The following is a 122,939-nucleotide window of genomic DNA, read 5'->3' as shown; positions in this document are numbered from 1 at the left end:
AGTCAAATCAGACATCCAGAGAGAGCACTACAAACTCGTAGTAGAGGTGAGAGTAAAGGAACTTATATTAGATTACAGTTTTAAGAGAATATTCACATTCATACACATTCCACAATGCAAAAAAAAAGAAAAGAAGGTTAAAGGTAAAAGGAATTCAGTAAATCTCAATAAAGACTTTTATTTATGTTTTTTTGTACCAAAATAGGCAGTTAGAGCAGGGATAAATATTATATGTTAGATATAGTTCCATCTCTGTAATAGATTCTTTGCATCGGTGCTTTACTCTAACATACAGTGGCATGGTGCCCTGGCTAAAAACACACAGCCAGAGTCATACAGACAGCCCAGTTCTGTCAACACACAAACACAGTACTGATCGACCTGAATCAGTGAGGATTACAGATTTGGCCTATCTGAACATTCTGTGGAGAAACATTTAAAGCCTTTTAAAACACATGCGGTCAAAAACTGGTTGTTATTTGAAATAAAAAGCTACTCTGTTGACAGAACAGTCTTTCTATACGTCTCCAGTCTCCAGTCAGCTTGGAGAAGTCGCCTCGGGGTTGGAGGATGGAGATGGGGAGCGGGTGGCTGACAAGGTCCATACAGGTGGGGGCTGCGTCGCCAAAAGCATCTTGGGATCTCGAATGTTACGTTTGGAAAACAAGAGATTATGTTACATCGTGTTTCCGGTGAGTGTCGTTCATGACCTCAGCACTCGCGATGTTGCTCCCTGGAGAAACTGGAAATATTACACCAACGCCAATTACGTAGCAAAGGGCTCTCAAGAATGTACGCTCTAATCCGAATAACAAAATATCTATGAGGCGGATAGAGTGTAAATAATTTTTTGCAGTCATGCGACAAACTTTACAGGTGCAACCTGGATTGCAAGAAAGTGAAAATAATATTGCTCCACAGCACCTTTCAGGCCACTGAGTAGAATGCATTAAATGGCCCTTGCGATAAAGCAGATGCAATGCTAAAAAACAGATATACTCAACAACACTGCTATGATTTTTTTTGTTGTTGTTTTCGTTTTAGTTTTCAGTACAAGTAGAGTTTAGTCACGTGTTGTTAAGCTGAGCCTTGGCGACAAGCAGCAAAGCCTCTGAAAAGACTACTACAGGTAACAGATGCACTAAGCAAGCTTCACATGACCAACAGAGTCGCCATTGTTAGGTTACATGTGCTGTTAACGTGGTCACAGACTCCACTGAGTAGCTTTAACCCCATAACGCCAACTGTATCATATTTAACACATGAGTTGTGAGTTTTTTTAAACTTCTTTAAATATCATCAACCTAAAAAATGTCAGATAAAGCAAAAATTATACAGATTGAAACTCGTGTATTGATAATTCATTTCTTTTTTTTTTTCTTTTTTCATTTGTCAGAAGGAAAGGAATGGCTCAGGCTTAACAGGGTTAGGTTTGCTTCTCGTGCTGTGTAGCCTCCTAAATGAATGAAAAGCCAAACATTTCATCCTTCAATGCATAAAGTAGACATTTGTGAAATAATGAAAACAGGCTCCAAGATATAACCCTTGGATAATTATGGATGGAGTGCGGAGGTCACACATAAAGGCTTAAACTTAAAAGGGGGGTCAATGCTTAAACTTATAAATCCAGCGGGGGAAAAAGTGGATTACAGTTAAATGGTTAATCCAAACAGCAAGTTTCTCCAGAAGAGTACACTCGATACCCCTAAAATACTCATCAACGACAGTATGACGTGTTTTTTAACCTTTACCAAAAAAACCGCGTCGACCAGCTTCGTCTCAAAGCAGCTCAATCATCGCTGAGGGAAAAGCGAGTGTGTCGTGCATCACGTGCGCAGACCGGAAACACTGGGAGGGTAAAGATGCTTTTAAGAAACCAGCCCTCATTAGTGCAACTACGGTAAGAAGGAAAGCCGTAACAATGATGATTACGATCGTGATGATAGTGATGATGAAGCAGAAGATACACTGTTTAATGCTGGCGTGCGTAACTAACGTCACACTGCGCAGAGGAGGAGACACGAAGGCATGAGACAGAGAGAAGGAAGCGGAGGTGGAAGGAAAAGGCAGAGAAGCCTCTTTGAGATGAAAGCTTCTACGAAACAGACTCGATCTCGAATCTGGGCCACTGTTTGTCGAGCTGTCGAGTACAATTTTAGAACTTAAGTAATAAGAAAAATGTCTAAATTCAGTTTTATTTTATTTCTCCTAACAAACTGGAGCAGTTTATGGTTTTATTCTGACTTAAATGTTGTTGTTTTGGAGTGTTTACACAAACTACAGCTTGTACAATAATCTGTTATTTGTATCTGATTTTAACATTTTAAAGATTTTCACCATTTTCCCTTCATCTGTACTTTGTATTCCAGACAAAGTATTTATGTATCTTGTAAATTAGACGATACATTTCTACTGAAGATAAGAATTTGTGAAAAGTAACGAGCAACAGTGCAGATGACTTGACTCTGATTGGTGATTGGTTGTTCGATGGCCTTATGAGCTGCTCTATCGTGTTTACTCTTTGGCTGTAAATTGCAGTGAGCTGCCTGATAAATATGACCTTGTCTCTACTCACCATGGAGAACTGTGAGTTATATTAAAAATATTTCTCAGAAATGTGATAAATGCAGGCCCAGAGCTCCAAACGTACTCCATCATCAATATGAGGCAGTTTGTTTTTGACCTTTTAATAGCAAACTACTGATAGAGGGCTTTGCACTTTATTTATTTGAATTTAATCTTCGTTTGTTATCGGATCGAGAACTGCTGCTTCTTAATATAATTATTATTATGTCACACATTGCTTACAGATTAAATGATTAATATATTCTTGCTACATCTCTAAACAGTATTTGTTTTGATGCCAAAATTCTGCGGCGTATTGAAAATTTTATAATGATTTTCACCTCATATCTAAAGTCTGTGGATAGTCAAAGGAAGAAAGGGAATGAAAGGATTGAGGATTGAGAAAAAACATGAATAAGAAACTGTAAACAAGAGTGATGCTATGAGGAGAGACAGACAGAGAGGGAAGGAGATCAAGATTTTGTCCCAAAAACATGCTCTTAAAGCTACAGCGTGCAAAAATCTGCCTCTTGGTGACAATATAATCATTACAAACCCATACATGAATGCATTACCCTTCGTTAATATGAAAACAACAACGACAACAACAATAAGAAGAACAATAATGAAATCAAATCAGATAATGGTACATGTCGCCTTGATTTAAACCACCTCCTTAAACATTAAGGAACTGAGCCGTAGGAAGATCCACCAATAGGCTGCTGGACAGACATGAGCTCCTCCCACTTCAGGAAGCAGCAGTCCCAGATAGTCCCAGCCTCGTCCCACTGAATGTGCTTATGTAAATGTGTCAATGCATGTAGTGATGTGCGTGCATAAGAAAAAGAGAGCAAGGAAGCAGGCTGATAATAGAAAATTAGACAAGAAGGAAGTGTGCAGAGAGGCTGATGTTTGTGTGTGTGTGTGTGTGTGTGTGTGTGTGTGTGTGTGTGTGTGTGTGTGTGTGTGTGTGTGTGTGAGTGAGTATGTTGTATATGGGTATTTATTCAGAGTCGCTCCTTGGTGGGAACCCAGATGTAAGGACCAGACTGCTCCTCGATGATTTGCTTCACCTGCGAATACACTTCCTCTAGAGTTGAGCCCTGGACGATTGCTGCAAGAGAGAGAGAGAAAAATATTAAAGATTAAAAGATGTGTTTAAATCAAATAATGTGACACACAGGAAGAAAATAGTTACTGTAGATGGATGGATGGCCAAATATTCTCTTCAGGTGTTGGTAAAGATCAAAACCTGAGCTAAATGAGATTTTATGGACCAAAAACACAATCCCACATGTATAATAGCTTAGCTTTAAAACTACTCGACGTGTGTAAATATGTGAATAAATCACAGCTTGCCAACAACTTTATCAGCATTAAAGGTGACAATATGCCAGTGTGGTTCACAGCTTGCCCCTGCTGCATGTTTAACAGTTTCTCCAAGCTGCCTCCTCCACAGATTCTCCTCAAACACAAAAATAAACTTGATCACATTTTCACTTACACCTCAAAGCATACTAATCTTTGATCAAAAAAAGTTGAGCAGATATGGAAAATGTTAGTTTTACCCTACTTTCCAAAGTTATACAGCTCATGTGTACAGTTTTCTTTTCAAAGTGTATAACCGCCACAGGTGAGACTTTACTGTACAGTATTTATCATACACTCACAATATCCTGATATTATTAGGGCAAAATATTTCTGCAGTGATTTAGTAGTAGCAGTGACTCTGGAGGCAGTCCAGATGTGCACATGGAGACAACCTTGAGGGGGGAGATTTAAAGGTATGTGTTTTGTTTAGGTGACTCACCAGTGAAGTACTCTGTGAACTCCTGCTCCAGTTTCACAGCTCTGTCGTAGGCCTTCCTTGCCTGCTCCTCACTGAGACGCTTATTCATCTCTCTGCAGAAAGAGACTACAGTTATTTTTCTGTAAAAAAAAAAACCCCATTAGACCCTATGCAAAAATAGCCCTACTGATATTTTCGTAAAGTTCAGCAGTGTTAAGATGACTCAGTGACTTTTAGAAAACGGAAAGTGATGAGTGAACAAAAGTAAAGGAACATATAAGCAAAAAAGAAGCTGGGCTTCACATTTATTTAAATGAGTGAAGTTTAGCCCTCATTTAAAATAATATAGGCAACATTCTCACTGTAGAGGCGTTTGACTTATTGCATATTGTATAAAAATACTGTCAACCGGCAGCAGTACCCATCAGCCGTCCAGTAAACTCACTACGGCTCAGGGGTAAAAATGAAGTTCACTGAGTTTTTTCCCTAATAAATGCAGCTACACATTTTTTAATGGAAAATGAGAAAAAAGTACCTTCATGAGAGGTATTTCATCAGTATGACATAAAAGCAGAACTTTTGAGAATTAATATTTGTCATGTCAACCTTGAACCGTCTCTTAGAACATTTTTGTGGCACTTATTTAGAGAAGTTATACAATGTTACTGGCTTTGTTTATGTTGCTGATAGTTTTTACTTATAAGATGCTTATAGGATGCTATACTTATCATATTTTTAACCTTTCCATTTGATTACTTGAGCTTTGAAAGAACAGATGATAAAACAGTGCAAGACAGATGCTCAGATTGTCTTTGAACAGTTATGTTGTGTCACTTACAAAATGTTGTCGACACTGAGTGGTCTAATGAGGATAGCGATGGGATGGAGGCCTGCCATCTGGAGACGCTTTATCGCGTTCCCTGATACATCCAGTATGCAGTGCTTGCCCTGTGGGAGAGACACGGAGTCAGACATTCTTTCTTCTCATACCCTCGCTCTCTTTTTCCCATTGATCGTGTCTCTGTCTCACCTTGTCAGCGACCTCTTTGACAGACTGTATGCTGGTTCCATACAGATGGTTGTTATACTGTCCAGCCTCGATGAACTTGTGCTCCTGAATCTCTCGCTCCATGAGCTCTCTGGAGGACATGAAGTGGTAATCTCTGCCATCCACCTCGTAGTCTCTCCGTGGCCGTGTTGTGTCTAAAGATCAGAATTTACACAGACTCAGGCAAAGAAATAAAATATCTTAGTGTGCAGTATCCTGCTCATGAGCACCTTAGTGCACATATTAGCCTAAAACATTAAGATTAAAAAGCAAAAACACAACATTATGTCGCATTAGGGACTCATCTGTCTTCAGGGTAGGACATCCATTTTTTGGGGGTTTGGGAGTCTCATAAAAATGTTTGTCAGTTTTTTTCTAATCTAAAAAACTGAATGAGGCAAACGTGACCCTTCACTGAGCTCATAAAAAATGTATTAAAATTAGGCATGACTTTGCGATTTTGATTTATTGCCTCAAGGTCATAAGGTTTGCAAAGCTCCAGTAACTGTTGCAGGTTTCTACTGGGATTTATAATGAACTAAAGGCACTCACGTGGGACGCAGGAGCCAAACTTGTCAGGGAACTCGGAGATGAGGTCATCGTTAACCCGATCTTTCATTGGTCCAAGCACGATGACTGGCCGTGTGTAATTAACTGAGAATTGACAAAAAAAATTTAAAAAAACAGGTTCCGTCAACGTGTAAAATCCACTCCTCTGGAGTGTCTTTGAAGGATTCACAGTTTTAAAAATCTTATACCAGCCCTTTAACGCTGCCTGTCTGAAATCAGTCATTTTTACCTTAAGTCACCTCACTCAAAAGAAAACAAAAAACTGGAAAGCGTGCATCAAGAGGACCCTAAAATCTATAAAAATTTTAATGCAGCTTGCTCCAGATGATTTATTTAATACAGCTAGGAAGTTTGTAATGACTGACCCACCGCTGCTTCAGTGGGATTTAAGCAAGCTACAGAAAGGTTTTCCAACTACCGGTCGACTGTTTTTTTTCTAAAATAATGAATTCTTACAAACTCAATTAATTACTTCCCCCAGGCATGTTTAAAGATGTTACAAAGTACTCTGCTTTAGTAATACATTGTCTAAGATGTGTTGATTCTTAAAGCTACATCAACTGATTTAAATGGTTTGAAGTTTTAGATTTTTTTGCAACGGCCTCGGATTCGCTTCAAAAATGCTGTTTGCAGGTAAACACTAAACAAACACAGCGAGCACTTTCAACACAATTTCCCTGTCAAAATGACAAATTCTTTCCAATGAGAAATGATAAAGATTGAAACACAGTTTTGAGTAGAGAAGCACTTTAATTTACCTACATAAGCTAAGCTAACACACATGAAAAACAACAACAAACCGAGGAGGAAAGGGAAGCCACTGACCTTCATGCTGCATGACAGGCTGGTAGGTGAGAAGGATCTCCTCCTGACCGGCTGTTTAAACAAACACAAATGAAGGACACATTAAAAGGACCAACACTTGACAACATATCACGCCCTGATTTCTACTTTTGGAAAAAGAGTTCTTCAACAGCTCTGGAAAAGCAGGCTGCAGAAGCAGAGAAATGTAAACTGTACACACAAAGACATGCACGTAAAACTAAAGTAAACCATAGCACACAATTACGCGTGACACACCCACAAGCACACACAGAGGAAAACCTACAGCCCAGCAGCTACATCAAGCAGGTGATGAACTGAGAGGCAAAGTTTAAAAGATCAAGAACAGAGTGAAGAAGAAAAGTACATTTAGGAGAGAGAGAGAGAGAGAGAGAGAGAGGGGGGACAGAGGAGGGGCTAGACTTACAGGAACTACTCTCATTATCACTGGTGCCAGAGTATACCAGCTCTGGAAGGACAAGACAGGTCAGAGTCAACACACACACACACACACATATATATATGAACACACATACAACACACACACACATATGTAAACACATGTACAAACTTGCATTCACTGTCGTGGTTTCACTTTTCAAAACAGAATTCCATCCATCCAGTTTCTATATGTGTGTTTCACTGTAATATCTCAATTATAACATCTACTGCTTAATACACAAGGAAAAGTACAACAATGCTCAGAGAACTCAGTCAAACTGTACACCAGTTGCATTTTTTCTGATATAATAAAGGGCAATTTCTAAGGTTTACTCCAAAACTGTTTTTCCAATGTCTCAGATTAAATGGGGCTATTGTAAGGGCACCTTTGAGCAGGATCTATATCTACGTATAAATTGACTTCTTTCCTTACATCTGCAAATTAAACACAGACTAGTACACACATGGTGTTATATATATTTGTGTAAATTAGTGATTTTTTAATATTTTGCTTTTTTGATTTGATTTTGCAATTTGTGTTTTAAGTAACAAAAGAAAAAAAAGGGTTTTTTTCTAGCATTACTGAAACAAAGACATTTTGTAATGTAATAAGTAAAACACAAATAATATCTCAATTATGTTTGTACATTTTCGTTTTTTAGCATAAAAAAATAATGAAAACCATGACCGAATTAGAACGCTGATTATTTTATCTTACTAATTCAGTGTGTACAGCACCAATTCACAACAACAGTCACTTCAAATAGCTTCATACTATAAGATAAAGAGCGTAAAATATTAAAAAAGCAGTCCCAACAATCTTACAAATATCTGTCATGATAAGAGAGCTATTTAAAAAAATATTTCCCTATAAACTATAAGGAGGCATAACAGACTCCAATGAGCCCGTTTAGTTCGCTCTGCTCGTTTGAGGGTTAGAAAATGATGTGCAATAGTTTCACAGCTAACTCATGACGAAGCTAGAAAAGTTTAGAGATTGAGCAATTTAATGGGCAATTAAATTGAATAAAAAATTCAGGAGATTACCATGCATATTTTAAGTTGTCTTGCACTTTTTCTGAGGGAGCCTGTCTGTGCTTGTTTATAGACTCTAACTAAATTATCAATGTTGTAGCTTTTGGAAATTAACACAAACCTTTATTATCAAGAACCATCAAATATGGGCAAGTTCCACATTTCAGATGCCAGTATTAATTTTCTAATAGCTTTTACTTGCTGTAAATATTCATACTGGACATTTAAATGCGCCTTCTTGATGCATAAAAGTAAAACAATCCAGACCTCTTCTGTGCAAATGCACATTTGGACATTTAGCTGAACATAACTTATTCCAAAGTTGACACTTTTTTTTAACTTTGTAAAGTAAATTTTAAGGACGACTTACTTTAAGGTAGACTTGTACTGAACAACTGGTTTTTGGAGTACTGCTCCAGACTTTGTATGTTAGGTGTGTAATGAACTCTATATTTAATTGCACCCTATTACTTCTCCTCCAACTGGAAACTTAACAGAGTTTAGGTCTGGTCAGGTTTGAGAAGAGGTGGAATTATATGTGCTGACCAGCAGGTGTCGCTGAGAGAGAGAATACCTACCTTTATCATCCTGATCCTACAAAGACAAAGAGAGACGGAGAGAGACAGAGAGAGGGGGGTGGGGGTGGGAGGGGGTGGTGGTAAAGACACAATTAATTATCATATTGAAAATTATTCCAGGAGTATCTTGACTATTATCAACAGAAGCCTATTTGAAAGCTTTGAGCTCTCTACTGCGAACGCATATACCCAAAGTTTTAGAGAGCAAGAATAATTACAGTGTTAGTGCAGCAGGGTGTGTGTGTGTGTGTGTGTGTGTGTGTGTGTGTGTGTGTGTGTGTGTGTGTGTGTGTGTGTGTGTGTGTGTGTGTGTGTGCATGCTTCGCAATTTTTAATTATCATCTCTTCACCACACGGAGCTGCTGATTGCAGCGTTGCTGATTCAAACAGTGTGAAGAAAACAGAAGAAGGGTGAGAGTGTGCGCTGACAACACGGTGATATCAATAGCATGTGTTAAACCTGTGCTCAGCATCACACTGTGTAAAGTGTGAATAAAGTCACATTGTTGCCTCACCTATGAACTCAGACTGAAACTTTTCTATGTCACAAATATCTAATTAAAAAATGGAGAGAAAGCTGCCACTCTCTCTGTAGTTTGACTTTGAATTAAGGTTTCCCCCTGCAATTCTTTATCTACTAACAGGTGGTGTGGCTGTCACTAACAGGGGCAATGCAGCCAACCCAGTCACTGACTGAACTACAAATCAAATGCGATTTAAAGGCTCCATAAAGAATAGATTTTTTAATTCTAGTGCCAATTAAGAACTTAAACTTTATTAAAGTAATGCCAGATGCCAGAAAAATTGTTCATTGTTCATAAACAGACAACCTATCAAATAACACAAGGTTAAACTAAATCGATATCAGCAACAGTAGCACTCATGATTGCCTGTAGCTCTCTCTGAAAAGCGACCTTTATTGTCTCTGTCATTTACTAATCAATCCAGCAATCAGTTTCAGCTGTTGTTGCACTTCCCCTTATTATCTGTTATAGCTACGATAGGTGTGTACTGTTGGAAATTTTAGATGTTTGCATTAATCATGACCAAAGGTTTAAATAGTGAAACAGCTGACCTCAGCCTGAAGCAGCTTTAGTTACAGCCTTTTTTTTTTGCTTTGCATTCTGAAAATTTCCTTTAAGTCCTGGAATAAAATGAATCAGCTGGAAATGAGCAATAACAGTCCTTATTGAGTTTTGGTAAAGTTCAGGAATAGCAATCCCTCATGTAGTTTTGCGATAAAGTCATGGTTTTAGGTAAAAATGCCAAGTTTAACATTGCTGTGGTTTGAAGAAACCATAGATTGTTGTTCGAACACAGCAGGCAATCAGATGACTTTAATTTTGTTGTTTTAACACCCAGCCTCCTTTCTTTGTGGATTTTATCACATCAAAATAGCATCACGCTGCTTCTATCAACACTACCAACAGAAAATCATTGTGATTGTTATATCCACTAGATATAGGTGTTGTCTCGTGAGAGTAAAAGCAAATGTTTGATGCGACTGGAGGAAATAACAAGCTGTTGTGCCTCTCGATTGAGCCTGCCTGTAGTGGAGCACAAAATAGCTTTTAGATGTTTACTGACACTCTACACATCTGTACTATTTTAAGCTCACACATGTGACCTTATAACAGCATGATAAAGTTGCTCTTTGTGCTTCAAATGTTGCTGAAGCCTTTAGAGAGAAAACCATTCTCTGTCATATGGAGACTATCTCTCCACTCCGTTACATAAGTTCGGGGTATGACCCCCCACATATGGAATATGTGGAGAGAGTCTCTCACTCAGAGAACCAAGGTTACAGCGTAACCGTACTTTCTCTGCAATTACCCTGCGCACAAAATATTTAACACAAGTACAGCCTGACGTTGTGCCTTCTCTGTAATCAGATTCAATTAGTCATTTAAAAAACAAACAACAAAAAAACCCCATCATATTTTGGTGGTGTCTACCTTCAGCTGTCAATCTACCAACTGTCAGAAAACAACCAACCAACTGCTTTGTTTCATCTGACCTACAGTTCTTAAACCAACACAATATCCACCTTACTGCTCAAAGTAAGAAAAAAATTAAAATAAGACATTTAATGTCATGTTTTTTCAAAACAGTAAAGAGCTCAAGCTTTGCTTTTTACTTCTTTTGACATTTTACTGTTATGTTCAACACCTTGAATTAAAGTATACTGGTTTGAGAACTGGTTTGAGTTTTAAGATTTATGACAAACATTCATACTCACTGATCTGTCCTGAGACCTGCTCACTCTGACTGTCTTTAACCTCGACCTCTCCTTCTTTTCTGCCCTGTGAATAAAGCAAAAGACAGGTGCAAACGTTAGGAGGCATGCAGAGAGAGGATGAAAAAAATATGAACAGCGAATCAGCTCAATTAACACCCTGAAACTGTAAAACTAATTTAACGTCACAACGAGTGTCTCAGGTTGTTATGGATCTGAAAGAATGATTCGAACAAAGCCACAAAATATTGTTTCATCTGAAAAGTAATTTTGCAGCTTACTTTATTGGAATGTTGAAACTGTATATCTTTAAGCATCAGTATGAGATTACGGGGGTTTAAAATAGCACTGAGAGGAAGCAGAGGGAATTTTGTGCACTTATCCAGATGTTATGTAAGTTGACAGCGAAGAGCTGATTGCATGGTCGTGTCCATTAATCTAAATGGGCTGTGATCACCTTAAAACAGGTGCAAAGGAATAAAAGACCGAGACGGCATCGAAACACCCCAGCATACTCGGGTGTAGAAGGCATTTCCTCCCTGTGAAGGTTTCACTTGCTCCTGCTGTGGGGACATTTTTGTCTCCTGTGTTTAAATTTAGCTTTGTCACTTCCTGTGCAGGACCATTTCCTGCTGGCGATCACATCCAACTCTAGAATTTCAAATAAGCTGAATCTCTGGGACCTGTTTCTCTGCTGCTTAGCTTTCTTTTTTAATTTAAAAAAGCCAGATGTGTCTTTGTAAAAAGTCTTATGTAATACAGCTTTTAGCCCCCTGATGTCTGTAAACAGCTCGACAACTGTCATTGACAAACCAGCAATAACGTAGTGAATAAAAAAGAACATCGCAATGATAACTAAAGATATATTCTGGGTTATCCTGTTCTTTGAATGCTGACATCTTTATAAGAGCATGCTTACAATTAACTTTATCTCTAAAAAATGTCCTCGGAAAAAGGCATGAGGAAAAAAACAGAGCAGGTGAGCAGAAAGAGGAGAAGAAGCAAGATTAAAAAAAGAAGAAAAGCAGCAGACGAGAGGAAAAGGAGTCGAAGTTAAAGAGGAGTAGAATAAAGAGACCTCCATGGAAAAGAAGAGAGGAGAGCAGCAGGAGGGATGATTGAATACAGTTATATCAGAGGCTGAACACAGCTTACATTAAAAGACTGACTGAACTTTAATAATTACCTTTCATCATAACACTAATGCTAATAGCGCATAATCCAGCTTATCATTTTTAATATCCTGCAGACAGATAAATTGTAAAATCTAAATCTCTGGCAGACATATTCTAACATCTTTAACAATTTTCAAACTACAGCCTGTAATATATGAATTTCTATTACTTCTGTTTCTAGGCTGTTTTTTTAAACTATAACACAGTTATCTACGTAGCCCTAATGCTCAAGCCTCTGCTTTAACACCTCAGTCTATTAATACCTCTCTGTCAAACCCATATGTGACAATCTGCTCATTTCACTCACTCCTACTCTTCCTTGCCACCTTGAATCCCTTCTTTCCTCTCTAACACTCCTTCACTTTCCTTCCTTACACCCCATCACTTTCCACATCCCTCTGCCCCTGGTCATCGCCTCCCTCTGTGTCACGGATGGTAAAACGACTCGTCTTAAATTGTCTTCTCCTTGCACCTCAGAAATCTAACATCTGTCTGTCACCTCGTCCAGGGCGAAACAAGTGGAGAAGGTAGAAGGAAGGAAAGTTGGCATATATTTCCACCACAGGATTACATTCAGCAGATTCTTCGTAATGATGATGCTCGCAGTGATATGAGTCAACACAAAAACGACACTCTGGTGTAAAGACTGAAGCTAATTTGAAAATGAATCTCCGACCACGGATGCTGTCCCCAGGAAACAGCTGCCAAGCTGTCTGTATTTTAAACAGCACGGAGCTGAAATCCAGCGTCAAATTAAGTCAGAATGGGATGACACATTGAAACTAAGTAGATTTTTTTCTCTGTCTTTTTTATTTTGAGCCACAACAAACAAATAAAAGAAAAACCCATTTAGTAAATCATGAAAAGAAGATACACAGTCTTCCACCTTGATATTCCTCATGGAAAGGTGCCAATGTGAACAAACACTGTGGACGAACACATTTGTTTGTTTTCTTATTAGTCTTCTTAGTTTTCTAATTTAATTTTGTGAAGGTTTATGGTTGACTCCAGGGTCTGCTGTATAGTGGCCTATCACAATAAGCCTGGACAGACTTGTATTATAATAATCCTCATCCTAATGAAATGACTGAAGACCACACTGACGCTCATTCTGGTCTGGACTGTTTTCATTTGATTTAATCTGTATGTGTGAAAAACTTAATAATACTTCATTTTAAAGCCTTCTGAAAAGAGTCAGATTCAGATTTCTAACAGATGAACAGAAAGAAAATATAAGTGTAAAAGTTATCATTCAATATTTGTATTGAACAAAGATTCAAATGTGAACATTTTTAGGTGATAGCAACAACTCAAAACTAGATTTGAGGGAATGGGCGGACTTGACTTTAACGCTTCTACTTTAGTTAATAAAACAAAAATCAATAAAACCATCCACCCACTCCCATCTGAAACCCTTTGAACTCTGACCTCCGGCGGCTGGGGATGACCCCGACTTCCGGGCAGTTTGGGGGCGGGGGGCTGAGGTGACGGGCGGGCCACCACTCCTCTTCGCTGGCGCTGCTCACGTGGAGGATATCCCCAAAATGAAAGGGCAGGGCCTGATTGGGCGCGCTCAGATCCGAAGCACTTCCATCATAGTCAAACAAGGCCCTGCAGGGGGACAGAAAACAAATGACGCATGCAGTTACACGCTCAGCTTCAGCGCGACAAGCCATTCTGCTGGAGGACAGGTTAGTTGATGACATATACATTTCATTTTGAAGTTTGAAACTAGATTTCTTTTCTCTAAACAGATAGAAAGACGTGCTGGAATAAATACAAGATGAAAAACAGCTGAGAACTGTTTTTCTACACAACAAATTATTTTTTTAATTACTAATTTATGACCTTGTCTTGGAGCACATGGCACCGCGTATGTGTCTGAAGTTGTGCACATCTGTCTGTGTGAGTGTCACTGTGTATGTGTGTGCAGTAGTCCGTCTCTGTGACCACAGAGATGCAAACCCATCCAGAGGGAAAAGACCTGGGAAAGTAGGCCAGCGTGTGTGTGTGTGTGTGTGTGTGTGTGTGTGTGTGTGTGCAAAGGAAGTAGAGCTGAAATAACCAACATCCCCTAAAGTCCCTACTGCCTTCATCAATAAAACAGAACAGAGACAGAGAAGGAGAAACAGAAGAAAATTAGACAGAGAGGTAGACACAGACAGGCCAACAGAGAGCCTGACATTTGTACAAAAACACAGCACTTCGTGCTTTTTTAACGATACATCAAGATGATAAAAGAAAAGACTTGAGTGCTTTGAATGTGTGCGTGAATGGGTGGATGACTGGATATGTAAAGCGCTTTGGGGTCCTTAGGGACTAGAAAAGCGCTATATAAATACAGGCCATTTACCATTTACCATTTTGCTTTAATTTTAGGTGGAGGCTAAAAACTGACAGCCTGCATTAGTATTACTGTAATATAAGTTAACAGGCGCTGTCTACCAGGACTGCGAGCAGGGCAGAAGGATTGCAGGTGAATTCACTAAAGTGTTCAGGGTGACGCTGATTAGCTGCAACAGCACAAAAGCTTTAGTTAAGCTGCTCTGTTGGTGACAGCGATAATTAGATTAGATTAAACCTGAAGCCGGTTTAAACTGTGTACAGTAATCATCAAACACAATATGTTGCCTGTGACAATGATGGTAGCACGATGCTGTGATACTTGATATTTACTGCAAGACAACCACTTATTATAGACGTATAATTATATAAACCTCTGTATAAACATTTTTACAGGCAGTCATATTTTTTAATGCTAAGCTGTGGTCATGATAGGTTATGGAAGTATAGAAACTGACCACTCACTATTATATTTATGATAAGCATGAACTCATTTTGATCTTTGTAGGAAAAATCAGAAGAAACTCTACAAAAGTGTTTAAAAAATGATTTTAGTAGACCACATGCAGCCTATAGATCTGTTGTAATGGGAGCTACTGTACAGTGAGATATTTAGATATGTTCCCATAAAGTCAAAGGAAAGTCAGGTATTCTAAATGGCATGACAAGGTAGATGAACATCACAAGCTGTAAACATAAAGTACTTTTTTAAATTAGTGGATATTTGCTGCAACAAGAAGCAGAAAATATAACATACAATAAAAAACACATCCCGCCTAATTTTGCAGCCACCAAGTTACAATGATGGATGGTGTGCAGAGTTATTAAAGTCGCAGCTATGTAAATATAATTCTGTTAAATCAGTTACAGGTTATCAATTACACTCAGTTTATTTGTACATGAGAACCTTTGAAATCTAATTACTCGAGGGAAGGGACACACATTTAATTACTGCAGCGTGTAGCCACCTAACAGACTGCAATTATAGCACAGTGTGTGTGTTAACCTGTGGACATTTTCAACATTACATAACATGTAAATGCTATTTTTGTACAGCAATCCGATTATTGCCTAAATTGTGTGCCCGTGTGCCTAAAATCAATGACCTGTTCTCAGTATTACATTCATTTGAATTCCTCTGAGGAATTTGTCCAGTGGGGAAGCACACATGAATTACTGTAACCAGTCTGTAAAAGAAACGCACACCCATTGTGTTAGAGATTTTGCATAGCCAGCAGCCTTTTGTCCAAAGAGCACTGCAGTTTAACTTTCCAATGAATACTCATATAGAATTACTGCACATGTGCATATTATTTCCAGAGGTGAAAACGGCTGTGTGACACTGCTGTCATAGGCGAAACAGCCAAATTAAAGTAAACCCCCATTCACATGTAGATTAGCGGTACACAACATCACACAACATTAACTGCACGCTTGTGATAACAGACATTAACATTCTGCAGCACAAAGCTAAGAGAGAACAGCTTACCATCTAACTGACATTACAGCAGCACATGTAACAGCCTCAGTCATGTTCCCTAACAGGCATGCACTGTATGTTGATGCTGAGGAAGTAGAATGAGAGCACATTGTTGTTTGTTTTTTTAAATAATCCCCTTTTTTCAGAGTTTATCTGTTTATTTCTTCATTTCTATTTGTTTCATTTCAAGTTTTACATTATTTGTGGAATATAGTATGACAATGTCTAAGGCAGGAGAGTCAGGGGAGAAAAAAAAGGGGTGGGGGCGGGTGTGTAGTGGAAGGCGTAATACAAATAGAAATGCATAATGCATCGGCAACTGCCGCATCTGTAAGAAAAACAAACATACAACACCTGCAGCACAAACATTCGAAAATGCACAGGTACATAAATCAACAATCTTCTTGTGGGGTGTGTGTGTGTGTTTGTGTGTGTGTGTGTGTGTGTGTGTGTGTGTGTGTGTGTACGAGTGTGAGAGAGAAAGCGAGAGTGTTGATTGTGAGTGTGAGTGTGTCTTTGTCATGAAATGCACTTGAAAATGAGGGTGGAAAGCTGCAGCAACTCCCCCCAGGAGCCGGAGGCACACAGAGATGGATCTGGGAGAACAGAATCTTCCGCAGTCCCCCAAGACTACGGAAGACCTAAGGCCACAGATCTCAGTGATATCTGCGGGAGTCCCAGAAGCCCAGAGGCGATGGGCAGCTGACCCTGCCAGAGGCCAAACACCCCAGTACGAACTGAGATCAGGGCCCCAGGGCTCCAGGCGCCCAATACCCGTCTGGTACCCAGCAGAGCTCCCCACAGCTCCAAGCCGCCCCAGACCACCAAGGGAGTGGGTCAAAAAGAGTATATTTCTAACATATTAGATTCTCTTCATTGGTTCCCAGTTAAATCCTGAATCAAATCCTCCTCACATACAGGTCTTGAATAATCAGGCCCCATCTTAACTTAAAGACCTCTTAGTGCCATATCACTACAATAAAACACTTTTCTGTCAGGGTGCTGGCTTATTTGTAGTTCCTAAGATATTTTAAAGTCGACTAGGGGGCAGAGCCTTCAGCTTTCAGGCCCCTCTTCTTTAAAACATCAAAAGAAAAGGTACGTCATCTCTACTTTTAAGATTAGACTTTACTTTCTGATAAAGCATATAGGGCTAGATCAGGTGAGCCTGAACCCTCCCTGAGTGTTTCTTCTTCACTCACCTGTTTTCATTGTGCATGTGTTTATTCTCCGCATTTAATCACAAGTTATTATTAACCTCTGGTTCTCTTCCACAGTGTATTTGTCTTCCTCCCCTCTCCCCCAACGGCTCGTGGCAAACACCCGTCCCTCTCTGAGCCTGCTTATGATGGAGGTTTCCTCTGTTAAAAGGGAGTTTTACCTTCCCACTGTGGCCAAGTGTTTGCTCATAGATGATCCTCTGATTGTTCCTGTTTTTCTCTCATATTATTGTCTCCGCGTTACAATACAGAGCTCCTTGAGGCAACTCTCACTGTGATCTGGAGCTATATAAATAAAACTGAATTGAATATTTAAATGTTACTCACAGATCTCTCAGATTATCAGAAATACTTTTGACTTTCTCCATTTTGACACAAAAAATCAGATCTTATGTTGAGATTCACTTTAAAATATATGAACGTCTGGTCACCGGAGTTACTGGGGTGGTAGTAAAAAACTATTTGCATAACTGGTCCTGAGCGTACATTATTCCAACGTTTGTACAGCCTAAAACACAAAATTTGCCTTAGGGCTTTGTAACATATACAACCATACAACTCCCCTTCCCACAGCCTTCAGCAGAAAATGAATTCTAACATTAAATGTCACTATATTAGGTTGAAAAAAGCCATAAAATAAACTAAACTTTGAAACTATAACACTCGGTTTCAGGACTTGCTGCAGCATTTTAAAATGCTTGCAGCAGGACTCAGTTCAGCAGACACAGCTCTGATTTTTCAGTGCACACATTCAGACCAAAGCAAGAATAAAATGATCTTTATATAGTATATGGACACCGACAGGTGACAGCTGACTGAGAATCTTTCTAATATACAAAAATAAAACAATAAAAAAGCCAACGAAGGATTCAGACATTTAAAATAAACTCTATACCTTCAATGAAGACAGGACATCATCTTTTTACTGCAGCAACCCCTGAGCCTTTCCGCAGTGAGATATACAATTACAATGCTACTGAACCATAGGCTGTGTTTAAAATAGACCATAATGGTGTGAATGTAAAATGAGGCAGGAAAGAAGAAGAATGGAGGAGAGGACACATGCTCACCTTTTATGCAAGGCCCAGCTGCACATACAGTATGTCACTTTGTTTCAGTGACATTTCCTCTGACGAAAGGTTAGCCTGTCTTTTACACACAACATTTATGCACACACAGATCCTGTATACACACACAAGTACACACGGCAGCAGCCCACACGCACACACAAAGCCATCTGTCATGCACCGACATCCTCAGCTCGACCAATCAGCTGCCAGTCTCACAGTGCAATTTGATTGGTCACTTCTGGGCAGTGTCCAGATATAGGAAGTTCTTGCACGACATTGATTTATGCTTTACGTGGGCTGTTGGAGGGGTTATTACATTACTGTCTGCAACCGTGAAAGATCCTGATTTTGAAAAGAGTTGGGGGAAGATTGCCGTTAACACTGACGAGGTGGTGGCTTAAAATATGTATTATGATAATTCTTATGGAAACATGCATATAACGTCTGTAACTTTGGGGTTTTGTACAGTGAAAGTGTGATTTGTGTCATTCACATGTCACGGTGAACTGTGATGTCATTTCTTACGACACTATTATCAGGTTAAAACTAAACTCTTACAGACTCGTGATTAATGACATCAGCCTTATCTGTACTTTGGGTTCAAGGATAATTAGGAAATGTTAAGAAGCACTGCTTGGCCGATGCCTCGTTAAAGCAGCAACATGCAGCAGACTCTCAGTTTCATTCGTGTTAACTTTGTTGAGAAAGAGCCCCCTAAATGGATGGTGGCCAGTCCCCTCAGACATAGTTAAAAGTTTTTCTCCACAGCAGAATTTAATTTAGGTGCACTCTGGTAGAAGACATTCTAATGCAGGCTTCTAATCATTTAATCAAGTGAGCAGTGGACATTTCTCCTCACTTTTAGCCTGAGCCAAATGAAAACAGTGGATGGGGGCACGCTTAATTTATGCTAATGATAATCATGCCTGCGGCTAACTACTTAAAAATTTAACAAACATGATGTCAAACAGCTGCAATGCCATGTTTCCTGATAATGAGCCACTGGATATATAGTTCAGTATGAGGATTTGTTTTAATGAGGGGGGATTTGAGGCAGAAGCATCAAGAGTCCTCTAGCATCTTGCTGTAAGGAATCAATTTTTTATGAAATAAAAACCGAGAAAAGTAAACTTAAAGGGTTTTATAATTAAATAGAAAGGGGATCAATCAGCCTGTTTCTCAGTCAGATGAAGCAGACGATCAGTCAGTGGGATAAATCTTTTTGATTTATTGGTCTACAGCTCCCCGATAGCTGACTGCGACCTTTGGCCTGTAGCTCCAAGTTTAGACTCTGACGCAACGCTCTTTCTCTCCGTCTGATCAGAATGTGCGTGTTCGGCGGAGAGAGAGTGCGTTATTGAAGGTGACATTCATCCCAGCTGCACCCACTCTTTCCTTTCAGGTCACTTGCACACAGCTCAAGTCAGATATTCCTTTCGTCTAGAATGCACTCAATTTTGCGTTTCTTTTTTTTTTTCAACTGAGCTAAAAATTACATGAAAAATACAGAGGTGCAGGATATTTTACTGTTTGTATCAAAACAAAATTGTAAAACTTGACAGACATGAGTTAGTAGATTAAGAAAGACATGGAAAAACATTTATAAACATGAAAACCATCCAACCTTTTTAACAGTTCTGCTTTTTTGTGCCAGTTAAAAGGTTCTTCTTCCTGATCCTGAGATCAAACTCTTTAATATTGAAAGCTTGAATTGTTCTAAGTGACAAATATGATATGACATGATAAATATACAGGAGAGAGCAACATTCAATGACATTTCAGCTGGAAGATGTTCATTATAATGTTACGCTTGGTCTTTAATCAGCCAGTGGCACAGCCTACTGAAATGCACAAAGATTGATTGTGCCTTCTCTTTCTTTGACATCTCTTGCCATGATTAGAGAAAGCATCGCTTTTTTAATCCAAAAGTCAAATAGATACCCACAGATTTGTTCTTTGACCACCTTCTCTGGTGCTTTTTCTGCTTAACTGAAGTAACCTAAAAGAAAATGCTTGTCTTCCTAAAGCCTCATTTAGTGTTGCCATTAGAGCTGCTTTTCCTGTCTTTGCTTTCCATGTGATTGATCTTCCAAGAGCTCCAATGTGACTTATGTGGACCCAGCGACCCAGCGTTTTAATCAATATTTCAAAGACTGTGATTCTTGTGAAGAAAGGACATCAAAAAGTGGAGCTGGTTTCCGGCTGAAACCGCTTCTGGGCTCTAAAGACGGAACCCAGGAATCGGGCGGGCAAGGACAAGAATGACACGAGGACAGAAGGACGCTCACAGAGGTGGCAGGCTGGTGGATGTGTGAGTGTGACCCTGTGCCACACACACGTCTAATTGTGATTTCAGATGTGATAACCTCACACAGTAGACAGCTGAGATAAGGTCCTCGAATGATTGTGCCACATTGATGAACACTGGATAATCAGTCACCTCTGTCTGCCCTGTGTGTGTGTGCGCGCGTGTGTTGTGTTGTACCTGACGTAAAGTGTGCGCTTCTGTGTGGAGCGGAGAGACGTGGAGCTGGAGCTGACACTGCTGGTCATCATCTGTTCCCTCAGGTCATGGATCTTTGCCTCGAAACGACTGTACTCTACACACAAAGAGACACACAGTAACGTTGTTAGACCTATTGGGCTTGAGATAACAAACCTTACCTTTTTATTTAAACAAAATATGGTTTATGTTTTTCATCAAAGAAAAGAACAGAGCGAGAACAAACTGGAAAAACACATTTTTACAAATGGCGGCAGCAAGTAGTTGAGTTGTGACGACAACTACAGAAAGTAGGGTTTGTTTTTTTTCCCCTGCATTCAAGATCAGAAAGGATTCCCTCTGTGCTGAGTTACTCCACTCAGCTGCAAACACACTGCTCTCCCAGACAAGCACACGCACAGTCTGAGTTATCAACAGATTCTCTACAGCCATAATCTAACAGTCTGTTTGATGTGAATGTTAACTCCTGTTACATCAGACCCGATCCATGTTAATATCGTCATCAACACATACATTTACAGTCGTGCGTGCACAGTGTGCTTTAAACTCCACGTAGATGCAAAATGACTCAGACCTAAATAGATAAACGTGCCATACAGTGCAACTGAAAACAACTGAATCCTTTTAAAGGGCCACATATACAAAGAAATAAGTGCACTTGCAAACTTACAGTTGGATTCATGACACATGCGCAATACTGTTCTTACCACTTAGTGGATGTTAAGGAAGCAAAATAATTGAAATCAAATCGTGGAAAATGCATTTTTCACGCTTCTTTTTTAATCCAGACAACGCCACAGCCCCTGATTTTTCCACGTAAGGAAATATGCTTGCCTAGAGATGTTTTACAAGAGAGACTGAAGAAAGCGAAGCAACAGCATCTGAGGTGGAAGCCAGACCTTTCTGAAAAGATGCTGGGATGAAAAACTAAGATGCATGTTATATTCCATAAGAGAGACAGAGACTGAACTGGTAAAAAAGACTTCTAATAAACTTAATGTTAAAGAAGAAAGAAAGAAAAGAGTCTCTTGTCCAGGTAAAGGACAAAGACCACCGGATCTGTCAGGCCAAGATTAATAACTTGCCACGATTATATTCAGAATTGAGATAGGATGCTGCTATCTGAGTGTGAAAGTGATGACATACATCACTATCACACATTACACATACATAGCAGCGAGCGATCGAACGACCATCCGACTATTAGATCACCTGCTCTACCGCCTAAGCTTAGAGTACCAACGGAAACATTAAAAGAGAGAGAGATACGGCTCTCAATTTGGAGCAAAGTCAGCAAACTTTTTATGCAGTTTTTATCATTTTGTGACAGGCAAGCTCATGTGCCCCCAGTGACCACTGAAATTAAAGATAACACTCTGAAATAACTGTTAAAAGATGTGTCGGGAGAACTTCAGATGGCTGGCAAGTGGCGAGACATTGTTTTTAATTTGCCATATCATACTCAGCCTTTCCAAATGTTTCTAGGTAGCAGACTAACTAAATTGAAATTCTCAATCTTAATAATGCACACTAAACCCAGACTGGTTAATTGTTTCTCAAACTGGGAAAATAGCCCTAGGCCCGCATGAACCACTCTGGGATGTGGGCAGCACTTCACACTCATTCTGTCCTTTTTTTTCCTCGCATAAAAAGATCTAAACACATTCTTCAGCTTATCATTCATGTAAAGTTTGACCACAAAAAATGTTTAAAGTGAGTTTCTTTGGGAGATGAACTGGAATGATACCATAAGCTCATGTGACTCAGACCAGTGCTGACACAGAGAGCAGTGGGACATATTAGGGCTAGACGTAGGTGGAAAATGGGTGAGTCTGCACTGAGGAGCTCCATTATACATGCACAACGATTTCACATAGTGACGTTCCGGCCGCTCAGCAGTGGTGTGACACAGCATCACTGGTGCAGCGTTTTCATGGAGTTATGAACTTTTTATTTACTCCTTGGCTGAAATGTTACAGATCTGCAAGAGGCACACAATACTGGAGCCCAAAGTAAAATGACATTGACGTATTGGATGGGAAAACGGCTGAGTTGTTTGCACTCACATCCTCGCCATTCAGCACCACAGTTGCAAATGCAATTACACAGCATGCAGTTTTTCTTAGTAAACCTGTGCGGACCCGTAAATACATTGCTGAATTTCCAAACAGCATTTTTAGTTTAATTGCTGGGAACAATTGTATACTCATCTCCCTTGAATGGCATGAAGTAAATTGCGCGAGGCCGACCGATCGGCCAATCAATGCAAAGTGCACTGATTTGCTCAAACACTCAGCACAGCTGCCTCGTGCTTTAGTGTCCTTCTGCTAGATGCAGCAAAAACACTTTACCGTCTCACCCGATATTTCAGTGGCCATTAAAATGTCATTCAGCCTCTTTATTTATAAGCTAAAGTATTTTGCGGTATACACAAAGTGGAAACACAAGTATTTCAGCTGATGTGCAATGATGGCTTCGACAATATCTGGACACACTTCCTCTAGCAATAAAGTACATAGTTTTAACCTTTAGCAAGCTGCCGCAAACGGCAGTATTTTGATCCGGAGTGGCTGAACAAGCAGCAGAAATGTGTAATAAATCCTTCCTGACTGTCTTCTACTCTGCTTAGCACCACACAGCTTCCCAGAAAATATCTCAACTAATACACGGATGACAACGCCGCAGGCAATAAGCCTGAAAAAGCCCCTCTGAAGGATGTCCCTGTGAGTGAGTGTGCGTATGTGTGTATCTGAACCATTGCTGTGGACTACAGAATCTAATTAACCCTGAGTAATTCAATCATTCTCTAGGTACACACGGTCATGAACACACACACACACACACACACACACACACACACACACACACACACACACACACACACACACACACACACACACACACACACACACACACACACGCTGATCCGAAACCTGCAGTGTCTCCTGCTTCTTCTTTCCCAGATATGAGCTGATATCCCCACAAAGCTCTCATTAGACTGACACACTGACACGAACAACTAAACAGCGCTGAAAGAGCTGGAAGCCACGTGAAACGAGCAACATGATCTGCAATTAGCTTTTGATTTTTCCACAGATAAAAAAGCAAGAAAAAAGAAAATAGAGCCGTAATATATTGTTTCTGATTAGGATATTTCCCTCCGAGGATGACTGAATTGCAGCATTTGATGTCTCCATTAAATGACAGGTTTGAATAATCTAAAAAAGAAAATAGCAATCTGCCTCCATCTTTCCATAAAAAGATGAAACTCAAGAGCCTTTTGCTGAAATACATGTGTTAATTTATTCCTTTAATCTTACATATTTTTCATTGGCAACCCCAGTCTGGCTTTTTCAGATTTAGACCGAAATCAGCAGTAATCCCTCACGAATTGGTGGATTAACATATGTATTTTTCTCAGTTTCAGCTTGACGGACCAGACGAAAAACTTTCACATCCTCGGCAACTGACTGTAAACACAAAGTGAATCTATACAACACAGGATCAAGAGCAAGAGAGAGAGAAAAGTCAGGGAAGGAGGCAGGAAAAGAAGAACAGAAAGGAGAGAAAAGGCAAAGGGGGAGAAGAAGCAGAAAAGATGTAATGCAGCAGAATAAAAATCTGTTCGTAAAACAAAGAATGAAAGCAGTTTATGAATCAATATAAACAAAGACAGAGCTACTGTAAAGCTACAGAGATACGCTTTTCCTCTTCTTTCTGATCTATGCAACAAAGACTGTGCTGCAGCTAAGATATCGGTTCTATTAACTCCTGATCTTGAATGCAAAGACAAAGCCTGTGCTGCCAAGGATGCAGCTCTGATCTTCTTTTGTTTTCAGACCCAAGCTAATGCTGATGCAGTTAAAGTGGGAGCTGAAATCCTGATCATTCTTTAAAGTCCAGTTTAGTGAAAGAGCAAAAGCAGCACAGCACAGAAAAAAACAGAAGTGCTGAAAGTGGGAGAAGTTATCGGCATCAAAACTTGCTAGCCATCTACACAGAAGCTAACATGTCACTGCTGTATCAGTGGCCACAAGATGGATAACACAGTGTTAGAGTCTCAGACATTTATCCATTAACGCCTCCCAACAATGTTACCCAGAAACAGCTGTTAGGTTGTTACCAGAGGCGAGATGTAAAGAAGTAAATCGCTTCTCCCACTCTTGCTGTACTCACAGGCTGCTGGCAGACACCGTCCGCGATGTGATACCGTCACAGGGGCTCTCAGATCAGTGTCTAAGCCAGGGAGAGCGAGGTTTGAAGCTTAGAGTCCTGAGACGTGAATGAGAGGAAAAGGATAGAGAGAAAGAGAGGGAGCCCGTTCCACGTTGGATGCAGCACAGGAGAGAGCAGGAGAGGAAAGATGCGAATGTGTGTCTACGTAGGTATGTAGCAACGTGTGGTGGAGTGGGGAAAAATATGTGTGCGTAAAATCGGTCCAGTGCGGCTCAGCTGCCAGAGAAACAACAGATGCTAACTCTTTCTCTCTCTCTCTGTCTCTACTACACTCCACTCTTGCTCCATCTCCCGTTCGCTGGTGCGTTCATTTTGCTCCTCCCCCTCTTTGACAGCAGCTAGCACACCCACCCACACACACACACACTGTTTCCTCAGGTCACTCATGCAGAAAGCTGAGTCAATGCCAGGCTCTCCTGCCCTACTTTGGCCCAGGGAATCAGTCTACAAGCCACACACACACACATGGTAAAGCTTGACCAAGCATTCTGAATATTGATTTTTGGGAAGCTTAACTAAGAGGTCAATTCATAGCTCTTAAATGGATTTTCTTTTCATTTTGTATAGCAGTCACATAAAAAATGAGACACTAGCATTTGTCTTAATAAGTATACGCAATTAAACTCTTTCTGCGCTGCATGATTTGTCTGCGCCTCCATCTGTCTCACTTTCCCCACTTCCACAGTTGGGACGGTTCTTTCTTGCATGTGTTTGGCTTCTAAGAAATCTTAAAGATTATAACAATATTCCCATGTAAAAGTGAACAGGTTGTGCTACAATTTTCTGTAGACAAACAGAAATCATGTGGGTTTCATATCATCGGCATTTAACTGCCAACACAGATCACCGCAGTGTAGCATTAACAGATTAAGAACAAGACAGACACAGGTATATAATATACAGGGATAATGTGGAGCTGGATAAAAGGTAAGTAGAAGGTGAGGAAACTAGGAGGCAGAGGCAGTGGGGGGAAAGATGATGATGGCAGAGACTAATGGCTTGTGTTCCCTCCTCTCCTCTCCTCTCCTCTCCTCTGCTCTCTCTAGAGGAGCATTGTTACTCCATTGAGCAGCTGGCAGAGGCCTTTCCCTGCATTGTGCAGCTTCAGTGCTATCCAACACAAAACCGCTAGAGATAGGCATTTCACATCATTAGGATTGTGTGCATTGCACCAATACATTCTCCTTTCAGATCACCCTTTCCTTTAACAGAGGAAAGAGACCGCCCTAATTGTGAATAACTGCCACGAGTGAACCCCTAAGAAAAAGGACAATATCTCTCAAAGGGTTGATCCTCATTCATTAAATGAATATACATACTTTTCCCTTCAGTTTTTATGTCCCACGGGAAGAAGCATGGATCATATATGCAGTTTTTTTCCACTGTTTATGTCATCATTGCTGTAGCGTTTGGATTTTTCTTGTACATTTAAATGTTTCCCGAGGGTTTCTTGTTTCCACTTGCAGCACTATGGAGAAATAATTTAATCAGCAGACCATTGCATACTTGCATCATGCAGACAATACACCTCCTTGTTGCCAGTTCAGCACTGCTCCACATACTGAAAGAAGAGAAGCTTATAGTAACAAAAACAATGAAGAGGACTGCTAGCTCGCAAACATTTATTTAAATAATGTACCATTAAATTATGCCCCCAAAAAAGAAGGAAACACATACTAAACACATAACGAGAAAACTGCACTGAACTGCTTCAATTTGACTCTTTTTCACTCATTTTTAAAATTCTTCAGAAACTGAATTTGTCCAAGGACGTAAATAATTTGCAGGTTCTTGCTGTGCTTGCATGGGTTTCTTCGGGTGCCCACAGTAACTTGGTGAGTCTAAATTGGCTGTGGGTTTGGATGTGAACGTTAGTAGTTGTCTGCCTCTCTTCGTTACCCTGTTATGCACCAACAACCTGCCCAGGATCTACTCCTCCGATAACCCCAGTGTCAGCTGGGAAAGGCTGCAACCTCCCACAACTCAAGTAGTGGACACAGACCTCTTCTTGGTTCATTAGCTGAATTTAAAAAAAAAAACCCACACACATACAAAATAAAACCCCAATCCAAATTCTTCACGTTATAAGCCTGCTTTATACGTCTACAATAAGCCCTGGCTCCAAAAATAGCAGTGCTGCAAGAGGCTCATCTATAATTAAAACAATAGCTCAGCAATCTACATTGGTATTGATTAAGTGATCAGATTGCAGGAGAGGCATAGAAGAATAACGTAACTAAAGCAATTTAAGACAAAAATGTCTTGATGTACTGATTTAAGTTTAAATGTCAAAAGCTGGAAGTGAAAAAATGTGTCTCAAAGTGACGAAGAGACACACTCCAAATCCTAAATCAGTCGCCTTCCTGTTACAAGTGACACCTCAAATCCCCCAAATCACACATCGTGGGTTGAGAGTCAGACCATTACCACAGACTTCAGTAACACTGGGGAAGACAGGAGGAGGTGACAGGTGGAGAGGAAGGAAAGCGAAAAAAGGAAGAGGAAAGAAAGGAAGCAAAAGAGGAAAGAGGGGGCTAATATACAGAGTTAGAAAAAAAAAGTAACGTCCTTTACTTTGGGTGTTCAGCAGAAGAAAATCCAGCAGCACTGTATTTGAAAGCCCCCGTGATGGAGCTACTGTTAATCTTCTATGTAACAAGTTGTGCACAACACACACAAACGCACGCAAAGTGCAATAAGCACACTAACAGAAGTGAGGATAATCCTCTGTACATCACCTCAGTATTACTGCTGACAGACACTAGCTGTGTGGGTCACGTGTGAGTGTTTATGTGTGTGACTGTGTGTCTCTGACAGTCGTGTGTAATCCCAGTGACTAACACTGCTGTCAACCTGCAGGCATTTGTATTCCCACATCAGGAAACTTAATGGCACAGAGAAGATCGAGCTTGAAGGTCAGCACAGCGACTCAACATTGTTTTAACCAAACATCGTGTTTTTTTCCAATCAACAGTTGTACTGGATACTTAAAAACAGAAATGAAGCCGTGAAACTTCAGCTCAAATTCCCAGTTTATTGTTTCGCTATGTATTAAAGCTTTGTTGTTTTGAGCATGAGCCAATGGTCTTTTCAGCTTATTACATATTACTGTTCGCTAATAACAGCCAACTTTGGAAAAGAAATGGTATGTAACTGAAAATTCATTGTGAAACCTTTGCACATTTTAATGCCTCGGTAATGGTTAATGATCAGTTGTTTCCAAGTGATTACACCTCATCTTTTCACATTTGGCGACTGATTGCAACTAGTTGTTGCTCAGAAGTTGAATGTGCCACAAGTTTGGATCTCAAAGTGGCTGCACAAGGTGCTTGGTGACAGGCAATCTGACTCCAAACAATCATGGTTCGAATCTTTTAGCACTAAGCAACTGACTCAAAAATGTTGTTGAGTTTAAAGATTACATTCAAGGAGTCACAGTGGAATTAGGTCTTGAAAATACAAAGGAAAATGTCTAACAGTGGTTACACTGTGTTTTCTATACACCGAGAGCTGAATATAGGTAACAGAAAGCCTTTTGTGGCTGGAGAGGAACATGAAAAAACAATACTGAACTTCAGGACAACTACAAATGACCATTATGTGAATGCAGTCCCGATCAAAAGTTTAAGACCACTTGAAAATGGCAAAAAGTTATATTTTGCACGGTTGGATCTTAATAAGGTTCCATGTCAAGCTTCAACATGCAGCAAGAAGAAACGGGAGTGAGAAAAAAACCTTATTTTGAGCATGCAATTTATTGAAAACAACGCTTGAACTGAAATAGGCTCTTTTACAGCTGATCGAAAGTTTAAGACCACACCTCCAAAAAAACAGTTAACCCCTAAAAAACGGAAATCAAAGTTCCAAACAGGAACTCAGTAATGATTAGCTCCACCGTTACTGTTCATCACTTCAAAAACTCGTTGCAGCATGCTTGATGCAAGTGTTTCCATGAGGTGAGTGGGAACATCTCTCTAAAAGCTTAAGACGGCCACATGAAGGACATCTACTGCCTGGAACTGTTGTCCATTTTTGTAAACTTCTCTTGCCATCCATTCGCAAAGGTTCTCAGTTGGATTTAGATCAGGGGAACACGCACAATGGTCCAAAAGAGTGATGTTATTTTCCTGGAAGAAGTCCCCTGTCCTGCAGGCATTGCATACATTAGCATTGTCCTGTTGAAAAACCCAGCTGTTACCACACAGACCAGGGCCCTCAGTCATGAGGGATGCTCTCTGCAACATCTGGACATAGCCAGCAGCCATTTGATGCCCCTGCACCTCCTGAAGCTCCATTGTTCCACTGAAGGAAAAAGTACCCCTGACCATTATGGCGCACCCTCCACTGTGGCATGTAGAAAACATCTCCAGCGGGATCTTCTTGTCATGCCAGTAAACATCAGGACCATCAAGGCTACATTTTCTCTCATCAGAGAATAAAACTTTCTTCCACCATTTAATGCCCCATGTTTGGTGCTCTCTTGCAAAGTCCAAACGGTCGGTTCTGTGGTGTTCAAGTAGACGAGGCCTTTGAAGACATTTTTGGTTTTTGAAGCCCTTCAGTCTCAGATGCCGTCTGATGGTTATGGGGCTGCAGTCAGGACCAGTAACGCCTTAATTTGGGTCGAGGATCGTCCAGTGTCTTAACAGACACCCAATTGGATCCTCTGGCTCAGTGTTGGTGAAGTTTTTTGTCTCTTACACTTGACGTTTTTCTTCCATAACCCTCAGGATCACTTAAGAAATTCCAAATGACTGTCTTACTGCGTCCCACCTCAGCAGCGATGGCGAGAACATCATAACAGTGTGACTACCTGACAGAAAATGACAATGAATCTACATTTTTGCACACATTTGGCCTTTTAAAGGCACGTGGTCTTAAATTCCGATCAGCTGTAAAACAGCCTGTTTCAGTTTAAGTATTGTTTTAAATAAATTACATGCTCAAAAAATGTTTTGTCCTACTCCCATTTATTCTTGTTGCATGTTGAAGCTCTACTTGGAACCTTGTTAAGATCCAATCATTCAAAATACGATTTTTTGCCATTTTTGATTGGGACTGTCCTACAAATGTCATGGTCCCGGGCCAGTTTTTGTATGTTTTGTATTTCATCCCCTAGTCATGCCTTGGTTCCTAGGTTCTTCTGTTAAGATGTTCCTTATTTGGTTACCTCCTGTGTGCCCCTGTGTAACTGTGAGCCCTCGTGTTTTATTCCATGTCTTCCTCAGCCCGTTATGTCTGTGTTTTCCCCGTGCTCTCTCTCCTCCTGTTTGAACCTCTGTACTTCCTGTTTGACTCTGCCTGTCTCCCGTCAGTGTTATGTTCACCCCGCCCTGTCTCGTTATGGTTATCTGTGTCAGCTGTGTTCCCCGTGTGTTCCCACTTTCCTCGTTAACCCTCTGTGTATTTCTGTCTGCGTCTCCCTCTGTTCGGCGTCGCGTTCTCCCTCATGCTGTGTGTGATTCCCCCTGTGTTTCCTGGTGAACTTTATGTTAGTTTTTCCCAGTTTAGTTTTCCTATTATCTTTTGTCAGCAATAAAGCTGCATTTTGAGTTTATCCCTTGAGTCTGTGAGTTTTTGCGATTGGGTCCTCATCCTGCCTGCCACACAGCGATCCATGACAACAAATGCAAAATTGTAAAGGAAATAATAGATTTATACATAGTTGTTAAACATTGTTGTTAAACTTTGTTGTAAAACATTGTTAAGTTTGATGAAATTTCTATATTCAAAAATATAAAACAAATGTAAAAATGTTTACAACTGATAAATTATAGGCTTTGTGTACTCATCGACAGGAACATTGGATACAAAGTCATTAGGATGACTTCACTTTAGTAAAGGGGTGATAAATGGTTGCATGGAGATTGCAGAAGTGAAAATAATTCCTCTGTAGCCTGATAGCTGCTACTTATATCACCTGTCCACAGTCAAGTTGCCATATGGGTAATGTAGGCTTTCAGATCATTACAAAGTGATCTTATATATAAATTAAAAATAATAGGAACAAACAATCTCATAGATAGGAGAGTGTACAATTCATCCCACTGTGTAACTGTGAGTACGCAGTGAGTGTGTGCAACATAATCTTGTTTCTCTTTTTCTCAAAAGATGATAGAAGATTTTTACAATGACTTACAACATTTTGAGAACAGAATCAATTTTCTCCACTCATACCTTGTTACCGGTGCCATTAATTACAAACACTGAGTGCATAATAACACACACAACTGTAAATCTTATGCTCCTATTATCTCCTGCAAATGCCACACAAAGCACGTCAAGTTTACTCTGAAATGAGATCTTACAAAATCATTATTGCAGTCATCATCGTTATGAAGTTACTGCAGACATCGGCTGGTTCTACAGTCTCACCTGGCAGTGAGTGTACATATGAAATGACTTCAAACACCCTAAAACAACATGACAGATGCCAACAATATTAATGCAGCAGGAAGACTTCAGACAAACACGCTCCATCTGCTGTACTTCAAATAAACACAGATCCATATCTGGTGCATCAGCTTGAACCAAATCTCTCTCTCTCTCTCTCTCTCTCACACACACACACACACACACACACACACACACACACACACACACACACACACACACACACACACACACAGAGAGAACAGTTCAGTTTGGGGTATCGCTGTGCTGCGTTTGGCTACAGTGCCCAACATATTTAATATAAATAACAGAAGGAGACCTGCGCACAGACACTCTCTTCCTCTCCTGGTGGAGGTCATTATGAGTTCTTCTCCCATTGGCAGGAAGAGTGTTTGTGAAACAGACGAAGCACTGCTGGCCATCGCCACAGGAATGGGACTAACACGGACCTCAGATGGACACACACACACACTGCTGACCAAAGCCCAGCATGGACAGAAGGTTTGATATAAAATTTCAGTCGAGAGTCACTAATGAGGTGTATAGGAGAGTCACGACACAGAGACACAATGGTGTTCTTCTACTGATTGTTTTAGATTAAGATACAGAGCAGCATGTAAGCCTGGTTAACTGATGATAATGTTATCTAATGAGAGACCAAATGCCAAGGCAGAGCTGGTCGAATATAAGCCAACATACTTTTGAACCATACTGATCACTGGTTAGTTGTGTATCAGCAGGGTATTAGCAAACATGTCAAAGATGACTGGAAATTAGCCTGATCGGTTTATAGTTACAGTTGCTCCAGTTTTCTCACCATTATTTTAGCCTCTTCCTCTCTTAGATTTAGATCCCTCAGTACCTTCAGTACCTTCAGTACCTTCGTGTTCTGGCTACCTCCTTTTTATGGATCTTAGTTACTCTTTTAATCACAATTTACAGTTAGTTAAAGTAAAATGAAATGTCCTTCTAGGAAATCAAAGAAAGACTCACTGCAATGTTTGTAGATTTTTAAACCACAAAACCAAATGTTGAATGTTTGAAAGCTAACACTTGGGTAAAGTTAGTTGTTGTAGAAGTAGTGGGAACACACTAATCATATACTACAGATCAATAGGAGGTAAATGGAAGCAGGCAGACTACTCCTTTAAAACCTTATGAGTTCTTTGGGCACTATCCATGGTGCTGATCCCACTTAATACCCCATACAAGACGTGAACAACCAAGAGGATATGCTCCGATGTTCCCACTAGTTAGTTCCAGTGAGAAATAAATGAAGTGTCAGAAACAAACACAGCATTATCAGCACCACTACACATTCACTTTCACTAGTATATTAATGCCAGAGCATTGAAAACATACTACCTTTGAGTTTATTTTTAGATATCTTCAAAAAATACTATGTGATATCCACATAATAACTTCACAGACTGACTGCTTGCTAGAAGTTGTGTTAATAAAGTGGTTAAACTTCAAACCAGAACTAAAGTTTGTAGGACCTGATTTGGATTTTACAACAGCTGGCCATCTTCCCAGTCATCAGTGGCAAACGGCATGGTTATCTGATCAGATTATGTGATTTATATGAGTTACTGCAAAGAGCTTATATTGAAAATCTAAGAGGCATTTTGATTTGACAGGAAAATCTGTCACTGACTAATAAGACTACCTCCAAGAACAGGTTGTACATATTTGCTTGTTAAGGAATCAACAAAGCAATCTTCTTCTTTTTTGCCCGCCATGCCACAGCTTTAACTAATCTACAGTGTGTGAGCTATGAGACGGATCTGCATTTTTCAACTTTGGTTACAAACAAGCTTGTGCCGTCTGAGCCTTTCTTTGTCCGGTAACAAGTCTGTGCACCTTAAACGAAACTTCATTTAGAACCTTCAATTAACCTCTTGAAATTAGAATTCATAATCCATTTATCATGCTTGTACGACCTTTGAGAATTCATAATCCATACATCACAGTTTTCAGAATGATGTATGGATTATATCCTTGCACGGCCTTCATAAGCTTCCAAGATATTTGCATACTGCAGCTGCTGCAGAACTTCATTACCTTCCGACAGTGCCTTCCCAGTCTTAATGTGTGGTTGCCCTGTTAGACTATGTTTAGACTAATATCAGCTTGGCCAGCAAACTGTTTGATGGAATATCTGGGCTATAAAGTCATTTAAATCCTAATTACTATGCAACATTTCAAGGTGATATTCTGGCTCTAACTCATATTTTCAAATTTTGCCCAAATCTCTATTGTGCTTGCTGACATTTGTCTGTTGTCTTGTTAATGGATTCAGTCCCTTTTCATATCACATAAAAAAAAGACATACACTGTACTCCCAACAGTTTATATGTTGAATAATGACTACATTTGCCCACTCAGAAGTGTGACCTCCCTCTCATGTGCTCCCTGAACTCTAGCACAATGCCTGGTACTGACCTGATGATATCAAATCTTAATACTACTGAATCAACTTATATATTTTGCAATCACTTTTTCCTTTGCAGGCTTCTATAGAGTTGTTGCATATACAGTGTTGTGAATAGATATTTGCCCTCTTCCCTATTTTTTAGTTTTTTGCAAATTTGTCACACTTACATGTTTTAGATCATCAAACATAATGCTAACTTAATACTATACAAAGATAACCAACGTAATTAAAAAAAAAAATTTTATTAAGGGGGAAAATGCTATCAAAACCTGCCTGCTCCTCTGAGAAAAAGTAATTGGCCCTTCTTGTTAAATCATGAATTAATTGTGATTAACCACTTTTTTTTGGAAAGCTGAAAAACATGTTGATGATTTTCTTCTGTTCTCAAACCGCTCTTCTCTTAGAAGCTCTGGGTGGAGTCTGGGTGGAGTCCCCCCCCCATTGTTTTTCTTACCATGCTACCTCTTCTAACCTGTCTTCCCAATGTGATGTTTGTGCAATGTATGTATGGTTGGAAGGGGGCCAATTTCACTGCAGGTAACATGTACGTGTATCATTGCAGCGACATATAAAGGCTTAATCATCATCAAAAAAAGTCTGGACTAAAACCAGATTGAGATGCTTTAGTATGACCTTAAACATGCTTGAAAAAACCCTCCAATGTCACTGAGTTAAAACAAATCTGCAATGAGTGTGAGGCAAAATTCCTCACAAGTGCACATTGATACGAAAGACTCGCTGCCAGTGATCACAAATGCTTGATTGCAGTACTTTCTACCAAGGGTGGCACAAACACAGGTTTAGGGGAGAATTATCTTTTCACACAGGGCCAGGTAGGAAGGATTTCTGTTTGACTCTATCAAATATATTAAATCATTTATCAATAGGCTACAACTTGTTCATGTGGAAAACATACATACTCACAGCAGACTCTGTAAAGGTCTTCTAATCCGGTGTGTAATACACTGCTCATGCCCTTAATAACACATTTATGAACAAGCTCTCTGACTGATGCCAAAATCAAACGCGCACACCCTCCCCAGCAGACAGATTACTGATTCTCCTGATATTGTTTCGGCTCTGTGAAATAGTGTCTGCTATCCTCAGGTCTCCCGGTACGGCAGCATCCCATTAGCCTATCAGCATTTATAACCTGGTTTCCAAGGTTACGGCCCTCTAAGTCACTTCCAGTAAAAAAAATATTCAGGATGATGCTTTTTTGGAAAACTCAGCCAGAGTCTGTATTAATTGTAACTTTATGAGGACAAATGTGTGTTAGACACAGGCATAATGGATATTCTGAGTGCTTCTCCCTTTAGGATGAACCATCAAAACTGTCGTAAGCGTTCAGATTTGAATAAGAAGTAAGGTTAGATTTAAATGTAGGATTTGTTTAGAGTAAAGGGCAGGGCTGGGCATCTTATTATATGTTTTAGTGTTATAATATATATCCACCAATTATTTTTCTTCAGATTGCAGATACTTGGTGAGGGTGTCACAATGTAGTGTCCTGAGCAAAGCATTATAAAATATAAAGAATGGCTGTAGACTTCGAAGGTAAAAAATAATTTCATAGAAGTCTATGGGAAAATGATTCTCGGCACCTCTGCTCTGTGACTTTCCTGATGAGTGTACGGGCTCAGTTCCTAATTTCAAAATTGTGGTCATTATTACTGACTTATGTGAAATGCCCAATATCTCAAACTAATATAAAGAGGAGAAATCATTTTGATGCCTAACCAGAACCGACTCTATGAGAACACACAGCACAGCTACTTACACAGACATTAAATGATACATGTGCTATTAGGATTAAAGGATAAAGAAGGGAATATATCAGCGAGGGCCTTCACAAGTGTAGATGCTCCACAGTTAGTGAATTTCCAGTACAGTCTTTTGAATATTTGCATAATATGGAAATCGCTTATTGATATTATGCAAATATTCAAAAGACTGTACTACTTTTTTTATTGTTTATTAGGAAGAATACAAAGCACGCTGTTACATGCTGAGAAGACGTCACTTTCCATCTACAAAGGCAGTGAAGGTTGGTTTCTCTGTCTTCTTTATACATTCTGCCCACACATACTGAATTCAGATTTTTGGGTTTTCCCACAGAGTGGTAGAATTGTAGCTATAGAGGGCAGCAACATGCTGATTCTGTGATCACCGCAAACATTCAGCCTTTACCAAAACCAAGATGAAGAACTACCTCGTCTCACACAATCAAGATTGGAAAAAATGACGTACCACCTTCTGCTTCAAGCCAGAACATTTGTATTTTTCAAATATTTTATCTCCAGCACTCACCGTCTGGTCTGAACTGGGCTACTATGGTGACGGTCTGTCCTGCATTTTTCAGAGCTGCGGCTGCCTGCTCGTGTGTTGCACTGGACAGGTCCACTCCATTCACCTACGAATACAGACACACACAATTAGCAGCTAAATTTGCACTGACACGAGCAAATTGGAAACACTCACAAGTGCAGGTTTTGTTTTGATAGAACTCGCATACGATAATTCAAAATCACAGTAATTCTACAGGGACTGTCAGTGTCCCGACAGTCTGAGGATTAAATCTAGCGTGAATGTTGTGTGAAGAAAATTAAACCTATATTTCATTTTAACGGGACACACACCACATCGCGAGAATGCACTCAGTCATCGGAGGGCGCCGGTTGACTGGTAATGCACGAAAAACAAAGAAAAGTTATGTGAAGCTTAACTCCATCTTCAGATTAACAAATCACTGCAAATAAGCATCTGGAACTGATTCCAATGGCTCTACGTTTTAAGGTACAACATCCTTACAAAGCAAATCTGTTGTGAAACATTAATATAAACAGAATTAGGAGTTATTCACCAACGCTGTGTCGTACTTCTCAGGGATCTGTATGTGTGGTGTCTTAGTTCATACCGACAGGATGCGGTCTCCCTTTCGAAGTTCCCCACAGAGATCAGCTGGACCTCCAGCAAGAATGAAGGAAATGAAGATCCCTTCTCCATCTTCCCCTCCAACAATGTTAAATCCGAGACCTGTAGATCCCCTCTGCAGCACCACCCGTCTGGGTTCCCTGACAGAAACACAAATCGAACAAAGACATCACATCACGGCAACTTATATTGGTATTCTCCTTGTTTAGGACACCAGTTCATCAGTTTTGTAATGTATGAATACATTTGATGAGTCGGTGACTACACACATTTTGAAATAATGTTGTACTTCATTATATGATGTTCTCTGAATGTGGAAAAATTTGTGGTGATAAATGCTTAGTCTCTGCAGGAGGAAACAGTGCTTAACCCGAAGATTACTTTCTGTTTTCACCAGCAGATGTCAGCATCGCACTTTGTGGCACAGCGTGAACAATGAGAGCCGGTCTAGCCTCTACGTCTCGTAAAAAGGACGAAAGAAAAGAATCCAAGTCAACACAAGCGAGTGATGAAGCAGCTGGATGAATGGATGAAAAGCAAATAAAGTCGACCACTGGTAAAAGTTTTTACGCACACCGTCAGCATGTGTAAAAACAAGATAACAAGAGCGCTTCAGCTTGGTTCATGCCTCTTCTAAAAACAGAACAGTTCTTTTGTGTGTATTCGGAATCAGACACATTCACAAATGTGGGCTGTTGACTAATTTTGTATTGCAACAGCAAATCCTGGCCTCCTTTCAGATACAACATTTGGAAAAAAAGTCAGCACGGGCAGATACTCCGAGCATGTATGAAAATTACTGCTGAGATAGAAATGAACCAGCGTGTCCCTCCATCTGATCCTTAACCTGAATTCATCTGTTGTGCAGAAGTTTTGCTCACTCAGTGGACATTTTTTTAAAACCCATGATCTGCTATTTGTGTGACTAATCAGAGAGCGAGAGAGGAAAAATAGCTGGAGAAAAGAGAAGGACACACGTCAAAATGACCATTCTGCAGTCTGTCTGAGGCTTATCAGATTTATTATAATCAAAGCGCACTGATTGGCCCAAAAGGTCTATGACGAAATAGGTCATATTCTGGTAACCACGGTGATGCCAGTCGAGTGACGAGGGTTGTGATAAGCAGTAATCCCTCCATTAAAATGGATTAAGACAGTAGAGCAGCACTCAGGGTGTATCTGTGTGTGTGGTGTGTCTGTACGCGTATGTAACCGGAGTTTACTTGACAGACAAAATTTGCAGGGCCATCTGCCTTTCACTGCCACACACACACACACACACACACACACACACACACACACACACACACACACACACACACACACACACACACAGAGCAAACACGGATGCAGAGGCAGAGCAGGGAAGAACTGAGGTCATCCTTCGCTGCTCTCACTAAAGATCTCAGAGCACAAAGGAAAGAAGCTTGAAAATACAAGATTTTGATTGTGGATTTTGTCATTTTATAAAATGCAAAACTAAACCATTAACAAACTATTTCTTCAAATTTTGTCAAATTATTTTCGTTTTTTTTTTCTTGGTTGACATCTGTGAATAAATGTGACTCTGACAAAGACTGTTTATAACCATCATATGATGTTAATATGCAAATGTTGGAAAGTTGTTTAATCTAACATAACTTCAAGTAAACCAACATGTACAGCAGAAATCGACAGCCAAATATTGCCATGCTTAACAGTACTGATAATCTACTGTTGATTAATTTGTGATTAACTTCTGAACAGCTTTTTTCAGACAGCGCATGAACTGAGCTAACCAAAGTTTATTTTCAACTTTCAATCATCCAAAGCTGCTTCAGTGGAGCTCCAAATTATCACAACAGGTCTGTTTTAATAGGCAGTTAAAACTTTAGAAACTTTATCTTGAATTATTATCTCATTTGACAGAAATTTCATTTCTTTCTGTGCGCTACAAAGATAAACTGAGATCTCACCGGGTGATATCATCGTCTCCTGCAATGGACCTGGGCAGCGGTGAGTATCTGGGGGTGGTCAGTGGGGCAGGGCTTACAGATTGGCTGCCACTCATGTAGGGGCTGATGTGGTTATCCTGGTGTGGGGAATATGCTGTGGGAACAAATACAGACATTTCTTTGTCTTATTTTAGTGTTACACATAAGACATGAATTCAAATGTGATTTCAGTAAGCTGCATTTAAGTAATCGAACAACCAACATAGATAGATAGATAGATAGATAGATAGATAGATAGATAGATAGATAGATAGATAGATAGATAGATAGATAGATAGATAGATAGATAGATAGATAGATAGATAGATAGATAGATAGATAGATAGATAGATAACAAGAACAGTATATACAGGTCACTTAGAAATGTACTTTTAAAAACATTTTTTCTATGTACACAGTTTTTAAATGATGTACTTTGAAAAAAGTACTGCAGAGCCAAGAAACGTCCTGAGAAATGACAGACAGCGTGATATATAGAATCTGTTAATATGGTAGATTCACAGCAGTGATAAATGACATGCTCTCTGTTAATATGCTCTGTTGGAGAAATGACAAGTGGCAGGAATCCAGAGAACCAAATTTACCCAGTCTGTTAATCGGACTGTTGTATAACAAAAAACACTGTCTGGGAGATGTGATCATTATAGAATATATTCTTAACGTTACCACATAGATGTGAAAGATCATTAAAACTGCTTTCATAAGAAACTGCTTTTATAAAACTAGTAAATCAAACTAGGTAATGTGCATTTCCAATCCAGTTAATCTATCATCCCAAACTGACTAAAGTGACGTCACATATTTAACAGAAAACTTCATGGATGTCAAATAATCGCTATCCTGAAACAGCTTTCTATAGTAGTCTTAATATTTACTTATTACTTATTATTATTTAATAAATAACTTACATATAAAAATATATGCAACTGTGATCTCACACTTCTGGCTTGCTTTTTTTAAATGCACCGTTTCTTTAACATACAGATAGCTCTTATAACTAGGTACCGAGCTTGCATCAGCTTGACAGCTGATTTTCATTTAATATTAATATTCAACATATGATATAAAAGTTGCAAGCTAATCCTCATAACTTTGTTCTCATTGTTTCCCGTATGACCAGTTGACATGTATAAAGCTCTGTGCTGATCTAAGTCGAGTGATAACGATTGCTCCATTCTCCCCTCGGAGAGCTTTATTAGCTGATGTAATTTACTTTTTAAAGAGTCTACGTCTGTATCGTGTTGTTTTTCACCTGCTGATTGCGTTTTCTGAATATTTCTTGTTCTCAGGTGTCTTATAAAATATGATATGAACCTCAATGGGACTGCGTGATTAAAGAAAGACTATATCTGATTATATCTTAGCTGAGTATATCTGATGGCATGTAAAGGGAGGACATGCAGATGTTAATAATGGTTTTTGTAGGTACCTTTTTATTTTACGCGAAAGCTAATTTAACTCCATGTACCCGTTTACAGTTTACTTCACCTTTGCTTGACTTTTCTTTGTTTCCTTGATTGGTTGCTGGTCGAGTTTCATGATTCATGACAAGCTCTGAGTAAGAGTCACTGTTCAGGGCTTCAGTAAAAAGCAGCTCTCTATGTGTGGGAAGCAAACAAATTTCAGCTTTGTTCCTTGCTGTTTTCTTTCTTTTTCTTTTCTTTTCTTTTTTTTTGTTCAGCACCATCTGGCTCTAAAACGCCTCACCATCTTGGTGGCAACGATGTGTACAACAGTCAGCGGCACGCTGTCTGACTGCAAGTTGTTTTTGAACTTCTCAAGAATAGCGAGAGTCTACGCAGACGGATGAAACTGGGTTTCACAAATACATGTTGTGCAATTAAAATATAAAAAAGTCAACGTTCAGAACGTAGAGCTCTTTTTGTGTACTCACAGTTAGTGACATCGGGCGGAGGGAAGTTGTCATTGATAAAAAGGGAGGTGTGTTTGGCCACACGCAGGTACACGACATCAGGAGTCGACTTTAGGGCGGCCACTGCCTCCTCGTGAGTTACCTCCTCCAAACAGGAACCATTTACCTGAACATAAATGACATAAACGGTATTATTTTCTACAGACATGCGCCACACATGATAAATATCCATCCATCCATCCATCCATTCAGGTTCATGGGGATGGTACCCCTTTTAGGGTAACTTCTTTTTTAACAGTAATATGAAGTGCAACCTTCATATGCACTTTAGTGTGTATAATTAGATTTTTAAATCAAATTTGCACAAAAGAGAACAGAGTAAAAAAAAAAGAGGAAGTGTTTTCTCACAGCAACAAGCTTGTCGCCTATTTGTAGACGTCCATCTTTGTGTGCTGCTCCTCCCTCAATGATTTTGGTCACATAGATGCTGTTGTCGCCAGGGACATGTTGGTTTCCAACTCCACCAGCTATACTAAATCCTAAACCTGGAAGAATAAGTCACTACGTCACACGCTTGAATATTTTCTTAACATCTGATACTTTCTTTTGTAAGTCATAACACTGTTTTTTTATGAAGTGTTCTGCTATAGTACCACAACAACAATAACTGCAATATATCTGTGCTGGACTAATTGTAGACTTGGCAGTCTGTTGCTATGCTAGCACAGTCTCACCTTTGGGGCCTTTGACTAGTTTGATATCCAGGATTCTCTCGGTGAGGCTCCTCCTGCGTCGTATACACAGTCTGACCAGACCACCTGCCTCCTTTAGAGCCTCCACGGCGCCGCTGTGGGTCACTTCTCTGACGTCCGTCTCATTCACCCGGACTATACGGTCATTCACCCTGCATGGCAACAATACATGAAGTAAAGAAGTGAACTGCCTTGGATGGGGGAGATGAACTGGGAGGAAAAACAAATGTTATGCTGCTCAGTCTAAGACCAAAGTGGGAATGGAGCTGCTGACAGTGAGTGGTTGCTTTCTTTTTGAGAATTAAAGCTAAACTAGACATACGTCCTGAAATGGGGAGATTGGAGTGGGTGAGTGAACACAATCAAATACCAGAAACTGAAAATAGACAGTTCTTGGTTCAATCAGACATCTCTTGTTCATTTTCAAAGATTGTCTAGAGCCACTGGCTTTACCAAGGTAGTTACCTTGGTATGGGTAAAGAGAAAAACTGCGAGGGATTCACATCCCTTTATTCTGTAGTATAATAACAAGCCGAAGCTCTCATGGTGAAGTCTGTTGTAAAGCTAGACAGCCAATTTACTGTGATTGGAGATGCTCTCCACACAGCAGCCTCTCACAATGTTAGCTGAGTTTGCTGGCAGCTGCTGAAAGCATTGCTGTCTAAGTTCAATAACTCCGGAACAATAATGTTACCTGCTCGATCAATGCCACACCAATAATTAGGTAAATCTGCTGCCACAGGTGTGACGCTACACACATGAACAGTATTGCTTCAGTTTGAATGTGAAAAAGGAGGCTTATTAGAGGACTAGAAATCCATTCTGCATGCCCAATTTCTGCAAACACTTGTGATAAATGTTCAGACTAAGATGGTTCAATTTCTAACTTTGAGGGCAGCAGCTGAGCTCGGGCATGTAGCACCCAAGAAGCGCTGCACCTGCTCATAATGTAATCAAATAATTCTTGCTCACGTCTAATGAAAGCAACAGTGTCTGTGTTTGCACCTGAGTCGTCCATTCTGGGCTGCAGCTCCTCCAGGTATAATCTTGGTGATGAAGATCGAGGGGTCATCTCCAATGTGGGGGTTATCGGTCCCTCCAGCGATACTGAAGCCGAGGCCTGAGTTACCCTACGCATATACACAGATACACAGAGCGTTTTAAAGGTTAAAAAAGCACTTATACAGGTTTTAAAAGATTACTGTGCACCGTGATATTAACTGATTAATGTTAGTCTGGGCAGGCCATAAAGTCGAGCTCAGCTGCTTTTCAGATCAAGTGATCTTAAACTCAACAGACATCAGCTGACGGCTTAGCCCTTCCCTACATCCAACTGGTAAACCTCATACAGAATTTGAGTTGATTCAGTGAGCCCACAGTTTCTTGGTTCATGTCAGATTTGTAGACATTATGCCTGCTCTGCTCTGTTCAGCTTCATGTAATCCAACACAGAAGACAGAAAACCAACTGGTCCAGTTGCTGTGGCCAAGGTTTTATAGCAGACTAAGGATGGACCACAATGTACGTGCCGCGGTCCTGTGTCGTGACCCAGTGTTCTGTGTTATTATTAATCTTTGATTTCATCATGGTTTCTCATTACTAGTCTTTTTGGTTTATGGTTCTGTATTTCTAGCTCTAGTTCTTCTTTGTTTTTTGATCTCCAGTTTTTCTGTGCCCTTCATATTTAGTGTAGGTTTAGTTCTGTCTTTGTGTTTATTTTCTTGTTCCCCAGTCAGTCGTGTCTCATGTCGCAGTTTGTTACTCCTGTCCCTGTGCTCCGTGTTCCCTCTGTTCAGTGGCAAATCCGTGCCTCTGTGCCTGTCGTGTGTTTCCTGTTTTATCTTGATAGTCCCTGTCCCTGTGTGGTTTTTTCTTCCCTTGTCTCGTTGGGTCTGATTTGTCCCAGCTGTGTTACCACCTGTTCCCCACCTGCTCGTCCTAGTCCTGTGTTTCTCTCTATTAGTTGTTGCATTGTACCCTCACTATGCTGTGCGTTTTTTCGCTGTGCTCCTTGTAGTTTTCTAGCTCTGTTTCCCAGTGTTAGTGTTTTGATTTTGGTTCGTATTTCTAGTTCCTCATTTTTGGTTTTGTTTTCTGTTTGTTTGAAGAATCACTTACATCCAAGATAAAGCTGCCTCTTTTAGTTGATCCTTGCGTTTATGAGTCCTGCATTTGGGTCCTGCCTGCCACACAGCAAACCATGACAATATGTGACCTATCCCAACTAGATTCTACTATTCTAATTACCTCAAGCAAGCTTAATCCCTGTATCATCATACATTTACCACAGAAAGAGGTGAAGCTGAACTCTCTTTGGCATACAGGTTATATGTACTGGTGCTCTTCTACACAGTGCAGCCTCCTTTTCTTTTACAAGGAGTTGTTCAACCAGATGAAGTGGTGCAGCAATGAGTCGTGTAACTTAATGTTAAATATAAAAAAGAAAAAAGGCGAAAGTTAAGCTGGTAAGAATGTACAAACAGAAAAACATTCATTCTAAGCCACAAAGGGCAAATCAAGTCGAGTGTGTTTGTTCATGAATGAATCACTGTTTGCATTTTCTGGCTCAGAGTCCATGAAGAGGGAAAAAGTATAATGTTATTTTACAGAGCAGTCACTGAAGCGATTTGAACACAGGTTTAGTAAGTTCAGATCTCTGACGCCAGGAATCACCAAGGTAACAGGTAACAGGTAAATTAAAAGCAAGAGCCTTCATTTTAATTCACGCTGATGTTAAATATTAAAAAAAGTAACGTCTGCTTAGGATTTCATATTTGTAAAGATCAAACTTCTTCAAGTCAAGACGCTCAGAGACGAGCTGCAAAAATGATAAATTGTTATAAGGAAATGAAACGGTGTGTCAGTCAGCTCTCTTTCTGGAAGAGAGAACCCAGACAATCTGAAACAAACTCTTTTCACTAAACTTGCTTTCTGGAAGAGCGCCCAGGCAGAAGGTACAGTGCAGATAGCCAAAATATTTGTTCATATGAAAAGATTCCCTCTGATCGGACTTTGGTTGAATGCTTTTAAAAAAACATGCAACAAAACTGTGCGGAAGCAAAAGAGCAGCTGCACGGAAGGTCTAAAACATGATCGGATAAATCAACAACAATTAATTTTCTTATTGGCTTTTTAAAATTTATATGCATTTATAGGCAATAACCGGGCTAATGAAAACAGAAAATCGATTTATATATCTGCTGAACACACAAAAAGATTGACTTCTGCAATTTCTGCATTTGCCCCAAGAGGCTATGTCAGCAGACTAGATGATGGGTTCTCAGTCTGCCAAACTGTAAGCTGGACAGGGGTTACTGTAAATTTACCTTAGTTCCACTTCAAAGAAGAATTAAGTGTAGGGATATGTGTGTCTCCTAAAGAAGACATTAATGCATAATTTTTTCTGTTAATGGATCATTTTCTCTTTCCAAAGTAATTTGCAGTGGAAAAAAAGTCAACATGTAAAAGAGATACAGATGTTTCCAGATATCGCCAGCTGGCATATAGTAGATCACTGGCATGGTGCTTTCTCACTTGCACTCTGTCACTGGATTCAAGGCTAGTATAATGGCTAAGTATAATGTCTACGCCTGTGTTTGCGTGTACGTCCATGGCGTCTTTAAAGCAGATCCAGTCAAGCAGACAGAACCAGGTCACGGGAGAATAGGGCGAGAGAGAGGGAGGTGCAGAGACAGCCTTAGGCATGAGAGAAAGGGGCATGTAATGAGAATGAAGGAGGAAGGGGCCAGGCATGGAAAGGGAAGAAGGATGGAAAAGAAAGAGAGGACAGGGAAAGAGGTCCAACAGAATCAGACCAATGATCAGGCTAAGTTAAGGAAAAGCAGAATGACGAGCTGAAGTAGAGGAAAATAATCGGGGACAAAGGCAGCTAACACAGGGATGGGTTTTCTGACTTAAATCATTGTGTTTTCTCAGCCTTATTAAGGATTTAGATTTTTTTAGAGTCAAAAAACTAGTTAATTTTGTGACATATTTAGTTTGTTAAGAAAAAGAACAGACAAAAAACTTTGAATCTTTATCAGGTTTTAAGGCTGAACTATTATAAATTTTTCATTTTAGTTTTTGCCGTGTTGTGACTACTGTACGTCGAGCTGAGTACATGTAGAGTTTATGTGATGGCCACACATGGTGATGGTGTGTTGTATGTTTTTACCCGCTCCAACGTGATTTCCTCATACTCATAGTCTGCTTCTGTTCCATTGACCTGTTTGAAAGATAAAAAAAGAGAGAGATGAAAATGAACAGTGAGAGTAAACTCTTTCTTTAATCCACATTCGCTTTTCCTTATTTTCTGTCACTGTTACAGTGCTGGATGTTTATATTAAACATGGCCAATGTTTCAAAACATAAAAACTCTGCAAGCCAAAAAATCAATCAATCAATCAATCAATCAATCAAATAAGCTCAGGATTCAGACTGCTTCAGTTTTTTTCAGGTCAGGCATTCAAATGTTACTGAAAGATTAATGTTTGCAAAGAAAGAAAGTTGTGATACAAAATATGTCATGAAGTTATTGTACAAATCTGGGCTTTACACTCATCTTTGCAGTAGTTACCCTTTAGATGTTAAGAAGAACAGAGCATCTTTGGTGAGACCGCCTACACTTTTACATCACAAGTTAAATGTCACATAGACCACAACTTTTTAAATGTTTTTAAAAAAAAAAAAAAAAACCCTCAATCTTAATCATGTAAAAATGTTCTTGAGGTGAAAGTAAAATATGAGGTAAAATTTGTTCACATAAAAGAGAAACTACATTTTGTGTAGTTAGAAGTCACCAGAGATTAAACGTAAAACCCTGTCTTAGTGCAGCAGACACTGAAGCACACCAAAGTAAGCTGCTATCTCTGAACATTAGTAGGAGCTTGACAACGTTTGTTTACTTCTAACTAAAAATGTGACTTGATTATCTGATCACTAACACACTGCCTATTGTAGGTACGACAGACTGCAACAAGTATGTGAACTGAAGAAATGAGAATTTAGGAATTTGATTATTTATGACTGATGCATGAATCCCGCAGATTAGATCCGTAATGCGATGATGCGTCTATGATGTCATATTTAAGAGCATCCCTGATGGCTTGCCCGTGGGCCAATCACATGGCTCAGCTTGGACCGTCTGTACTATAAATCACATTAACATCCACGTTTTAAGACTGAATGTAAAGAGCACAGAATTAAATCTGATCTCAATATATTTTGAGTCCGGCTCAGTTGAAACTAGGAGATACAGCTGCTGCGGGCGAGATGACACGCACACACACATAGTTGATAAACACGTAAACACAGTGGTCGAGCGGCATCCCAGTGGCCCATGTAATCCCCTTGGCTGTAATCTGTGCCTCTGTGCGCTCAGATTAGTTTAGATTGTGAATTTCTGTCGTTTCAAACAGAGGGCACGATCATCCATCAGCCACCATGTACGCTGTGACTACTAATATCTGACACTATTCACATAGTGGTGAGTGCTGCCTGATTATATGGAATTGAACTTACTATGAATATGATGAAAAACTTAGATTCCTTTGAAACCCTTTAAAATTATTGGATTTACTGTGAAGCACAACCATCATTACAAGTGTCAATATCATAGCATCACAGCATGTGTATTATAACATAGCAATGCACCTGGTGCATTTTTGGCTCCAGAATACCCTGGTCTCTAAAGGTGTCAGAAAAGTTAGTCCTTACTGGAGAAAAGCATCCATAAATGATATCAGCGAAATAATAAGTGAAACCTGCAAGCGCACAAATCTTTCACTGCCTGTGTTTAATTTCAGTTTTAGTTCAGCAGGGACTAATTCCACAGTAATTACATAATAAACTTATCTAACAACCACAGATACTGATTTTCTGTATTCATGTAATTCTAAAGTGAGATTTCAACCTAAAACTCCGTGCACGTTAATTGTTTCTGAAATATTCAAATTACTGCACATGTGAAGCACATTTTTTGGCAAGAAAAAAACCCACTAAATTAATGGACTAAAGACAATGACTCAATGTAAAGTTTTTATATTCAACCTTACTATTTAAAAAATATAATTATAGTCTAGCCTTATATCTGAAGCCGTACTCACATATGGGGGGGTGTCGACGCTGTCGGTGTTGACCACCACTGGAGGGGGGTTGGCCTGAAAGAGAGAATGTCGGTGTTATTATTAATTACTTTTAATATCAAAGCACTCTTGCTGAGAACAAAGAGAAACACACAGAGAGCAGCAATAAGCACTTACTCGTCTCATGTTTTGGTACAGCATTTCGAGTACATCTGCTACAGATTACCACCCTGGAGCGACGGCATACACTGCATGACATACTGCACAGCCCTTATACTGGGCAGTACTACAGTACTACACGGCAAACCACGCTATAGGACAACTTACTAAAGCTCTGCCACTGTGCCATAAAGTGTCTCAACAAAAATTCAGAACTGGACCACAAAACACTCGATACATTTTAGACGTTTTTTCTAATAGTAAAATAGTACAACATTGTACACTGCCGCACAGTACTTTACACCACCATCCTATTGTAGGTCATCCATATTTAATCTCTTAAATTAAGTCAACTTCCCAGATCCATCTGCTTTGTATAAATCCACCGACCGCAATCTCCCCTTCACTCCCATGCGCGCTCTGCACTCTACAACAAGTGTTTATTCCTTTCTTCTGCACCCAAAATCAGCCTCCTCTTTCTTCCCGGTCTCCTTCTAAAGAAGAGGCTTGGACCGATCTGTGCTAGGGTTGTGGCAGCTGCAGATGACTGACACTGGTTTCCATTTCCTATTTTCTAATCACATGCAAAGCAAAAGGCAGGAAACTCACTAATACCTACAGGATGTCGTTTTTGTCATTTTGCAAGAACATGAACACCTTTTTTTTCTTTCCATTTCCAACCTACTGACTCCTGTTCCCTCGTCTCCTCTCACTTTCTCTCCAGAGAGTATCTAGTGCCCTGACGTCCACCTTTAGCACTGGCTCTAGACTTCTCAAACAGCCCAGCGATCAGCGTGCCAGTCCATTTAAGAACTCCGCTTCTTGTTCTGTCGCCAAAAAAAGTTGCCAAACTAACAAGTTAAACTAGCATCAAACAAGCAAGAGAACCAAACAGGCCACCATAACCATGAACATGCAGCAGAGCAGCAACAGCATCTATGTCTCTACTAATCTCTACCTCTCATCCACCCTGTCGCCTCCCCCCCACCCCCTCCTCTCTCACTGCCACATGTGGAACTGTCAGTCAAGCTGGCTGGATGCTTGATCCCACAAGGGAACAGAAGGGGGTAGTGTGGGGTGTGGAGGATTATAGGTATGGTGGGAGGAGTGAAATCCGCCTGCTGGTCAACAATACTGAGAAATGTAGTGTGGAGAAAAAAAAGGATACAGGATTTTTTTTAAAAAGAAAAAAATTAAATAAATAACAGCGTGAGAAGAAATTTGGAGTAAGGTTCAGAGAGACATAGATACAAGGAGGCTGGGACACAGCAGGTTAAGTCCTGCATAATGAGGCACTGAGGCCATGCTGACAGGTACAGCTGTTGTCGTCAGGATGTATGAGGACCTGTATTTATGTCAGAGAAGAGGAAAATATCTGTATTAAATATTTTTGGACTGTTATTTGATTTAGGAGAACACTATTCAAATGTTAATGTATACCTAAAGCAAAAATAGGATCTCTCAAGTTTGCTGCTTTTCAAAGAGAGCTCAGACAGTTTTAAAAGCTTTAGAAAAACACACTGCAGATCACTGCAACAAGGACACCAACCCTCTTTATCCTTTGCCACTAGAAAGCTCACATCAATCACATCAACATAAGGAAATTTAAGAAAAAAACTTAATGACTTCTGATCCCAAACAAATGCACACATTGAGACTACAACCTGTAACAAAGTAACCAGGGACCGATATTATAGGGGTGGCCTGGCTGAAGCTGTTATTTATCTAGGGGTGGCATTGAGTGGAATCAAATGCACTTGGTTCATTAGTCATTGGCATGTGTGACCACCTGTCATTTGGTTTTAGCATTTTGTTGGTCTGGGGGGGTTAACTGAATGCCTCTTTACAACTCTGCAGGCTTCAATTAGACTTTTAAATGTTAAAGCTCACGAGAGCACAATTAGAAAAAGACTGAACAAATATGAATTGTTGAAAAGGGTTTCCAGGAGAACGCCTTGTGTCGATAAACATGGCAGCATAGCTTAGGTTTACAAAGCTGCATCAGGACAAACCACAAAGACTTCTGGAACAATGTCCTCTGGAAAGACAGAACCAAAGTGGAGATGTTTGGCCACAATACACAGCCAAACACAGCATATCAGCACAAACACCTCATAGCTACAGCTAAGCATGGTGGTGGAAAACTAATGATTTTGGCTTGTTTTGCAGCCACAGGACCTTGGCATCATGCAGTCACTGAGTTGACCATGAACTTCTCTATATACCAAAGTATTCTAGAGCGAAATGTGGAGCAATCTGTCCAACAGCTAAAGCTTGGCCAAAACTGGGTCATGCAACAGGACAATGATCCCAAACACAATCCCAAGCAGCAATTGTACAAGAAAATGGCTGAAAAAGGAAAGAGTGAAGGTGTTGCAATGGTCCAGCCAAAGTCCACACCTCAAACTGACTGAAATGCTGTAGCAGGAACTAAAGAGAGCTAGGCATAAATGAACGCCTGCAAACCTCAATGAACTGAAGCAACAATATAAAGAGTAGGCTAAAATTCCTGATTTAAAAACAATTACTTCAAGTTATCGCTTTTATGTAAGCCTCAACTGACAAAAATAATCTAGGAAAATCGATACACTCTACACTCCTGACTTTCACCAGCCAAAACTTGTTTGTCACTGTAATTATCGTGTAGGCTTAACCTGTTAATACCAACAAAGATAACCAGTTAATTGTTTATTCTAATAGTCTTAGACAATGAAACACACTGACGGAGTCACCTCAGCTGATGCTACTGTATTAACACCTATTAACCACAGTATGGAATTTATTCCACTATGCATGCTAGTCCACCGCTTTGCCTAAACCTTATGTGACTCCCTCAGCAGAGGAAAAGCGTTGCACAGTGCAGACAAGCTCTGCGTATGTGTCTCTTTCTCTGTTTGTGCGCACCATTCACAAAGCGACAAATCCAGTCCGTCACTCAGCTGGTGATTCCATTGGCACGCCATGTCAGACTGCACCCTTATGTAACATCAATACATATTTGAATTTGTGTGTGTCTGAGTGTGTGAGGACAGAGTTGTGTTACATGAAAAGGCCAAAAGTACAAATGTGCAAATATAAACAAACAAGCACTCGGTGCACAAATACACATGCACACAAAACATCCATATCCAGACAGTGTTTAGTTATCCTGTGCAAGTGATTGTCAGTCGTTACATAAGGGGTGTTACACCAGCTGTGTTATCATGGCATTATGGTTGGTTGAGTCCAACACAGGACAGCTTAGAGAGAGATCCAGACTATCCCACGTTTGTCTTATCACACAGAGAGACATACAAGTGATTAGGTCCTGAAGGAGGTCTGCATTTGTGTGTGTGTGTGCGCGCGAGTGTGTAGACTTGGGGAAATGATTTTCCATTAGTGTAGCGGGCTTTAATCAGCTTCTAAACCATCAACGTAATTATTAATTAGCAGATGACTCATGATTGGAGAAACAGAAATCAAGAATCCTATAGCAATCTAACACACACACAATCACATATGGAAGAACGCGCAAAACACATACAAAGGCCAAAGTGTTGCGTTTCTCTAAAACCAACTCACACTGGCTGTACACAGAGGTAAATGGCCTGTATTTATATAGCGCTTTTCTAGTCCCTAAGGACCCCAAAGCACTTTACATATCCAGTCATCCACCCATTCACGCACACATTCACACACTGGTGATGGCAGCTACATTGTAGCCACAGCCACCCTGGGGCGCACTGACAGAGGCGAGGCTGCCGGACACTGGCGCCACCAGGCCCTCTGACCACCACCAGTAGGCAACAGGTGAAGTGTCTTGCCCAAGGACACAACGACCGAGACTGTCCAAGCTGGGGCTCGAACCGGCAACCTTCCGATTACAAGGCAAACTCCCAACTCTTGAGCCACGAACATGAACATGGACCCAAACATTCATACAATCATAACATCATCGCTCGTTCTGACTTCCTAACAAGCAATGAAAATCAGATAACTTAATCAGATGGAGCATGACTCCATCCACTCAGAACAACCACTCTAATCACACTAATCACACCATCGCTACCTTCTAACTCTGTGATCACCGTGTCCGCAATAACTATAGCAAGTAGAAGAGAGCTACACTGTTACATTCATTTCCTTTACTATTCTTCATCTCTGTAGAGTTTATATAATACGACACATTTCCTGTTACACATGGATGGCTATGCTCTTTTGATTGTATTACTGGGAATCGCTCTTGCACTGCGCCCATCATCGTTCAGTGCTGTCCCATTGACTGCAGGCTTTATTTTGAAACCTTTCATTTGCTCTAAATCTGTTTTCTCTGTATTTCTGAATTACTTCCAGTATCCCTCAGAGTAAAAGAGAGACAAGCTATGAATATATTACAATTCATTTGACAGCCCAGAGTGCAGTTTTGTGTGGAAAACATCAGCAAAGCACTCGAAGCTTCAAGATAATGGCAGCAATACTGTAGTGACCTTATGCTTCTAAATTGTCCATAACACTGTGGTCAGATATAAGTACAACACTTGGAGATTGCTTTTAGCAGCCAATGTATTTGTAGACCTCCCATCAGGAAAACAAGAATAATATTAAGGGCATTTGGAATATTGGGTAAGTATTGGGTAACAAGAACACACCCTCAGATCGGCCTATTTATTTCATTAAGAATAGTCAAGTTGTTGATGACAGGACTGAAGTAGCAAACGAATTAAATTCCTTTTTTGTAAATGTTGGACCTACTTTAGTAAATTTCATTAGAAAAAATGACGACCCAGAATATGAGGAAGTCTAGAAAGGAGAAAGTAGAGTGGTTACTTCTATATTCTTAGCTGATATTACCATAAAAGAAATAGTAGCAATTGTAGAAAACTTTAAAAATAAAAAATCTACTGACTGTGATGGTATAGACATGGTTATAATTAAAAAGACTTTAGACTGTATAAGTATTTCTCTTTGCTATATTTTTAATCTCTCGTTACAATCAGGAGTATTTCCTGATTGAATGAAAGTGGCAAAAGTGATACCCTTATATAAATCAGGAGATAAGCATAGTTTTAATAACGCCAGTGTCTCTTTTGTCACAGTTTTCAAAAGTGCTTGAAAAACTTTTTGCGTAAAGACTTGATAGTTTTATTGAAAAAAATCAACTAATAAATGAAAATCAATTTGGCTTTCGTAAAAATAGATCAACGGCATTAGCATTGTTGACTTTCATTGACGATATTTCATCTGCAACCCATAATAATAAATACACAGTCGGGGTATTCATTGATTTAAAAAAAGCTTTTGACACGTTACAACGTTCTATTTTGATTTCTAAATTGTATACTTATGGTGTGAGAGGAGTGGCATTGAATTGGTTAAGGAGTTATTTAGAAAATAAGTCCCAATATGTACATTAACTCGGCAATACCTCTGAAAGATTGAAGATTGTATGTGGCGTTCCTCAAGGTTCTATTTTGGGACCTAAACTTTTTAATTTATATATTAATGATATCTGTGATGTATCAAAAAGGTTAAATTTTATTTTATTTGCAGATGACACAAATGTTTATTGCTCAGGAGTGAATTTGAAAGATTTGAAATTATGATTTCTGAGATGTTAAGATTAAAAAAATGGTTTGATGTAAATAAATTATTTTTGAATCTGACAAAAACGAAATTCATGATATTTGGCAATCGTGTAAAGGAGGAAGAAGTCATTATGTCCATTAATGGAGAATTGATTGAAAGAGTTGCTGAATTTCGCTTTTTGGGTGTAATAGTAGATGAAAATATGACGTGGAAATCACATATTGAGTATTAGAAAGAAGATGGTTAAAAACATTTATATTTTGGGAAATGTAAGAGATTTATTAGATGACAAAACAATGCGCATTTTATATTTTTCATTGTTTTTCTCATACTTTAGTTACTGTGTGGAAGTTTGGGGAATACATATGAGAATGCTATAAAACCTCTAAACTTATTGCAGAAGAAAGTGATACGAATGATTCATAACGTTAAATATAGAGAACATACAAATAAATTATTTATAAAATTGAAATTATTAAAATTAGGAGATTTAGTGAAATTACGGACACTATTAATTATGTTTAAGGCTAAAAATAAAATTTTGTCTTTTAAGTTACAAAGATTATTTTCAATGTGTTCGGGGGGAGAAGACAGCAGAAGCAAATTTTATTTTAAGCATCAGCTAGCTAGGACTACACAAAGATTAATGAGTCGATCGGTTAGGGGTATACGACTGTGGAACTCTCTTCATTATAATTTAAAGAACTGTATAAATTTATAGTGTTTTAAAAAGTGTTGCATGTCTAAAACGATAACTCAATATGAAGAACGTGAACGAAATTGGAGTTAATTAAAAAAGGATCCATTATTTTTTGCCTCCATTATTTTTTGCCTCATTTTATTTTATTTACTTTTATCCTTGTTACTATGTGGAGTGGTATATTCTGATTGTAAATTTGTTGTTTGGTTTGCGTTAGGACCGGAGATAAATGTTAGTTTGTTCCTTGCTTTTTGGTGCCCACTTGCAATATAAGTTGTATTGTAGATAGGGGGCAGGGTTTAATAAGAATATTTTCTTCTTCCTGCTCCTATTCACACATGGTTGCAGTGCTTTACCGATAGAAAGTGTGGTTGGTTTGTCTGAAAGAACTAACTGTGGAAACTGTTGTACCAAGTGTGAAATAAATAAATAAATGAAATGAGATAGCAATACTCTGAGTCTGAAGGAGGCTGTTGTCACAAATTACACTTCTTCCTTGCTCACTGTTCCATCTTTCTTTTAGGGACTAATGTAGCCAGTTTATATTGATTCTAGCAGTACTTTGAACATAGTAATCAATGCTATTATTTCCATACAATTGAAGCTCTTATCAGATGTTATGTCAGTAAAGGACACAGTGTCCTGTATAAAATCAGTGAATGTCTCGTTCTCTACTGCCATGTGTTTTTTTCCCTTTTTGTAACGCACTCTCTATATCACCCCTATATAAGTGTGTAGCTTTTCATTTGAAGATCTTTCTACAAACAAACACTAAGAAAGCAATTTGCCCAAAATGCAGTGGCCAATAAAATAGCTGGAAAATAGTGACATAGAAATATATGTTAAGTAGAAGTATATGCTCTCTGAAACTGAACTACAGACCAATGTGATACACTCAAAGAAATAATACAGATTTCTTTGTAGTTAGCATGAGGTTATCTTTCAAATGATACAATGGACTAAAGGTGGCCCTTTCCTTACAATACCAATAAATCCACCTAGCAGAATGGTCTACAGTACATGCAGGACACCCTCCCCCATCCCAAACCTAGTTCTAGATACCAAGGCTATAGTTACTTCTACACCTATTGAAATTTTGAGGATGAAATAGTAAATGATTAATTTTCTTTTATAATCAATCATTAGCTTGACTGCTTATCAAAAAAAGCGGGAAGTATTTGTTCATGACTTTATTTAGCACTAATAACAGGCAAAATCCACCACAAGTGCATCTGCACAATGCATAACTGAAAATTGTTTCTGGTATCAGCATCTCACTCAGTAGAGATAGATGGGAAATAACGCTGTTCCCGCCTTTGCTGTCCACGTCTGACATACTTCCACCTATAACCTACCTGTACATGGGCTTGTATTCGTTGGAAGTGGTGTATGAGTGGCACATGTGGGGGTGTCTCCATTGAGTGTGCAGTCCAGATATACGTGTCATTGGGCCACAGCCTGCCTCCTGTTTTGCCTTTGCTCTTTATGGGACTCTTTTTCACGCTGTCTCTAAGATTGGGAAACTTCCCTCTACAGCCCCTGTTGGCGAGGTTGGTAGGAAGTGTGCTCCACCCATTACCCCCCAGCCCGGAATACAAGGGGAGCTGTGGAGAGTGAAAAGGATGGATAGAAAGCGACTGGGAGGCATGAGGAAGAGGAGAAGGGCAGTTGTGGTGGTGGTGCTGGTACTGCTGGAACAGTGAGTGGTGACTGGGGGAGCGGAGCTGCTGCTGCTGGTGGTAGATTTGATGAGTCGAATGTGAAGAGAGCATGTGACTGGGCGAGGCTGATGGGTGATACTGGTTGTGAGAATGATGCTGCAGCTGATGATGACTTGCTGACAGGTGAAGCAAGTGGTCGTTGGGGGAGTGATAGTGGCCTGGCGATAGGTGAAGCTGATGGTGGCTTGGCGAAGGAAATAGACTGTTTGGGGACTGTGGGGCCAGATGGCAAGTTGGTGATGGCGGGCATAGCTGATGACTGGAAGATGGTGGCGCTATGTGGTAGTAGCTGGGAGAGGGAGACGGAGTGAGCTGTTTTGGCGGATGCTGTTGCTTTGGCTTTGGTGAATGCGGGTGGCGCTTTGGTGAGTGTCGAGGCGAAGATTGCAGTTGGTTACTCGGCGTCTGTACTTGCAATAAATTCTGGTTATGCTTCGAGTGAGAGTGGCTCTTGCTCGACTTGGCCTTCCCTTTGCCAGATTTGCCCTTTGTGGTGCCACCGCTGGGCTTTTTAGGGCTACAACAAAACTCATGGCTGTGGAAATAAGTGTTCATACTGACAAAGATTCATAAAAACACAAAGAAATCCTCTCTGTCGTCTTTACGTTTTGTTTTTTTATTTATCGCTTACCACACTCTCTCCTTTACTGAGATGCTCCTCACCATCACTTCTGTCTGAATAATGTAGGTCATGCCTCTCAAGAACAACCAATCCCTCTCCGCATCCAGTACAAAGTAGGTATTTCAGCCCTTTTTTCTCATATGTCAATAAGTAAATCTCACCGGAATAAAAAAAAAAAAAAAGTAATCCCTCCTCTTTAGGCAACTTTACTCGTGTTTCCTTTCCCTTACGGATTTGAGTGTGAATTAGTCGTCAAAAGCAAAGCATCCTCCTTTATTAGCATTTTTAACACTCTCACCATCTCTCAGTGGTATGGTAGCAGTAGGATAATAAAAGCTGGGTCCCAAAAAGAAACAGGAAAGCCACTTGGACAAGTTGACCACTCCTTCCAGTCCTGCTTTGTTTCTGTAGACAGTGCTCCAATGGAAGATTTCTCACTCCTGTGGTTAGTCTACTCCAGTCTTCAGTCAGAGTAATTCACATTATCCACCGACAGCACACTCCAGTTTTGTATCAAAAGTGTTGGCCCCTCAGCATTCATCACATTTATATATTCCAAAAAGTCCTATATTGCATTTCCCTTTTCTCTTAAGATTTATATTCATTCTTTAAATCCAGCAGAAATTTAAAAAAAGGTCTGAAAGAGTTCTCATCATCTTCCTTCTCTCATCTTGTCTTGTTTTCATGGTATGATAGATTGAATTAGCCACATCCCTCAGCTGCTCTCATCTTTCTATGGTGCCTCTTTCCCTCAGCATCCACCTCTCTCTCTCTCTCTTTCTCTCTCTTTCCCCAACTCACTCTCTTGCTCTTTCTCTCCCTTTCCCGGACTGGCAAATTAGGGGGCTTCCCCGGACTCCTGCACATGACAGCAGCCAGGCATAACTAATCGATAGGCAACCGAGGACAGCAATACAGCGCTCAGAGTCACAGTGTGTGTGTGTACAAAGAAGGGAGTGCTGTGATTGGTGGATTGCGGTCGCTTCCATCAACCTTTGTCTTGCTCTTTTAAAGCATCTCAAGACAGGCCGGGTCAGCTGGAATGCAGTGTTTGCAAGCGCGTTTTGTGTGTATGCCTTGGCCTACTTCACTGTCTCTTTGTGAATCATGATGTGGTTGCTTATTATATGTTTCAGGCTTTAATTTATCTATGGCAGAAGGTACGCCTTTGATCTTTTACAGTTGTGGTCAGGTATGGAAACTTAATACATAACCATCTAAATTGTGTTTTTTTATTTATTTCTTGCATACAGTGCCACGAAAAAGTATTTGTCCCACTGCAGAAAATCCTCAAGGAAAGTGTCCAGCTATCAGTTCACGCGCTGAAGTTCAAACTCAGTTATTCAGCAGGACAGTGACTGGAAACACCAAGTCCACCCCTGAAAAGCTAAAAAAACAAAACACAATGAAGGTTTTGGAGTGGCCAAATCAAAGTCCTGACTTAAAGCCAACTAAGATTCTTTGGCATGACCACATCGTTCATGCTCCAAAACCCTCCAATGTGACTGGATTAAAATAATTCAGCAAAGAAGAGTAATTGCTTTTTACACAGGACCACGTAGGTTTTTCTTCCCTTAATAAACGATCAATGAACAACAACAACAACAACAACAAAAAATCAAACATTTTGTATTTACAGAAGTTCCTTTGTCTAATATTAAGATTTGTTTGATGATCTGAGACATAAAAGTGTGACAAATAAAGAAAAGAAATCAGGAAGGGGGCAAATACTTTGTCACTGCACTACACTTGCAGCGCTGAAGAGGTGTTGCAGTATAAGTAATAACGAGTAATATGGGATGTGGCATTGCACCTTTATGCAAAAAAAGATATTTGGCATTGTGGGCCTACTGAGCTTTTCCTTTGTTGTTCATTGTTTTGCGACGTTTCAGACAGGTTTTTTTCTTTTTTCTATTCTTGGCTCCATATGATGTCAGCTAGGGGGTCATTTCAGGGACACAGCTCTGGCTGGAAACACAGAAGCACTATCCATCTGCTGTTCAAACTTTCTCATTATGAGGAAAGTTGGAAAAAAATCGGCTTGTTTCTAACAGTGGATGAACTGTGAAAGAGCACCAAGGACCAGTATAATCTTAGTAAAGTATAAACTTGACACTTCTTGTGTTTTCTTCCTGTTCAGATGGAACTAATTATATACCTATGCAACCTTATACCCCAGAAAACATTCAGATATTCAAGGTTATTGAAGAACTTGCAGTTTACATGTTTAGAAAAATGTATGTGTCTCTTTAACAAACTTAGATGGACTTGGTTAGATAACCAGCAGGAATTCATACTATTAACTGATTTGGGTTAAAGTCAACACTTGGCAACACTTAAAAATAAATCAATAAATTCACCTTCTTTTTTTTTTTACATTTAAGTAGATGCATAGATACGACTATAAAAACCCTACTGATATCAGTTGAGCCTGTGCACAGTGACTGAGAAAAGGCTTATTTTTTTTCCCAGGTCAGTTTAAATATAGCTTCTGGCAGCCTACAGTTGGTATTTAGGAAAGAACAGGATCTGCCATTGGAGCAAGAGAAATGCACACACACATACACCTATCTGGTTGTAGCTATGAGCCTGATGTCTTTATAATGTCAGTTAATATATAGCACAACTGGCCCCAAACCAAGCTGATAAGCAAAAGAGAAGCAAATAGAGATAAGGCACATTAAAAAGCAGCACCCATGTGGAGAGCACAAAGAGATGGAGAGAGGGCGAGGGTGGCAGAGAGAAAGCCTGTTGTAGCGGCCCAGTGCGTTACGAGTGTGTGTGTGTGTGTGTGTGAGAGAGAGTGTGTGTGTTCCCTGTGTAAAGTACTGCTAGCGCTGCAGGCTAAGCGCTCAGTCAGAAGAGGATGAGCAAGAAGAATAGGCTGTTAGCATCACAGCGCTAAATGAAGCCAGCACTAATATAGTGCTAGAGGGCGTGGTAGGGAGGGGTGGAGGCTGCTGCTGAAACATGAAAATACAGGGATGGGGTGGAGAGGGCAGACAAGGAGAAGAAACAAGGATGTGAGAATAAGATATTTCACATCTTAGAGCCTAATCCACAATGCTGCAGTGTGGATTAGGCTCATATGAGAGAAGTATAATCTGTCAGTCAGGTTCTAGTCCCTGCTGTGATTACTCCATTAGTACTAAAGGTGGGACAAACTTGACACTGCACCCCCAAATCTTTTTATTAGAAATCATCTGACTCAGCCTGCCTACACTGTGTCAAGCTCTACTTAGCTTTCTACCCCCACTCTAATTTGACACCACTATGTAATGTTTTAATTTAATTTTTTTAACAGAAAAACATTAGGAAAATAATAAATCAGCCAACGTTACACCATCAGTTCTGCACACTGGTTTAATTGAGTAGTTATTTTCTCTTCTGGGTCAGAACAACCCGACTATCCAGGAGAAAAAAAACAACCTTATTTGCTGAGTATAAAACCTTTTGTGCTCCATGCAATTACTGTAATAGATATTAATTATTCTTTTACACATGCACACACGCACACACAGTCACACACATGAAAAATGTTCAAAGCACTGAATTCACACAATCCTTTCATTCCTGTAAAAAGTGAAGATGTGGGCCATGTCTTTTTTGCTCCTTCATGCTTCACTCAAGCAAAATGTTTTACTATTTATCTCTAAAAGCCAAAAACTGACCACATCAAGAGCCGTCAGCGAGGATCAAGTGTTTGACAGCAAAAACAGACATGTGACAGGAGACAGCATCTTGGCTGGAGGCTGAGAGGATTTGCAGAACAGACTTCCGAAAACAATTAACTACAATCAATAAACTCCACTCTCTCCAGATTGGAGACTAGGTTGTAATCCTGGCTGTCCCCAGCAGGAGGCCTCAGACTCCACAGACAGATGGAGAACTGAGAGGAGGCTAGAATGCACGCACACAGATACGATGAAGGTGACGTCATGAGTACTGACTTACATTTATGTAGTGTCCCACTCAGATACTGAGGCCCCACACCTCAAAAAATTCAAATCATTTACTGACTCTTAGGTGAGCAAAATAATTGTCATAATAATGAACACACAGGTATAGAGCTTTGAATGCTGTCCAGTTTTCCAATCCCACAAAATGTTACATTTTGTAGTTTCTTGATGGTATAATGGTATAATTCAGAATCAGAATCAGAATCAGAATACTTTATTGATCCCTGGGGGAAATTATTTTTTGTTACAGTGCTCCATTTTAAACCAACATTAAGACAAGACAGACAATACGCTAACTAAGAATAGTACAATATATACATATATATACATACATACATACATAAGTCACTTATAAATAAATATTTGGAAAAGAAACATGTGTAGTTGTAGCAGCAAACAGTGTGTTAAGTGGATGCGTTGTACAGGGAGATGGCCACAGGCAGGAATGATTTCCTGTGTCGTTCAGTGGTGCTTTTCGGTAATCTCAGTCTCTCACTGAACGAGCTCCTGTGACTGACCAACATGTCATGGAGTGGGTGGGAGGTGTTATCCAACATTGTCTTTATCTTGGACAGCATCCGCCTCTCCGACACCACCTTGAGGGAGTCCAGCTCCATCCCCACAACATTGCTGGCCTTACGGATCAGTTTATTAAGTCTGTTGGCATCTGCGACCCTCAGCCTGCTCCCCCAGCATGCAACAGCATAGAGGATCGCACTGGCCACCACAGACTCATAGAAAATCCTCAGCATTTTCTGGCAGATGTTGAAGGACCTCAGTCGCCTCAAAAAATAGAGACGACTCTGGCCCTTCCTGTAAAGTGCTGTGGTGTTTTTAGCCCAGTCCAGTCAGAGTATTTTGAAGCTTCAGTTGTCGAGTGCTTGGCTTCATCTTGGAATCACTTCATCTTAATTAAAACTGATGGTACATATTACGGTAAATATTACGGTAAAGGCTGTAAAATACATTTTCGGTGTAATTATACGGCCTGAAGAGTTCAAGAAGTGCGCAGTCCAATTAGCACTGGCACCAGGTCTAACAGCATTTAAAAGGCATTTCCTGTTAACAAATGCGCGTACTATTTGTCATGTCACTGACTTTTCTAAACAGACACAAATCGACTGAATAATGGCAGCAGATGCTCTGACACGATCCACAAGTAAAGCTTGTAAAAAAGACCAACAGGAGCTGTGGTCTCCATGGATCCAGTGGGTGATCAGACATGTGAGGCTGCAGCCTGAGATCTTCATTATCATATATCACACACCAGCAGCAGAAATCAGTATTAATTTATAGAGTCTGTTATGACTAGAGCAGAGATGTGCTCTGGGCTGGAGCTGGAAGGCTTTGACAAGCTTTTGCTGTTAAAGATTTAAATGTTGTCTGTCTGTAAAATAATAAGATTTAATATTGTCCTTAACTAACTGAGACAAAGAGGAGATCAAGCTTGGCAGACACTTCATTCAGTTTTTTTCACCAGCCAGAAATTTAATAGAGCACAAATATTCTATAGCAAATGGTTACCTGAGCTCTAACAGCTTATTTAGCTGAAATTCAGGAAATTGACAGCAAGAAAATTCTATTTATTTAAATAAAAATCTAACATAACTTGAAATGGATGTCCCTGTTTACCACCCATATATGTATCTGTTGACCGATATCACAACGTTAACAAATAAGATATGCTGCAACACATCAGTGTTGTTCATGTTCAAAAATTGCACGATCAGTGTTTCCCACAGAATCAGTAGTGCACAGACATACAAGCATTGACATACATCTTATTTTCATAAAGAAACTACTTGTGGCAATACATTACTATTATCAGCTTCCTCATTCTGTGGATGAACTACATCTACACTCTTTCAGACTGTACCTGGGCTTCAGGCGCAGGTAAAACAAGGAGCTGGTGAAAAGACTTTGAAATATGTCCCTTATTTCTCATATGGATCAAATTGCTTCCTGTCATGTAAATAAATAACCACAACAAAAACCCACAGATTCAGAGTCTGTGGATCCCTATTTGAAACAGCATTCATCCTGAATCGACAGCGTCTTAGCGTATCGATAAGAACATGGCTTAGAAACACACTGTAAACACGTTGTACCCACAGAAGTGTGGCCTTTATCATAACATAATGGGATTATTACAGTTCTGAAGATTTAACTTCAGCTAATGTGAAGCACTGATCGACAAGAAAGAAATGATTTCTGGAGGATTTGTTTACTGCAATAGTGACTTATTTTCAATCTCATGCCACTATTCCTTATCATAAATACTACAAGTGGGATAACATGCTGTAATAGGAAAGTTAGTGGGGTCAACAGGAGCAGGGCCGAGTCTTCTGTACTGTCGTAAACACCTCCTCCTCCTCTGATTGTTGACCTCAGGAAGCGATCCTACTTGTGGGGATGTTGTGTACGATCGTTTCCTGAATTAAGCGCGCAAGGTTCAACAATTACTGAGAGGTTCGTTCGCCGTGGTGTTCACCGCGCTCTCTTTCCCCATCTATCTGTGTCACTCATACATGCTGGTGAAACCATAGCTTCTGTTAACTAGACTGCATGTGCATCCCTCCAACTGTGAGCCAGAGCTCAGAGTGAAGTAATACATGCTGTAATGGTATTGTCTGTTAAGAAAGTGGTCTCGGTGTCAATTACAGTCACTGTAACTGACACTTTCTTTCTTTGTCTATCAGTGTGCCCACTGTGACTGCCAGGATGGTGATCTCTTCCTCCATGACTTAATTACAAACTCTGTTTTCAGTCTCTAGGCACTCTGCCTAATCCTGGCAGAGATGAAGGAGCTGGAGTCCTTACAGCAGTGCAACAAAAAAAGTGACTTAAAACTGTGGGTGTTAAAAAACTTCTACTCATTAGTTCCTTTTGAATACATTTATTACTCTAGCACAACCACACACTCATATTAAAGCACTGCCAAAGATCCAAAGACAGGAGGATAAGCAGCAACTACTTACCAGTTTATCTGCTGACCATTTTACACTAAACTTATTGCAAAAATGCAAAAATGTCAAATAAAAATTACAAAGAAAATATTACGTTTCTAAATTGATGTAGGAAAAATGCTTGTTTTTATCTAAGCAACTGTCATAACAAAAGCTTCTTTAGTACCAGTAGTTTTTATGGTATTTTCAACAACCTGGCCATATTTTATTCTGGACAATAACAACATGTGGAATGATGAAAGTGCAGCACTATACTGCACGCATCAAAAGAAAAACGAAGGGAAAAAAGCCCCCACCAACAGCAAAACACAGCAAGGAAAAACAGTGTCACAGATCATTTCTAAAGGAAACAATGACATCCCTAAAGATGCAGGCAGCTGAAATAGAGACCGGATCTGTACATTCTTGGTGAGTGAGTCTAATAAGTTAAATTCATTTTAACAAAATGCTCTTGAAAAGCTGATATCTTTAAGTCTTACTGTCCCATCTATTCATTTACTTCCACTTGTCCAATGCAGGATTGTAGGAGGGGCGGGGACTATAGGGCAAGAGGCAGGGTACATCCTGGACAGTCCACCAATCTGTTGCAGGGCTGATACACAGAGACAGACAGCCATTCACACCTTTGGGAAATTTCGATTCACCAGTTAATCTAACCCCGCTAATTGCATGTCTGTGGACTGTGGGAGGAAGTTGGAGTACCAGGTGAGAACCCACACAGACACACAGAGAATACACAAACTCCACACAGAAAGGCCCCCAAATCCACCATGCACCGAGCAGATGGTGCTTTGAATCCAAGACCTACTTGGTGTAAAGCAACAGTACGAACCACTGCAGCATCATGATGCTGAAATCTTACCTTTACTGAAATTTTATGGTATTGCTGCTCATAGGATATGTGGAAATTTTGACAGTGTCTCATGCTGTTACTTTCTTAAAGAAGAAACATCAGAAGACACCCACTTGTACCTATCATGCAGAACATTAAAAAACTAACTGGAACTAGTGCATATTTGGCTTCCAAGTGACAGAAACCCTGGCCTGGTTGTTAACACGGACAAGTTATTTCATTTACAATCTGGGAACCAGATTTTGAACGTTTCTGGAAGCCAGCTGACATCACTAGTTCCTCTGCTGTCACTCTGCATATTATCTTTCTCAAAATGCAATCCCTGTCTTGCTCTTATTATGGACTGTTTACCTGCATGCAACCACAGCCAGCTCTAATACAAGCAAACAAATACAAGAAAGCTTCTGGTACCAAAATCGAATCCCTTCCCTGCTGACTCTGCATATTCATATCTGTTTTAGGACTTTTTCCAGAGGCAATTTGCTGAAGTGATATAAAAGATTTGATCATACCTACTTGAAGAAAGGGACAAACTGTGAGAGAAGCCACTACTGGTGGTGCTGCTGCTCATTTCTGTCACAGGATTAAACTTTAATTTTAATCAAGACGCACACTCATTGTCCTACAAGGAGGCACAATTACAAGTCAAGAGGGATGGCATCATTAACGTGGGACAAAGCTTGCTGTTTGCTGGCTCATATTCTCTGTGCAACAAAAGCTTTTCCAATTATAATCTGTGCCTTATGGTGTACAGTAATGAGCCTGTCACTTACTGTAGCACATCCATGTGTGACTGCATAACAAAGGTGCCAATATTATTCTGCCTGGTAGTAATAATAATACACAAGCAGACATTGTTGCTCTAAAATGAAAAGCCGATGCTCTAATGAAGCAGTGACACTCAAGGCTTCTGATTTACATCACAATCAGCACTTATATCCAGTCATGAATTTCTCAAGTAGCGGTGAATAGGTCAAGCCGCCTGTAGTGTCAAACCATCCCATAGTAATCACCAGAGGTGTGGACTCGAGTCACATGACTTGGACTCGAGTCAGACTCGAGTCATTAATTTTATGACTTTAGACTTGACTTGAAAAAATGTTCTAAGACTTGTGACTTGACTTGGACTTTTACACCAATGACTTGGGACTTGAATTGGACTTGAACCGGTTTACTTGAAAAGACTTGATATTTTACCCCAAATATAAAATTTAACATGCATATTATATAGAGATTGAAAATGTGACGTCATTCACCGGTAGAACCGCAAAGGATTCTGGGAACTCGTGGCAAGCGGTACTAGCGCACGCAGGCTTTCAATTGAAATCAGTTATACAGCGATAAAAAGAAACACAAAAATGTCAAGAAGCTGTTGTATTATTAACTGCAATAGCCGGTCGCATGACAGCCACGAGAAGCTGACGGGTAAAGAGATCGGTTGTTATCGGATTACGTCGTTGAAGAGAAATTGTTCGAGCCATGTTTCCGAAGTAACAAAGACGCGACGGATGGCCTGGATCGCAGCCATTCAAAGATCAAATATAACGTCCCAGAACACTCCAGCTCACAGGTTAGTCTGCTCCAAGCATTTACACGAAGGTCAGTGTTTTTTAGTAGTTAATACGTCATTTTCATAACATAATTAGTGATATAGGTTACAAGCAAGTCTGGCGCTGAACAGAAATTGTCGCGCTATGCTCCTTTATTTATTGTGCATAAATAGTAAATTGTCCTGACACAATATTGCGTTTCGCTTCTGTTATTATGGTACATTGACAAAAACATATACTTTTATTCACAGGATAAAACAGATTTTTTGTATCACTAATTGCCCAGTACGATTACAGCATACAATATTATTGTCACTGCTACATTTCTGTGATGGGTACCAGAAATTATTTCCACTACTAATTAATTATCGTTGAGCTCAAAGGTCCTATTAATAAACGGTTAAGGAATGTGTATTTATGACGACAATTTGTGAGACTGGTAAACTTATGATACGTACGATGGTCTTTCGTTCTACACGGTGCATTTCAAGGTCCTGTACCCATCCGTCGGTAAACTGTACCTGGGCTTGTTGCAGTGACCTGAAGTTACTAAACTTCATGAGTGTATGCACTCACTCCAAGAACCGTATGATTATAAATATGCATATAAATATGCTAAGATGAGATAGCTGACTTCATCTAACTAGCAAATGTTGTCCAGGCTACGTTGGTGATACAGTTTTTTTAATGTGTATGATATTTTTGTCATGCGATTTTAAAGCCGGTCCTACAACCGCATCCAAGAATAACATGCAGCTTATCTCAGAACTGTCGGTGAAAATTATTCTTGGAGCTAGGTTTAATTGAGCTGCATTTTAAAGAGGTGCAATTTCACAATTTGTGTATATTTTCTAAGTTCACTATTTTGTCATGTGTTGAGAAAAACACAGATTTTAAAATTACATGGTCTAATATTTACATTTAGCATAACTGCAACATTATTTTTTCTTTTTTTTTTTTAAAGACTCGAAAGGACTTGAAATTCAAAGTTTCAGACTTGTGACTTGACTCGGACTTTTACACCAGTGACTTGAGACTCGACTCTGACTTGCCTGACATTACTTGAGACTTGACTTGAGACTTGAGGATAAAGACTTGAGACTTACTTGAGACTTGCAAAACAATGACTTGGTCCCACCTCTGGTAATCACACAAGATGGATGGAGACATCGTTATGTTGTGTTCAGTCTCATTAGTTAGTGGACATATTAAGTGATTGCTTGTGGTCAGCTAATCTGTGCTGATTATATCAGCATAACCAGAGAACAGGCTGGAGGTAGGAGACTGATGGAGAGGGAGCGTGTGGAGATGTCTGTGTGTGTGTGTTCAGTGTGTGTGGGAGAGAGCTGATATGCAAGCTTCATCCCACTCACAGAAGGTGACGCAACACCTCACACACTCTCAAGCAGCGCAAATCCATTGCACTACTCATGGCCACAACACAATGTGTGTGTGTGTGTGTGTGCGTGTGTGTGAGATCACATATAAAGATAGCAAGTTTATATACAAATGTTCATCTACTTTTTCCTTTTTAACTTTAACACTCTCTCGTGCACACAAAAACACACAAAAACCCAAATTTCTCCCTTTGGTGATCAGCGCAGCAGTATCACCATGACAACAGTTGATGCCACCTGCAGCGTTGGCTAGCATCAGAGGCGGTGCTCATTAGTTACGACACACAATGACGGACCGGACGGTATACATTTGCATTATAATCCCACCCACTCATGACATCACCACCGCGCTATCATTTATAATAAAAGAGGGAAGATACAGCGAGGCTACTTTGTTGAGATCATTCCTTCTGTTCTGCAGAATCACACAACATTTACGATTTCATGTAGCAGCTGATCAGAATGAAAGAAAGCAGGCAGGGCACGTCAGTCATGATGCCCCGAGGGTTTCCGAGCAAGTCTGAACACGTTAATGTTTCCAAGTCATTGCTTTTAACCTTCAAGTTGCCCCAGTGTGTGTTTCCATATGATGTGAGCAGAGCACTATCACAGCAGAAGAAGAATAAAGAACCACTTCTGTCTCGCGGCACCTGTTTGTGATTTCTCATTTATTCAGCATTAAAGCGCTTTTTCATTTCCATGAGGCCATGATGTATAGATTCTGAGTGTGGGAGGTGAAAATTCACAGCTATGGTGTGAAGACTCCAAAAAAAAAAAAACTTACTTTATTTAATTACATAGTGCCCACTCAAATATTAGACTTGGAGTTTAATCGCACACAAGCATACTGGGGTCCTAGGTTTCCCATCAGACCAATGTACAAGGTGAAATAGTAGGAACGACAAATCCACAATCAGCTGTGAAAGAAAAGCCTACACATGCACATTGGTATCCCATGAGGTGCTGGGAGAGTGGAAAGTCTTCTCAGGAAGAGGAGGATAATGAGCCACTCTCTGCTGAAGCAGTGTGTGTGTGTGTGTGTGTGTGTGTGTGTGTGTGTGTGTGTGTGTGTGTGTGTGTGTGTGTGTGTGTGTGTGTGTGTGCTGGGGAGAGTAGGTTGAACTGTACTGTGCAAAAAGGCAGTATAGCTAAAGCATTTGTGACGTAGCTCCCACACATTTTCCATTTTAATATTACCGACATATATAGAGGATATTTTTAGACCTCATTCTTAGAATAAAACAACCACTGTAAATTTGTTACTCTGTCTTTTACACCTTTTGCTTGTGATAATACTGGAATCTGCTGTGATTAAATACATTTTAACACTTTTCTATTGAGTGGGAACATCTGACAGACAGCAGACAATGTGAAACCAAACAGAAAACCGATGTACTGCCTCTCCTGCTGATACTTTACATTCAGACTATTCCAACTAACAGTCCTAACATGATCGACAAGCTGACCTCTGTCGCTTGATTCGCTGTATGCTCAGATGGATATTTTATGATGGATAGTTTATGATTTTAGGATCGGATATCTAATCAGTCACTAATTGTCTCCGTCTGTGTCTTACTCTCTCTCCCACTCTGTCTCCCTACTCTGCCCAACCCTCTCCACACCCATTTCCTTTGACCACTAAACACATCTTTAAGGCTTTTAGAGCTCTTTCTGGAGAGCCAGTATGACCTTCATACCTCTTGTTTACTATTCATCAATTATAGAAAGAAATGGGTGGGGCAGTGAAAGAGAGGACTGCTGTTTGTGTGCACAAAAAAATTTTTTTTAAGCGTGTAGGGTTAACCTTTTGTGTGTGCTATAAAGAGACTCAAACTATATTTGCCTGCTGGTAGCAAATAACACTATCAAAGTACAGCCAAAAGTCAACATCCAGGCTACCTATACAGATGGATTGACTGGAGCGCTGATAGCGTTTAGAATCAATAACATTACTGTCATCGAGGAAGAGGCTTAGCAACAGACACCACTGAGATAAAGTCCAGTCTAAAATCCATATGATTCCAAAACTATATCATACTGTTATGCTTTATATGGTTTTTTCAAAAAGTGTTGAACATTTTAAACAATTTGATTAAAGATTAATGAACATTTGTGTATTGTTAGCTCAACAATCTAAACCATCAAAACCTTAACTGGCTCTGGCCATTAGCACTTGCAAGTTAATGTGGGGTTTATAGTCCCAAAGAGAGAAAGACTAAGAACCAGTTCACAAGCTACAGGGAGTCCTGCAATGCATAGCACTATAGAGATGACAGTATGCGTGGGCTGAATGCTGGTTAACATTTAGGTATAATGTGAGAGTGAGAGTGAATGAATAGTGGCATTGTAAAGCGCTTTGGGTGCCTTGAAAAGCGCTATATAAATCCAATCCATTATTATTATTATTATTATTATTATAATCAGGAAAGGAAGTGACAGATGATTTTACGACGAAAAGGAAGAAGTGCAAGTGAAATCATCAAAGATTAGAAAAAGCACAGATAAAAAGCACAGACAGTGGCTGAAGTGCTTCCACTCCACTACAAAGATACTGTTTATGATCACTTCTGCCTCAACTCTCTTTTGCTGTAAAGAGCAAAAGAGCAAGAAATTAGGAGCATCACAATACTGGTTGGGCTATATATTTTAATGCTGCCCCCTGGAGACAGTAGAAAGTTATTACATATAGACATGGGTCTGCAAAGCTCTGTGTATCATAATGGAAGCTTGATATAACCAACACACACACAGTGTCAAATGTATCACACCACATTTATATCCATACACTCTCTCTGTGGGACCGAGAGTTGTGTTAGTGAGGGCGTGTTTAGCATAATGCCCTATCAGTCATGCAGTAAGTGTCTGAGACTTGGAAATGGTAACACCCTGGGAGAACACAGGCCAATATGATTATTGCAAGGAGGTGGGTTACTTTTTTCTTTTTTCATAGACTGAGCTGTAAATCTGTAGACAACTGTAAAACTGCTGCAGGGTGGAACACAGAGTGGCTCGCCTTCCATTCAGTGTCAGATCAATAATGTTTTTATTCAGTACAGACACCATTTACTATTCTGTAACCCAGAAAGAAATCAGCTGTGAAAAATAAGAAGCTACGGGAAAATGCTTCATTTGGATTTCTCTCATTAAAGCAGAAAAAGGGGTTTATTCTTTAAATCTTGATGTTGAAATTCTTATTCTGACACATATGCTACAGTACCACAAAACATCAAATACTAAAATAAGTGTTTGAGACTGTTACACATGCTACCACACTTTACAAATCTGTCTGGAATCTTGTAATTAAGGTAGGAATCCATGCATTCATGCATTTATTTATGCATGTTTTATTTTATGTCACTGATGCTTTTTATGTGCTGATTATACCATATCAGTAGAAGGACTCACTAATGGCCAATCACATCATCACATCTGCAGCACTTTCCTAATGTTCTGATGTTTCAAGCTATTTTACCCCTCAGAAAACTAGTCTAATATCTGCAAGAGATGCTGAGTGGAAGGCACAGCTTCCTCCATTTAAAAATCTGATATCAATAACAAGCAACATCCAAAACATTCATGCAAAGTAGAGAATGGCCTAAATGTCTCTTTATATTTTTGCATAATGTAATGATAAAAATAGATTGCATAACACTGTGGAAACAAAGGGTTTCAAAAGGTGGTGCTTAAAAAAGACGAGAACAATCTAAATAGAAAATTACCAAAGTCAGCTGCTGCAAATTATTTCAACATCTGGAAGATCCTAATGTACATCATGCATGTTCACATTTGTTCCATTTTTCCACACTACATGAGCATTATTGACTCAGCATGTGGAAACTCAATAAAGTGGTGAAGCACTAGACAGATGTTAGCCCAGTGGCCCTAACATCTGTAGTGATGAAATGTTTTGAGAGGCTCATGAAACCCTTTATTAGTTCTTTCCTCCCTCCCGACTTGGACTCATTGCAGTTTGCATACCGGACAAATAGATCCACTGGAGATGCTGTAGCACAGGTCCTGCACACCACACTGAGCCATCTAGATGAGGGACGTGGGAACTATGTGAGAATGCTGTTTATAGACTACAGCTCAGCGTTCAACACCATAGTGCCCCACATCCTTACGGATAAGCTCCGGGATCTGGGATTCAGCACATCCTTGTGCAGGTGGATTCACAGCTTTTTGACTGCGAGACCACAGTCGGTGAGAATAGGGGATGTGTACTCTCATACCCTTTCACTGAACATAGGGGCCCCCCAGGGATGTGTGCTTAGCCCTCTTCTTTATTCCCTCTACACCGCGGACTGCACGGCCAGATACCCCACTAACTCCATTGTGAAGTTCGCTGACGACACAGTGGTGGTAGGACTCATCTCCGGGAATGACGAGAGGGCCTACCGAAGCGAGGTGGACGGATTAGCAAAGTGGTGTGTGGCAAACCACCTCTCCATGAATATCAGCAAAACAAAGGAGATGGTGATTGATTTTAGGAGACAGAGAGGCGAGAAAACTCACACCCCAATTCAGATCAATGGAAACCCTGTGGAGAAAGTCTCTAATTTTAAATACCTCGGTGTTTATATCAACGAGGACCTTAATTGGAACACACATACGGACTTCCTCATCAGCAAAGGCAGACAGCGCCTCTATCATCTGAGGCGTTTAAAGAGGTTTAAGATCTCCAAGAACATCCAGAGGAGATTCTACACCGGGGTCATTGAGAGCATCCTGTGTAATAACATCACGGTGTGGTACGGGAACTGCACAGTACAGCAACAGAAAGCCCTGCAGAGGGTCGTGCGCACAGCTGAACGCACTATGGGAACATCTTTACCAACACTGCAGGACATCTACGCTGAAAGGTGCAGATCCCGGGCCATCAGGATCACTAACGACTCCAGCCATCCCGCTTACAAACTGTTCAGGCCACTGAGGTCAGGGAAACGCCTCTGTAGCCTGAAAACAAGAACTGAAAGGTTCAGGAGGAGTTTTTACCCACAAACAGTGAGACTCCTCAATCAAAACACAAATCGGACAACATGATGGACAATTCCATACACAGTATATAATTTTCCTTTGAGTTTTATCCTTATTTTTATTTGTATTTTATCATTTACATCTGTATTTACGTAAATACGTACACTATAGCTCTTAACTATTACAGCGTAATATTTTGCACGATATTATACATTTTTATACTTTTATATAGATATTTTTTTATTATAAGTTTAGTAAGATGCACAGTCGGGGGGGAAGTACTTTTTAGCCGGAAAAAACATTTCACTGTGTGTTGTACTAGTTATAACTACATGTGACAAATAAATAAAGAATTGAAGAATTGAAGCTAACTGGACATAAAGCAGGGTTTATAGCTGGGTTAATGGCAGTCTCATCATACTATAGTTAGGTACAAATTTGAAGGTACAGTCCAGTCCGGCACACTCTCCACAATAACTGCGTTCACACTGTTTGGTACAAAAATGTGTAAAACAATTGTAAAATTTGATTAAATTAATGATGTTGCTCTATCCAGGATGCAATCTGCCTTTCGCTCCTCATGTCAACTCAGATAGGCTTCAGCCTGCCCCTCCCCCCATGACCCTGAATTGGATAAGTGGAAGAGGATGGATGGATGGACAGAGGATATATATGCTCCAGAAGACAGCTATAAGAATTATAGATTAATCCGGTCATTACGAACCAACTGATGCATTATTTATATGTTGCTATTTAGTTTATCTTAACACTGCACTGATAACATAAAAAACACAAAATATTCTACTTACTTAAGTATTCAGAGGTCGTTTAAAACCAGAAAGATCAAGTATGAACCCAGGGGAATTATACAAGTAAATATACAAACAAGAGCAGTTTGAGACTACATATCTCTGCAAAGACTGAAAGTTCTCTCCTCAGTTTATGTGACCTCAGAATCAGATAGGACAGCTAATCAGGATCGGTTTATGATATTTTCTTGAGAAAATCTGGACAGAGTCTCACAAGTATTCTTATTTACATCTGATATGAATTTGTGAAGATATGTCAAGAAATGTCCCTGAAGTCTCTGTCCCAAGAAATCTGACAACTGTAAAGAATCCTTAAAAAATGTTAATTGTCCCCTAAAGCTGATGATGCTCAACTTGTCTACTTTTGCTTACATTCAATGCACCAGCTCAACACCAGCCCCTAAATAAAGTGCTATAAAGGCAGTTTAAAAAACATCATCTATCTTTCACTTGTATATAATTCACAAACACGGATAGACTTCCTATGGCTCGTTTTATAATAACGTCCTAAATGAACCGTTACACATGGGGTGACAGTGATGCCTCTCATCAGGTCAGTCACACACCTTCAGTGCTAAGATTTTCATTTCACTGTAGACTTGCAGTGAGGAGACTGCTCAGCTAAATGATGGCTTTGCCATGGCAACACACCGGCTCTCTGGGTCTCGTACACTATGCCAGGGCTCATTTCCATGACAACATTATCAAAATCTCTACCATAAACAGAGTGCTGCTTCAGCTTCAGTTTAAAGCTGCCCCTCACTGCCTCCCTGTTTTTTGGCTAAGAAACTGAAACTGGAGAATGTTAGCTAAATAATGGCACACACACACACACACACACACACACACACACACACACACACACACACACACACACACACACACACACACTCAACAAAAACTCAGGTAAGGTTTCATGCTTCCCACCATCCCTAAAGCACAACACACACAAACACACACACAAGCGGGCATACACACACAGGTTGAGGTGTGTGTGTTACCTGGCTTGCAGTGATACAGTCAGTGAAGGCATTCCTCCTGGAGAAGAACATAAGGAGCTGCTGCCAGCGTGAGGAGGACGTGGAGGGGGAGGAGGAGGCGGGAGAGGAGGTGGAGGGGGAGGAGGTGTGGGGAGGTGCCAGCTCCTCCGAGGAGCCCCGCTTGGGCCCCAGCTTCTGTTTGATACCTAGGCCCGCCCCTTGACCCCCGGATGCCCCGCCTACCCTCGAACTGCGAGGGTACAGGGTGTTGTTTCCAAAAATATAGTTCATCGTCTCTGCTGTCTGATCTTCCCTTTGACAGACAAGATTGAGTTCAGGTGGTAACGCTTCTCTGCTGCTTCATCTCCAGTCTCTCTCATCTGTCACTCATCGCTTTCACAGTGTCCCTGTCTAAATATACAGTCCAGCTTCCCTTTTCTTGCAACACTTTCTGAAAATGATGCTGCCTTTGTGGATATTTTTATCTCCTCTTCCGAAGTTTTCTCTTAATAATGTCCCTTTTATCTTCTTTAGCTCAGGATTAACAGAGCAGCTGGTGGAAGGAGAGATGAGGAGGAGGTAGAAAGTGCAGGACAGGTAGACAGGGTCCACTTAGAGTTGAAGCGTGAGTCTGTCTCTCAGGCTCTTTGTGTGTCTGTCCACCCATTAATCCATCTGCCCGTCTTTTTTTGTTCTCCATCAACTGGTCCATCATCCCATCTTCTCTCTAGCCAGGAGAAAGGTCCAACATCCACATCTCTGGAAATCCAAAATTCCTCTCCTCAGCTGCGTTCTTGCCTCTCCTCAGAGACAAGACAAAGTGAGGGGGTGTATGGGCCAGGCACACAAGGATATGAAGATTGATTATTTAAGGGAGTTCACTCTTTCCCTCTGTCTTTCCTCCACCCCACCACCTCTTTCTCCCTCCCTCCCGCCTTCTCTCTGAGTCCAAGGAGATGACCAGTCAATCTCCCTGCTGTCACTGTGTGTGCTCCCATTAAATATGGAAGGAGCAGGGGAGGGAGTGATGGGTGGCTGAACGGATGAAAGGAGGGAGGTGGAAGGATGCAGGCGAGAAGAAGAGCATCTGAAGTAGGTGGATGGTTGGAATCATTCTGCAACTCTTCTCTTTCTCCTCCCCTCTCTCTTACATCTCAGTTGTTTCTCCGTCTCTCTCTCTCTTCTCGTCTCTCTCACTCAGTACATTATTCAGTCTCCTTTTCTTTTCCTACCTAACCCCCACCCACCCTGTCTGTTTCTTCCTCTCTCTCTCTCTCTCTCTCTCTCTCTCGCACGCTTATCTTTCAGCAAATTGTCTTTTCCAGTCTTTTATTGGAGCTGCAACCCGATGCCCCTTCTCTCTCTCTCTCTCTCGCTCTCTTTCTCCCTCTCTCTCTCCCACTGTTAGATATCATTACTGGTGCAAGCCACGCCCCTACATTCCAGCCAGCCAATGAAATAACAGAACCCCCCTCAGTACATTCACACATAACACACACTCCAAATACACACACACCCTCACACATATATGTACACACATATGCAAAGATGCCTGTTGCAGTGTGAGGAGGAGACACGGTGGAAAGAAAGCTGAATGCCACCGAAGAATACGGTGAGCGCTGGCACTGGCTAGACAGATAACGAGATAAATGTTTGTGTGTTTGTGTGTGTAGGTGTGCTGAGGTGTCTGTGTGCATTTGTGTGTGTGTGTGAGAGTGGGTGGGGGGATGGGGGGGGAGACAATCTTGGAAACCGAGAGACACTAAGGCACAGTAATAACAGGTATGCTCCCAGTGCGAGTGTGTGCGCTGAAGTACATGCATGCTCGAGGTGATGTTGGTTCTTTTTTAATGTGTGTGTGTGTTTGTGAGAAAGAGACAGATCTTCTCCTGAGGCTGTTTCCAGACACTGCAGCACCCAGCTCTCCCACACACTCGCACTCACTCTTTAATGCACGTGCACACACACACACACACACACACACACACACACACACACACACACACACACACACACACACACACACACACACACACACATAGAGCATGACTCCAGAATGGAAAACAACAGGCTGTTGCTGGGCACCAACTGAGATAAAAGAAAAGAGAAGACAGGAGAGAGGCAAGACAAGCAGGCTAACAAGTGTCCTCACAGCATCCCTGAAGCATGGCATGGAAGTCTAGAGACTTTAGCATGCATTAAAATTGGCTGGCACATCTGGGTCAAAGGTCAAACAAAAGATGGGCGTACACAGGTTAGACTGACCCTCTTACAACAAAGCCGACTCATCCTAAGTGATGTGGACTTCTATCTCTGGTGTATACAGTTAGCCTACACAGCAAGATTAGCCTCCTAGAGGATTAGCCACAGGTGGAGCGGGACCCCTGTCACAGCCTTTTCCTGTGTTTCCTAGGGAACAGTAACTATAGTAACAGCTTTGAGACTCCTGAAATACACCTGGTGCTGGCTGACTAATGTGTTGTTTCCTAAGATCTGAACAGATATCTCAGAGATTTGTTAGGCTTCTTCAGAGTCTAAGATGGATCCTAGACCAAGTGTGAAATATAGAGGATCGCTCTAAATCTGACTTGAATTGCCCTAAATTGCATGGGACTTCTGTGAATACTGCAAAGTATTTTTATTTATTTATTTATTTTTTTGAGCAGTTAACATTTCAGTAGGTAGGTTCTCTCTTTTAACCCAAATCCCAGTCTTTACATAAACATTGCCAAGCAGCTTTGGTGCCTAAAATCAACCAAACAGCAAAAAATAAATAAATAAATTTAAAACCAGAGATCCCAGATTGGGCTCAGTACATAATATAAACTGTATATAAAAGATGGAAACAGTAAACTAAAGGCACTATTATTTTGAAGCCTTGAGTCTTGACTTTTTACAAACACTTCACTTTCACCCATATAGCCCAATATTCGCCTCTTGTCAGTAACATGGTAGCCACACGCTAAACACTCTTTAACTTTTCAGGCCAGGAGGCTACATTCAAGCGTGAGGGAGGGAGAAACAGGAGAGTCGAAAATTTTTCTACCGACGAGAGATCAAAGCATGTAAAATATAATAATAACCAGTGCAGCCAGTGTAGAGTGCCTGACGAGCCCAGTTATAAGTACACTGTTAAGACTTGACTGCACACCGTGTTTGCTGCCTCCTAAACAATAAAGTTCCATTGGAGCAGCCTTTTAACGCCTCTGTCTTTCTCTTGCTAGCAAAGTTGACCTAGACAGTAAAGCTAGTTAGCTACCGGCTACGACACAGAACCCGACATGTTAACCAGAGGTGTCTTTACCATGATTCCATCCAATGAGATGACAGTGCTAGCAGCGGGCCACCGCTTCTCTGAGTTTGAGACCCCTGGTGTACATGAACTGGAGATGCCAAAAGGATACTTTGCACTTATTGCTAATTTGCTCATATCAGCACGCTAAATCCCCAGAATAAAAAAGCAAACATAATAGTTGCTAATTCAGCATTTTGGGATCATCACTGTGAGCATGTTAACATGTTGATGTGAAGTTTGTGGCGCTAGTGCATTCTCACAAAATCGTTCTGTATCAGACTCTTGTGCTTTATTGTTGTGCCTTTGTCTAACATTGCTAAGTCAAAGTAGCACTATGCTAACTTAACTTTATTTTCCATTTTTAAAAAAGAAATGGTAGTCAAATGAAGAGGGCTCTGATACAGATATATCACAAAGAAGTAAAAGGCAGGCCCAGTTATAGTCCACAATATTAAAGCAGATAAACCTCTGGTGCTTCCAATATAAGGTGGATGCTTGTAGTTTTATACTGCTTTAAATTAATAAATTCTCTATATGCGTACTTATATGCTCTTTGTTGAATTTGACTCATTCCTGCTCATTCATTTTGAGTTTCATTCTTTCTTTCCTATTGGGCCTGTGTTGCATATGTCACTGAGACCAAATTAAGTGTTTTCTTCCACTGAAACACTGAAGGGTTTTATTTAGAAACAGTAAGTGTTGCATTTGTGTTAACAGCATCATGCAGAAATCAAAAATCAACTTTCTGTTGTGGAAAATTGCCAAATATGATTAATTACACGTCTTAGAGGAAGTCATGAATAAAAGCCAGTTTAAAATATACGCCTGTCACATTTTGCAGTTGAGAAAAATAAAAACCTCTAACCTTTTTAAGGAAATATTCTATTTATGAAAAAGTTTTTAATTGTCTAAGAACATTACAAAGAAAAACTGATAGCAGAAATTTAACACTTCACACACAACACAAACGTAAAACAACTATATCTGCAGAACACTGCACTGATGGAACCTCAGCCGCTTGCATTACCCACTATCAGAGGGTGTGGAGCGCCAAATCAGTCATGCCGCCTGCAGTGCAAACACTCAGTTAAAGCATATTATCCTCATAACTGGCATGAATTAACGCTGGAGGCATATTATTAGACTCCCCTGGTCACCTTCTCATACTGTCTGCAACTAGCCACTACAACACAAAGTACAAAACACACACACACACGTCAGCTGACACAGCATTATTTCTGTAGCACACAGTCCCTATCACAACCCTTAATGTGCGTGTGTCTCTCTCTCTTTCACTTTTTCCCTCTCTCTCTCCAGTCAAATGTCAGCAAGTGAATGCCAACTCTATTAATATTTCAGAACCAATTAAATAAAAGCACACATCATGCATGTTTAATGTTCGCCTGCTGAGAGAGCCAAATTTGCCATTCTGTCCTCTACAGGTAGGCCAGGCTGGTGATAGATAGCCTCGTGTACAAATGCTGTGTTTACTGTTTTTTTTTTTTTTTAACAAATTATTTTCTCCTACTGATCTGGCTGAATGACCTAGAACCTATTTTCTGTCCCAGCTCCACAGACTCTAGACAGGATGACCCTGTAAGCACAGTAACCCAGAATTTTCTAGACTTTCTGAACTAGTAACAGGACCCATAGAAGTGCTGTCATGTTCTCTAAAGAATGAATATACATTTGGAACATGGACACAGACCAACACCTGAAATGCAGTTCTGCACTGTTTGTTCTCACATTGCAATAGCCAGCTTGTAGATAGCTCTCTGTCAAACTCTAATATGTATTATCTTACATTGTCTACAGCCGTAAAGGGACCATGATGCAGTCAGAAGGACTGTAAAGCAGACGCCATACAGATCTATAGTGCAGTGGTTCCTAAGCATTTTGGCTCCTCACCAGCTCTTCCATTAGATTCCTCTTCGATTCTGGTAAGGAGAATTTTGCAGAGCTATGTCAAGCTTTCCTTGTAAATGCTGGGTATATAAAAAAAATGGACATAAAACACTGTAGCATAGACAAGCACAAACCCAAGCAAAAAGAGAGTCCTAATAGGCCAAGACGGATATTTAGGCTTTTCTGACTGAGGTCAGGATTGGCTTTTTTTTTGCTACGCAGCACGGTCTAAGTTTGTGATTTAAAGCAACAACAATCAATATGACAATGACGACGATTCAAATAACTATCAGCTCAAGGTTATGGTCATAGTGACAAGTCAATTCATCAGATTTCCCTCTTCAGCTCTTCAGAACCTTTTAGCATCATTCAGCTCTTTGTTTGGCCCAAAACTTGACGGTTATTGTTTACAGTGTTGTTTTTATTGTGACAAAGCACGTGGGCATTTTTTAAAAGAGCAATATCTGCTTAGCATCAAAAGGCAGACAGAGAAAAGCATTTTTCACAACTGCTGTTAACTCATGTGAAGTCTCACAGGGCCGTTCTGTACAGGGTGCACATGTTGCCCTTTAGACATGCCAGTTGCCCTTGTGTCCTACCTATATTAAGTCGATGACTGCCAGCTCTAGCTATCATTCAGTACTAACAAAATTACGAGAATCTTAATACTGCACAGTTCCACTTTAATGCTTTTAAGGACTTGATGATCTCTCATTTCCTTGTGACCAGCAAGCATTGAACAGCTATTTTAAGTCAGATATGACTAGCTAGGTGGCCCGGCTCACTATTTTTCATACTCGTTTAGAAAAACCAACACTGAGCAAAGTACATCAGTGTTAATTAAGCAGAGCACAAGAGGGTGGCAGTATAGGGAGGATCAAATCTGTAAGCTCCAAATGTTTAAATAACTAACTTTTTGAGAATCTAGCAGAAAGGGCAAGCTACTTCTGTGATGTTGTCCTATTAAGCACTTAGAAACGGGATTAAGTTTGAGCGGCAGGTCTCTCCCTGAAGGTAGACAAAGGCTGTGCGTTAAACGGCCGGACCGGCACAGTGAAGCAAACATCCCTGAAATGTTACAGTGAGCGGACGTCTTACTCAATGTTAATTACTATTACTGTAAAGGAAAAAGAGTTTGTTTGGAGAGGAATGAATTGGCTGACTGACAGGCTGATTAACATCCAGCAACAAATCTGTGCTCTGTGTCTGTCTGCCCATAATTCTCCCTTCATCCCGTTTTTTCCCATCACTGGCCCTCTCTGTCTTTACTTCCTGCCTAATTATCTGCATTAGCTTAATGACTAGGAGCCACTGAAGCTTCTGAGTACACCATGTATGTCTTACAGTCTGTGTGTTCAACACAGAGAGCAAAACGCTTTTTATGTTCCACTGCTTTCAGTCTCTGCAATAGATATACGGTTTGCCAGAGACTTTTTAAAGCAAAGTCAATTATACGACTGCTCTTACCCTCTATTCAGCGACAAACTGCTGAGCAGCTTTGTCAGTATTGATAAAAAGCATTTCCATTATCCCAACATTCAGTCGCCAAAGCATATTAAACAGTTTGATGAATAGAATTCAGTCAGATATTAATTTGTGAAGGCATAACCCTGAACAGCTGTGAACTTTGGGAGGCCTCTTCTGCCCCCTGCAGTTCACAAACTGTAACTACATGCATTGAAAGGAGCTCAAACTGGAGATTTGACAGAGCTCCTCCAACTGCATTCTAATGAGCACACAAGATACAGACACAGCAAGTTTAACATGGGTGACATGAAACGGGGTAGATAAGATGGGTTATAACCTACAATTTATCGTAAAGAGCATGATTACATATCGACACTGCAGTTGCACAGAAGACTATATGTGCTCGCGCCACATCCATGCAAGACCATGTGTGCAAACACAAGTGGGCACCATCACAGAAACATTTCAAACATTTTTTAAAAAATACACAAGGTCTGTATTCACATGGTCCACAGAAACAAAACAACATAATGTTTTGGTTGTGGTTTCAAGAAATGAATGCAGCACAGAAAGTTTGAGTAGATTTGTCTACTAAAGGTACTACATGTAGCATTTTTAAACGCCAGCAAAGTAAGTATATCATTGTAAAATTAATTATGTTATAAGGTATAGCTACCATCAAAGACACACTTTAGAAGTCGTGTCGTTTCTTAAAGATAACATTAAAATGGTCCAATCCCTCCACACTGCCTCCCCTCCAGTTGTGGCCCTTTTTCTAAAAATATAAACATGCTCACTTTTCATTCCTTCTGCCATCTGCTGCTTAGACCTCTGGCACTGTAGCAGTAATTGCACACAGGGATCGCACAGAGTATCCTATTAACGTTGACTTACTAACATTTTGTTAATGTTTAAATGCTGCATGGAACACCTTACAAAGTTTCTGTGCACTGTTAAAACACGATGTTTGAATTTCACCCAGTACAGTGAAGACATTCTGCAGATGTGTCTCACAGAAACGCAGAGAAACCTGCATGCTCATTTAATCGGAAGTTTACAAATGAGAAACGACCAAAAACACAAACAAATGAAGCTACGAACGCATGCCAGGATTACCTGGTAGTAGGCGTGACTTTGAGAATAGAGAGAGGAGAAAGGTGGGGCTGGGACTTCATTCAGCCTCTCTCCCTCTGGGTGAGGCCACGCCTCGTCATCAAAGGAAACCTCAGGTGATTCTACCTACAATGTACAGACATGAGCTCAACAAAGTTCGACACGCATACAAACTAATATGTTTAGGTGCACTGCGCTCTGATCATTGCACAGGTGTAAGACCGACATATACTTTTATCTAGAATATATTTCCTTCTTAATGATGGTTGTGCAAAGCAAAGGGAGAAAACAGAAAGTACGAATGGTCACATCTGTGTTCAATGGAAATTAAAATAGCTGAATCTCATTCATAGTCAATGATCATTAATGTAAACTTGGCAAAAAAAGTATAGAAATTTGTGTTTGGTGGATTATTTCTTTGTTGTAACAATGTTTATTGGCTACAAAATCCTATGCTGTTGAAAGCCTGTTTATTTCCCCTGAAATGGAGCCACATTTGTAAAGAAAATGCATTTGTGGGTTGTGCCAATGAAAAACTTGCCACACACACAACAGCCTGGCACCTGCTCCTCATGATGGTCATCAGCTCAGTCATATCCCGCTGTGGGATGTCATCCCATTCCTTGACCAGCATTCAAGTCAACCAGTGTGGCTGTGCTGGTCACTCTGGCACAAACAGCACAGCCAAGCTGATCCCACAAGTGTTCAGTGGGGTTGAGGTCTGACCTGCAGACAGGCCACTCCATCCTCTCCATTCACAAATTCTGCAGTTAGTCTGATAAATCCCACAATGTGGAGGCAAGCATTGCCATCTTGGAGGACATAGTTCGGTCCCAGACTGTGGAGATATGGGACCTGCCACTGGTTGCAGAGCCTCTTCTTGATATCTCTGCATTGCGATTGCTACCAGTGAGAACACGCCTCGTTTTTTCATTGAGGAAGATTCTGCCCCACACCATCACTTTGACACTATGATCCAACTGCTGTAGTCAGAATCTGGACGTAACAACGCTGAACATAACATTCCTCCAGATGTTCAGGTTCTAGTGCACATGTTACCGACACCAGCGCAAAAAGGCTTGATGGTGTACACCAGTCATGGCACCAGAATCTCAGAACAGATTAAACTGTTTGGCATTGACAGACAAGATCTGACAAGTCTCACACTCAACACTGCTCAAACCAAAAATGCATTGTCCTTAAAAATGTGGCTTCATTTAAGGGGAAATAAAGTTTCCAATCATATCATATCATATCAAATTTATTTGTATAAATTTCCGTACTTTTTGTGCTAAGTTTATTTAATTTAAAATTATGGTGAAAAAGAGGTATGATAAATTGTGAGCTTGGAATATTTACAGGAAGATATTATATTAATAAATCAGAGATAATAAACACAGAAAAGTATGTCTGTGTGCGTGTGTGTGTGTGTGTGTGTGTGTGTGTGTGTGTGTGTGTGTGTGTGTGTGAAGACAAGGGAAAAAAAGGTGGAGGGGGGTGGTGGGGTGAACATGGGGAGAACAGGATGGCAGCTCCATCTGTCATACACAAGGAAGCCAGATCCAGCACCTGTGGTCACGCACACACACACACACACACACACACACACACACACACACACACACACACACACACACACACACACACACACACACGCATGCATGAACACACACCATTTGGAGAGCAGAAGTTCCCAAAATAAACCAAATATCCAAATACACGCACACACATAGTTCCCCATCACAGATTTTATACAGACAGACAGGTGATGAGCTGCTGGAACGGACCGCTCTGCAGAAAGCAATGATGATAATGCAGATAATGATGCCATGCTGTGGTAAGGGCCAGGATATCAAGACCTCGAATGCATCTCCATAAAGTAAATGGAGATAAATGTGATAAGAGAAGGTCACAGGGGAATGAGCTTAAGTGCAGATGGCATCCAGCAAGAACGGCAGCCCAAAATTCTTTGGTTAAATCTGCAGGGGCATGCAGTAATTGATGATTGTCATTATTGTCAACAGAAGAATTGGTGTAATTTCAACAACAACAGAAAAAAAGTTTTAAATATAAAACGACAAGAAGGGAACATGCAGCCACAAGGTGGAGCTCCATGACAACTGTGTCTTCATCATGCTGACAAAATGAAGCGCTTCAGCTTGGTCCAAAGATCTCCCAGCGGACAAATACTGAACTTGTGCTGACTGACAACTGAGTCAGTGCAGAGACAATCAGATTACAGCATATAATGACTTAGATGTGACACCCCACTAATACACATCCTCCTCAGCTTTGGCTGCCAGCACTGAGAGCGGACGCAACTTACTCACAGACAGACACAGTACCACTACTGACAAAATAAAGACTTGATATATTAAAATAAACTGATAATCACACATGCCAGAGTTTTAAAAGGATGCATTAGTGCGGGAGACGACAGTGATGGGGACAAGTTAAAAAAAAGGAATTAAGAAAAGTGAAGAAGTGATATTAAAATCTGCTTATCCTTGTGAAAAAACCCTACATTCGTTACTACAATGTGATAGGAAGTAATTTGTCATTATCAGTGTGCATATAATTTTGTCTATTTAATGAAAAGACCATAATTATAATTTACCAGACACCAGTAAAGCTGACAATACACAGAACATCAATATAGAGCAGAAGGAAAAAGCATATACATTATGGATATGCATAGAGTGTGACCAACGAGTGTGTGTGTGTTAGAGAATACACAACAGTGTGCTCTCAGAGCTGTGCGAGTACAGAGACGCGAGCACTAATATGTGGACAGATACAGTCCAATCAACCAAAATAAAAAGATTACCAGGCTACGCGGTGCGATTAGGAGTGTGTGTGAGAGCGATAGAGCGTCAGAAAGGAAAGAAAGACAAAGCGGGGGGAGGCAGACAGACGCAGAGTGAGTGCAGAACAGAGATAGTAATGGGCCTCATTACTAAAAAATGGGACAAGCATTCGACTGAATCCCCTGCATGCACAGTTCTGCAAAAGTATTCTCCTGGTACAAAGAAAGGCTCTGTGCATGGAAGCAAATTTAGGGCAGTATCCGTGACTTCTAAGTACTTTCGAAAGAGGCCCATCTAATTCTGAAGTCATAGAAAAAGTTCCCCTTTCTACAATAGGACTGTAATATTAGATCAATTTAGACAATATCAGTGAACATCAGGGATGTGATGGCAGCTAATTAAACAGGTTTTTTTGCTGTAAATATTTGGGTTAGGTTAGTTTGAAAACTTCAAGCTTTCCAACAATACATTCCTATAGACAGGGGTGCACATAAGTGGTTCGCAGGTGTGCATGCGCTGTCAAAACAAAAGATGCCCACCAGATAAGAAGTTGCAACACGCGTTTGCGTACATAAGATTTTCTGGAGGGGGACAGCTGGCTTCAAACAAATGCCAGCTCACCTCCTGCAACCACTTTTCTGAGAATACGTGCTTCTTTTGCGTTCCGGACTCCTTCTGACATTTCTCTGGAGGTGGAGGAACACCAAAGTAATTGCTTAAAGGAGCTTCTTTGACATCTTTACCTCTAAACAAATGTGTGTCCTCCTCCAGAAAATCCTATGTACGCAGACGCGCGTTGCAACTTCTTATCTGGTGCGTGTCTTTTGTTTTGACAGCGCATGTGCACCTGCGGACCACTTATGTGCACCATCTTGACTTTCAGTTTACTACGTTTTCTGCTTTTTTAAAACAAAATCTGCTTTTAATAGCTGAAGAATAACACATCTTTTTCATATTCTGGCAACTCAAAGCATTTGGAAAATATTGTGGTCTTGGTTAAATACTGAAAAGACCAACCAGGGCTGGAGGGATGAATATGTTTATTTTACTAATGTGAGCCACAACCGCATAGCCCTTCTCAAAATGGTTTTGTGGCCGAAAACTAACAACACACAGTGATCAGAATGTGAACCACACCCTGCAAATCTGGAATCAATTTTAACATGTTGCTTAATGGAAAAAAACAAAAAACAATCCAACAAAACACTGCTGTGTATATACCTAATAATAGGAATTATACCAAATTATTAAGGGAGACCCATGATGCTCACTTCCGCCTACTTTACTAGAGTAGCTTTGCATGATTCACAGGGACAATAGTCTTGATTTATACAACACTGAACCTTGCTGCAACCCCTCAGTTCATCTGCTGTCTGAAAAAAGCTCTTTCAGCTCCCTTCTTTAATGACCTTTAAGTCAACTTTCTCCTGATTGGCTGTCTCTCTTAAACTGGTTTGAACATCAGGTTCAACATGTGTCTGAAGTGACCCTTTGGTACAGAGTCAAGAGCGCATAAAAACTATGAAAAAAGCAGCATTCATGCTCATGTATCATTTTGCCCGTATAAATACAGAAAAGCATTATAGATACTGCAAACACGACAAAATCCTGAGCTGTCATGTGAGGCATTAGCAACTGACTCATGCATGAATATATACAGTGCTAGCTTCAGGTATGACACTATGTTTGTCTGTGTTGTAGAGTCAAAGTCACAGAGACAGGCGGCCAGGGTTAGTTACCTGAGCAGGCGTGATGTGTGTATGAGTGACATATCCATGAACGTGTTGAATCTGAGATAGCTGACGCTCCGCCACCTGAACCAGCTCCGCTCCCCGGAGGTCATTGTGGCGACCGAGAGAGCCGTCCCTCCCCAGTGACCGTTCCCTTTCTCTCTCCATGGTTCCAGCACTCCCTTCATCTCTCCTCCAGGTTCCTCCCTCCCTACCCAGGGTCCCTCCATCCCTCCCCAGGGTACTTCCTTCCCTCAGCTCTCTGGCTACTCCCATTTGGTGATGCTGGCAGGGGTGATGGTGGAGTTTTGGGGCACCTGGTGATGCCCCTTCCTCTTCTTGACACCGATACTTCTACAGTCAGAATGGAGGGGAAAAAATGCGAGGAGGGAGGAAACCAGAGGGAAATTCGAAGGAAAAGCAAGTAAGGGCAAGGAAAAGACCCCCAGAGACACAGGAGCAACAGGGCAGAAATGGTTGGAAAGATGGAATATAGTAAGATGGGATAAAAGGAGGAGAAAAAAGGAAAAAGAGGAAGAAAGAGATTAAGTTTGAAGACAAGTTCAGAAGCAGAAAAGCTTCAGTAAAGCTGGAAAAGAAGAAAGCATTAGTGCAAATCCGCAACCAGAATAAAAAAGCATAGCAGAGCACGAGTGTGCGTGCACACATGCATGTGTAATGAGATGTTTTTGTAGTACAGTTTGTGTGTGTAAGCACATGGCCCAGTCCAGGTGTACACTCAGCATGGGAGTAATTGTTTCCTGAGCTTTCCATATCATACACATGTGAACGTGAGCACACACACACACACACATACACACACACATATAGAGGAAAGAACAGAAGTTTGCTGGCAAAATAAGATGCAAAACTGAATAAGGACAGTGAGTAGTTGACTGACTGCCTCAGGGAAAAACTGTTTCTTTCTATCCTTGTCATCGCTCTATACCTTCATCACGCCTCTATGCCTTCCACATCTATGACTCTCACTGCACAAAGTCTTATGAGTTTCTCTCCTTGCTCTGATTCCACATTCCCACACACTCTCACTGGCTTCCTTTTAATCTTTTTTTTAAAGTATTTGATGATGTTTCTGCCTAACTGGACAGAGTAAAGCAGAGGGAGTTGGTGAAGCATGTGGGGGAGGGATGCCGGGTCCTTTGCTAGTTTTTGAATCTATGACAGTTTATGTATACTGTGTAAAAACTGAGCCAGCTGAGCAGCAAGAAAAGGGACACGCTCCTGTACACTGATTAGGTGGATCTGGCTAAAATCCTTTATCCCTCATTAATTTTGCTGTTAAAATCTAAACCAACCGCAAAAAGAAGATACTGATAAAGAGGCACAAATGGGTTTTAAAGCTTCAAGACAAATGGAACTTGAATCCTCCGATCATATCATGATAACAGAGTAATTTCAGCTAATATAGCAAGTCAAGTCAAAAACAAATAATCTAAATAGAATCTAGTTCCACATAATATATTATGGGCTTTGGACTCGCAGCTTGAGCCAAACCCTGGTGTGAAATTGAAGTCAGAATGGATTGCATACAGTGTGAAAAGCTCCTTTAAGAGGTTTGTTGCTCTCCCAGGGTAGACTACTTGGCAGCTAACTGCATGCAGACTCAGTGTACTGCTCCTATAGCAAGACATACACCAGTTGAGAAGTTTACTAATGGCATGTCTAAAGGCAAGAATGGGCACATTTAATATATCAGAGTTTTCTCTGATATATTAAATGTGCCCATTCTTGCCTCCACAGGGGCAGGAAAGACGCTTGTTTGACTCTTATTTTCTCTCTACTTCTGACTGACATGCTTTTGGTCTTAGCCGTCAGCACATTTCTGTTCACTTCCACCAACCATTAACGCTGCAGTCTTTCAAGACTCATACAAAATACTTTAAAAAGTGTTCATTTTTAACTCCACATATTTATTCTGGCCCTCAAATATTTCTGATGTACTGCACTTCTGTGTTGGCTTTATTTTTCAAACCAGGAAGTTACATACATCTTTTACACTTTTTGCTGAAACCTATGCTTTTGGCAGCTGACATATGCTGACCATATTATTTCTATTTTTGTCCAAGTTTAATATGTATATCACTGCTGTGATAGTGGTGAGGTAGAGAGCGTACAGCCCGATCCGGTGGGGAGGTGTGGGATGCCAGATCGGGCGCCCCTCCTCTCTGCTCTCTCCTATCTTGTCACTTTTTTCTTACTTCCTTCTATCACCTTTTCTATCCCTGTGAAGAAGTGAGGCTTCATAAATATTAAAGAGGTAAGTATTATTTCTCAGTTGCAGTGAATTGATAGAAGAAAATAAATTGTAGAAAACTAAACAGAAGAAAGTAGAAGAGAAATAACAATTTAACATAAATCAGTGACGCACTCCAGGGCCTGGTCAACCCTGGCAAGGCTTCCTTGGATGAGGGTGTCTAGTGATAATGGTCGAAACACCCGATGAATTCAAGGTCTACTACTGACGATGTGTCTCAGTTTTTAATAAGATAATCTAGATCAGATCTCTAATCCCTAAACATAACCAAGGAAAGTTAAAAATGGCAGATTAGCTTGGGATGAAGGACTCAAATACCCTGTGAAGTTGAGGCACACAACGATGTGTCCCGTTGGTGAAGTTTCTGGGCTGCCTTTCCTCACAACAGCCAACCCTCAAGACTGTCTCCATTGGAAGCAACGCATTATCAGGGATCGTAGCATCAAGTCCTTTTACTGAATCAGAACTAAAGCTATACATCTCACAGAAAATAAGGAAGATTGTGAGAGTTCCTGTTAAGGCTCTGTCAGAATTTAGGAGCTAGGTACCACAAATGTGAAATAGAGCTAAATCTTTATCTCTGTTCTTGAATTTTGGGACAGAGAAGACAGAAAATTTCTGTTTGCTTGTGTTTATGTGTTTTGTCCTTGGAATAAACCGTAATAAACCCAAAGAGATCCAGTTGCCTTGTTGCCTTCGTTTTCAAGCTCTCAAGACTTCAACGACATAGATGACAAAGAACCTACACAGAGACAGAGAGTTGTCTTTATTTTGTCTTGTCTCACTGTCTTGATTGTCGTCACTGGTTTCTTGTTTTCTTGTTACCCAGCTGTTTCCACTCTCTGTGTTAGCTCTCAGTGGTCATTGTATAAATAGCTGTGCCTTTTCATTTGTCCCTCTTTACTGTGTACCTGCCTGTCTGTGTCCCATATGTTTTCCAGATCTTTGTTATTGTCAGGGTCCTGGGTCTGAGCAACCCAGGATCCCTGAGCAGTTATGAATTATATTATTATTATTATATGTATTTTGGTGTTGCTGCTGCTCTTCTCCATGCTTGTAGATGTGAGTGTGTGTGTGTGTGTGTGTCTGCGGGTATGCTTGGAGGATGGAGCTCAGCCACCTGCAGGCCTGAGGGGTGTGGCCCTGCGGAAGGACTGGCCACACCCGAAGTCACACACCTGCTGCTGATCAGGCCTCGTCGGGGGAGCTACTTAGGAGAGAGTTGGAGCTCCCACCGACGCGGGATCATTTCCTTGAGACTCCACGTTAGTCGTCCCATTGAATTGAGTTAATGTGTGTAAGTGTATGCCCGCGGTTATTTGTGTCCTGACGGCTGCGTCTATTGTTTCCCGCAGGAGGAGCGTGGAAGGCACGAAGAGCAGCGAGCACCGGGGGGTGCTGACACGGGAGCGGAGAGCACAGAGACACGAACTATTCACGCAGAGACACGACACGGGAGTCTGGGAGAACACGGGGATTTATTGTTGTTTTTGTTCCACTCTGTAAATAAACACACTGTTTATACATAGAGCACCGCGCCTGGGTCCTCCTTTCCCCACATCCCCACGGTCTGCCAGCCAGACCGTGACAGAATGATCCCGCCACTTATGGACCCAGCGGTCTCCGAGGAGAGGCTCAGGAGGGAAATTATGGACAAAGTGTACCGCATGTGTGAATTATGGTGGGAGAAGCCTGCGGAAGGTTTGCGTCACGCCGTGGAGAGGCGGCTGCAGGAGATGCTTCTTAAATTCCCCTGGCTGGTGGACTCCCTTAATGCGGTGGTCCTGGACTTCCTACTTTCCACCCTCCACCTCCACTCTCCTCCTCAGGCTGCCCACCAGCTCGGACAGCTGGTGGATTCACTGCCTGAGACGCCGGCCCCGACGCCGACACGGAAACGACGTTCGCGCCGCCAGCGTTCCTCACCGCAGCTAAATCCACAGACATCTCAACAGCCGGCTGTGGTGAGTCATATGGACAATTCATCGTCACTCACCTCAACTGTTTACTCTGGGGCTATGTTTATACGGTCAGCTGCCCAGCCGGTAGCCAAAGCGCAGCCCGCGGCCCAGCTGGTCGCTGTACCTCAGCCTATCGCCCGGCTAGTGATCCAGCCGTCACCTGCTGAATCATGCCCCGCGACATCTACCTCACCGCTTACCGTTTCATCCTGTTCACCATCCACATCACACGCTCAGCCATCTTCTCCACCAGCAGCAGCCTCCATTCCACTGCCCACTCCAGCGGCCTTGTCCGGAGAGAGCGACCTCACCCGCGTCCAACGCCTGATGGACTGGGTAACTCACACCACCAACACAAGGGCAAGAGTGGTGGGGTTAAACGCCATCGAGGCAATCCTGGAGGGGAACCCCTACCTCGGCCAGCTCAAGGGAGTTTCCGCCTGCCTTTGCACCCTGCGTAAAGCCCGGGGGGTAGTGCAAGCTCGGGAAACCTCAGACTTCGTCCAGCTGCAGCAGGAGCTCAGCATGCCCGAGCAGGAGCTCAGCGAGCCGGAGGAGCCCGCACCGCCAGCTGAGGAGCTCAGCGAGCCGGAGGAGCTCGGCATGCCCGAGCAGGAGCTCAGTGAGCCGGAGGGGCCCGCATCGCCAGCTGTGGAGCTCAGCATGCCCGAGCTGGAGCTCAGCGAGCCGGAGGAGCCCGCACCGCCAGCTGAGGAGCTCAGCGAGCCGGAGGAGCTCGGCATGCCCGAGCAGGAGCTCAGTGAGCCGGAGGAGCCCGCATCGCCAGCTGTGGAGCTCAGCATGCCCGAGCAGGAGCTCAGCGAGCCGGAGGAGCCCGCACCGCCAGCTGAGGAGCTCAGCGAGCCGGAGGAGCTCAGCATGCCCGAGCAGGAGCTCAGCGAGCCGGAGGAGCCCGCACCGCCAGCTGAGGAGCTCAGCGAGCCGGAGGAGCTCGGCATGCCCGAGCAGGAGCTCAGTGAGCCGGAGGAGCCCGCATCGCCAGCTGTGGAGCTCAGCATGCCCGAGCAGGAGCTCGGCGAGACGGAGGAGCCCGCTCTGCCAGCTGAGGAGCTCAGCGAGCCGGAGGAGGAGCTCTCGCTGCCGGCCGAGGAGGAGCTCTCGCTGCCGGCCGAGGAGGAGCTCTCGCTGCCGGCCGTCCACGTCCGGTGCGTCCACGTCAGCGATCGGCGCGTCATGGACCTGTTGCCACGCCTCGCTGTTGCTCACCGGAGCAGCGACGTTGCCATCGGACCCGTGGCAGGCCGCCGGAGGAGCAGCGCCGCCGCCACCGGACCCGTGGCAGGCCACCAGAACCGTTCTGCCGCCACCGGACCCGTGGCTGGCCGCCGGAGGAGCAGCGCCGCCGCCACCGGACCCGTGGCAGGCCCCCTGAACTGTTTTGCTGCTGCCGCCGGACCCGGGGCCGTCCGCCGGAGCTGCTACGTCGCCGCCGTTGGGCTCGAGGTAGGCCCCCTGAACTCTCTTGTTGTGTTGATGGGCCGCCTGTGACTGTTTGTGGCGTCTTTTCGTTTTCTTTTTGCACCGCTGCGGGATGCGCGGTCTGACTCTGAGACTGTGGACTGGGTCGGTTTGTTGTTTTGTTGTTTTTGCTTGTTTTGGTTCTGGCCCTCCGTCCTGGTTCCCCCAGCCGCCCGCCCTGGGTTGGTTGTGCTGTTTTTTGTTTTGGTTTTGGGGTCGTCGGGAGCCGACCCTTAGAGGGGGGGTACTGTCAGGGTCCTGGGTCTGAGCAACCCAGGATCCCTGAGCAGTTATGAATTATATTATTATTATTATATGTATTTTGGTGTTGCTGCTGCTCTTCTCCATGCTTGTAGATGTGAGTGTGTGTGTGTGTGTGTGTGTGTCTGCGGGTATGCTTGGAGGATGGAGCTCAGCCACCTGCAGGCCTGAGGGGTGTGGCCCTGCGGAAGGACTGGCCACACCCGAAGTCACACACCTGCTGCTGATCAGGCCTCGTCGGGGGAGCTACTTAGGAGAGAGTTGGAGCTCCCACCGACGCGGGATCATTTCCTTGAGACTCCACGTTAGTTGTCCCATTGAATTGAGTTAATGTGTGTAAGTGTATGCCCGCGGTTATTTGTGTCCTGACGGCTGCGTCTATTGTTTCCCGCAGGAGGAGCGTGGAAGGCACGAAGAGCAGCGAGCACCGGGGGGTGCTGACACGGGAGCGGAGAGCACAGAGACACGAACTATTCACGCAGAGACACGACACGGGAGTCTGGGAGAACACGGGGATTTATTGTTGTTTTTGTTCCACTCTGTAAATAAACACACTGTTTATACATAGAGCACCGCGCCTGGGTCCTCCTTTCCCCACATCCCCACGGTCTGCCAGCCAGACCGTGACAGTTATGTTGTTTTCTGAGCCCTGTTTGCATTTGCTTTTAACTCTGTCTCACCATATCTTGCATTGAGGTCTTGACGTACTGAAAGGCAAAAAAAGGTGAGTGGGACATTTTATCTACTAATATATAAGAATACAATAAGCTAGGCTGCTAAGCTTAGCAGCTAAGACAGCAAAGAGAAAGCACTAAGAGTTTCCTTAGACTTAAACTTCTTGTCAAAGTTTTGGTGATGAATATATGGCACCCAGAATAATAACCATACAGTTTGAGGGAGATAGGTTAGAAATGGCTTTAGGTTGGGCATTTGGATAATGCTCTATGTCAATACAATGTCGTAGTAAACTACAGGAACAAGTGTGACTGTGTGATTTATTGTAGAGCTCCCACTGTGACTCTACAGTAACTACACAGCCCACAGTGCTAATTAAACTTCTTTCCCAAGAGAGTATTTTAGACAGTTTGTGCAGATCTGAGCACACTGTTAAAAACTGTTACTATGAATTATTCAGTATCAAATCTGATATACTCCTAATTCAACAGACTAAACATTAGTTCATTCAAGAAATGTAACCAATACATTAACACACCGATTATAACAACTATTAGCTGACAAGGGCTCACCAGAGCATCAGCGCACTAAAGCACTATCACTACATTTGACCCTGCAGCTGACTGCCATCTTGGTCAGCAACAAGATGCCAAATCTATTCTGGATATTGTGTTCAGAGGCTGTGAGTGGGTGGCTGCTTTTCACAGGAGAGCACAGAACAGTATCAGCTAATTTCTGAGAATTCAAATGGACAAGGCTGTGTGTATGTGTGCACCCTGTCTTGTACACCCCCCCTTACATACTTTAACCTCATTTACACCAGGATAAGGACTAAACACCGTTGTGATCTGACTCGATCTCAAGACTTTCAGCATATTTCATTTCCTCTCCAGCGCTTGCTAAGATCTTCCTGCTAATTAGTCAGAAATGCCTCAGAATGCTCCTGAAAGCAGCGTCTGAACAGCCAGGCGCTAAGACCATGAAGAGGCTCTGGCTCACACTGTTGTCACAACACTGCCTCTACTGCCCTCTGCACTCGCGCACACACATACTCAGTCATAATCCTATATTCTGTGTTTTTATTTTTCGCATGGCACAAGAACACCTCTGAATGAATGGATGCATGAATGAACAGAGACACCAAATAGGTCTCTTTTCACATCAGTGTGTGGGTTTTTGGCTGCTTGGCTATTAGCAGCTGAGCATTCCTAATCAGGACTAGGACTGTGCCTGCAGAAAGCCCGCTGACCACACACACATACACACACAGAAGCAGAAAGACAGGCGTGCGCACTGAGACTGTCATGTGTTAGTGTGTCAGCCAGTCTTGCATAGCCAGAAAAACGTGACTAGATAGGGAGCAGATTCAGCATCCTAGTACATGTTTATGTGTTAGTTTGTGTGTGTTTGAGTGTGAGTGTGTGCGCGTGTATGTGCGCAGCGTAAAGCCAGGCATTAGTCACGCTTGGTGAGATATGAAAGAGCAGGGGATCCTCTGCCGTAAGGAACTTCTCACACACACACATGTGCCTTCATCCTTCTCTCTTTTCTCCCACATCTCGCTCTCTCTCTAATAGTTCACTGGAATCAAGCATAAAGCAATTATTTCCAGAGAAAAGGTGATGACCACACTGATTTATCAACAAAGGCAGCAAGAGAACAAATGGTTAAACAAAATGTTACTCGATCAATAAATCAATGGATACATTTGTCAAAGAAATTGCTTTTTCTCAGCTTGTACAACAATTATGACAGCTTACAAATGATTTTCTATCCGCACACTATTGATATATTTTCAATAGCCTCTGATAAAAATGTAATTATTATGAACAACATGAATATGAAGCAAAAATTATACTATTGAAAGCCTCGATGGCATTAAGAGGAGGACTGAATAAAAACACGTGATGAAATTAAGCATGCAGCTGAGAAGGTAAAGTAACATTAGCTGCTGTTTAGTCAATAATGTCTGTCAAAGCTAAAATATGTGATCTAAGAATTAAAATATGTTTTTACAGAAGATTTCCCTCGCATGACTTCACAGTGACTGAATTGTCTCCAGCAAAAACACAGGCCTTTAAAGAAAGAGAGGAACACATTCATCTATTTTGAATGTGTTCAAATGTCTGACCTAGTTAAGGTGACTTTGATTTATCTTCTCAGGCACTTAAACAACATCCAAAATGGACACATTGCTTGCAAGGTAAAAGCGGCAACAGTTCATGTATTTAAAATATACTCTCCCTTGCTTTTAGCTAGCTTTAGATGGTAGCTTGAGATGGCCAGCAATAGCCAGTCACTGCTCACATGCAACTATAAGGTATTTTGAGATGCTTTTTGATTCAAAGGTAGGAAGTGGTGCAGATGGAAGCAGAAGCGCTGTAAGTGGGCCAGGCTGCTGACTAAGCTAAAGGCTAGCCCAAGCAGATCAGCTGTTCCCCTGCTTTTTTCAGCCAACTTTTGGTCAGAGCAAAAAAAAAAGTTAGACTTTCTCACGCTAGGAGTGAGTATACAAAACATTAGACACTGTCCTGCTTTCATCTTACCAAAACCTGACCTAGTAAGTTGACAGAGAGTCCAGGTCAGGAAAGGGTGGACTCCATAGTTGTGCACCAATTGCTCTGTAATTATTCAGTGGCAAAAGAATATATTACAGTGGCATGATCATCAGTTGACCACTATGCTTTCTATTGTAGCAGTCCCTTAATGTTTGGCTGACTGGCTAGTTTTTATGATGCCACATCAAGCTAATATAACTTCTAAGACTGATTTCTGCTCTATTGTGTACACTGTGGCTGTTTGATGCAGGAATTACTTATCTCTCATCGCTGTTCGAGGCTTTTAGTAAGTTAGGAAAGTGAATGGTACATTCAAAAGCCCATCTGAAGCTCATGTAATATTCAGTTATCTGTTGTTGTGTTCAAACTTACAGCCCAACAAATTTTGAACATTTAACCTGTAACTAGTGGCCAAAAAAGCTGCTATTTGCGATGCTACTGTTTGTTATATTATTATAGACCATCGGCTAATATTAGCTATTTGCCAATTTATTTGAATCTGTATTAATAAATTAAAATTAAAACGCAAAGAGGAGTTCTGAGAAACACCCTGCAAACATGTTTTTTTGTGTTGACCACCCTCTGGTGTTGGTAAGACATGTTTGGAATGTCAAACAGAAAAAGCAGCTGATCAGACGAAGGTCAGGCAAAGCGTAAACAAGCAAATGAATAACTACACATGACAAATATTAGGGAAATCGCTTTATGTTTCAATATTTTGAAAGAAATATATGTTTTGGAATATAACAATAAAAATCTTATTTTAAATTTTATCAAATCACCAAATATTGCAGGAGTGTAATTATGCATTATGACATATGCAAATACTGTGCACGTATACGTATTTGGAAAACTGCACCTGAAAGATGGAAGCTTTACTACAACAACACAGTTTTTCTAAAATCTCAGAAACATCATACTAACCGTGCAACTTTCTTCTTCTCCTCAGGATACACTCAGTTTTCACCCTGTCCAGATTTACTCCCAGAGGACAAAACTACAGCTCTTATTGCACCCACACCCGTGTTGACTCGGGCTCCTTCTCTAAAGCTCCAGTCTAACAGTTGTCTCCTGGCCTCCCTCTATCTAGCAGGCTGTCATACTGAGGTGATCTAATAGGACAGAAGTGAAGTCCATACACTTTATTATGGCCTAACTGCTGAACTGTACAAAAGCAAGCCAAGCATGCACACACACAAATACTTTCAAAGACCAATGCTCCTACTGCATCTTCTTGAATCGCAGTAGCGTACATCTCTTTGTAAAATAAACTGCCTCAAAGTTTTTCACATTCAAATAAAACTAAACTAAAACTATCATGACTGATAATTTTCTCCCCTTGTGTCTCAAACCCCTTTCTCAAGATCAGGTCTACTTTTCACTATTTAGGCAAGTGTACAGACCCATTTATGAAGCCATTTTGGGGTTTGCTGCGTGTTTAATGACTATTCAAAGATGCAGCACAGTGTACTAACACTTCCTCCACATCAAAGCACTGCTCCTGAAGCGCTTGGGTGGAGCTTTAATATTTCATATGTTGATTTTCCACTCAACTGTTTCAGAGTACTTGGTACGACTATGATTGCCAATTTTAGCCCAAGCTTATTCGTTTAGCACAGGTTAGTGTTATGTAACTAACAACAAAGTATAATGGTGACAAATGTATTCATTTAATAATGGATTAGAAATGAACTCTGAAGCCTTTCACATTCAAAAAGGAATGAACTAAAACATTGTAGCAATAGCTAGAATACAGCTCTACTGACAAACAAAAGAAGGGACACATAAAATTGTCTAAGTATTTTCAGCCTTGCAGGTGTGTGAGGCTGTCCCAGCATGCACCATGGAAAATACAGGATGTTCCCTCGCAGTGCAAGAGGGTTATTATATGCTTAAGATGCGTTAAGAAAATCTCTAGGTATAACACTTTAAAATATGATGTCAACATTCATGCTCCTGGTATATGTTGAAAAGTCAACTGATAGGGTTGCAAACTATATATTTGGTAAGCTTTATAAGTAAGAAAGCTAAAGAATCAACTTGGCAAAAGCAGCAAGAAATTGCAGAAGTGTAATATCCTGATGTGTAGGAGTGTATCACTTAGGCCATCGACTGATGTGGGCTGGCACTGAGATCAGCTGATCTGTTGGGTTTGCGGCTTAGCTTGACTTTGTGACCTGCCTGAAGTAACACTTTACTTACTGGATGTTTTCTTAACTGGGAATCTTTAACAGAAATATAATGTGTAAGCTGAGAGGCCTCACCAGCAAACAGGACAAAGACTTTTTTAATGATTGCTCTTGACAAGTCAGTTTTAGCTTTGAATATTTTCAGAAGTTACCGTAAATTGATATATTATGAGGTCAGTATGCTACTTGGGCAAATAATTAAAGATCAATCACAAAACAGCAGTCAGATAGTGAAAACAATCATAAGTTTTAGGCCAAAACCAACTATTAAGTTCTCATTCTCAATGATAATTAAAGTAACAGACCATCATACCAAAGATATCAAAATTACGTCTGCATTTAGATACGATAGTCTAAAATGAGGCCCTGCGTACTATGCGTGATCTCTAAATGAACTGAAAAGGCACGTATTAGCTGCTCACATTTGCAGTATCAGGAATTAAGAGGAAGATGTTGGTAATAAGCTGCCTGTAGACCTTGTAATATCAAATCAGACAGCAGAAAACAAACCTGCCTCTCTCTTTCTCTCTCTCGCTCTCTCACACAGACACACAGCTGGAGCTCTCTCGCTTTCTGTCTTGCTCTCTTTCCGGCTTCTAACTCTTACCTTAGTTTACCTTGCCTACAAGCCCATTAATAAACTTACTCATTACCTCTGCCCTTCTCTCTCAGCACATTTTGCCTAAGTCAGTGTCTCTCTCCCACAGTCCATAACTTCACCTGTGTGTCCCTCTAACTCTGCCCTACTCACAAACACAAACATGCATAGCTCTCTACCTACCTTGCATCCAAACATCAGAGATATGGTGTTGTTGGTGCATGCTACTTTGCAGTGGCACAACATGTGGCTAACGTTAGCTAGCTGGTCCCAGACTTGGGGGGCATCCTAGCCTTCATACACACATTTCACACTCACACACCTCCACACACTCACACAGACACATGCACACATGCACACGCATGTGTTCTATCTACCGCGCTCCATCCTGTCCCACAATCCCCCACTCTGCTGCCCTCCCACCCCCTGCCCACCCCCCACCGCCTGACTACGGTCCTCAGCTGTGGCAGGCCAGCGTCCTCTCCCTCACGCTCTTCATCGCTCCCATCATCTTCATCAGTGTAATCCTCATAGCTGGTCAGGATGCAGGGAGCACCATGGTCACTGTCTGCCCGTGTGTCAGCAAATGTATGTATGTATGTGAGTGTGTCAGAAAATGTTAGCACGTGTGTGTGTGTGTGTGTGTGTGTATGTGTGTCTGTGAGTGTGTTTTCAGTATGTTGTTATTGTCAGCATGTGTGGGTCAGTCTGTCTGTGTGTGTGCATGAATGAGTGTGTGAGTGCATCTGTGAGTGTGTAAGTATGGATGTGGTCTCTCTTGTCCTCCTCTGCAGCAGCAGTCCCAATCCTCTATCTCCTCTCTCTCTATCAGTGTGAGCAGTGTGAGTGTTTGCCTCTCTCGTTCTAACACTACCCTTCTCTCTCACTCTCTCGCTTTCTCTCTCCTGCTTGCTTTCTTTCGATGTCCCTCTCTCTCCCTCTGCTTGCCTTGTTCACTTTCCCTCGGTTTGCTCCACTGCCTCTCTTGGCCCGCCTTTCAACAGCGAGATCAATGAGCGAAAAGGAAAAGAAAGAAAGACAGAAAAAAAAGAAAGAGCAGAGACCTGCTTGCAAAGGTAAACGGAGAATTAAAAATGTGTCTTCTCTCTCCCTGCATTTCTTTTACTCTTTGCACCTCTCTCACTTTCTCCCTGCTGCAGTAATGCTCTGATTTGTACATCCATACACTCCTATATGCACAGAGTGAGGAAGAGTAAGGAAATGATATAGTATTATAACGGCTAGTGAAAACTGAGCTGATAGAATATTGCACAATAAGGGAAACATAAAGAGTAAATAAGTGAGGCAGAGACAATGTTATTACATCATCCAGAGTCACAATCCATGATACATACATGCAAAGAAATACCACTGGAATAACTCGTTCATTTGACATTTGAACACAGCGCTGTTGTGCTGGTGGCACTGAGCCATTTGAAACCACAGGTGACAGTGTGATCACGGATCAGAGGAAACACGGTGTAAAAAAGTCATCAGATTTCCCAAAACACTAAAAACAGCTGAAAAAATTTGAATATAAAAAATGAACCTGCCTCTTGCTCACAAAGCAGAGCGCAGAAGCAGGCAAGGTGAAAATTTGGGTCTGACACACAGATGAATCATAAGAATCACAAAAATCATATTAAAGTTCTCATATCTAAGTGTTTTATTCTGAAAATAAGTTGGTCTTAACATCATCTTGTTTTGTGGTTTCCTACTTGCAAGCTACCCAGATCGCAGGTAGGGCTTTGGCTGTATCACACTGCCCACACTAATAATGCTACACAGTTTTATATGATTAAAAAAAGGTGTAATCTGATGAAAGTCCAGACATGTCTGAGAGCGAGAGCAGAGTCACAGCCTCCAATGACAATTTAGCTCCTAAAAATGTTCCTGCTAAAGGTGGAAACAACAAACTTGAGGCAAAAACCCACTGGGTGGGTAAAGGTGGGGTTTAAACCACTGGTTAAAAAGCTTGTCCCAATATACAACATCATTCATTTTTATTATGTTACAGTATTGTGCAGGGTCCTGAAGAGTTACAAGGTTATGTTACTTTAGTTATTGTTGAATTAAAGTGATCACATGACTTCAAGCGAATTCTACTGTTTTGGTCAGCTGACCACCAAAAAGTGCAACTTTCAAACTAGTTAAAATGCTTCAGTTCACTCTGTTGATTCAATCAGACAATGAACAGCACATAGTAGAAGTGCTGTTCATATGTGTGTGCTGCTCTAGGATGAAAGGTGAAAAACATATCTGTGCATGTCATAGCAGGTTTTAATACAGTGAAATATAGATATTTTTTAGCTCATAGCATCAATTATTTAATCTTCTACTAACTGCAACAATTGCAAGTGCACATTCATCATTTATGAGCTGTTGTTGCAGTCCGTTTTTTGATGACGTCATTCTGCATTGCAACAGCTGAGCAATTTTTACATCTGGACAATCCTGTGGGTTTTTGTAAAAAACCTGTTTGATGGTATTGCTGGTACATCTCCACAGTGACAGAGAGGGCTACTGTTATTGTTGGTGTAAACATGAGCAGGTTCCTTGCAAACACACTGTTAGTATGTAGTGGAAACTGAGATCCTTGCAAAACTATCTTACGAATAGAAGTCTTAACTCGAATGAATGAACAAATACGTCTAAAGAACCTATTAAAGTTCTGATTGATTCTGTGACAAAAACAAAGCTACTATCAGCTGCTCCCTTATTTACAAAGAGGCACCACAGCAGGTCGCTCTGCATGAGTGATGTGGCATATTTTTACACCGTGCACAACCCCAAAGGGATATGTGTGTCCTTTAGGGAAATATGTAAACCACTACCTATTACTATGTGTTTACTATACATATTAGGGTAAAGAACTCCATTAAAACTAAATATTCATTTAATAATACTATTTATTAAATAAATATTAAAAAATATTAAAGTCAGAACCGCTATAGTTAAAAGTAGTTATTTCTACCTAAAGTGCTATGTATTTGGTGTTTGTATTTGGCTCCATTCAGGGAACTCCTTGCATTTCCGTGGACATGCATGGAAAGCTGGAGTTGAGGAGAGCAGCAACAAGACCATGGCTGAACACAGAGCAGTTATGACTGACAACTGGTATGAGACTGATGTCTGTCTCGAGTTAGATACAGCATGGAAGGAGAAGCTTGGGTCAAGATAAGTTACAAAATGGCCTGCAGAAACCGTAAACAAGCGAAACCAACTTGAACCGTGTCCTCGATGCGATTTTTCAATTGGATGCTATGCCATCTGTTATCAGCTAAATAAAAACAGTGAGGTGGCCTCGAACTGAAATCTGCTGAGTTGCCAGGAAGAGCTTTGTGTTCTGCTTCAACTTATGCTGTGCACAGTTTTTGCCAATCCCCCACCCTACGTATGTAAATTTAGCGCTGTAGTGGCCACAGTTTAACCTGTTACTTTCCCAATAAAGTCAAGGGGAAAACTTCCAGTTGTTTAGGGTTTTTTATTCCAGACCAATAGCAAATATATTCAATTCAGTCATATAAAAGATCAGCAGAATTAACGCTTTGCAGCGCTCAACTTGACCAACTTACTTGAATCAATTTACAACCATGTCTGTGCCGACTCATATAGTATGTAATAAAGAATTTGCAGGAATTTAACAGGTGGGCATCAAAGACAAAGACAGCAAGCACAAAAACATATTATTCACTTCTGCTCCCGTATTGAATAATGGTGAATTTAAAGCAAAACTGACCTCTGACCTCACCTTTTGGATAATAAAGAAGTCATCACTTCATCATTTTTTGCAACACAGCTTCAAAGAAAAGCTTTTGAACTGAGTGCCGGTGTTCTTGAGTTACAGCCAAAATATTTTGTGGCTGTTATACGTGACCATGAAATTCAAATAAGTTTATCCTTGAGTCCAAGGATAAACTTATTTTTAACAGAAAGACAGTCAATAGATTTAAAGAAATTCCTTCAAGACTTGGGTCACAGTTCAGCACATTTTCTTCTATTAATCAACTAATTGATCCACTAACAGATAAATTAACCACTAATTAATTTAGCTCCACAACAGCGTGTAGCTGTTTTACGTGTTGTAAATGCCAAGTCTGAGAACGGAGCAGGCAAATGGGGGGTAAAGGGCAGAGAAAGTCAAAGAAGTCAAAGCGTACTCCTTAATCAAGCTCTTGATGCTGATGGCTGAGCCATCTGGACCATCACACATGCAGACATGCAGACCTAGACACACGCAGTAGTCTCTCTGTGGTTGCCTTTGCCTTCTCACCTCCACTTGCAAACAAACAACACAGCATGAGAGAGAAAACAGAGAAGGCGAAACTGTGCACGAACAGAGGGGCTGAAGTGAACAAACGGTGACTCTGAGGTCACAGGGGCTAATTTTATAATACGGAATAGAGGAGAAGCAAAAGGAAAAATAAACTGATACCATCTTACGGTCATTTTATAGGCTTATTGGCAAACTAATCAAGCCACAGTTTAAGATTATGGCTGTATTTAAAACTGAGTGTTAGTAATGGCAAAATATTTTTAGATGCTATTCCAGCTGTACACAGATAAAGGAAGCACCTGGGTGAGCTAAAAAAGTTTAGAAGTTAATGCAGGTAGACAAGTCCTGTAAATAATGCAATGACACAAGAGGTTATTTTAAGCGTTTCATGGGAGAAACACTGTGTTTTGGATCCACTGTGAGATTTTTAAAAGCTATATTTCCTGGATGTCATTCTATAAACCATGTGATTATTGACACATTTCAAAACCTCCTAATTTATCCTAGTCTGGGAAAATTTGCATTTTTTTTGTAGTGAACCAGACTGCTGTTTTTATAGCTGTATATCCTGAATATACCCCAAATGCCCTTCTTTTCCTTTCCAATATTTACTGTGTTACGGTGATATTTTTTCAGTAGTGTGCAGAGCAGAAAATGTAAATTTCTCATTAACTAGATTTAGAGTGAGTCAGGACTGTGGGACATCACTGGATGAGAGAGAGATTGGCCATATACTACTACTAAGTTATTCTGGATTCATACACTAACGTCTTTCACGTCTCTCTTTCAGTCCAGAAACCTGAGACTGGATTTCTCCAGAAGTCAGCACAGGCTGAAGTGCCTGTCTTCAAATAGCCTTGGTTTTTGTGATAACCTCGCACGGAGACCAGCGATACAGTGAATCCCTCTGTGTTTGGCAAAGAGCAGATGGAGCTCCTGCTGATCTGTGTGCAACCACACACACAAACATGCATACATCTGGGATGACCTAAGGGGTTCTAGATCATATGGCTCACAGAATGTACTGGGAGAGTAAAGCTCACATCGGATCACAGACCAAATTTCCTGAAACACAGAAATAAAATAACAGCAGAACACAAAAAAGAAAGAAAGAAAGAAAGAAAGAAAGAAAGAAAGAAAGAAAGAAAGAAAGAAAGAAAGAAAGAAAGGAGGATGAAGGGAGTGAAGAAAAAGGAATAAATGACAAATGGGAAAAAGCAAGAGAGAGAGAGAGAGGATGCTACCTCATGAGCCTAGCAGGCATGCACTACATGTTAACATTAGTAGGTCAGCCAGCACAGAAATAACTACGCTGTGCGGATGTGTGTGTGTAATAACCTCATACACCCCCTTCCAGCCAATCGCTGTGGATTCTCCATTCTACAAGCCAACCAATTTAAAAAGGCACCATACATCAAGATTTTAAATATGGTCACATGATCACCTTTTACCAGCTGTATATTCAGTTTACACATGAGTGAATTCCCTTTAAAATAGAGCTCATTGTTTCCTCTAAAAGCTGAGTGAGGGCATAAGACTCCTGCTGAAACCTTGTAGCAGTAGCAAAATAAACATGAGGCAGAAATGAATTATAGGACATCTGCTGTTATCTGCTGAATATTTTATAATAAATAATGCCAAGGGACATGTCAGCTGACTGTGTGTTTAAATAGCAAACGTGGATGTTTTAAGTCACTGCAGAGAAACAATGTGAAACCCACTCATGTCACTGAATTTGTTAGACAGACAGTGCCACAATGTGGCAAAACACAGGCACTGCAGTACTTGGTTATTGTTCCTTATATATTTATATTTAGTTTTTAACACATCTGTCATCTATTCATGTAAATGTGGGGAAAAAACAAGTGAAATTTCTGACATGACAAATGTTCTTCCTTCTTCTTCTCAGGCATCGCCACAGTTGATCATCTGAATTTCACCCTATCTCTACCATCCTCTTCTGTCATCACTCTGCATGTTCTCCTTTACTGCATCCTTTACGTGAATCTTCTCTGTGATCTTTTCTCTTGTCTGCGTCCATATTCCGCATGCTTGGTCCAATTGAGGACACAGCACAAGGCTCAAAAGATGAGGACACTGTTGAAGAATTTGGGATTGTGGAAATGTTTTAGCTATTTAGTCATTTTATTTCTTTGGAACTGACCAAAGAATTTGGTTTTCCAGTTTGTTTGTGTTCTCCTGTAACACCTGAAAATTTTTCCTCGTCACAATTAAGATTTTAGTTTATCATTTATGCCCCTGTTATTTATTTAAAATGATGTTATATTCAAGTTCTGCCCAGCCACGTCTTTCCCATTCGTCAGGAATCCTCTCACTCTCCTGGCTGTGGAAGACTCAGTCTGGTTAAAAGGTCCACCGCCCACTTTCCTTGATATCTCCATAGCACCACAGATAGGTCATCCAGGGGCAATCGCCTTTACACTCTTCATCCTCCATCATAGCTGCCCTCATTTCCTCCTAAAGAATCCTTTGGACTTCCTGATTCACTAGCTGTTCTCCATCCTTCCTCTCGCTCTCATTTTCTACATACATGAGCTCCTCAAAGTACTCCCTCCACTTTCCAAGCACACTTCCTTCACTCATTAGTTCATTTCCACCTCTATCCTTAATCACCCTAACCTGCTCTTTCCAGCTTGGACTCTCTTCCTTCAGCCTCACATAAAATGTAACTATAAGCCTTTGCCTTTGTCACCTCTCTCTTGTCCTGTCCTCCCAGTATTCCTGTCTACCTCCCAGAGTATCTCACTTTTCCTTTGTCAACCTCTTCGTTTGAACCACCAAGTCTTCGTGTCTTTTTCCTTTAACCAGAGGTTATACCAAATATCCTCTAGGCAGCTTCCCTCACCACGTTAGCTGTACTATCCAAGAGATCTCTCCCTTACCGACCAGATTTTGTCTCAACTGTTCCCTGAACATTTTTCAACTTACACTATTTAATCCTTGCCTCTAAGTTCATTGGCTACCATCCAGTGCTGCCTCCCCTGACCCAGACTTGCAGTCTCATATCGCTTTTAGATTGGAGCAGATTCCTTCACTCTTATGCATCAATGAACTTTCCTCTCTCTTCCTGAAATATGTGTTCACCACAACCATTTCTATCCTTTTCACAAAATCCACTGCCATCCTTTATACCATAGCTACCCAACTCCATCTCACCCCTGTTCCCTTCACCTACATGTCCACTGAAGTCTGCTTCAATCACCGCTCTGCACTAAGCAGGAACTACATTAAAAGCAAAGAATTCATTTAAACAAAAGGCCACGTTTCCTTAATTGTGACTGTCTGAAGCAGCATTCAAATAATTCTGATTATCAGAGGTTTCTTTAATTAAATCAACTTGGAGTTATTGTCCACCACCTTTTAGCAGAAAGTGAAAATATCAGAAATCCAAACGTTGTTCTAAACAATGTCAAATCAAGATGAGACTGAAGGGCAGTGCATGGGACTTCAGAACCTTTTTGATTATTGAATCATTAATATGCAAAAACAACCAGGAACAGCAAAAAGAGAGGATCAATACACTGAACTTTGTTCACTGACGCACAAAAAAAGTTGCTTCAGAGTTTGCTTGTCTAAAGAAGGAGAGGTCTCTAAACAATTCCTTAAAAGTTACCTGCTTAGAGTTGGATAAGGTCAGATTACACTACCTTGTAAAAGCATCTACAAAGAGTCGCAGACACTGCAGATTAGTAGTTGATCTTAAGGCACTACTTTTTAGTTATTCGTGACAATTTCAGTGTACAAGGACATCAATATAGAGCCACACATGGACCCGTAGATTTAAAATAGTAAGAGAAGAAGGTCTGAGTGATTAAAATCACAAAGGTTCAAAGCAACAATTGCAGAGGTAACAGGGTTATTTCAGTTTGGAGGTGTTTAGCCTTCTTTGGAATTAGACAAGTGACCTGAATCCAAAAAAAGGTTAACACTGCAGCAGGATAATGAGCCAAAAACACACCCCGAAGCTTTACAAGAAACAGCCGAAGACCAGCGAAAACCAGTGAGCGCTGACTGTCACAGATTTTCCTCCACAGTTACCAGTCACAGACTGGCAAAGCCAAACATTCCTAATATCACAACACTGACAGATTATGCTGGAATAAAAATGTACAGGACATAACTTTAAGATATAAAATACTCTGAAATTCATGCAAATTATTTAAATAATCAGCTATTAAATTGTAATATTAAAAAATATACATTTAACCAATGCATTATTAGATATCACTGGCTGACTGAAGGTACTAAGAAAGAAAAAAAATAATCTATCATATAACCGGAGTAGGCTAATGCAAAAGTCAGGGATGTAAACTTGTCAAAGTTTCTGTGTCTTTAAGACACTCAACTGTAATTTTTAAATCTTATTTCTTCTGCACCCTTTGCATTTATAGTATTTGCTTCACTGCAGAATTCAAGTGTTCCTACAAAACAACTTTCTTATAACGTGAAACAAAGCATCTCTAAAATATAAATGAACACTGTGGTCATGTTTCAGCGTCGTCAAGGGAGCTTCACACCCATGAACAGCTCCTATTCAAGAAATTTTGGATGGATTTGGGTTGGCAATTATTTCCAGTTAGCTAGCACTGGATCACTTTCATTGACTACACTGCAGCATTCGATCCACTGTGGCCAATACTGATGCATATAAGTATATAGAGTGTTCCTAAGTACTTTAGAAGAATTTAGTTTAGTGGTTAGCATTCATGATTTAGCATTAGAATGCAGCTAAGTAATGTTAAAGCTGTAACCTCTGACCCTGTACTAATTCTTCTTAATTACTGAGCTCCTCTTGGTTTTCAGCCAGTTCCTGTACCTCCTAGTACCGCTGATATACTTCTGTGGAACTAATTCCAAGATAGTTTTTAAGCCTTGCATACATAGGTGTGTTAACCTACACTTTACCTAAGATATGGTTAAAAATGAGCTAAATACTGTGAAAAACTAGGCTGCAATAATAAAAATAGTCCTACTATATTGCATTCTTGTGTTAAAATGCATTTGCAGAATAAACAGAGGACATTTAATTATAGGTAAACATGTAATTCCACACCTGAGTTTAATGTCATATAATCCTTAAGCGTACCTAAATTGTGCATGCAATAACACACAACACATACAGAGGTAATGGACAGCTGGTTATTTATTACTAAAGTAAGTTACACCTTATTTGCCTCTGCTACTCAACTACAGTACAAATCTGTTTCTTCTATGTGAACTGCAAAGTCATAAAGTGTAATTGAAATAATATAATATACATTACATTGATTGAAACCGCAGAGTGGCAGTGCTCCATTTTCACAATTAGCCCACGTGGTGGCCCAGTAGTATCGGCTGTCCTACAGGCAGGCCAGTCCAGAGACATAGTCCAATTCTCTACAGGTGTGGGCCATACAGAGCCAAGACGACGTTTCACCAAACTGTAACAGCGGTCCTGAGTCGCTATATTCGTTCTACTGCAGATGCATGTCACTGGACTCAACTGTCCTACAGCTGCTTACAAAGTTCTCTCTTGCTCGTCTCTCCTCACATGGCTTCTCTGCTGATTACTCCGTCTGATGTTTGAGCCCTCCTCACAGTTACATCACGATGCCAGCTGGACAGCTGTTCAGATGGTAGGACTACAGAAAGGATTTATCATGGCCTTTTCCTGGCAATTGCAAGTAAAGTACCCCTGAAAAACTAGGCATGCAATGACTGCATGAAGTGTTCATGCAGCCATGGTCTTTTCTGGCTTTCTTTCCAAGGTCTTTGTGTATCTCATCATTTTTTTCTCTCTATCCTCCTCTTTGTCCATCCTAAAATAGTTCCACCTCTTTAAAGTCTATTAGCAGCCTAAGGTAAGCCTCTTAGGAGAGACTCTTGCTCTCTTGGTGCACAGAAGGCACTCAGTCAGACCAAACAATAATCAGTCACTAATAAAACCAGAGTGGGATTTAAGACTGGATATATCAGAGAGCAAAAGAGGATTGGGCAAGCTAGAGAGGAGAGTATTCATACACAGTTAAATACCCAGACTGCGTGACTCTGAAGACTAGGCAAAGATAACCCAAATAATATAAAATGCAGTTTTTCATTTAATTTATAAAGAGAAAAAATGTATCTGGCCCAATATGCAAAAGTAATTACACCCTAAACCTAAGAAGTGGTTTTGTCACACTTGGCAGCAAGAATTGCAATCAAGCTTTCGCGATGACTGCCAGTGAGCTTTTCACTGCTACTTCCTATTATTCTCCAGATTCCTTTGTGATGAATGATCTTGGAATCAGGCTGTATTTGGAAGTTTTTGGTAGAACTGACAGTTCTGCTAAAGTTAATCATAAACCCTTGGATTTGATTCTGTGCATACAGACAGAAGATCACGCTCCTAAGAGTTAATTTCATATAAATAAGCTCAGGATCTGGCAGACACATAGTATTTCTAGCTAAGGTGGCAGGACGACAGAGTAGTCAGCATGTTTACCTTTTACATAGACAGTAAGGTTCAAACCACCAAACGCCCAGACCACAATATATTAGGTGTAACTGTCAAGGCCAAATCCCTCTACACGCCCATAATGAAGACTATTTTCATAAGCCAGAAGCCATCTTCCAAACTTATGATCAAAATTATTTTCACTCTGTTCAAGATGTTGTTTTTAGTTTAAGAAGCTCTAGGACAAGCTGTGAGACTGGCAGGGAGACATTGATTTGAAACTTTATTGTAGGTTTTATGATGGTTTTTACTTTTTTGTGGGGTGTCTATTACTTTGAAATTACTGAGGGGAAAGAACATCTTCTGTAATTAATACAGTTCATCTTCAGCTACATGTATGCCCAGTTTTTGTGCTGAAAATAAGACACAGGAGAGACAGCTAAGTAGTTGGAGTAATGTTTGGAGTCTAAAAAAAGTGAGCAAAATCAGGAGAAAGTTGAGGACATAATTACACTGTACTGACAGGATCTCTCTCACGCATTCATTACTAATTAATTCTACTGGTACATTTCCATGCTACAGTAGTGTTTTGCCTGTCCGTACTATTGGCAGACTGATATACTTAAACTGTCTGAGAAAATAAAAAAATATGGGTGGAAGGTCTAAAATTGGTCATTTTTATCCCACTGCTCTGAAGTTGCTAGGCATCCATGGATATAAATGAAACACTTTAGGTGAGTAATTAAAAACAATATAATACTTGTATAACATGTTATATGTGTAAAAATGCTAAAAAAAAATTAGCCATTTGTTAGGTAATTGCCATGGAACATGATAACGTTATAATATCAGATACAGATAAGACCCTTCAAGGGTCTAAGATGTCCCAGTTTGGTCACTAAACTAAAGAAATAAACAAACAGAGAGTTAATGTTTTATATATTTACATTAGCTCCTTCTCTGTGTCTCAAATTGTGCACCTTCACTCGTGACTTTGGGTGCATAAAGGCAAGTACCACAGTACCCCTATGGTGTATTCATAAAAGTCAAAAACTGAGTTTTAATAGCTCAGTTGTTACAATCTTAGCTACATAGTGGCAAAAGAAGAGGCTAGTTGCTAGCTGGAAGATGCATATCTATTTTAGGCAAGTTATATGTGTTCTGATATGGCTTAGTTTTTATATCTTTTTTCAAATGTATGTGTTATGTATAAGAATTTGGTATTATATACAGAGGTTCAAGAATCAAATGTCCCCAAAAAACAGCAGGTAGCACAATAACTGCAGTCAAACCCTGCATCATTTCAGGAAAATGTACAACTCATAGTGTTGGATTTCAGACAGTGCTCTGTCAAAATCCTACAAAATACATGTTAATATCGCCTCTGTCAGTGCGCCCCAGGGCAGCTGTGGCTACAATGTAGCTTGCCATCACCAGTGTGTGAATGTGTGTGTGAATGGGTGGATGACTGGATGGCATCCAGTCGTGTCTCTATGTCTCAGTGTCTAGTCTGCTTCCTTCTGATTCTCCAACACGTTCTCACTCCCAAAGCATAACATTTTACACTAGGTGACAAATCGTCGATATATTAAACTTCCGGGTGCATGCACATGCACAGATCAGAAAAATTAGGAAACATGAGAACTATTTGGAATGAATCTAGACATGTGCATTTGTTTTACTTAAATCGCTTTGGAAAACAATATCTAATGTCATTAAAGTGCTGGTTAAGGTTAGGGATAAGGGTAGGGTTAGGGCTGGAATACATGGCTGGAACATGTATTACCACGAGAGCGTCATTCTACTGGATTTCATCCATAACCCGGCGCGTAGCATAGGAGCGTGGAATGTCACCTTTCGTGTTCCTCAGGAACACCTTGGGACGTGACAAATCGTCCGTATATTACGCCTCAGGAGTGAGAACGGGCTGGATTGTCTCATGTGTCCTGTTTTAACTTGACAGTCCCATGTCCTATGTCAGAGTACCTGGTTTTGCTTCCCCTTGCCTCATTATGCCTTATTCCTCACAGCTGTGTTTCCCTCCCGTTTCCCATTCTCTCATTACTCCCTTGTGTATTTAAGCCCTATGTTTTCCTTCCATCACCACCCCCATGTGCTGTGTTTGTTCTCTCCATGCTACTGGTATTTGCCAGTTCTCTGTTCCCAGTTTAGTTCCCTAGTTTCTTAGTGTTTTTGGTTTGAGTTTCATGTTTCTAGTTTCTTATTTTTGTTTTTGTTTTCTGTATTAGTGTAAGAGTTGTTCCTGCAATAAAACTGCCATTTTGAGTTTCCTCTCCATGTATGAGCCCTGTGTTTGGGTCCTACATCCTGCCTGCCACACAACAAACCATGACAGTAGGTAGTGTGCTCCATGATAGGGTACTTTTAGTACTTATTTGAGAAATGCAAAAATTTTAAGATTGTCGATTTTTTTGCAGTATACAAAACTTGAACTTTTTTTCTCAAGTCCACACACAAATATCTTTGTCACCTTTTTGCCTGCTGCAACATGCAGGCTTTAAATCTGTCCCAGCTCACACTGATTCAACTCCTTATAAATGGGTCATGCATTTCTGAGCATGAACATATGTGCATAATGCATGTGTTTAATTTTGCCAGCCTAGTTTTTTTTTAGCCAAGTTCTCTCTTCTGCCTCAAGAGCAGTCAGTCATTCAGTCAACCACTGCACCAGTCGCATACCTTCACAGCCAGGCAGTCGCTCTTTTGAAGTGTCTGTCCTATCAACCTAGTTTGCTGTCTCTCTGGGTGTCACATGATGTCAGACCAATAACTGTACATCAGATCAGCATTCCCATTAGAATCGCTTCACAAAAGCACAGCCTACTACTCTTATAACCTGTTTATTCACAAACTAAAGCAAGTCAACTGTACATGAAGCAACCGTGTCCCCAATTTGATATGGCTAAGTTTCCCATCAATGATTCATTCAGAATGAGTTTGACATTAAAAATTAAGGCATTGCTGTAATGACTGAATAAATACACCGATCACAAAATTATAAAACTTTAGCTATTTAAATTTTTTTCACTGTCTTAATGACCACACTGACACACCCTGTACTCCTGTGCCCTGATTTGTCTTCTCCGCCACTTTCTACAGTAGCCTGCTCTGTTCCCGTGTCTCACCTTGGTAGTGAGGATACAGATGCAATCCATCCTCACCAGTTCGACTGGCAAACTTTCACCAAAACATCTCGTGGCTCCAACTTTCCTGTTCCACCAATCAGATGTTTGCTGCTTTTGGTGGCATGTTTTTCCCGTCTGTCTGTCTCTGTCTCCTCCTTTCCTTTCATCGTTCAGTTTCTCTCTCCTCCCTTTCTTGTGTCCTCTCCACCTGTCCTTTCATCAGAGCAGCCAGATAGGACTTCTCTCCTAAAACAGAGGCCGAATCAGAAACATGGCGAGTCTGTCCCGATGCACCTCGACCCGCCCTCTTGGTTTCCAGCTGCTTTCTTCGTTTTATGGCAGCTGGTAGCCACATTTTGAACTCGAAGAGTGCATGGCTCAGAATATATATCGGCACGCATGCAGAACACTCAGCACACATACACACGCAAACACACACAAAAAAAAGCGGCAAACGTCTGGAGACAGCCGCAGAAGCGCACACACATGGATGCACAGGCAAACACTCACACTGACAGACGTGTATGCACAGACATAAGCGCATACACAAACAGATTCACACACACTCACACCACTCTCTGCTTTTTTTTATCAGGTCAGGTCTCTGTTTGGCAGAAGTGGGGGGGCTTGAGTGAACAGTAACAGCGGTATAGCAATGGATGCTCTACTTTCAACTTTTTGACTGTGGGTGAAGTTAAAGCTCCATATGTAGCCCAAAGCTACACGCAGAGCTGCGATTTGACTCTTTTGCTTTTCCTTGATACACAACATTACTACAGCTGGCACTGTAATATACTGTATGTGTACAATATACAGTAAATGCTGTAATATAGAGCAAATACTATACACTACCTGTGGCGCTGAGAGAGAAGGGAAAGTTGGAGTAAGCAAATCCATGTCTAACACTCACATCTGCAGCAGAGCATGAACATGTGCAACATGTCTTCGAGTTCACATGTGCATTTGTATCTGCTCTACTTTTTTGTCCTATTCCTGTGCTTGCACTCATTGTTGTTTTTTCCTGATGCTCTCCGTTGCCAACAGAAAGTGGTCAGTCTGTCTGCACTGGGCTGTGATAACCAGAATCATTATTAATAGCTTTGGGGTGAAAAAAACAAAACGAAACATTCTTCACTATCCAAACAAAAGTGAGTTCTTATTAGCTGGCTAAAGTTAGACAAGGTCATGATGGCAAGGCAGTAACATTTTGAATAGTTTAAAGGACCTACCAAGTGTAATGTGGGCTGCTGTGGAAAAGGATGGTGCAATTTTGGCCACTACAACAAGAATTAGATGAAGAGTGTTTACATGCATTGCTACACTTTCAGCTGTATAGCAGTTCTAAACAAAGCGAGTGGCTTGTAGTGGTACATGTTAGCTATGCAGCATTTTGACTAGAAGAAAGTCTGTGTTTTGTCCCAGGTGGGTGTGACATTACAGGAAAAGTATATATGAGCATAGCAACATATCATTATTTCCATCAACCTGAGCTGCACAAACTTCTGCATGTGCTATAGAATAATCAGAGGAGATGAGGGCACAGGTACAGCTAACGTGGTTGAACAGGTGACCCGGGTTTGAGTCAATCCTGAACTATTTTCTGTGTCATTTTCACTTTTTCGTTCCCGTTAGAACAAATGAAAAATGGCCCACAAAATAATTTTTAAAAAACACAGAAAAATAAACAAAAGGAAACAAAAGTGTGCTCCATATTGAATAATCCACTAATCAAAAAGTTTTAATTCTTCTCCAATCCATGAAGTGTGCTTGGGCAAGATACTGCGTGATAGATGAGGCTCGGTACGCTCTGAACAAAAAAATAATTGCTCAGTTTCCATATTGGCTGGGCTTTACTTAACATTTTGAAAATTGACCCATTTTTGTGATCAAAAATGAAAACTTGATGCTTCCAACTCCACAAATTCAATCATCATGTAAAGAGCAGAACTTTAGTAAACAGACACACTGAAAAAAGCACAATGACATTACTCTAATGATGCTCTATGTTCAGTCATCAGCAACAAGCCTGCGGTCAAAAAGCTCAAACTAAAGGAAACCATCAATCCCTGTTTACCCAAGGGTTAGGGTTAACCCTCTGACCTCATTCTGCTGACTGTCCAGATTATTAAAACGTTACTTAACCTGTTTCCCTTTGTCATATTATGCAATGCATGAATCTGTATAAACAACCTGTCTATCTTATTCTGCCTGCTGCAGCCACCACAAGCCTTTCGACACACTGATTCAAGAGCAGACGTGGTGTCTCTCATAAACACTTCTCAGGAACCTTTCTAACAGCTTCTGAAAATGTCATTTTCAAAGTCAATAGTTTAACAATCACAACATAATCAATTAAAACGTGTTTCCTGTTTTATTTTGATAGTCTCACATCCTGTGTTCAGTGTGTTCAGTTTTGCTAGTCTCGTTCTAAGTATTCTTAGTTTAGTTTCCTCACAGTTTCCTTAGTGTTTATGGTCTCCTTTTGCCTTTGTTTTGTTCCTGCCTTTAAGATTTCGTTTTCTTGCTTCTGTTTATCTGCATCTGGGTTCACACTGCAAATTCCAAGAGTCTGCAGCTACAGACTCGTGACACAACCTCTATCTCATTTTCTGTCAGCTACAGACAGATTTGCTGCAGCTTTCCTGTGGTCCTTACAACAAAACATAAAGAGATGTCTTACCTTGTTGTGGGTCACTGGGCTCGTGGGTGGCCTGGAGAGGGCTGGACCATGGGTTGGGCTAGTGGAAGGGCCCTGTCCTGGTCCAGGACTGGTTGGGCTGGTTGGAGAAAAGAGATCAAGGGAGGGTGCAAATAGGTGAACTCCAAATATGTGTCCATTAGTGTTCTGTTCTATATCTAAATTCCTAATAGCATGTTGAAGTACTATATAAAGATATTACACTAGCAATCAATGCACATTCATATTACCAGAGACTGCACTCACGCATAAGGTCCTTTGTTCAGCTGTCCAGGAGGACTTGTGGACCTGCGTCCGCTGAAGGTGAATTTTCCCTGGCTTGGACTAGTCGGACTTGGAATGGGAGTGACTTTGCTGAATCCTGAGTCCTTGCTGGTCAGAGGAGCAGTAGGGACAGAATCTGTGACTTTGTTGGGACCTGGGCTTGTGCTGGAAGGGATCCTGGTGCGGGCAGGTTTGTCCGGAGCAGTTGGAGACACAAGGCCTTGAATGGTGCTCGAGACGAGGGCTGAGACTGTCACCAGGTCAGAAGAAGCAGGAATGCTTTGTGGGCTGGTGGAGCTTTCTGAAGAAACGCCAGAGCTGGTGGCAGTGAGCTTTGTTCCATTTAGCGACACTCCAGGAGATGTATTTGTGGAGCCGGTCGAGGTTTCTGCATTACTAACTGTGACACTGGGTTTAGAAGTCTCCGCTTCAAATGATTTGGAGCCCCCCGGTTGAGCAGGAGGAAGAGGAGCACGGTACTTCACTTTGGCCAGCTGCAACTCAGGTGTGCTGGACTGTGTTGTAGGCGAAGATGGCTTTGTTGCTGGTGTTGCTGATGGTACTGGAGGCGCAGGATACTTGAATGACCTGGGTTTGGAGACGAGTGGTTTGGGTTGGGATTGTCCATCAGAAATGCTGGAGGTCAAGGGACCTGTGGAGGACAGTGGCTGGGCTGAGGGTTCTGCTGGCAGCCAGCAGGAGGCAGCAAGGTTCTTGGGACTGTCCGCAGAGCACTTACTGTCTGCAAGGACGGTAAACTCATAGTACTCCTGGATATCTGGAAAAAGGAGGAAAGTAACAATGTGAACGGGTGTAGTGATTAACTAAACCCTACAGAAGTGGGCAAATCACTGAGTGCAAACAGTGAGTGTTTAATTGATACATTAATTTATTCACCAAAAGACAGATTAGTTGATCATTAATAAAAATAAATCCATGGTGTAATTTATAATCAGTTAACCTTTAAAAATCATATTGTGCAAAAGTCTGGGGCCACCCCACATTTCATTATATTTTGCTTCATAAGAGCCAGAGTTTCCCTCAGTTGATCCATCAACTGTTCACTGAAGAATGAAGAATCCAGCCATTCTCTCAGGAGAGAGGTGCAATAGTAAGAGCCTACAGCCATCTGTAGGCTGGACGGGGTGAAGGCGGTGGCGTTGGGGATCTTGTCAAAAACCGATGAAATTATGAACACAGAAAAGTACTGTCAGATTTTGATCCACCAGCTAATACCAAGCACAATGCCAATGCCGGAAAAACATAGATGGATAGAAAAACACACCAAAAAAGCATAAAATATGAATGATCTTCAGGACTTGCACCTCAAAGGTAGTGTAATTAGACATCTACCTAAGTATTTATTAGGTATATGTCTGCATTTAAAGTAACTACTGAATATGGTGGAAAGGCCACCATGACAGCTAGATGTGCTTGGGGAGAACAGACATCACTAAGTGTCGAAGCATCACCACTAATTAACCAGTTTTAACCAAAAAGGCCAATAAATACTTATTTGTTAAGAACCTGGCAATCTTGACGGGTATACAGTCCAGCTTTTTTTGTTTTCTGTGTGTGGCTCTCTAACTTGTTTGCAGTGAATTTTATCAGATGAGATTTGATAAGTTTACTCCACCCGTAGAATGACCTGATTTGCCTGCTTTGTATTCCAGTGTGTCGGGATTTGGTACCGGTGGGTGTAAGAGAGCCTGTTATACAGTACGACAGGTTTAGTTACTGAGTGGCCGTAAATAAAGGTGCAGATATGGGGAAATGCTTGCCTCTTATTTACAGTCAGTTGTTCCCTTAAAAGTCATGTTGCCGTGACTGTTAAGTCAACTGCAGGTTGGCAGCTAACAAATGAATGCCCTATTTAAATGTAGCCCCTATGTTCTGAAAACAACTATCTGCAACTGTCCCAGGATTGGTTAAATTTGTTAAGGGAGTCCCCACTGTGAGCTGGACAGAGGCTGAGATGTTAAAAAAAAAGCTGCTCCAGCAGAGCTTAACTATTACTTTATAGTATATGCTAAATTATTCAGATGCAAGCAAAACCGAGATGGTCACAAAGAGGCTCCATATCTCAGAGTACACCAGTAGAGAATGCGTTACCTAATGAAACATAGCTAATACTCTGAGGACCTCTAGTGGCGACATAATATTACTAGCAATGGTTCGCTTCCCCTAATCCACAGTACAGCTGACAAATAGTTCTGCACTAAATCATATATCATCCTGTAAGCACATCTCAAATGAGTTTGGTGGCTATAACACAGATGATAAGGGGGAATAAAAAAGGACAGTGAAATGTAAATAGTGGAATAATCCAGTGCAAGCAGCAGGAACGCAAACCCATACACAAAGTCTTCTCTAATCTTTACCAGAAAGAAGGATCAATAAGAATATCAAGCAACAAAACAGGGGAAGCATTATTTCGCAACCCATCAGATCCAATTTGGTTAAAGTAAAAAGTCAAGCTTCAAAAGAGGAACTGAGTGAACAGCATAAACAAGCACACAAACGCTGGCACAATAAACGTGAGAAGGTGCGCTGCTGTAATAGCTACAGGTGTGGGCGGGGTAGAAAGCAGGTGGGGCCTGGGAGTGAAAACCAGTTTGTCACCATTAACATTACCATGAGGATTCTCGTGTGATTAAGCAACAGTTAATCAAAGGAAACTTTGCTGGTTAGACTGTCACTTTGTTAGAGGAATTTGTACATAGATTTAGATTTTAAAGGTGGGTGCTTGCTTTCTGTGACACCCTACGTTCTGCTCTACATTTTCTGGTTAGGGATCCAGTGACAGCACAGCTCAAACATCTTGTAAAAACTATATCAGCCCCACAGAAATGAAACAGTTCATGAATTCAGCCTATTTTCTGCAAACCTAATGTTGGAAATCTAGTCAGTCCCTGTCAATCCCAAACACAGCATGACGATGCTTGTAGTGTGGTATCTGGTATCTGTAAGACACGAATCTTGATAAATGAACAAAATCCATGCACAACATTGAGATTATTGCATTATTGCGAAGAGGAAGTGAAGAATCCAACGAAAGGCTCAAATCTTTAAGATCGATAAAACTGATATTTACCTTTGCTGAAACTTTCTGTTTTATTAGTCAATGAACTAACATAATGTAATTCACAAATGGCAAAACCACTGTCTCTACTTTTGTAAAAATGATGTAAAATGTTATAAAATAATTGCATGTGGACTAATCTGCACGTAAGATGAATGGTTAGACACCAGAAGTGCAAAAATGTTGTGATGTGTTAAGATAAAGTGCAAGAAGTTATGCAGATGTATGCGTTAAACTGATAGCAAATTAAACATAAAATACACGTAATGCCTGACAGAAAGCACTTCAAGCACAGCTTAATTTCCAAAAAAGTCAATATAAAAGAAGTTTGCCTAAATTGTCAAAATCCAGGAAATCTGATCAAAGCTGACCAAAGCAAATTTTCTTACCAAGAAGTGCACTGAAGAGCTGACTTTGAAAGACGTTGATGACTTTGTCCAAAGACTGCTGCAGCTGGTGGTCTTCCTCCACAGGTCCCTGTTTGGCCTTTTGCTGTCTCTGGTCTAGCTTGGCTCGATACTGCTGGAGCAGCTCCAGGGCACGCTGGGCGTCTAAAGAAAACATAAATAAATAAATAGAAAAAAACATGGTTTTTATCTCTTCTGGAAAACACAATATCCAGCTGCTCTTAAGCAGAGCAAGGAGACGCTCGATGTTAAAAGCTTTTAATTGCAGATAACTACGGTTAAAATCGAGAATTTCTGCATGTCTGTCTGAAAAATAAAGTGTCTTCATTCATTTTTTTCATGAATGAAGACACTTTGGGGAAAAAAGGGTGGTTTGGGGAAAAAAGAAAAGAAAAAAAGTAGATGACTCTGTGTTTTCCTTCCAGGCTACTAGATCACAACTTCTATTAGGGTTTGTAATGATCAGTGAAAGCCTTCTTAATTAAAATGGTAATTAAGACTTCATAACCCGTGTATTTGCACATTTTATGGATTAAAGATAAACTATAACATTTTACTGCCATCCTTTATATCGCCCCGATGTCCTCATGCAGAAGGGTAGTAGAGTTTATGGTGCAAGGGAAGGTGCAGGCTGCAAATTCCAGTCTCTGAACAGCTGATTAAACCGGAAGCAGTGACGATCAACGTCAAACTTCGACTAAATGTGTCAGTGCGTACATTAACTTTACACTTGCATGACAATACGTAAAGCCAAAATGAATTAAAAGGGTGGCAATTCAATTTCTATGCATCTATCTGCAAGCACTTTTATATTGAAGAGCTCTATTTGTGGGCAGCTTTGCTGTTTTTTGCATTTCACTGCAAAAAACAGCAAACGTGTTGTTGTCTAAATATTATGTATGCCGAATTTACAACAGCGTCCGAGTATGCAGTAAGAGCCCTGGAGCTATTTTCTAAAAGTCGTGTACACGTACACTGAATAGTTCCTCGTTTAAAAGTGCAGGTGTTTCACACAAGTTTCGTGCGCTAACGCATAAGAGCGCCTCGCGGAGCTAGCGCAACATCAACGCGACCTTTTTGAGTGATTAAAAGTGATACGTTCGGTGTCACAAAATGCGTTATACGATAAGAATATTAACACAGAAGTATTATAAGATAGACGTGTAACTACAGACCGAAAGTCCATTTTCCTAACAAGTATTTTCTTTACCTTTCTGTCGCACAGGCATGGTGGCACGCACGCCGAGTCCTCCTCCCCTGGCTCACACCGATCCGACTCTGTTATCACAGATGTGAGCGTCTGTCCCGCGACAGCCTGCTCACCCAACTAGGACACCAAACTGTCACCACAACAGGCACCACCGACCTGTCCGGTAGTTAAGAGAAAATATAATTCAATGAAGTGTTGAAAAAAGTGTCAGAAAACTGACACAGACACTGTCAACAAACGCTGACAATCACCGCGTGGACTTAGAACCCGGAGTAATAATGATAGCGTGATTGTTTTTCCCCTCCCTCTGTTCCTCTTTCACTTCAAGGCTCCCTGTGTCACCATTTGGTTAAACTAATACCGATTTCTTCACCCAGATGACTTGACTCAAAACGCCGTCCGACCGGTTGAACGGTCCTGCGAGACGAACACACACACGCACACACACACACGCACGCACACACACACTCAAAACCACAGATGAAGCAGGTTGGAGGGGCTCTTCATAAGGAGCTTGTGTCTTGCAGGTATTGTCATGTTAAACAGCCATATTGTATGGAGTGGATAAAAGCCCGGTCTATTCTGGGTTGCCTATCCACATCTAATCCACTCAATGCCGAGGACAGACTTGGGTTTACAGATACTGATCTAACTACATTAAATCTATGAAAGCTTTCCTCTCCTGTTCCCAGCTTAGTCTTTGGCTCTTGTCACTCAGTTATGTCTGTTTATGGAGCTTACATGGGTGCATACAAAGAAAAATACAAGGGGGTCCAATTGAAATGTCACTGGTGCAATCCCAGCAAAAGTCCAGGCACTTCATCCCTGTGTGGTTTTAGCCATATTGTCATGGTAAACTGAGTGTGCTGAGTAGATGAAAACCATCCCCTGTACCAGACCTGTCTCACTAAACTGTAGTGATCCACATCCCTACCAGGCAAGTCCTCTTTAGTAGTGGAAAGAAATAAAGCCTTTCTTTAGAATCTAATGACTCTATATGAGTATATATAGAGAGCCATAATGCCCATTCAGCTTTAGCATGCAGTCTGTTGTCCCTCCTTTTCTACCTTTATGCGAGCCATAGCCTGGTTTCCTGGCTGTCTCTGAGCAAGAGTTGCAAAAAGTTTTGCTATTCCAGTCAGAGCGACGCAGGGGATGCTCAATCAGTATCAGCATCTGCTGCTCCATTCAGTGAAAAAAATAAAACTCTGTGTGATAGAAATCAAAATTTATCAGTATTTTTGACCTATTGTCTTTGCCCTTTGCATGAATTAAGTTTCTTAAAAGCGAGGTGTTTTGCTATCAGTGATCAAGTGGGGATCCTAAAGCTACACAAGCCAGAAAAATGCTGTTTTTCTACCCATGCATTTACTGCTTCAGCATTGTGTTTGGGATCATTGTCATGACGAATAATGAATATATTGCCATATATTGACACTTACTAACCGCCACCCTTGAGAGGAAATTTATATAGAGTAGTGTTTTTGAATGTAACTGTAAATTTCCATAATTAATTAAAACGTCTCCTGACAGGTTAGTGGGACTGTGAAACATTTCCTTTTAAAAAACATAACACTCAAGATGTTTTACACATAGACAGTATGCCACCACAATATCACCCACTAGTTTTGGGGTCTGTATTTCATTTCCTGCTTCCATGTTGGCTTTTTGGACCCAGAATATACTTTATATGGATCAATGGGTGGATTGCTAATTTATTGCCTGCTACACCAATTAGCTCAGTTGACAATGTCCAATCATAAACTATGAGATGGTAAAAAATAGATACACCTGTTGGCTAATTTTTGCTAAGCAACAGACTAACTAAGTACAATTAATATTGCTCAGGAAAACCTGAAGCCCAAACTCCTGATCTGTACCACTGACACATCTGTTAGGACATCACAAAAAGCTGTGCCTAGCACAAGAGCTAACAGCAAGCTAAGCAAGCTGTACTGGGAAACACTGAAGTAATAAGTAAGCGTAATAATAAATATGAATCCATAATGCTTCAGTCGTTACTTAAAGCTGAAGAGATTTTGCCAACTCATTAGTCATAACTAGCAAAAACCTACACCAAGGGCAATTTTTGCCAGGTCTGCTGCACTTTTCACATTCTTCATTTTGTATTTAGTTGTGACTTGAACAAAATTCTGTTGCAGATATACATTTTGGTCACTGTGAAGTATAATTGCTGTATGTGCAATGATATTTGTGCAAAGTTTTATTGACATTGGCACACCCATTAAGAAACACATAGTGTAAATACAAACATGCACATGCACTTATCATTATAGCAAGGATATAAATAAATAAACTAATAAATGTGGTTATTTAAGTGGTTCTTGCAAGCTTTCTGTTTTAAAGAATGTAGCTGACATTTGTATCTCTGTCACTGTGTCAGTTATTAAGAGGAAGTGGCAATAAACTGTCCACTTTTACCTTAAGCAGCACACTTATGCGACTGGAAGCATTTAATCTCTTACATAGGTCATCAACATAGTAGATGGACACGTATGGTATGGTTTCATCACCTAATTTTAGTATTTCTTTCAGAGTCATTTTCAAATTATTTCCTGTTTGCTAAATTTAGCTAACCTATATTTTTTAAAAGTTACATATAGATATATAAGATGAAGAGCTCTACTTCCAGGATATGTTAAACTATGAAAAGCAATCTATGCTTGGTTTAATAGACAGGAAACTGTTATTGATCATTTCATCTAACTAGCCAAAGAGTAGCTTTTCCTAAATGATATGGTGTCCTTTTGTTCCACTGCCTTGTTTATCTTTGTTTTACTGTGACGTGGTGTGTTTAATGGGTGAGCATAAATCACCTTTAGAGACAACCGTAAGACTAAAAAGATGAAATCATTCAGAGAGTGACATTAGAAAAGCAGAGTTCATGCATGCTGGAGACACACTGCGCCTGTGTCTTCATGTGGACAGTAGAGCAGTGGTAGGGACACTTCCATCAGCATAAGCATGCAGCAGCTGAATGCAGGTCATGGACCCAGGCTCTGGTATTGTTATTGATTAGGTCAGAAGAGCTTATTGACCATTTTGGTGGGTGCACATAAACTCTCGCTCTGTATCTCTTACAAATTCTCGCCAGCAGTCACTCTGATTCCAGTATAATATATGAGTCAGAGTGGGGAGTAAATGCATGCATGATTGTGTAAGTGGGTTGGTCATGTGGCAAACAGAAGTATCTTTTTGTCCAATGCAGTGTGTAAAAGACAGAGTAAAGAGGGAAGGGAACAAAAGGGCGT

General features: G+C 40.9%; 2 protein-coding genes across 6 annotated transcripts; one reads left to right on the top strand and one right to left on the bottom strand.

Moving 5' to 3' along the window:
- Window positions 1–3,572: 3,572 nt before the first annotated feature.
- LOC146614611 (discs large homolog 1-like protein) lies at window positions 3,573–119,686 on the bottom strand. Of its 5 annotated transcripts, XM_085375378.1 has the most exons (26): window positions 119,668–119,686; window positions 118,440–118,601; window positions 114,951–115,746; window positions 114,687–114,783; window positions 86,162–86,506; window positions 81,619–81,741; window positions 47,599–47,652; window positions 45,669–45,719; window positions 42,500–42,624; window positions 41,477–41,646; window positions 41,151–41,287; window positions 40,764–40,908; window positions 38,831–38,963; window positions 36,859–37,015; window positions 36,252–36,354; window positions 20,858–20,972; window positions 13,688–13,870; window positions 11,088–11,151; window positions 8,849–8,864; window positions 7,222–7,263; window positions 6,798–6,848; window positions 5,955–6,056; window positions 5,385–5,557; window positions 5,193–5,302; window positions 4,376–4,467; window positions 3,573–3,679 (listed from the first exon to the last, which is right to left on the bottom strand). In XM_085375378.1, the coding sequence occupies exons 1-26, from the start codon at window positions 119,684–119,686 to the stop codon at window positions 3,573–3,575; spliced, it is 3,672 nt and encodes a 1,223-aa protein (XP_085231504.1). The 5 variants fall into 5 exon arrangements, with proteins under 5 accessions (XP_085231504.1, XP_085231505.1, XP_085231507.1 ...); XM_085375379.1 differs by lacking the exons at window positions 81,619–81,741; window positions 86,162–86,506; XM_085375381.1 differs by lacking the exons at window positions 7,222–7,263; window positions 81,619–81,741; window positions 86,162–86,506.
- On the top strand, window positions 90,668–91,781 carry LOC146614612 (uncharacterized). Its single transcript, XM_085376566.1, has 2 exons — window positions 90,668–91,645; window positions 91,773–91,781. Exons 1-2 carry the CDS (start codon window positions 90,716–90,718, stop codon window positions 91,779–91,781), a joined length of 939 nt encoding a protein of 312 aa, XP_085232692.1. The 5' UTR covers window positions 90,668–90,715.
- Window positions 119,687–122,939: the final 3,253 nt, after the last annotated feature.

This window comes from Diplotaxodon limnothrissa, linkage group LG17, assembly GCF_057381915.1.
Source record: "Diplotaxodon limnothrissa isolate DT_005_m linkage group LG17, D_limnothrissa_male_GT1.1, whole genome shotgun sequence".
NCBI classification, from domain to species: domain Eukaryota; kingdom Metazoa; phylum Chordata; class Actinopteri; order Cichliformes; family Cichlidae; genus Diplotaxodon; species Diplotaxodon limnothrissa.
Note: the sequence above shows the minus strand (reverse complement) of the source record. Positions and strands in the feature narration are given on the sequence as shown.

What these genes read in the sequence shown, in the direction of transcription:
- LOC146614612 (XM_085376566.1), top strand. Translation starts at nt 90,716, where the DNA reads ATGGACTGGGTAACTCACACCACCAACACAAGGGCAAGAGTGGTGGGG.
- LOC146614611 (XM_085375378.1), bottom strand. An exon ending in GTCATCCCCAGCCGCCGGAG is followed by an intron (nt 11,152 to 13,687) that starts GTCAGAGTTCAA and finishes CTTTATTCACAG; the next exon opens with GGCAGAAAAGAAGGAGAGGT. An exon ending in TGATAATGAGAGTAGTTCCT is followed by an intron (nt 6,849 to 7,221) that starts GTAAGTCTAGCC and finishes TTGTTTAAACAG; the next exon opens with CCGGTCAGGAGGAGATCCTT.